Source organism: Pinus tabuliformis, chromosome 3_2 (genome assembly GCF_031772625.1).
Source record: "Pinus tabuliformis cultivar Carrire ecotype Pingquan chromosome 3_2, CPIR1, whole genome shotgun sequence".
NCBI classification, from domain to species: domain Eukaryota; kingdom Viridiplantae; phylum Streptophyta; class Pinopsida; order Pinales; family Pinaceae; genus Pinus; species Pinus tabuliformis.
Window position 1 is genome coordinate 928,463,442 of NC_142302.1, and position 144,179 is coordinate 928,607,620.

Consider the following 144,179-nt stretch of genomic DNA (forward strand, 5'->3'; position numbering starts at 1 on the left):
TCCCTTTCAAGGAGGTATTACAATCGTCGATCAACAAAACTTCCTCCCCAATGGTTCTCAAGTTACAGGAAGCATTCCGATGATCCATGGAAGTCCCCATTCGCTTCAAAATATCAGAGTAGGCCTACTAAAATATCCTATACTAATGGGAACTTTCGCCCTTCCACCTCCAATCAACCTGGCGGAAGTAGCGTCGGTAGGAACCTGAAATATGATATCTTCTACAAAGATCTCAGAAAATGATATCAACATGGATCATGCAATGGTTTTTCCCCCAAGCCCAATGGAAATATTGTAGCAATCAATATTCCTAGCATGGGAGGCAAACCCAAATCAACACTCATCAAGCGTTTGGATAGATAGGTCTAAAGAATATGGTACCCCTTCAGATCCTCGGTCGTGAGTGCATGTCACCGACGAAGGAATTGTCCAATCAATGGTAATTGAAGGGGCACCATGGAATGATTCCCACCATCGTTCCCTTCTTCCGGATTGTGGAGAAGATACTCAAGATGACCTTTATCATCCTTCAGTTTTTGATTTCCTATCAAATACTGTAAACACGGTGGATTCCGAGCGAAACTTGTCCAACATTGAAGAGACTATCGCCATAAATATCTCGACCAAAACAGATGTTGTAGAGAATATTTATGTTGGAAAATGTTGTTCTCCTTCAGAACTGGAAATATATAACGCTCTTTTTTGCAAATTCAGAGATGTCTTTGCTTGGTCATATAGTGAAATGCCAGGCATTGACTCGAGTATCATTGAACACGAAATTAAGATGTATCTAGATGTCAAACCGGTACGACAACGGCTAAGGCAGGTGCACCCCAAGAAAGCGACTGCCATTAAGGCAGAAGTTGAAAAACTTCTCCATGCTAGTTTCATCTACCCGGTTCCTCTAACCGATTGGGTATCGAACATTGTCCTTGATATGAAAAAACAAGGAACAATTAGAGTGTGCATCGATTATAGGGATGTAAATCAAGCTTGTCCAAAAGACAACTACCCTACACCCTTCATTGACCAGATAATTGATGAATGCGCCGGATGCGAAATCTTTTCATTCATGGATGGATTCTCCGGGTATAATCAAATAAATATCCGCCCATAGGACCAGTCAAAGACTGCATTTATTTGTCCGTGGGGCACATTCGCGTATCGAAAATTACCCTTTGGTTTAAAGAACGCGGGGGCGACGTTTCAGAGGGAAATGAATTATGCCTTCCATGACATCAAAAACATCGTTCAACCATACCTCGATGACCTTCCGGCTCATTCGCGAAAGCGGACTGATCACCCGCAGCATTTAAGAGCGATATTTCTACGTTGCCGACACTACAAGATACGACTCAATCCACACAAATGTGTATTTTGCGTCAGTTCTGGTCGTTTACTTGGCTTTGTAGTCTCGAAGGACGGGATTCGTCTCGACCCATGTAAGGTCCAGGCAATCATAAATTTGCCTCCACCTTTGAATTTGCTTCAGATTTAGAAACTCCAAGGGAAAGTGAACTTTCTGAGGAGGTTCATTCCAAATTACGCCGAACTTGCTAAAGGTTATACACGTCTTTTGAAAAAGTAAGTGCCCTTTGTCTGGGATCAGGTTCCACAAGCTTCCTTTGATGCTTTAAAAGAATCACTAATGAAAGCATCATTAATGTACGCTCTTGATTATCAAAAATATTTTAACCTGTATCTGGCTGCAGCAGCTACGACCATCGCAATGGTTTTAGTTCAAGAACTCTATGGAATTGAACATCCTATATATTATTTAAGTAAAAACTTAAACGATACAGAAAGCAAATATTCTTACGTTGAAAAGCTAGCACTTGCAGCTGTTCAAGCGATACAGAGATTTCGACACTATGTCCTCTTTTGGAAAACTACCATTTTGTCAGATTGCAACCCCATGACTTATATATTGTCACGACAGTTGCTGGGGGGAAAATATTCAAAATGGATAGCAATCCTACAAGAGTTTGATCTGGAATCTGTAAAATCCAAGTCGAAGAAAGCTAGTTTTCGCAGAATTATTGTGCGATCTCCCATTTGTTTCTGATATCTACAAGCAATGAGTGGTATGGAGATATAATCATTTATCTCCAAACCCAAAAATACAGGCCAAACACCTCCCACTCTGAACAAAAACGTATTCGATACCAAGCAAAAGACTACATGATCGTCGGTGATACACTTTACCCTCATGGTACTGATACAGTTATGAGAAGGTGCCTCACCCATGAGGAGGCCGAAAAAGTCCTGAATGATTGTCATTCAGGCGCGTGTGGGGGGCATCAGTCTGGATATGCTACAGCGCAAAAAATCTTACGAGCAAGATACTTCTGGCCAACAATGTCCAGAGATTGCATAACCGCAGTCAGAAGTTGCCATGCTTGTCAAATTTTCGATAGCAAAACCAGAAAACCACCTGCCCCTCTGCAGCTGATAGTTGCAGTTGGGCCATTCGCCAGATGGGGCATCGGTTTCATGACATGTAACCCCACCTCAACCGGGGGGCATGGGTATATCATAGTCGCAGTTGACTATTTTACCAAATGGGCAGTGGCGATGCCTACATTAGATAATACTGGTGAAACAACTGCCCTCTTCTTTTTCAATCATGTAGTCGCCAAATTTGGCGTACCACAGGCTATAGTCACAGATCATGGATCGCATTTTCGCAATCACATGATGGTCGAATTAGCTGCCAAACTAGGGTTGTCTCATGACAGCTCTACTCCATATTATCCGCAAGCCAACGGACAAGTTGAAGCAATCAACAAGGTCCTGAAACACATGCTGCAAAGAATGATTTGAGTTCACAAGAGAAGATGGCACCTAATCCTGTACTCAGCTTTGTGGGCTTACCAGACATCGGTAAGGAATGCAACCAGGTTTACGCCTTTCCAACTGGTATATGGCCTAGAAGCAGTCTTACCAATCCAGTGCGAAATCTCGTCTCTCAAACTCGCAATTGATCTCATCCCCAGAACTTCCGAAGAAGAAGCTCGTTCTTGGAATTAATCCAATTGGATGAAACCCGTCGTGATGCCGCTTTGGCTAACGAAGCCCATAAGGAATGAGTCAAGGCGCAGTTCGACAAAAATGTCAAACCCCGTGTCTTCTCAGAAGGTGACTTGGTCTTGCTTTACGACCAAGAATCTGATAAATTGGGAGCAGGTAAATTTAAGTCTTTATGGATGGGCCCCTATATTTTTAGACGAGTGTTAGCAAAAGGAGCCTACGAGTTAATGGATTATGACGGAATTCCACTAGCGCAACCTCGTAATGGGTTGTACCTCAAGCGTTACTATGCGTAATGGTAACCTGTATGCTTTTGTTATGTTTTTGTTTTCGCTAAAGTGTTTATTTTGGTCAAGTAATCCACTTTTTACATTTGTTGCAGTTGTCAAACCTATTGGAGGCATGTGTTGGATATGCCGACGGAGCGAGTCGTAGTTCGCGGAACCTATCTTCCGCAGCCTGGGCTATTTTTGATCCAAGCGGCGAGTTAGTAAGTTTCAGAGGGGTATGTATTGGTCGATCAACAAATACCATCGCTGAATATAGCGCGTTGATAGAACTTCTCTCTAATGCCATCACACATGGTATACTCCGACTAATTGTCAGGCTAGACTCACAACTCATAATACTACAACTCAATGGTATATATTCCGTCCGAAACCCAGCTATTTATCGCATGTTCCTAAGGGTTAAGATTTTGGAAAGACAATTTGATTTTATTCAATATCAACACATTTCCAGAAACGTAAACACATTAACTGACTCATTAGCAAATTATGTGTTAGATAGACATTTGCAACATTTATAAAAAGAATCATACCATCAATGTTTGCATGTGGATCATGCAACTTAACCAAAATAAAACTCCGAAAATCAAAAATATATATAACTATTTATGGTTTACACATAATGTTCTGTAACCAAGACAAAATCGATCAAATGACCCAAAAAATTCAAAATGCTAGGGGGCACCCTAGTCTAATGATGCTCGTGACATAAGAGACAAGTCCATCATCTTGGCACACCAGTAGTATGCCGCTGTAGCCTCAAAGGTAGCTCGTCAGTCCTCAAATTTGGAATACCAAGAGTGAGGCCCTCAACCTGATCCTGTAACGCTGGGAGAGTCTCGGCCACATCGAGGTCATGAAGGATAGCCCTTCCGACAGCCTCTCCTACCGGGGCGGCAGCTGGAACTCTCAGGCGAACTACTGGACAGACAGGACCAACATCTGCATGTACACATGAGTTTGATTAAAGTCTTGATAGAATAAAGCACAAGAACATTATAAATGAAAAACGATAAACAGGAATATGGTCAAAGATTTTACCAATGGCACCCCACTGTTCGCCATCCGACAATACTAAATCTGGATCACCCCGGAAGTCCATGCTAGCATATGGATACTCGGAATAAACCATCTCCTGATGATCAAACCACCTGAAGAAGGTATCAGAAAATGAAATCTGAGACTGAACAGCATGCCTAGACATATGGTCAACCCATCTCTGCATACGTGGTTCAGTAGGTGAAGGTAAATCGAGTGCAATATACTGCGGCTGCATCAGTGGTATCTTCTCCAACACAAAGGCAGTCAAAATAGAACCATACCCAAAGTTCTTCAACCTCTCGCTCTTTATCTTGGTCAACTGTTCTTTCATCACAAGAAGTACTTCGTCACACCAGTTGAACACCTTTGGTTTGAGGCATTCCAAGGCATACTGCATATAAGATTGGTTGGCTACATGAAGAGCCGCACCACCGGCCATCCTACCAAAATTAAACAGAATAGTCCTGAGGGACCTATCAGTGGTATCACGGATGATGATCTTGTTGTCTTTACTCGGCTGAGATCCCTCTCTGCAGTACCGGCAAACATAATATCTCACAGAGTCACCTCCTCGAGCCGAACTTGATAAAGAGATGGGGGCACCCCGCCTCGATAAGCCAGTCAAGAAATAGATGTCTACTACAGTCAAGGGGATAGATTTGTCCCTGATCTGGAAAACCTGGTTGATAGGATCCCAAGCATCGAGCAAATACTGCAGTAAGTTGATCTGTTGTCTCATGCTAGAAATGCAGAAGAACTTCAACAAGACACAGTTCCGCAGTGCGTTTACTGTAACCAGATCATGTAGGGAAATCATGTCCTCTTCTTCATGCTCACGTTCTCGCCATGTAATGGTCATCTTACTCCAAAGATCTCTGAAAAACAAACAAGAAAAGAGTTAGATCCTGATTTTGGTAAGAAACAGGCAAAATTTCCATAAAAAATTATGCACAAAATTCCTTCTATGCGCCCAACGCACCTACAGTAGTGTTTTGGGTGCGTTGCATGTCAGATAGCCTTTAGATAGGCCAACATTCAACGCACCTTTCGATACACAGAGGGTGCGCTGAAGGCATAACAAGTTTTTGAAACCCCAGAGGCTCAGAAAAACTAGGAATCAAGCTCAGAATGTAAAATGGAAACCATGAAATGAAAGAGCTTAGGTTTAGCTCCTACCTGGTCCAGACGGTGCTGAGAATCGTCCACAGAATCTCCCGAAAACAGCTGATGAAGATCAAAGGGGGAAAGCACCTCCAAAGCTCCAACAAACCAAAGTTCAAATGAAATGGTAAAATGAGAGGTAAAAACACTTTTTCATTACTTTTTACGTAGTTTAAAGTAAAATATTAGTGTTCTAACTCGTTTTCAAGAATATATTGTTCATTTCTAACTAGTTTGATGAAGCATTTGAAAATACAGTACAATCTTTGAAAGAACAAAGCTATTTATGGTAAAATAAAAAAAGGGACCATTTAATCGAGTAGTTTTAGCACATAGTTCAAGCTCATTAAAAAATAAACATAATCCATGAGCAAATGTTTCCTCCTGCGTTTAAGCTTGTTAAAAAATGAACTATTCCTCGGTAAATAACCATCGTGAATGTAGTACTTCAGCCATTAAAGCCTTGGTCGTGTTTGCACCATCACCTCGACTTTTTCATTGGCCGATCATTCACCTCCATTTGATTGTTTACCCATTTTGAGGAACAGCTGTGACGAGTGATTTTACTAGCCATCCTTGTGACACTGCCATGATTGGAAAACTCCAAACCTTACCTGGAATCAGCTGCTACCCATTTTATCACTCGTTCCTCAAAAGACGAGTCTCCTTTAAGCTCTTTTCAACTGACTCGTAAAATATGAAAATATTGCTGAGACATTGGCCTCTCCAGCTCGTTAAAGGGACAGGAAGTGCTATCCCTCCTCTAGATTTTAATCTTTTTGGACCTGAGGGATTATTACACAAAAAGATCGAGCGATTGTTTTGTTCAGCTTGTTAAAAGTATCGAAAATTCATCCCTTCTGTATTGTTTTATACTTTTTCAGACTTAAGGGATTAGATGACGAAAAAGGAATTTTGGAGTTACCTTTACGTTCCTTTTCAGACTCTCTAAAATTGAAAAGGACCGAGTTATCTTTGTCGTTAAACTCGTTAAAAAGATTAATAGCAACAAACTTGTCTATAGACGAGAATGAGTTTCACTATCGCTAGGCTCGTTAAAACATAGCGATGGGTTTTCCCGAAGGGCAAATTATAGAACAAGCATATGTTATCCTCCTCAAGCTTGACAAAAATAAAGAGGTACTAGTCAGAAATGATTGGGGAAAATTGGGAAGAAAACTTGAAGAAACTTTGTTGGTAGCAAGTCGCTCTTGAACATGACACTTCCACTCCGTGTCCAAGTCGGGTTGGGTTGTTTCATTCACCGGTCACATCACCATGGTCATGCCATACCATCCAAATTTGGGGTCAATGCTACCAATCCATCACATAAGTGTCGCTGATATGTTCAAGAGATGTCATTCACCTGTGTCTCACCCACTACCATACATTATACTCCATTCTTTCATGACCGCCACCGTGAACCTTATATCACCAGATCGTTTTCACCTCCATTAAAATCATTTGCTCCGTTCCGTGTCATTGATGTGGGATTCATTAAGGCCCTCTTGTGATGGATCACTTCTTTTCGACATCAGCTCATTATCCAAGAAGTTGATCTAGGAACACCCCATTTAGTACTTTGAAGCTTGCATGCCTCAATGTCAAGTTTCTCACTTCCAGCGACAGGTTTACATCAATGGCCTTGGACCGAAACGCCAAGTCCTTTATTGACACCACGTGAATTGTACTGCAGTACCTTGAGGGTCATTATCATTATCGGTGATTCCTCTCTCACTTGTTAACAGTTTACATCATTGACTGTGTTAGACTCCGTCTTGTCAAGTCAAATTTGTCTTGACAACAGGAACATTCATGAATGGAAAAATCTAGGTTGGTAGAGTATGTATGTCAGCTGGAAGAGCAGGTGAATCAGCATCTCAAGGGCTTACTGAAAATTTAGAAGGTCTTGGATTTGAAACTGATAGGTTAAAGATAGGAACACCTTCTCGTGTTGATTGTCGTACTGTTGACTTTTCAAGTTTGGAACGCCAACAAGGGGATGAACAGGTTAGCTGGTTTAGCTTTGATCCTAATTTTCATATAGAAAGAGAGCAAATGTGTTGTTACCTGACGCGCACAACTGCATCCACTCACTAGCTTATCAAAGAAAACTTACATGAGACACCTACATATGGAGGCTGGGTTGAATCAAAGGGACCCCGATATTTCCCATCTATTGAAGACAAGATAGTAAAATTTAAGGATAAGGAGTCTCATCAAATTTTCCTAGAGCCTGAAGGTCGCAATGTTCCAGAGCTTTATGTGCAGGGTTTTTCTACAGGCTTGCCAGAGAGACTTCAATTGGCATTGTTGAGGACATTACCTGGTCTTCAAAATTGTTTGATGTTGAGGCCTGCCTATGCTGTAGAGTATGATTACTTGCCTGCACATCAATGCTTTCGAACTCTTATGACAAAAAAGATAGAAGGCCTCTTTTTCTCAGGTCAGATAAATGGGACCACTGGTTATGAAGAAGCTGCAGCTCAGGGTTTGATAGCAGGGGTCAATGCTGTAAGGTTCTCTTCCAGTAAACCACTTATTGTCCTTGAGAGGGAAATCAACTATATTGGGACTTTGATTGATGATCTTGTGACAAAGGATCTTTGAGAACCATATCGTATGTTGATAAGTCGTTCAGAGCACATAAGGTATGATTCTGTTTTGGAGGAGGTTTTGCAAAACTCCATAAGAGGGAGGTGGAATGGCGATGACTATGTTCAATGTTGATGAGTCTGTTCGATCCTTTGCTCAGTCCTCAATGGTAATGGCACATTCAAAAAAGTGGCCTCTCTATTTAAGTACAAAAAATACCATTCTTAAAAAATATGATGGCAGGTTTAAGGACATCTTTCAAGAAGTATATGAACAGAACTGGAAGGACATGTTTGAAAAAGCCGATATTTGGTATGAGCATTGGCTAATTGATGACATGGTAGCTTATGCTCTTAAGAGTGAAGGCGGGTATGTATGGGCTTGCAAAAATTATGATGGTGATGTTCAAAGTGATTTTCTGGCACAAGGCTTTGGGTCGCTTGGACTGATGAAATCAGTGCTGTTATCCTCAGATGGTAAGACTATTGAAGCTGAGGCTGCACATGGAACTGTCACAAAACATTTTCGAGTTCATCAGAAATGGGGTGAAACTAGTACCAACAGTATTGCTTCAATATTTGCATGGACACGTGGACTTGAGCACAGGGAAAAACTCGATAATAATGAGAAGCTGTTGGATTTTGTGCACAAACTGGAGGATTCCTGCATTGAGACAGTTGAGTCTGGGAAAATGACAAAGGACCTTGCCATTCTAGTTCACGGGGCAAAGGTATCAAGGAACTTTTACTTAAATACAGAGGAATTTATTGACGTTGTTGCAGAAAATCTCAATTCAAAGATTCTTTCATCTAAAGTAGTTGTACAATGACATTCTGTTACAAGGATATAGTTCTGCAGTATTTGCAAGAAGTATAATCCTCTCTTATGAAATGTTAAGGGAGATGTATGAGAACCAACTATGCTGACAACTATTTTACGTCTTGCCTTGAGGAAACCTTCCAAGAGAAAAACATCTTGAAGGGGCGCATCACGTGCTTTGGTGGGGAACATCAAGTCACATTTTTTCATGAGTACAGGGCATGCGTTGATTGGGTGCTATGCTGCTTCACTTATTGAAGATAGGTTTGATAAAGAAGAATACAGAAATCCTTGACAGGCATATGAAATATGTTCCTCAGATATCCTTTACTCATACCATTGCTGTGTATGAGCGAAAGTTATGGAAAGCGGCTGGAAACGGTAATTTGATAAAAGCGCCCCAAAGTTACAGAGGAAAAAATTTGGTTGTTTTCAAATGGTAAAGGTAAAAGTAAAGACCCGAAACAAACACAAAATATCAAACATAAGCAGAAGAATAGGATTCAATTTCCTATTTATGACTTCAGAATTCCTTATTTGAATGGCCAACGCATTTCCAGATATTTGGGGCGCAGTTGTAATTTTCAGAATGTGCAAAGTGGCATACAAGATTCGATTGCCTATGTTTATCTTCAGTAAATGGGATTGACACCTGTAAATTCCACCTATTCATCAACAGATTCGAGTAGAAAATGGAGCGCTTTTCTATCTTCAAAAACGCTGATTGTCTCTTAGTTTTATTTATTAATAATGATAAAACAAATTCCTTATCCTGGGGTCAATTTGTTTTCCCCTAGCAGAGTTTACTTAAGGTATTGAAAAAACCATTTGTAAAGGTTAGAGGGAGAGAGAGTTCTGAGCGCTGGTGGAGGAGAGAGAACAGAGCTTCATTGTATAGATTTTGACAGAGATTTTAATTAAAAAATGTAGCTCTGACCCCTGAGATTCCTGTGGTAGGAGATTTAACATTTGTGTCCTCTTTTGTTTCATATGTAGCCTGTTATGTGTTCATGTCATTTCATGATCGTTTCCATTTGAACAAATGAAGTGTTAAGGTAGAATTCATAATTTGTATGCTCTGCCTTTAAGTTTGTTGATATTTAATGTTTTCTTCTGTTTGACAAGGATTCATCTTCTATGCCCTTGTCAGCTCCTCAGCAGTCTTGCCATTCCATTTAATCTCAATTTGATGTTAAAATTTCTTGCCTACCTTGCCTCAGGGGATAATCTGTGTTTTTGATTGCATTTCTCTGTTCAAGCTGTTCCTTTGCCCCATGCAGCCCAAAAAAACCCCACCAATTTATTAAAAACCTATTTTTATCAATTTACTAGCCTAAAATCAGTGTTCTTTATTGGTCATCTCAGCCCTTTGAAGACCTTTTGCCGAGATAGACCCAGAGAGAGCCCTCTCCTGTCCCCGTAGGGCTAGCTACGAGGCTAAGTGGTTTGATGTTGCCTTGGATTTTGCCTTCTTCAGCCTGAGGCAGTTTCACGCGCTAACATATTGGCGACCATACTGGGGAGAACAAACTTGTTTGTGGATTGTTGTGTTTGTTTCATAAGTCTTAGACGGAGCCTGAAGTTATGCCAGGTAGCCTTCGAAACGCTTTTGCTTTGCATAAGCGGAAGTAGATAAACGCTGCTTCAGTCAATCTCCGTGAGCTTGTGAATACAACACTTTGATTGCATTTTACCCCAGTTCATTTGCAAACTCTGAACTTTTGGATGATTAGTTGAGAGTTTTCACAGGTTAATTGGTTATTTGTTCCTTGATATCCAAACTGGCTTCAGATTCTAATCGTATATTCAAATCTCATTCATGTCCAGCTGTTTTTGAGTATCTTGAAGACATTTATTTTGATGAGAGTTTTGAGTTGTCCTTGTTCAAAACCAAATCTGAAAGTGCACTTGATTCTCTAGTTCCCAACCCTGATTTTGCCGCTGCCCTTGAAATCGAGAGACATAATAAATTGGTTGAAAATTTCATCCTAAGACACCTTCAGACAGATATCCAAGTCACTAATCTTGCTGATTTCCTCGAAACTATATCTGCCAATATTGGATCTACTATCACGTCTTCAGTTCCACATGAACAGACCAATCCTCCTTTTATTTCTATATCCCCTATAGTCACACATCCTGAATCAACAGTCAATTCTCCTTCCTCATCACATATCGCTTCTCCTCTGCCTACACCTCCCTATACCCCTCATACTACAGCTACACCTACTCCACCTGCTACTCCTAGACCCAATCTACCTAAAGCAATGGCTGCTCGGTTTGCCCCACTTGCTCTTCCTCAAAATCTGCATGATATGCCAGCTGATTATCAGAGTAAAATTCCCATGTTTGATGGCACTCCTCAGGGTGTTTCCGCTCAGCAGCATATAGACAAGATGACAACTTTCTTTGATCTATATGAGATAGATGAAGAGGATGTAACTATGTGTTTGTTTGTACAAACATTCGGAGGAGAAGTAAGAAAATGGTTCAGAGGTTTGACAGCTAGAAGCATACCCACATTGGAAGAACTTCAGAAGAAGTTTCTAGATCGATGGGAAATCAGAAAAGATCCACTTCAGATCAATGCTGAGTACAACAATCTCAAACGTAATCATGGTGAGTCTATCCAAGATTACATTATCGGATTTAACACAGTTTACAATGCTATTCCAGATGATTTAAGACCATCTAGAAAATCAGCACTTCTCAAATTCCCAGATGGCTTTGATCCGGAGATGGCTTATTCATTGCGAGATAGAGATCCGCCTACCTTGGAGGATATGCAGAAAATCGCTGTTAGTGTTGAAGAAAATTTGAATGATAAAAGAGCAAGGATGAAAGTCGAAAAGCGAGTGACAATCAAAGAGGAAGCTTCTACATCAGATCAGCTCCTTCGCAAGGTAGAAAGGGTAGAAAGGTTGCTTGAAAATACTCATCTCAGCAAGCCGGAACCACAGATCCGTAATCCTAATTTCCGAGGTCCGCAGGAGCCACAATACAGAATTAAGAAGCGTAAAACAAGGGCACAAGAAACAACAGTTCAGCAACAAATAAAACCTCTGCTTCAGCAGAATTTTGTTAGCCAAGAATCCGAGGATGAAGGTGATACTATAGGAGAGGAAAATCACTTTTTCACTCCTGATGATCTGCCTACCTATATTACAGAAGAAGAAGAATTTATGATAAATTCCATCATACATCAAGATGAGAATTATATCCTATCAAATGATGTAGCACTTGAGGAAGAATCGGAGGAGTACCAAAGAGGATATCTCAATGCTTTGTCCGCTCAACAGAGACAATTAAGAAATCGAGCTGTTCCCATAAATCCCATTCAGAAAAAGAAAGATACTTCAGAAAAAAATGATTCAACTTCCCCACAGACAAAAGGAAAAGATATAATTGATCCCCCAACAAGTCAATCATCTTCAGCAGATAAGGTAAATCAGCCACCAAGCATAATGAAGGATAAAGTTGAAAGAAGAGAAGTTACGGCCAAAGAAGGTGAAAAAGTTTCAGCATTTAGTTTGGAGAATGAAATTTCAAAGCTGAAAGTGTCTATTCCATTGACTGAAATCATGAAAAACACCACCTACCGAGGTCAAATTTCCAAAATTATGAATATTGATCCAATGCTTGACACGGTAAATGTAGAAGATGATCAGCCGGAATTAATTTTTGGGCCTGCTTTGAATGGTGAGTCTCCTGAAAATGATGTTCCTCCCTTCTATATTAGTTTGAGGTTGCACGAGTATATTTTACATAATTCTATGTTTGACTCGGGTGCTTCGCACAATTTGATGCCGAAAGCAATCATGGAAAGGCTGGGATTGGACATCACAAGAAAATATCATGATGTGTATTCATTTGATTCCAGCCGGGTAAAGTGTATCGGATTGATCAAGGACTTGGTGGTAAGCCTAGATCAAATTCCAACTAAGAATGTTTTGATGGATGTGGTTGTGGCGAATATTCCTCCGCATTTTGGTATGTTGCTTTCAAGATCTTGGGGAGCTAAGTTGAAAGGTACACTTCAGCTCGATTTTTCTTATGCTACAATTCCAGTCTTCGGTCAAATGAGAAAGTTATATCGGGAGCAAAAGATGAAATACATGATAACTAGAAAAGAAAAGCCAATAAATCATCCTATAAATTATGTACATACAGATTTGGAGTCGTTCGTTTTGTTTGCTGATAATTTTAATGAGATAGATAGTCAGTTAGTTCAGGCAGAAGATATACCAGAGATTACTGAAAATTTTAGAGAAGTTCTACAAAAGGAAAGAGAAGAAAAGTCAACTGCCATGAGGCAAACAGATGAAGCTAAGCGGCAACAAACAGAAAAAACAGAGGCAACACAGTTTCAACAGTTGGAAGAAGATGAAGATGGTCTTTGGACCATGGATTTTGATGGTGCTGTGGGTAGTGATGGTGCTGGTATTGGTGTGTGTATTCGAAGTCCCTTTTCTACCCGAGACAAAGTCCCAAGCAAGGTGAGAGTGTGCTCTTATAAACTAGCATTTGATTGTTCAAACAATGAGGCAGAATATGAAGCTCTTATTGTTGGCCTTAAAATTCTTCGCAAGCTGAAAGCAAAGAAGATTGCAGTCTATGGCGACTCCGAGTTGGTGATAAAGCAAGTTAAAGGTGAGTTTCAGGCCAAGCATCCTCGCATGAGAGCATATCGAAATGCTGTCCTAGATATTTTGAAATTATTTTCTGAACATACTTTGACGTGTGTGCCCCGCATACAAAATGGTGTTGCTGATGCATTGGCCAAGGCAGCAAGTAACTTAAAAATTCCAATGAATTCCAGCAACAAATTTGAGATTTATGTGAAACACCGCCCCACAGTTCCGGATAATCAACGATGTTGGCAAGTCTTCCAGGATGATGAAGAAATCAAATATTTTCTACAAATTGAAGGTGAGTTTAAGGACATCTCCATAGATACAGAACCAGATGAGGTAAATCAAATGGATGTGTTGCAACTTAAGGACAATTTTATTCCTAAAGGATTGATTCCTTTGGAAGAGCTGTTTGATCAAGATGATGTGGCCCGCAAACCGACATTGAGACCAACTGAAGAAGGTGTTGAAGAAGTAAACATTGGAGCAGCTGAGAATCCCAAAATGGTAAAGCTATCTAAGTCATGGTCACCAAAGGTAAAGAAGGAGTATGTCAGATTGTTGTCTTCGTTTTCTAATGTCTTTGCATGGGATTATTCAGATCTGAAAACATATGACACTAATATCATTCAACATACTATTCCTATAAAGCAAAATCAAAAACCTTTCCGTCAAAAGTTGAGGAGAATCAATCCTAAATTGCTGCCATTGATAGAAAAAGAAGTGAATAGGTTGTACAAGTCTGGAATCATAGTACCTATCAGATTTTCCGATTGGATATCAAATTTGGTACCGGTAAGAAAGAAGACCAGTGAGATCCGTTTATGCATTGAATTCAGAAATTTGAATAAGGTGTCTTTAAAGGACAATTATCCGCTGCCCAAAATGGATCATATATTGCAGCGAGTAGTTGGAGCATCAAGGATGTCGCTACTCGATGGCTATTCCGGGTATAATCATATTTTGGTGCACGAGGATGACCGTGACAAAACCGCATTCACTACTCCATGGGGAACATTTCATTATGCAAAAATGCCATTTGGTTTGAAAAATACAGGTGCCACTTTTCAGCGTGCGATGGACATGGCCTTTGCCAATGAGAAAGATGTCTTTTTAGTTGTTTACCTTGATGATTTGACTGTATTTTCAAAATCTGATGAAGAACATTTATATCACTTGAAAATTGTTTTTCAAAAGTGCAGAAAATATGGTATTTCGCTGAATCCAAAGAAGAGTCTTTTCGCCATGAGTGAAGGCAAGCTCTTGGGCCACATCATTTCCAAAGATGGCATCCGTATAGATCCTGCACGTGTTGAAGCTATTCAGCAACTTGAGCAGCCCCGGAACAAAAAAGAAATACAGTCCTTTAATGGTAAGCTGAATTTTCTGCGTCGCTTCATTCCGAATCTTGCTGAGCACCTTAGAGAAATCACAAACATGCTGAAAAAGGACAGCCAGCTCAAGTGGAACGAAGAGGCGGTAAAATATTTCAATTTGGTAAAGTTGGTTTTATCTTCAGCCCCTACTCTAATCAATCCGGATTATACACAAGATTTTATTTTGTTTTCATTTGCCTCTGAGCACACATTGGCAGCTGTATTAATGCAAAAAAGAGATGGAGTTGAGAAGCCCATTGCTTTTTTCAGCCGTATTATTAGAGATGGAGCATTAAAGTATAACATCATTGAAAAACAAGCACTTGCACTTGTGAAGGCCCTAAAGGATTTCCGTGTGTATGTATTGCATTCCCACATTATAGCTTATGTTCCTAACGCGACAGTAAAGGATGTGTTGATACAGACAGAACCGGAAGGAAGGCGGGGAAAGTGGATTGCTGCATTATTAGAGTATGATGTGGAAATTAAACCCACTAAGCTGATCAAAGGACAAGGTCTTGCCAAATTGATGGCTGAAACAAATCTACATGTCCTAGACATCAATTTGATAGCTGCCATGTCCGATGAAGATGAGGAGAATTCAACACAACAGGTATCTGACATCTTTATTTCTTCTCCTTGGTATGCTGATATTGTATATGTACTTCAAAATTTGTCTTCACCTCCCGGGATGCCTCGAAATAAAAGTAGGACATTGAAGTTGAAAGCAGCCAAGTTTTGCATCCTTAAATCTGCACTATATTGGAAAGACCCCGGTGGAATATTGTTGAATTGTTTGGTTGAGGAGGAAGCCAAAACAGTGGTGGAAGATTTTCATAAAGGTGACTGTGGGGGTCATTTGTTTTGGAAGACTACAGCAAATAAGATCCTAAGAGTAGGTTTTTATTGGCCTTCATTGTTTTCAGATGTATATAAAGCTGTTAAGAGTTGTCATGAGTGCCAAATTTTTCAAGGGAAACAAAAATTGCAGCCATTGCCTCTCAAACCAATTGAAGTCAGCGCACCATTTCAGCAGTGGGGCTTGGATTTTATCGGTGAGATTAATCCTGCATCGTCAGGACAACATATATGGATATTGACAGCTACAGATTACTTCACAAAATGGATTGAAGCCATTCCCACCCGGCAGGCCACAGATGCGGTAATTATTTCTTTCCTTGAAAATAATATACTGTCACATTTTGGCTGTCCAAGTAAGTTAAATACAGATAATGCAGCAGCATTTAAATCAAAGAGAATGGTTGATTTTTGCTACAAGTATAATATCAGCTTGGGGCATTCTACCTCCTACCATCCGCAAGGAAATGGGTTGGCAGAATCTTCAAATAAGTCCTTGGTAAATATCATTAAAAAATTGTTGGAAATCAATAAGAAGAGCTGGCATAAAAAGTTAGTGAATGCACTGTGGGCTGATAGGGTAAGTCATAAAAAGTCATTTGGCATGTCTCCTTTTGAGCTGGTGTACGGGGTAGATGCGGTATTTCCTACTTCGCTTGCTATTCTGGTGGTCAAATTGCTTCAAGAAGCTGATAGTGAGGAAGATCCCATGGAAAGGCGGATTAATCAAATGATTCATTTACAACAGAAATGGGAGGAGGTTCTTCACAATACTCTCAAGTTGCAAGAGCGCATAAAGAAGATTTATGACCGGAAAACAAAATCAGATGACTTCCAAATAGATGATGTGGTTTTGAAGTGGGATGCTCGGAATGAAGACAAAGGGAAGCACGACAAATTTGATAATCTATGGAAGGGTCCCTATAAGATCGCAGCATATCGTGGCCAAAATGCTTTTCTTCTCAAGGAAATGAACGGAAATGATTATCCCGGAGGGTCGATCAATGGTCGGTTGCTGAAGAGGTACCATGTCTGAGAATTTTTTGTTCTTGTCACCATCATTGTATATACCGTTTTACTTCTGTTTTATCGCATGTGTGTACTGATCTTTAATCCTCAGTCTTGGGCCCGCGGTGAAGGCTATAATTCTGAAGATGGAGATTGGTTGGTTTTAGGTTTGTCAAGGTGTTTTTATTAGTTCATTTTCTGTCCACAATTGAGTTAGTTTTGGTCAAAGTTGTGTCCAATTTTCAGTCAAATCTGCAGTCACTAAAGCTGTCAGAATTTGTGTCAAATGAGTAAATAATGACTCCATCGCCAAATGGTTGAAAGCACTGGTCTGCTCTCCCAGAGGTTTGCGGTTCTTGGCACCTCCAAGGAGCTACCATCCCCATTGGAGCCAATGTTAGAGTCGGTCTAGTAGCCCTCCACCAGAGATCAAAGCTCTTTGCATTTCATGATTAGGTGTCCCATCAGTGTGATCATGTTGCATTCCGTTAGGCATGCCATAATCCTGGTGGAGGGAGTTTGTGTCGTTATTTCCCTCTTGTTTGGCACTGCTGGTTCGAGGTTGTTCAAGTAAATAAAATCCTCAAAGGGCCATTCATATTGATTTAAGTTTTAAGGTCTTAGGTCTAGGGTTGAGTCCATTTTTGTCTTGAGAGGTCATAAAGGACCAGCAGGCCAGAGGGATGTCCTTCATTAAACATTATTTCAAAAATTCTCATCATTGTACAGCTAAATTTTCACCTTGTTCTCAAAAACTTTGTTTTTGAAAACAAAGGTCATTATCTCATTTTTGTAAAAATTCTCAAAATTTCAAATTCATCAAATGTCGAAGTGCAGCCTTGGTCTCCTTTTCCAAAGCATCCTAGAAGCTATCCCTACAAAAATTTTCAGAAGAAATCATCATTTCAACCAATTTTTCAAAGAAAAGAAATCTAAGGTCAGAGCCAATTAATTCAAAAAGTGTCAACACTCAAAACATTACAAAGTGGGTTTTGGGCAGGTAAAAATCAAAAGGAAACCTATAAAAGCATGTCACTCCTCATTTTAAAACTCATTTTCCTCTCACAAGCTAAGTGTAACCTTGAAAAGGCGATTTTAGGAGTTCTTGAGCAAGTCGAGCAGTTTCAGGGGCGCGCTACGCGTCAGGAGAGGCGCGCTACTCGTCAGGGGCGCGCTACGCGTCAGGCAGACTTTTCCAGTGTTAATTTACAAGTACGCTATGCATTAGAGGCGCGCTATGTGTTGGGCAGGGCGCGCTACGCGTTGGGGATTCAGCTAAAAAAAATTTCCTGCAATTCATCCAAACGATTTTTCTCTCAGGCAAAGTGTAGGTAGGCTTCTCCTCTATGCCTAAATTTGGTTTTGCACAATGCAAAGGAGAATTAATGTGTTCAAATGCTATCTAAATGATAAATCAAAACCCTCTCATGTTATGGAAAATTTAATGTTTCAATGGCACTAGGGTTTTGAATTTCTCTTGTTGTCCAAGGTTTCCCTTTGTAAATTCATTTTTCCCTCATTTTCATCACTTTTCTCCCTCAAATTTTCCCTTGAAATTTCATCATTCTTGTTGGAAATAACACTGAGAGGGGGGGTGAATCAGTATTATCTAATTCTTTTAATAAATCTTCCTTATTTGTTCTTTGAATTAGTTTTGCATGTCAGTATCATAAAATAATGAGCATGAACAAAGAAAATAGATAGTCACACCAAAGAACACAAGATGTAAGGTGGAAACCCAATGTGGGTGAAAACCACCTGCTGCAATATGTCTCTATTTTCTTTCAAATTAGAAACTCCTTTTACAATGGTTTTGTACTGGTGCAGTCCTTTACCAGTACATAGGCTGCAACCTACAGAGAGATACAACTCTCTCTCGTTTTCCAGTCTATCCTGGAAGGGAGCTACAACCCTCTACTTCTTTTCTTACAAGAACCACTTTTCATAAATTTTCAAACTGGATCCATAAGCATAAAATGATCATCAAGTATAAGAGAATCACCCAGTCAACTGTAGTAACCAGATCAACAATAATAGAACCAAACCCAGAGCACATCAATGATAAACATAGATTTTAAGAGAAGTAAGCAGCTTCACCCATGTACTGCCTGCTTACAGTAAGCACCCTGCTCAACTGCTCGCTTGCTTACGTACGCACCCTGCTCAACTGTTTGCCTGCTTACGTACGCATCCTGCTCAACTGCTCACCTGCTTACATACGCACTGTATCCATTGAACTACCTGTGGACCTCCGCAGCTGCAACCCTTCTGTGCCTGCATACCGGCGCACCTGAAACGCTCCGTTCCTGCGTATGTATGCACTTTTCTTTCACTGTACCTACGTACCTTCAGGCATAGATGATTTCAAGACTTCAGAAATAACCCAGACAGTCAGATCTACAGATCTGAACATGCGCCGAAGAGATCTCAATCCATCAGTGATTCGCCTTATTTAGATCTAGACATTACTCCCAAGAGATCATAATATTTCAGATCTAGCCCTCATAAGATATTCAACACAAAACATGCTCAAGCCAAATGATCTCCTTTGCTTTATATAGGAAAGCTCTTCCTTAAATCATGGATCAATACCACAGGCCGACACCATAATAACACAAAACCGTCGGCTAAATACCAAAGGTTAAACATAAGAAACCCCACGTGTGCTTTTCTCTGCCTTGAAATGTGTGCACTGGGGGTACGCACCTCCTGAATAGGATAACTGCGGGTATGCACACACTTTATGTAACACCGACCTGTGTACCCCTTATTTTCTTCAATATTTGATAGCTGATCATCAATCTCTGCTGCTGACTTGAAGTACTGTGATCTATCACCTGAATGGGTTGCCATCAAGGACAACACTTTAGCCATAATGCCAACAATCTCCCCCTTTGGACTTGATGGCAATCTCAAAACTTCAGCTTCATTCTCCCCCTTTGACATCAAGGGCAAAGGGTTATGCTCCCCCTAAGAACATGCTCCCCCTGAATATGAACCAGATCTGCAACGAAGAACCATAATCCACCATGAAAGAGATAGAGACATATTGCAGCTACTTCCAAGATCTCCTTTTGCACATCCTCCATAATGCCAACAATGCATTATATGCTCCCCCTGAACCTGTACCATCAATCAGAAGAGGTTCAGCAATAAGATGATGCATCAACAACCCCCATCTTTTGCCTGAGGTATTCAAAAGTGTCCCTGGGCAATGGTTTGGTGAGAATATCAGCAACTTGTTCCTTAGAAGGAACATACTCCAACTTGACCTTCTGTTCAAGCACTTGTTCCCGGAGAAAATGGTACTTGATTGGTATGTGATTGGTTTTTGAATGCATAACAGGATTCTTTGAGATGCTGATTGCACTTGTGTTATCACATAAGATGGGGATTGGTGGTGTACAAGTGATTTGAAAATCCTGCAAAGTCTGCATCATCCAAAGGAGTTGGGTGCAACAAGATGCAGCAGCAACATATTCCGCTTTAGCTGTAGACAAGGCAATTGAACTCTGTTTCTTGCTGAACCAAGATACCAGTCTGGAACCCATAAAGAACGCACCACCACTTGTGCTTTTCCTGTCATCCACGCTTCCGGCCCAATCTGCATCTGTATAAGCATGAAGTGTAAGATCTGTATCTCTAGGATACCATAAGCCATAATTTTGAGTCCCTTGAAGATATTTGAAAATTCTCTTCACTGCCTGAAGATGAGTCTCCTTCAGATTTGCCTGAAATCTTCCAACTATTCCAACTGCATGCATGATGTCTGGTCGGGTACCTGTCAAATAAAGTAAACTTCCAATCATAGATCTGTAGGTTGGTTGATGTACTGCTACAGATTCATCATTTGCACTGAGGCTACATCCTGTGACCATGGGTGTACATACTGGTTTTGCATCTTCCATACCATATTTCTTCAAAATCTGTTTGAGATACTTGGTTTGAGATAAAAAGATTCCTCCTTCTTTTTGTTGGATTTGCAAACCAAGGAAATATGTCAGTTCTCCTAGCAAGGACATTTCAAATTCTTTCTGCATGACCAAGGCAAAGCTTTGACTCATATCTTCTTCATTGCTCCCAAAAATAATGTCATCTACATACACAACAAGTATTAGCAATTTGTCATTTTCAACTTTTATATAAAGATTGCTATCTGCTGATCCTTTTGAAAAACCTTGTTGATGAAGATATTTGTCCAAACGGTAGTACCAAGCCCTTGGAGCTTGTTTGAGACCATAGAGAGCCTTTTTCAATCTGCATACAAGATTTGGATCATTTCCAAGAATGAACCCATCTGGCTGTTCAATGTATACTTCTTCTTCCAAGTCTCCATTCAGAAAGGCTGATTTCACGTCCATTTGAAATACTTTGAAGTTTTGAAAACTTGAGAGAGAAAGGAACATTCGGATGGCCTCAATTCTTGCAACAGGAGCAAAGATTTCTTCAAAGTCTATTCCTTCTTGCTGCGCATACCCTTTACAAACAAGTCTGGCTTTGTTTCTAATTACTTCTCCATTTTCATTCAATTTATTTTTGAAGACCCATTTTGTTCCGATAACATTCTTATCCTTTGGTCTAGGAACCAACTCCCAAGTGTTGTTCTTTTCGATCTGCTCAAGTTCTTCATCCATTTCTTTCACCCAACATTCATCTTTGCATGCCTCTTTCACATTTTTTGGTTCAGTAGAGGAGAGTAATGCCAAATAGCTTGAAGCTTCTGCAACTGTTCTTCTTGTTTGTACACCTGCTTCTTTCTGCCCCATAATCTGAGATTCTGGATGATTCTTCTGAACATATCTGGATGGAGTCTTTTCTTCTATTCTTGTTTGCTCCTCTGGTTCTTCTTGAGGTTCTTCTTGAGGTTCTTCTTCTTCATCATTCTGTCGTTGGGGGTAGCCTTCATCTTCTTCGATGTCTTCATGATGTACTTGCCTAGGAATGTATCCCTTCTCATCAACCACTACATCAATGTTGTCAACAATTCTGCCAAGTCTTTTATTGTAGCATTTGTATGCTTTGCTATGTGGAGAGTAACCAAGAAGAATGCCTTCATCTGCTCTAGGTTCAAGTTTGCCAAGCTGCTCATCAGTATTCTTGATATAGCATTTGCTCCCAAAGATTTTGAAGTGCTTTACCGAAGGAGTCCTACCACTCCAGAGCTCATGAGGAGTTTGAGTGTTGTTCACCCGGACATTTTTTTTGTTGAGAATAAAAACCGCAGCATGTGCAGCTTCACCCCAGAAAGTTGCGGGAGTTCCTGACTCATCAAGCATAGCATGAGCCATTTGTTGGACTGTTCTGTTCATTCTTTCCACAACTCCATTTTGCTGAGGGGTTCTTGCTGTAGAGAATTCTCTTCTTATCCCATGTTCTTCACAGAAATCGAAAAATTCATTTGAAGTAAATTCCCCACCTCTGTCGGATCTGAGGCACTTAATTTTGTGACCTGATTCATTTTCAACCAAGGCTTTGAAGGATTTGAATTTTTCGAATGCTTCATCTTTGTGCTTCATAAGTCCTAACCAGACAAACCTGGAGAAATCGTCAATGAATAATATCAATTATTCTTCTCCTCGAGGTGTTCTTTTCCAGAAAGGATCGCATGTATCTGTATGTACTAGCTCAAGAGGCATGCTAGCTGAACCTTCTTTCTCTGGAAAGTTAGTTCTGGTTTGTTTTCCAAACTGACATGATTTGCATATGGTGTTGTCAGGAATTTTGATATCTGGAAGATTGCGAACTGCCTGATATTTGCATGCTTTCCTTATTTGTGAAAAGCTTAGATGTCCCAACCTCCGATGCCATAACCAGTGCTCATCATCCTTGCTCAGATAGCATTGTTGTTGTCCTTCTTCAAATATGTACAGATTATTTGGAGTTCTTTTGCCTTTGATCACTGTTTTACCTGTATCAAGATCACGAACAAGACATCCATTTGATCTGAATATAACCTCGGTTCTTTGATCACACATCTAGCTGACACTTAGAAGATTATGCTTCAATCCATCAACATACAAAACATTTCCAGCCTTGACCTTTTCTTTTAACTGAGCAATGCCTTTTCCTTTTATAGTTGCAGGAGTATCATTTCCATAAGAGACTTTCTTTCCTTTTTCTAGAGCAGAATATGACTCAAGTTTTTCTTTATCACCTGTCATATGCTTCGAACATCCACTGTCAATGTACCATAGATTTTCCTGTCCCTCTGCATAAAATTCTATCCCACATCTTTCTGTTTGTGGTTCCTTTATTCTCCATGTTTTGGTGCTTGAGGCTTGTTCCTTTTTCTGCTGAAACCTGCTCCTGCATTCAGAGTCTTCATGACCAAAGTTATTGCAAATAGAACATTCAACTTCATTTTCAAGAACCGAAAAGTTGTTATAGGTCCTTTTTGTAATCCCGGTCATACTTCTTTGTTTTTGAGCTTCCCTAGTCATGATTGTTTTATATGCAACACATTGAGCTGCTTTGTGACCAAAGTTATGGCAAGAAAAGCATTGTCCATTGAAGAAACTTCTGCGGTTATCGAATCTACCAGCCAATTGATTGTAATTTCTATTGTCATCTATTCTTGAACCAAATTGAGAGGATTTTACCTGTGGCTGGTTGTAGCTTTTGTTCACCCTTAAGATGGATTGCCCCTGATAGTTTCTGTTTGTAATTCGTCCCTGCTTTACCTAATGATCTTCATTGTGCTTTTGCTCATTTCTTCTTGCTGCATCAAGATAACTTTTTGAGGTGGATGCTTGAGAAGTTTCTCCATTATAGCCCAGACCTGTCTTGTTTAGTGGAGACCGCTGCACATTGATAATCTCATCCAAAGTTTCAGATCCTTTGAAAAACTTGAGATTAATAGCTTTTGTTTTCTCAATCTCTTTTCTAAGACCAACAATTTCACCTTCTAATTTTTCAAGATGTTTTTCCTTTTCATCAATTTGAAATTGTAGAGTATCAATGATCATGTTCTTTTCTTCTATACATCTCTTGAGTCTAGTAATTTCATCATAAAGGTTATCCACATCTATAGCATCCATATAATCATCATCTTCAAATGCCATTAACAACTTATATTCATTACCTTGTTCATCTTCATCATTGTTTGATAGACCATCACTATCTTCATGAGTGTAGTAGCTTTTCTTATTTGCGTTCTGTTTCTTGTTCCATCTAGCAGGTTCCTTTCCTTTATCCTTATAAGGACATTTTGCAGCATAATGACCTACTCTTCCACAAGCAAAGCATTTAAAAGGTAACTTACCTCTGAACCTTCTAGAACCCCTTTGAAGATTTCTGACAAAATTTGATTCTTCTTCCTCTTCTTCTGGGACGTGGCTTGCTTCATAATAATCTCCTTTGCCTGATACCTTGAAAGCAGCTTCTTCTGTCTCATGGACCTTCCTTTCTCATTTCATAAGCAGTTAGAATTCCATGTAGCTGAGACATAGTAAGAATTCGTATATTTTCCTTTTCTTCTATTGTAGATACTTTAGATTCAAACTTGGGGGACAATGATCTTAGAACCTTTTCAACCACAATAGCCTCTTTTATTTCTTCACCCAAATTTTTCATACAATTAACAACCTCATCTACCCGAAGAAAATAGTTAGCCACACTTTCATCATTATACATTTTGAGAGTCTCATACTGAATTCTGAGAGTTTGAAGTTTAGCACGCTTTACCTGTTCATCTCCTTCATAGCTCGTGACAATTTTGTCCCATATCTCTTTTGTGGATTTATAGTGCGTTACCTTCATGAATTCTGATTGAGATATACATCCTAATAGAGTACTGACTGCTTTCACATTTGTTTCATACTTCTTTTTCTCGGCTGCATCTGTAGGAGTAGCTGAAGGAAAAGCGTAGCCTGTCTCTACGATGTCCCAAACTTCTGTACCAAGAGATTGAAGATAGGCAGTAACTCTTACCTTCCAATAATTGAAGTTTGTCCCATCAAAAACTGGTGGCCTGATTGATGCTTCTCTCTCGTAGTTGCTCATGATGAACGATCTACCTTCAAGCGATCAAGCTTCTCTGAAGGACCTGCTCTGATGCCAATTGTTGGAAATAATACTGAGAGGGGGGGTGAATCAGTATTATCTAATTCTTTTGATAAATCTTCCTTATTTGTTCTTTGAATTAGTTTTGCATGTCAGTATCATAAAATAATGAGCATGAACAAAGAAAACAGATAGTCACACCAAAGAACACAAGATGTAAGGTGGAAACCCAATGTGGGTGAAAACCACCTGCTGCAATATGTCTCTATCTTCTTTCAAATTAGAAACTCCTTTTACAATGGTTTTGTACTGGTGCAGTCCTTTACCAGTACGCAGGCTGCAACCTGCGGACCTCCGCACCTGCAACCCTTCTGTGCCTGCGTACCAGTGCACCTGAAACGCTTCGTTCCTGCGTATGTACGCACTTTTCTTTCACTGTACCTGCGTACCTTCGGGCATAGATGATTTCAAGACTTCAGAAATAACCGAGACAGTCAGATCTATAGATCTGAAAATGCACCGAAGAGATCTCAATCCATCATTAGATTCGCCTTATTTAGATCTAGACATTACTCACAAGAGATCATAATATTTCAGATCTAGCCCTCATAAGATATTCAACACAAAACATGCTCAAGCCAAATGATCTCCTTTGCTTTATATAGGAAAGCTCTTCCTTAAATCATGGATCAATACCACAGGCCGACACCATAATAACACAAAACCGTCAGCTAAATACCAAAGGTTAAACATAAGAAACCCCACGTGTGCTTTTCTCTGCCTTGAAATGTGTGCACTGGGGGTACGCACCTCCTGAATGGGATAACTGCGGGTATGTACGCACTTTATGTAACACCGACCTGCGTACCCCTTATTTTCTTCAATATTTGATAGCTGATCATCAATCTCTGCTGCTGACTTGAAGTACTGTGATCTATCACCTGAATGGGTTTCCATCAAGGACAACACTTTAGCCATAATGCCAACAATTCTCCCCTTTAAAATTCCTAAAAGCATATTTAATTCCTAAAACCCTACTTCTCTTTAAAATCCCATAATTTGGTAATTTCCCATGTTTGTTTTCCCTAAATTCCTTCTTTGTGTTTATTCTCCCTAATTCCCACATGTTCCCCTATCCCTAACAATTCCCTTGTATTTATGTCCCCTTGGTGACAACATTTGAAAAAGTCAAAAAGCAGTTAATTGGGTGCCAAGTCAGCAATATATTTCAGTCATCTTGCCTTCATAACCATGTCAGAAACCGAATCAGATTATGAGCAGAGCTATGATAGTGGTTCAACACCAGAGGTAGAAGTTCCAAGGAGGCATCATAAAGGTGGTAAGGGTGGTCGGCATGTTAGAGAGGAGCCCACTTCATTGGCTCATTTGCAAGCTTGTCCACTTGCAATGTCATGTTTTCGGTATCAATCATGCTTTGGGTATTGTGAGAGGATCTTACAAATTCAACACCATAGAGAGTTGGTCCACCTGTTTGTCCTACATTTGCACAATGGCCATGTGAACCTTGCAGGAGTAGATTTCACCTTATCACCGGAAATGATTGCTCAAGCCACCGGGATACCAAATGTTGGGGAAGAGTGGACCAAGCGCAAGCTGCTAGATAAATTTCATTATCAACCATACATCAAACCTGGATGCATGAGGCACCTTACTGTTGTTTTTCCTTTCAGATTCCTAAGGGATGAGTATGCACCCTTGATGAGGCTCATTATGCGCTATTTCACTTGTGAGGGCAGATTTTCACGTTTATATTCGTACCATATCCGTTTGTTGATGCATTTCACTCGGGTACGAATGATGAACATTCCATTTTTCATGTGCCGAAATATAGAGAAGATGGTGCCCGTAGTGCAAAGGAAGAATCCCGCACAACAGCTCAAAAGTATATATCATTATGCACTGATCGAGATTATAGTGATGCATCAGTTGGCACAGCAGGGTATTGCTTGGGAGGATTTCATTTCTCGTGATTTCTTCATGGTGCCACAGCCACCTCCTGAGGTTTTCCGTGATGAGGGAGGGCCTTCACAGTAGTTTGATATTCCTGAGGCAGAACATGTCAGCACTCGTCCAGCATATGTTACATATCAGAGAGGCCACAGGGTCTTATTTGCATATGCACGGTGAGTATTATCTCCACACCAGGTGGAAGGGGTCTCGCCTTCTTCATCAGCATAGCGAGTGTTATCTCCACACCAGGTGGAAGGGGCCTCGCTTTCGATAGTAGCACAGGTACAAGAGAGAGGCAAGCAACCCAAGATTGATGAGGGGCCATCAGGTGATCCAGGCATAGATGTTATTGACCTTGATATCATTTCTCCTAGCCTAGAGTCAAAGGAGATAATCCAACAACTAAGGGCTGAAAATGACTTGTTGTAGCAAAAGTTGGAGATGGAAAATTAGACAATTACCTATTTAGAGAAGCGCAACAAGCAATTAGAGAATGAACACTCTCTTGATGAGTTGCGGAGGATCCGAGAAGACCGGAACTTGGCTCGCAAGAGACCCAGTGATTTGACACCTAAGGAGCAAAGCTCTATGCTCATTCAGGTCAACACATATTTATAGAGGTTGATAGCAAAGGCAAACAGGGACAAAGACATGCTCTGCCACATGAAGAACCATTATTGGGCCCGCATGCATGTGTGCAAAGCAAAAATGAAGGTACTTAAAGCACGCTTGGCCAAGGCACTAAAACGGAGGAAGAGGTACGATCCGCTTCAAATTTTGGCTGAAACCACCTTGGCGGAGCATGGTGCTCAATGACACACTTCCAGCTCAAATTTCAGGAAATTTTGAGCAAATTTGGTCAATTTTGACTTTTTTGTGCCACATACAGGTTTTTGCCCTCAACGCGTAGCGCGCCGCGCGCTACCCTTAAGTTGGGGAGGTCCATTTCAGGAAAACTCAGCATTTTTGGATTTGTCATGGCAAAATACACTTGCTCAGCCACTTCCAAGAAGTTTCATGAAGATTTGAGCCCCCAAAAGGTCAAAAAACAAGCAAAAAATGACCTTCTGCCACTTTTTGGACACACAGGAAGCAGTCTTGGGAGATTGCAATTTTGGAGGGGCAAATGGCCACCAAATTGAGAAATTCCACTTGGGCTGGAAAGTAGACATCCAGACCTTTCCAGGAAGGCCACTTGTTCCTCATTTGGATGTCTGGAAGTGCCTCAAAAGTGGCCTGAAAGGTGCGCTATGCGTTGGGAAATGGCGCGCTACGCGTTGGGGAAATTGGCCAGTTTTGCATCTTCAGCACAGGAAAACGCAACAGTGACTAATTTTGACTTTTTGGTTGGGTTTTTCATCCTCCTTGATGTATTGATGTAATTTCATGATTGACAGGACACTTTTTACCTACTCTAGAAGATTCATTCATAAAATGGCAAATAATTAATGAATGAATTGGTTTCCTAGCTTATAGAGGCAAGTTGTTTTGATTGCCTAGATTGTAGTGCTCAGTTTAGAATTGGTTGAAACAACTCCTAGAATGATGAGCTCGACCCCTAGAGGCAAGGAAGTGTGTTAGCTTTCCTATATTATGTACTTTCTTAGTTATTTTCATGTTTGGACTCTTGAGGGATAAGCTTAGACTGTATTACTCTTTGTATCTCTACACTTTTGGCAAAGGAAAGACCAGGGTTTTGCAGCACTATTTGGTTATTTGGTTATCCTGTGGTTATTTGTGTTGATGGTGTGCTTCTCTCATGTACTTGTAAGTGTGTTATGTGTATCATTTTCCTACTTCTCTTTTCTGCACTTTAAGTAAATGAAGTGTTAAGGTAGAATTCATAATTTATATGCTCTGCCTTTAAGTTTGCTTAATATCTATGTTTTCCTTTGTCTAAAGAGAACTCTCGAAAATTTCTTGCTCTCTTTAGCTCCTCACCATTCATTTCTATCCATTCACTTAATTCAAAGACATCAAGACAATCTCATACCTTGCCCCAAAAAGACCTCTGCAAAAACTGTGTCTCATCCCCGCACCCAAAATTGTTGTGCTCAGTTTTCCACCAAAACTTTAAAAGTTTAAAATCAAACTTTCCCTATTAGTTTACTAGCCTAAAATCAGTGTTCTTTATTAGTCATCTCCTCCCTTTGAAGACCTTTTGCCGAGATAGACCCGGAGAGAGCCCTCTCCTACCCTGTAGGGCTAGCTACGAGGCTAAGTGGTTTGATGTTGTCTTGGATTTTTTCTTTTTCAGCCTGAGGCCAAATTCAAGCGCTAACAGACTGGTAATCAAGCGATGTCTTTCCATGTTCGACTTCAGAACATTTCTCACATGGATCGACTTCTACTTCGAGTGAAGATCGAACGAGATTGAAGACTCCAGATCTAGTTTCATCCATCCGGGTTGCGATATATATTCAGGGAAAATAAAGACATCAAATGTACATCATTGCTGCACAGATAATCATCCTATCAAAAGGATGATGGCTCTATCAGAATCATTAGTCTACACTCAGACGACTGTCTATCCTATGTACATGAAAATGAATTTATAAAGCTGAGCATGGGTATGCCCGCCTCAGCTAGATCATGAAAATAGTATGAAGATAATGTATTATATTGTATCTTATTAGAGGTCTCCTCCCAGCATTGAAAGAACTTCGGATCCTCATAATAAAGCATTTCACCCGACATCAAAAGATTAACGGCCTCATGCTTTAGGGGGCAACTGTTATAGACATTTTTGGGCCCTACAACCCCAAGCATGAAATGTACATAAACCAAGGGCTCCTAAGTCCCTAAAAGTGTTGTTCTAACCCCTAAAGGAACAAGGTCAACAAATTACAACTTCTCCCAGAAGTTCTCCATGCGAAACTGCTCAGAATTGGTCAAAACAGGATCATTGGAGCTGCTCCACTGGCTAGGTGCGTTGCATCTCACCCAAATACACTGTGAGGGTGCGTTTCATTCAAAAGTCCCTTCTGTGGGGTGCGATGGGCAAGAAATGACAAATGGCAGTGTCATTCCGCGAGGTGGAGAGGCAATGGAAGCTTCCAGAATCTTCTCATGTGACACTTGCCTCATTGAATTCGACCAAGGATGAGTAAGAGGCCATCAGTATCCAAGTGGAAGCAAGAACTATCAGAGAGAAGACACTAATCAAATCACAAGCTGACTCATCCCCCTTACAGATATCTATATATGGATCCCTCATCCCAGAGATCCAGAGGCTGGAATTTTGCATATTGTAAGGAATTGTTGTTGGTTTCTTGAGACAAACATCAGATTGTTGGGTGATCTAAGCTTTGTTTGAGGTGAAGAGGGGCTTCTTTGCTGGGAGGTTGATGCTGGGTCAGAACAACTGGTTGTAACTCCTCTCGACTCTTTTCTTGTTTATCAATAAAATCTATTTGAGTTTTCCTCCATGCTTTTGTGTCATTGATGCTTGTTACATTTGTATGGTTAATTTACAACTGATCCTAGATTGTTTATTATTATAGATCCATGTCTTTGTATAGTGCTATGCTTCTGTGATCTTACAGGTGCTTTGTGAAGCTGGGCGTGCAAGGGAGCAGGTAGTTGAGGACTATCAAAGAAGAGAGGGATCAAATCAGGAGATTAGCGCAAGACAAAGGTTGGTCTTTCTATTCCTCTCTATCTATAATTCATAAAGGAAAAACAAAAGTAGTTTTTCTCTGTTTGTTTCTAAAGCAGTTATCACACCTTAGTGGGATAGAGCAGTTCTATATAGACACTTTTCCCTCTAACATTTGGGCATAAGATTGTGCGATGCTCCTGAATCAAACATAGCGTTGAGAAAAACTTTGTCATGTATATGCAAACTAACATAAAAGGGTGGAATAGGTCCATATGTTGATTTTCCATTAACTTCTGGACCAAACAACAGTTTAGGGGTATCGTCTAAAACATTTACATCATCCTTGCTCTCTGGGATTTGAAGTGATCTCTGAATTTGTTGCCTATACACATCATGTTTGGCAAGTTCTGAGAGAGGGACAACTATCTTCAATTTACCTATTTCGGCCTCTAAATCAAATGATTTTTCATATTGGGTTTTAGCATTGTGAGAGGCAGGCTTTCCTTTTTCCAGTGGAGTATCAGAGATTTCCTCTTGTTTGTCAGTGCCAAGGGAAGTAATTTCTTGTGGTTTTTCAGTTTTAGGAGGGATTTTTGGAACACTGTTCGAATTCTCTTTCGAGGAAGATGGTGGCAGAGGCTGATCAATAGAAGGTTGTATTTATGTTATGTCTTCTACAGTCACTTGATGCGGGTTTGGGACAGTTGTATCAGTTGGTTCTGTTATAACAACCTTGCCTTTAATCTTGTTGGGTTGTTTGCCATCCTTTGGTTTGCTAGGTTCAGAAATATCAATGGTCCTAGTTCTCAATTTATATTGTTTGTGGACCTCATACACAACAGTATCATAACCTTGTTTAAAGTTGAAAGAATCACCTGACATAGTTTGAAATTGATTAAAGTTATGCTCATCTTGGTCTTCTTGGGTCAGGAAAGTTTGATGTTCACCCTTTAGATCCATTAAGTTCATGTGAGTGTCTTCTATGGGTTCACTAGAAGTGGATGCCTCAACATAGTTTTCTTGAAAAGGGGGTCTTATATCATGGTCTGGGCTAGACCTACCAGCATTTGTGTTCTGCGCTTTCCTTAAATTTGGGTTCCTTATGGTATTGGACTGTTGTCCTTCCCATGATGATTTTCTCTCAACACTTTCTACTCTGTCTCCTAGCCTTTGCATGCCACTGATAATAGCATCAAGCTTTTGATCTAAGGCTGAGGGTTCTTCCTTAAAGGTAGTTCTTCTTTCCATTCTAGCTCTGTTTCTTTTGGCAATTAGGTTGGCCTCCACTCTAACAACAACATTTTGCATGTTTGCAAGCGTTTGAGGAGCTCTTTCTTTTAACTGGTATGCCATATCCGGGTCGAATCCATCAGGGAATTTATACAAGGCAAGGTCAAGGGGAGGTCTTAAGTTATACGGTATTGCATTATAGACATTATTGAACCTTGCACAGTACTCCAAAACAGTCTCTTGAGGGCCTCTTTTAATTGTATCACATTCAACTAGTATGTGCAACGAGTCTTTCTTTTTCTTCCATCTGTTGGTAAAGGATTGGTAAAGCTTATCCGGAGTGGTTATGGAATTTGCAGCAAGTGATCTGAACCAAGTTCTTACATCACCTATTAAACTTTGAACAAAAATTTTCATTCTCACGCTATCATCATCTATTTCATAGTTCTCAAAATAGTCTTGCATCTTCTTGGTATGCTGAATGGTTGTGCAAGAAGCAGTACTATCAAAATATGTGATTTTAGTTTGGTAATCTTGAGGCAAAGCTCCAGGATTAGCAGGTAGTTGCACGGGTTCATATCTATTAGCCATATTCGCAGGGATAAGTGGAACAACAGGGATAAATGGAACAGCTGGGATAACAGGAACAACTGGGATGACAGGGATAATAGGAGTTGTTAGCCTCCTGCTGCAGCAGGTTAATCGTCTTTCATGATCGACAGTTTTACATGCCAAATATGTCGTGCTATGCATGCTGCAATGCTCCATATTTGCTACAGATGGCCAGATAGTATCCATGAGAGCAGGCTGGTCTAAAGGGCCACTGCTGTGTTCCCATTTTGATAAAGCAATCCATTTTTTCTTTGAGGCAGTTTTTTTTAGTTGGAGGTACTCAGGTTGGAGTTCACTAACATCTCTCTTATTATATAGCTCCCTATTTGTTTTTCCCTTCCCCTATTAAAATCATGTATATATATCCCCTATGTAAATACCCCTCCCTGGCAATATAGCCATATTTTCTACTAAGTCTGGGAAATCTCCATTCATCTGGGACTGTTTTTAGCCCATCCGAGTCATTGAGGAACTGGCTTGACATCTGGTCGGCCAACAACCTACCCCTTAGCCCCACAAACCCCCAAAAAACCACATTCCGCCCCTAACCCAAAGTCCCTGTACATAAACATTAGCCCGCGCCTTTATTTAACCCCATAAACCCATTTTTCCAAAGTTTATAACCCATCCGCCGCGCACATTAATTTTAGAATATTCCCGCGAATATTCCCGCCCATTAACACCCTGTCCCGTCGCATTCGCCGCCAGCGGTCCGATCCACAGCCCCGCAGATCTACGGCTGGCGGGCACCCTCTTCCCCGACGCGCCCGGCCTTTAACGTCCGGGAGTTCGGCGGTTTTGCCGCCGTACTCCCGCCACGCGTCATGCACCGGGCTATGGCGGAGCCCCTCCCACCGAAACCACCATCCCCCATAAGCGGTGCGCCATTTACCGCTTACCGCCCTGCCAGGTGACATCATCCCCCTGCACAGTCATGCCCACGTCACCCCCCCCTGTACAGTCACTTGCCTGCGTGACCTCCTGCCACGTCACTGCCACATGTCTTGCCACCGTACCTGCCACGTCATCGACCATACGTGATGATGTCATGCTGACGTCATCCCGCCACGTCGCCCTGCTGACGTCATGCTGACGTCACCCGTCATACAATGCTGACGTCATCAGCCCTTTTTTGACGCAGAGGCGCGAAAATCGCACTTTGGAGCCCCGGAATCGAATTCTGAGGCAGTTTTTGATGAGCGATTTCGCAGGATTTTTTGGGCCAGAATGGAGAATCTTCAGGGAATCTTTAAGGAATCTTCGCCCCGTGCAGCCCCAGGAAGCCCAAAAAGGCGTAGAAATGATCTGTTTTCTTCACAGAGCATACCAAAATGATCAGAAGACAATTCCAGATGATACAGAGGCCGAACAACGGCCATTTACTGGTGATTAGACACGCAGCACAGCAGATCAGCAGCCCAGATTTTGTCAGAGAGTATCAGTGGAAGAAAGGACGCTAGAAAGAATCAGTCATAATTTTGTAGGGGCTCGAGGCACCTGAGCATTGATGAAGCCCCCAGAAAATCAAATCGATAAGCATCAGCCCATCCTTGCCTTCAAATCACTGTTAAAACATTTAAAGCACCAGGACAGCAAGGAAGCAGAGACCCATACCCATTTATTGCAGAAAGCACTGCAGCAAGCCACCGAGGACAGCACCATTCATACAGTTTTGACACATCGGCCCTGAGCACGGCCCGAGACATTCTTTGCATTTATTTTTAGATAGAATTAGGTCAAGTAGTCATTCTTATGACCTAATTAGGTCAAAATGTAATAAAGGAAACTCTGCAGAGAGTTTTGCCCTATATATACCACCCTCTGTATAGTTTTAAGTGTGGGTTAATTGGTATTTTTCACGAGAGACTCGCTGTGTATACCTGAATCTTTCTGTAATCAAAGATTGCTTAAAGCTTGGAGAACGATTGTCTGTTGTTGATGAATGTGTTGAAGAGTTGGAGATGGAATTCCTGTGCTGCGGCTTGAAGCAATAAGTGCCTCTTATCTCTGTTTATGTGTTTGCCATTATCTAAATAGTAGGAAAAAAGAATAGCCTAGAATTAGTTAACTACTCTCTATGCTCAATTCCTGCTGTTTCTTGATGTTTTCTTCTAAATGAATTGGTTATGAACATTGAATTCCATTTGGCTCATGTTTACCCCAGTTCACTTGTGTTGGCCAATTATCTAGGAATTCTTAACTGCTCCAAGGTAGCGCCTTGTTACCCCCTTTGCTAATATGTTGGAGAGATTCTTAACTGCCTCTCTTTCTTTAACATTCTTGCCATCCCTTGAATCTGAAAGTTGCTTCTGCCTCAGTTACCTTGCTCCATTTTCCCCTCCTTGTTATTAAGGAAAAACAACAGCAGTTCCCCTCCTCAACTCCACGCCCAATGGTTTGAAACATTCAGACTATACTCAGCCTCTCTACCTGAAAGTATCAGTTTTCCCACCAAAACTCAATCAAACCCCTGTGCATCATATCTAGCCTAAAATCACCCCTTTCAACAAAGCTAAATCATAAAGAGAGAGCCCTCTATGACCGCAGGTAGGCTAGGGCCTGTGGTCCAAAGTTGGTTTGTGGTTACCTCGGCCGTATCCCTTTGGGGAGTCAAAAGGGACAACCTGAGTGATAACATAATGGCGACTCCACTGGGGACATCAATCATGTGTTTATTAGTGCAAATCCTCAATTTTGACCAGTTCGCCTCGTTTTCTGGAGAAAGTGTTCCTTTTCTTCAGGGTTTTTCATGTTCAGCTCTGATCTGTGACGGTGGACAGAGATCAGGCACTTTAAGGTTACATCATCCACCTGGCGACTCCACATCACCCTCATAATAAAGACTCCGTTGGAGAAATGAACCCGAAGGAATTAAAAAAGCAGATCAGGCTCTCGACTTGGACTATCGTCCAAGAGACCATGTTCTTTCTCTTGCACCAAATTTTGCTGTGTATATTGTACTTTAAAAGCGATTTTATGTCAAATTTTTGTGTTTTTCCTTTGGAAGAGATTGTTGAAAAGCCCCTTGCACATCAGAGCAGCAGCTTTCAAATGATGTTGAAGATCATCATACAGTCAAGGAGGAAACAAAAGTAGAGCTATTGAATATCAGATAAAGGAAGACCCAGAAGCAGAAGCATATGACCAGATGATCCAAATGGATCCCCTGCCTCTTTGTTTTCAGCCATCTGAATCATTCAAAGAAGAAGAAGACCAGAAACCTGCACAGATCAGTCCGGTCCTATTTGAGCTAGATTGTAATAAGTTGTAAGCACCTCTGCAAGTACTGAATGACCTATCCGCTGGCAGAGATCAGTGCACATCACCATCAATAGGCTGCAAGGCTCAGTATCGAGTTGACAATGATCTCCCGACTCCAAGGCATGGTAGTAATTCTGAACCTTTGTACAGTTCTTTAATTCAGACAAAAATTTGTATATATATGTTGCAAGACAGTTTTGTACAGTATTTAAACACCACAAAGGAGGTCAGTAGCTTCCTGATCTTCTCAAAGATTGATAAAGCCATAACAAATTGTAAAATCTCAGTTGGTGTCATTAGCAAGCATAAGCAACAAAGCCCACTCATGTTATTATTACTTAAGTGGATGCATTGGTTATTTCACTTCACCTAACAACAAATTAAGTGTTGGTTAGGGTAGGTAGGTAGGTATGATTAAAAAGGCAGCCAGCCGAGAGAAATTTGCAGAACACAGTAACAAATGAATACAAGGCAGTCTAACCTGTTGTTCTTGACTTTTCACAAGGAAAAGCCATCCCCAAGCGGAGCCACTGTTAGCCTCCTGCTGCAGCAGATTAATCATCTTTCATGATCGACAGTTTTACATGCCAAATATGTCGTACTATGCATGCTGCAATGCTCCATATTTGCTACAGATGGCCAAATAGTATCCATGAGAGCAGGCTGGTCTAAAGGGCCACTACTGTGTTCCCATTTTGATAAAGCAATCCATTTTTGCTTTGAGGCAGATTTTTTAGTTGGGGGTACTCAGGCTGGAGTTCACTAACATCTCTCTTATTATATAACTCCCTATTTGTTTTTCCCTTCCCCTATTAAAATCATGTATATAAATCCCCTATGTAAATACCCCTCCCTGGCAATATAGCCATATTTTCTACTAAGTCCAGGAAATCTCAGTCCATCTGGGACTGTTTTTAGCCCATCCGAGTCATTGAGGAACTGGTTTGACATCTGGTCGGCCAGCAACCTACCCCTTAGCCCCACAAACCCCCAAAAAACCACATTCCACCCCTAACCCAAAGTCCCTGTACATAAACATTAGCTCATGCCTTTATTTAACCCCATAAACCCATTTTTCTAAAGTTTATAACCCATCCGCCGCCCACATTAATTTCAGAATATTCCTGTGAATATTCCCGCCCGTTAACACCCTGTCCCGTCGCATTCGCCGTCAGCCGTCCGATCCACAGCCCCGCAGATCTACGGCTGGCGGGTATCCTCTTCCCCAATGCGCCCGGCCTTTAACGTCCGGGAGTTCGGCAGTTTTTCCGCCGTACTCCCGCCACGCGTCATGCACCGGGCTGTGGCGGAGCCCCTCCCACCGAAACCACCATCCCCCATAAGCGGTGCGCCATTTACCGCTTACCGCCCTGCTAGGTGACGTCATCCCCCTGCACAGTCATGCCCACGTCACCCCCCCTGTACAGTCACCTGCCTACGTGACCTCCTGCCACATCACTGCCACGTGTCTCGCCACCGTACCTGCCATGTCATCGACCGTACGTGATGACGTCATGCTGACATCATCCCGCCACGTCGCCCTGCTGACGTCACCCGCCGTACAATGCTGACGTCATGCTGACGTCATCAGCCCTTTTTTGACGCAGAGGCGCAAAAATCGCACTTTGGAGCCCCGGAATTGAATTTTGAGGCAGTTTTTGATGAGCGATTTGCGCCAAATCGCTCATCGCAGGATTTTTTGTGCTAGAATGGAGAATCTTCAGGGAATCTTTAAGGAATCTTCGCCTTGTGCAGCCCCAGGAAGCCCGAAAAGGAGCAGAAATGATCCGTTTTCTTCACAGAGCATACCAAAATGATCAGAAGACAATTCCAGATGATACAGAGGCCGAACAGCGGCCATTTACTGGTGATTAGACACGCAGCGCAGCAGATCAGCAGCCCAGATTTTGTCAGAGAGTATCAGTGGAAGAAAGGACGCCATAAAGAATCAATCATGATTTTGTAGGGGCTCGAGGCACCTGAGCATTGATGAAGCCCCCAGAAAATCAAATCGATAAGCATCAACCCATCCTTGCCTTCAAATCACTGTTAAAACATTTAAAGCACCAGGACAGCAAGGAAGCAGAGACCCATACCCATTTATTGCAGAAAGCACTGCAGCAAGCCACCGAGGACAGCACCATTCATACAGTTTTGACACATCGGCCCTGAGCACGGCCTGAGACATTCTTTGCATTTATTTTTAGATAGAGTTAGGTCAAGTAGTCATTCTTATGACCTAATTAGGTCAAAATGTAATAAAGGAAACTCTGCAAAGAGTTTTGCCCTATATATACCACCCTCTGTATAGTTTTAAGTGTGGGTTAATTGGTATTTTTCACGAGAGACTTGCTGTGTATACCTGAATCTTTCTGTAATCAAAGATTGCTTAAAGCTTGGAGAACGACTGTCTGTTGTTGATGAATGTGTTGAAGAGTTGGAGATGGAATTCCTGCGCTACGGCTCGAAGCAATAAGTGCCTCTTATCTCTGTTTATGTGTTTGCCATTATCTAAATAGTAGGAAAAAAGAATAGCCTAGAATTAGTTAACTACTCTCTATGCTCAATTCCTGCTGTTTCTTGATGTTTTCTTCTAAATGAATTGGTTATGAACATTGAATTCCTTTTGGCTCATGTTTACCCCAGTTTGCCTGTGTTGGCCAATTATCTAGGAATTCTTAACTGCTCCTAGGTAGCGCCTTGTTACCCCCTTTGCTAATCTGTTGGAGAGATTCTTAACTGCCTCTCTTTCTTTAGCATTCTTGCCATCCCTTGAATCTGAAAGTTGCTTCTGCCTCAGTTACCTTGCTCCATTTTCCCCTCCCTGTTATTAAGGAAAAACAACAGCAGTTCCCCTCCTCGACTCCACGCCCAATGGTTTGAAACATTCAGACTATACTCAGCCTCTCTGCCTGAAAGTATTAGTTTTCCCACCAAAACTCAATCAAACCCCTGTGCATCATATCTAGCCTAAAATCACCCCTTTAACCAAAGTTAAGTCATAAAGAGAGAGCCCTCTCTGACCGCAGGCAGGCTAGGGCCTGCGGTCCAAAGTTGGTTTGTGGTTAGCTCGGCCGTATCCCTTTGGGGAGTCAAAAGGGACAACCTGAGTGATAACATAATGGCGACTCCACTGTGGACATCAATCATGTGTTTATTAGTGCAAATCCTCAATTTTGACCAATTCACCTCGTTTTCTGGAGAAAGTGTTCCTTTTCTTTAGGGTTTTTCATGTTCAGCTCTGATCTGTGACGGTGGACAGAGATCAGGCACTTTAAGGTTACATCATCCACCTGGCGACTCCACATCACCCTCATAATAAAGACTCCGCTGGAGAAATGAACCCGAAGGAATTAAAAAAGCAGATCAGGCTCTCGACTTGGACTATCATCCAAGAGACCATGTTCTTTCTCTTGCACCAAATTTTACTGTGTATATTGTACTTTAAAAGCGATTTTATGTCAAATTTTTGTGTTTTTCCTTTGGAAGAGATTGTTGAAAATCCCCTTGCACATTAGAGCAGCAGCTTTCAAATGCTGTTGAAGATCATCATACAGTCAAGGAGGAAAGAAAAGTAGAGCTATTGAATATCAGATTGAGGAAGACCCAGAAGCAGAATCATATGACCAGATGATCCAAATGGATCCCCTGCCTCTTTGTTTTCAGCCATCTGAATCATTCAAAGAAGAAGAAGACCAGCAGCCTGCACAGATCAGTCCGGCCCTATTTGAGCCAGATTGTAATAAGTTGTAAGCACCTCTGCAAGTACTGAATGACCTATCCGCTGGCAGAGATCAGTGCACGTCACCATCAACAGGCTGCAAGGCTCAGTATCGAGTTGAAAATGATCTCCCGACTCCAAGGCATGGTAGTAATTCTGAACCTTTGTACAGTTCTTTAATTCAGCCAAAAAGTTGTATATATATGTTGCAAGACAGTTTTGTACAGTATTTAAACACCACAAAGGAGGTTAGTAGCTTCCTGATCTTCTCAAAGATTGATAAAGCCATAACAAATTGTAAAATCTCAGTTGGTGTCATTGGCAAGCATCAGCAGCAAAGACCACTCATGTTATTATTACTTAAGTGGCTGCATTGGTTATTTCACTTCACCTAACAGCAAATTAAGTGCTGGTTAGGGTAGGTAGGTAGGTATGATTAATAAGGCAGCCAGCCAAGAGAAATTTGCAGAACACAGTAACAAATGAATACAAGGCAGTCTGACCTGCTGTTCTTGACTTTTCACAAGGAAAAGCCATCCCCAAGTGGAGCCACTGTTAGCCTCCTGCTGCAGCAGGTTAATCATCTTTCATGATCGACAGTTTTACATGCCAAATATGTCGTGCTATGCATGCTGCAATGCTCCATATTTGCTACAGATGGCCAGATAGTATCCATGAGAGCAGGCTGGTCTAAAGGGCCACTGCTGTGTTCCCATTTTGATAAAGCAATCCATTTTTTCTTTGAGGCAGTTTTTTTAGTTGGAGGTACTCAGGCTGGAGTTCACTAACATCTCTCTTATTATATAGCTCCCTATTTGTTTTTCCCTTCCCCTATTAAAACCATGTATATAAATCCCCTATGTAAATACCCCTCCCTGGCAATATAGCCATATTTTCTACTAAGTCCGGGAAATCTCAGCCCATCTGGGACTGTTTTTAGCCCATCCGAGTCATTGAGGAATTGGTTTGACATCTGGTCGGCCAGCAACCTACCCCTTAGCCCCACAAACCCCCAAAAACCACATTCCGCCCCTAACCCAAAGTCCCTGTACATAAACATTAGCCCGCGCCTTTATTTAACCCCATAAACCCATTTTTCTAAAGTTTATAAACCATCCGCCACCCACATTAATTTCGGAATATTCCCACGAATATTCCCACCCGTTAACACCATGTCCCATCGCATTCACCGCCAGCCGTCCGATCCACAGCCCCGCAGATCTACGGCTGGCGGGCATCCTCTTCCCCGACGCGCCCGACCTTTAACGTCCGGGAGTTCGGCGGTTTTGCCGCCGTACTCCCGCCACGCGTCATGCACCGGGCTGTGGCGGAGCCCCTCCCACCGAAACCACCATCCCCCATAAGCGATGTGCCATTTACCGCTTACCACCCTGCCAGGTGACGTCATCCCCCTGCACAGTCATGCCCACGTCACCCCCCATGTATAGTCACCTGCCTGCGTGGCCTCCTGGCACGTCACTGCCACGTGTCCCGCCACTGTACCTGCCACGTCATCGACCGTACGTGATGACGTCATGCTGACGTCATCCCGCCAAGTCGCCCTGCTGATGTCATGCTGACATCACCCACCGTACAATGCTGACGTCATGCTGACATCATCAGCCCTTTTTTGATGCAGAGGCGCGAAAATCGCACTTCGGAGCCCCGGAATCGAATTCTGAGGCAGTTTTTGATGAGCGATTTGCACATATCGCTCATCGCAGGATTTTTTGGGCCATAATGGAGAATCTTCAGGGAATCTTTAAGGAATCTTCGCCCCGTGCAGCCCCAGGAAGCCCAAAAAGGCGCAGAAATGATCTGTTTTCTTCACAGAGCATACCAAAATGATCAGAAGACAATTCCAGATGATACAGAGGCCGAACATCGGCCATTTACTGGTGATTAGACACACAGCGCAGCAGATCAGTAGCCCAGATTTTGTCAGAGAGTATCAGTGGAAGAAAGGACGCCAAAAAGAATCAGTTATGATTTTGTAGGGGCTCGAGGCACCTGACCATTGATGAAGCCCCCAGAAAATCAAATCGATAAGCATCAGCCCATCCTTGCCTTCAAATCACTGTTAAAACATTTAAAGCACCAGGACAACAAGGAAGCAAAGACCCATACCCATTTATTGCAGAAAGCACTGCAGCAAGCCACCGAGGACAGCACCATTCATACAGTTTTGACACATCGGCCCTGAGCACGGCCCGAGACATTCTTTGCATTTATTTTTAGATAGAGTTAGGTCAAGTAGTCATTCTTATGACCTAATTAGGTCAAAATGTAATAAAGGAAACTCTGCAGAGAGTTTTGCCCTATATATACCACCCCCTGTATAGTTTTAAGTGTGGGTTAATTGGTATTTTTCACGAGAGACTCGCTGTGTATACCTGAATCTTTCTGTAATCAAAGATTGCTTAAATCTTGGAGAACGACTGTCTGTTGTTGATGAATGTGTTTAAGATTTGGAGATGGAATTCCTGCGCTGCCGCTCAAAGCAATAAGTGCCTCTTATCTCTGTTTATGCGTTTGCCATTATCTAAATAGCAGGAAAAAAGAATAGCCTAGAATTAGTTAACTACTCTCTATGCTCAATTCCTGCTGTTTCTTGATGTTTTCTTCTAAATGAATTGGTTATGAACATTGAATTCCATTTGGCTCATGTTTACCCCAGTTCGCCTGTGTTGGCCAATTATCTAGGAATTCTTAACTGCTCCTAGGTAGCGCCTTGTTACCCCCTTTGCTAATCTGTTGGAGAGATTCTTAACTGCCTCTCTTTCTTTAGCATTCTTGCCATCCCTTGAATCTAAAAGTTTCTTCTGCCTCAGTTACCTTGCTCCATTTTCCCCTCCCTGTTATTAAGGAAAAACAACAGTAGTTCCCCTCCTCGACTCCACGCCCAATGGTTTGAAACATTCAGACTATACTCAGCCTCTCTGCCTGAAAGTATCAATTTTCCCGCCAAAACTCAATCAAACCCCTGTGCATCATATCTAGCCTAAAATCACCCCTTTCAACAAAGCTAAATCATAAAGAGAGAGCCCTCTCTGACTGCAGGTAGGTTAGGGCCTGCGGTCCAAAGTTGGTTTGTGGTTACCTCGGCCGTATCCCTTTGGGGAGTCAAAAGGGACAACCTGAGTGATAATAGGAGTAACTAGAACAGTAGTAGTGGTAGTTGTAGTATGTGCAGTGAATGGGGGTGTGGAAGGAGTGCTTTGAGATGTGGATGATGAATAAGGGGAAGTAGGGGTTGAACGAAATAAAACTTTGACTTGGGTTGGAGTACAGCTTGGCTGAACTGTTTCAGGAGTATTATCAACAAAATCTTCTTTTTTCTCTTGCTTCTTAAGGATCTGTGGGATTAAGTTCGGATTTTGAAAAGCAGCTGGGGGATTTGGGTCTGGGTTTGACCTTGTGTATCGTGGATTCCTTTTGGGAGCCAGCTTCTGAATTTGTTTTTTGGTAATTTTCTGTGAACGTTTGTAGAATTAGCAAGGAACCAATCAGATTTTGAAATCGTTGTCTATAGCCTAAAACTAGCATGAAGATTGACTGAAGCAGCTTTTATTTACTTCTGTAAATGCAAACCAAAAACAGTTTCAAAGGCTACCTAGCTGACATTCAGGCTTCATCTGTAGTTTTAAGGAATATACAGCAATTAGAAAATTCATTGTTCCCCAGTGGAGTCGCCATTATATTATCACTCAGGTTGTCCTTTTGGTAAGCTCAAAAAGGATACGGCCGAGGTAACCGCAGACCAATCTTTGGACTGTAGGTTCTAGCCCACCTGCAATCAGAGAGGGCTCTCTCTTTCTGATTTAGCTTTGTTGAAAATGATTTAGGCTAGTTATTGTGTTCAAGGGGGTTTTGTTTTGATTCTGGTGGGATGATTGATGTTTTCAAGTAAAGAGGCTGGTATAGTATGAGAGTTTCAAACCATTGGGCATGGAGTCAAGGAGTAGAACTGCTGGTGCATTTTCTTGGTCACAAGAGGAAGATATGGAGCAAGCTAGCTGCACATGAAACAATGTTTTAGGTTAAAAGGATGGGATGAATGCTAAGGAATGAGAGGCAATCAAGAATCTCTCGTTCAGCTTAACAGGGGGAAGGTGAATGAGCTCTTTCTAGGAGTAGTAAAGAATCCATAGATAATTGTCAAACATGGGTGAATTAGGGTAAATATGAGCCACAGGGAATTCATATTCATTACTAATTCAGTTCAGATGAAAACATAAAGAAACAACAGAAATTGAGCAAAGAGTGCAGTTAAACAAGTTCTAAGCTGATCTTTCTTTCTGCTATTTAGATGGTGATACATGTATGATATGAGCATATATCAATGAAAACAGAGGTAAGAGGCACTGAGTGATTCATGTTGCAGCACAAGAATTCCACATTCAGTTCTTCAAAACATTAATTCACAGCACACAGTCTGTTCTCCAGGCTTTCAGCAGTCTTTGATTAAAGAAAACATGTCAGGTACACAGTGCGAGTCTCTAATGAAGATTATCAATCAACCAACCTTTAAACAATACAGAGGGTGGTATAAATAGGGGAAATATCCAAAATTAATCTATTACAGCCGACCTAAACAAGTCTGATGGAACATCATTACTTTAACCTAATCTTATCCAGAAATTAATGTGAGAAAATATCCTTTGAGCTGCGCTGAGGGCAGCTGTATCAAAACTGAGTTAATGTCTGTCCTGGTGGCTTGGTGCAGTGCTTCTGTAATAACTGTGATTTATCTTTTATCTCCACCACTAAGTCGGTTATGTTGTTGTTTGGCGGCATTAATGTGCACTAATCCCGACCATATAAGATTTTAAATGGCCTTAACTGTTTTGCTGACTTTGATGGAGGTCTTTAATTTTCACCTGCTTTGATGTTGTTGAACTGATACTCTTTGCTGCTTCATCTCTCCTCTGATACTCTTTCACCTCTTGAATCGGGCCATTTAATGTCTTCTACTGTGTATGAAATTTTCAAATCGACATTTAATGGCTGCTGTTCAGCCCTCTGTTTCCTTTAGAACTGTCTTTGCCCCTTTTCTGAAATTGTGTGAAGAAACTGGTCAATTTTGCGAATTTCGGGCTTTACAGGTCGTAGGGCCGTGAAGGGGCTTCCATTTTAGCCTTTTTCCCTTAGCGATGCGCGATTAGGCGCTAATCGTGCATAAAAAACTGACCCTGTTTTTGAATTCGGGCTTCCTAAGCAGCGATTTTCACCTTTCGCACCATTTTTAGTGATGACGTTAGCAGTGGGACCCAGTACAACGGTGACGTGGCAGGATGAAATCAGTAGGGTGACGTCAGCAATACGATAGGTGACGTGGCAGTACACGGTGGCAGTGACGTGGCAGTGATGACTTGGTAGTATGGTGGTAGGAGGCCGACGTAGGCTCATGACGTGGCGGTGACGTCACTCGACGTAGGTGGTATCTGGTTTCAGGCACACTGCCTTTGAGAAAAAGTGGTATTGGCAGAGGGGGCTCCGCCATAGTTAAGAGGGTGACGCGTGGCGGGAGTACGATGGGAAAATCGTCGATCTCCCGGACGCTAACCATCGACAGGTCAGGGCGCAAGAATTACCGCCCACCATAGATCTGGGGCACTGGGCATCGGACGGTTGGCGGAATGAACAAGGCAACAGAGGAATAAGGGACCAGGCCCGCGACAAATATTTGAACTTTTATACAGCGCTGTAGGGGGGTTTAAAACTTAGGAAATGTGGGTTTTATGGGTTTATGAGCGAGTGGGTTAAATATTTACATTTGAGACTTTGGAATAAGGGCGAAACATGGGTTTTGTAGGGCTAGGGTTAGGGGAAAAGGTTGTTAGTCTGACCAGATATCAGACCAACTCCTATTAGGACACGGATGGGCTAATTGCTGGGTGTGGAGCCTGATTATCTTCTATAGTACCGGCATTTTGGACCCCAGTTCAAAATGGGGCGGCAACGCCGACCGTAAAATGATCGCTGCCGTGGGGGGTCCAGGGGGGGCGGCAGCAAATTTATGGAGCCCCCCCCTGGCGGGGGGTTTCGGGGGCAGCGCCCCCGAAGCTAAAAACAGCTGTAAAATCGCCTTGTAAAAGTATAGTAATTTCTAGTCAATCTGGGCCGTTCATTAGGCGGATGATCTGACGGTAGAACTTATGTTTAGTTTAGGGTTTTTTGCCCTAGAAGGCAACCCCTCTCTTTATATGAGGGCATTGTATTTGAGGCTGATATAGATGTGTATTCGGTGAGCGAGAAACATAGAGGTGAGACTGTGAGAGAAAACAAAGGATATTACAACGGTTTTGCTGTAGGTTGTATCTCTTCATTTTGCTGGATAATAGAAAGGAAGGACTGGCTGTTCGGGGTGGACGTAGCCCAAACTGGGTGAACCACGTATATCTGTGTCTCTCATGTTTTGTTCGTTTTCTGTGTTTATATTTCTGCAATATTTTATGTGTTCCATTGCTGCGTAATATATAATTTTCTAACAACTGGTATCAGAGCCGAAGGTCTATTTGGCTGATAAACTCGCAGGAAAGAAGGGTTCCTGGTTCGAGTGGGAGCAATGGCGGAAGATGGTAAGTTTAGGGTCAAGAAATTTAACGGCCAAAACTTCTCGCTGTGGAAGATGCAGATGGAAGATTATCTATATCAGAAAGATCTATATCTACCATTGGGCGGAAAAGCAAAGATGCCGACGGGTATGAAAGACGAAGAATGGAACCTTCTCGACAGAAAGGCACTCGGAACAATACGGTTGTGTCTTGCTGCGTCAGTCGCCTTCAACATTTCGAAGGAAACCACGACAGAGGGTTTGATGCAGACGTTTTCGAAACTATATGAAAAACCCTCGGCCTCAAACAAGGTATTTCTTATGAAACGGTTATTTAATATGAATATGTCGGAAGGTGGATCTGTTGCAAACCATTTAAATGATTTTAATACAGTTACAAGCCAGTTAAGTTCTGTAGGGGTAAACTTTGATGATGAAGTTAGAGCTCTGTTATTCTTGTGCTCATTACCAGAAAGTTGGAATGGTTTGGTAATGGCCATTAGTAACTCCGTTTCTGGATCTAGTACTTTAAAGTTTGATGATGTTGTCGGTGCTATCCTTAGCGAGGAAATGCGACGGAAAAGCTCCGGTGAGACATCGGGAAATGCTTTGAGTGCAGAGTCTAGAGGAAGAAAAATGGAAAGAGGAAAGAGCTCAGGATATCGCAGTAAATCAAGGAAAGGCAGATCCAAGTCCAGATCGGGGATAGTGTGCTGGAAATGTGGAAAGAAAGGACACCTAAAGAAAGATTGTAGATCTCGGAAGGGAAAAGAAGGAGATGTACAACAAGAAAACAATCATGAAGCAAATGTGACAGGTGAGGTGTTACAAGATGCTTTGATTCTTTCTTTCGAAAATATTACTGATTCCTGGGTGGTAGATTCAGGGGCCTCATTCCATGCCACACCTAAAAAGAAATACTTTTATGACTATATTCAAGGAGATTTTGGACAAGTTCGTCTGGGTGATGACAAACCCTGTAAAATTGTTGGAATGGGTAAGGTTCTTGTAAAACAGCAGAATGGAAACCAATGGCTACTAAAGGAGGTAAGGCATGTTCCAGATCTAAAGAAAAATCTGATTTCAACAGGGCAGTTAGGCAGTGAAGGTTGTGTGACAACTTTCACAGATAAATCTTGGAAGGTCACAAAAGGAGCCCTGGTAATAGCAAAAGGTGAAAAGGTTGGTACATTGTATTTATGCAATGGTATTTCTAACTCTGTTAATGCTTTGACTTCCAAAGGAGTAGATGCAGCATTATGGCATCATAGGCTTGGACACATGAGTGAAAAAGGGATGAAGATTCTTCACTCAAGGAATTTGTTGCCAGGTTTGAAGAATGTTGATTTGGACTTCTGTGAGAACTGCATTTATGGAAAACAGAAGAGAGTCAGATTTCTCAGAGTTGGGAAAGAAAAGAAGAACGAAAAATTAGAGCTTGTGCATACAGACGTATGGGGACCTGCTCAGGTATCATCTCTTGGTGGCTCTCGTTATTATGTTACTTTTATTGATGATGCAACTAGAAAAACTTGGATTTATTGTATTAAGAATAAATCTGATGTATTTGATACTTTCAAGAAATGGAAAGCTTTGGTTGAGATTGAGACAGGAAAGAAATTGAAGTGTCTTAGATCAGACAATGGAGGTGAATATTGCAGCAAAGAGTTTGATAGGTACTGTTCAGAGCATGGAATTCGCAGAGAGAAGACAGTTCCAAGAACACCACAAGAAAATGGTGTGTCAGAAAGGATGAACAGAACAATCATGGAGCGTGCAAGGTGCATGAGATTGCATGCAGGATTGCCTTTACAGTTTTGGGCAGATGCTGTAGATACTGCTGTTTATCTAATAAACAGAGGGCCTTCAAGTTCCTTGGATGGTGGTGTTCCAGAGGAAGCATGGACAGGTAAAAAGGTAAACTACTCTATTTTAAAGCCTTTTGGTTGTGAGGCCTTTGTCCATATTGATAAAGAAAATAGAACAAAGCTTGAGGCAAAGTCAAAGAAATGTACCTTTATTGGATATGGTGTTAATGATTTTGGTTATCGCTTATATGATTACGAAAATCACAAAATCATTAGGAGCAGAGATGTAATACTCAATGAAAAGGTCTTGTATAAGAATCAGTTGCAGGAAAAGAAACAGGAAAAGGAAAACAAGGAATACGCAGTCCTTGATGAAATCACTGAAAAAGTAAAGGTGCCTGAAAATAATAATAATCAACAACCACAACAACAGCAACCACCACAACAGCAACAGGCACCCCAAACACCTGAAAGTGGTGTTAGAAGATCTACCAGGATAGGTAGACCTCCTGAACGATACTCTCCTTCATTATATTATTTATTGTTGACTGATTCCGGTGAACCTGAATGTTATGAAGAAGCAATGCAGGTTGAAAACAAGAAGAAGTGGGAGGTAGCCATGGAAGAAGAGATGGACTCCTTAATGCATAACCAAACTTGGGATTTAGTCAGGTTGCCTGCAGGAAAAACTACATTGAAGAATAAATGGGTTTACAGGCTGAAGGAAGAAGATGGAGGAAAGCAAAGGTACAAAGCTAGACTTGTGGTGAAGGGGTTTGCACAGAAGAAAGGTATTGATTTTGATGAAATATTTTCTCCTGTTGTTAAAATGACTTCAATCAGAATTATTTTAAGTCTTGTAGCAGCTGAAGATTTGCATCTTGAGCAGTTAGATGTAAAGACAGCCTTTCTCCATGGGGATTTGGAGGAAGAGATATATATGCAGCATCCACAAGGATATGAGGTGAAAGGGAAGGAGAAACTTGTGTGCAGGTTGAAGAAGAGCTTGTATGGTTTAAAACAGGCTCCAAGGCAGTGGTATCTAAAATTTGACAAGTTTATGTCTGAACAAGGTTATACTAGATGTCACTCTGATCATTGTGTTTATCTGAAAAAGCAAAATGATGGTAGCTATATTATATTGTTATTGTATGTAGATGACATGCTTGTTGCAGGATCTAACATGCAGGAAATAAATGTGCTCAAAAGAAACTTGGCAAATTCATTTGCAATGAAGGATTTGGGTGCTGCAAAACAAATCCTTGGTATGAGAATAACTAGAGACAGGAAAAATAGAAAATTAACATTGTCTCAGAATGAGTACATACAAAAGGTGTTGAAAAGATTTAACATGCAAAATGCAAAACCAGTTAGTACACCTTTTGCTAGCCATTTCAAACTTAGCAAAGAAATGTGCCCAAAGACCCAAGAAGACATGGATTATATGTCTAAAGTTCCGTATGCATCAGCAGTTGGAAGTTTAATGTATGCAATGGTCTGCACAAGGCATGATATTGCACATGCAGTGGGAGTTGTAAGCAGGTACATGAACAATCCAGGAAAGGAACATTGGATGGCAGTGAAATGGATTCTTAGATATTTGAGAGGTACCACAAATCAGGCATTATGCTTTGGTGGTTCAAACATATCCCTACAAGGATATGTTGATGCAGATATGGCAGGTGACAGAGATAATAGGAGGAGCACTACAGGATATGTATTTACTGTCGGAGGAACAGCTGTCAGTTGGGTTTCAAAAATCCAAAGTGTTGTTGCACTCTCAACAACAGAAGCAGAGTATGTTGCTGCTACAGAGGCTAGTAAAGAAATGATTTGGTTACAAAGGTTTATGGGTGAATTGGGTAAGGAGCATGATATGGGCACGTTATACAGTGATAGTCAAAGTGCCATTCATCTTGCAAAGAACTCAGCATTTCATTCCAGGACAAAACACATACAGCTCAAGTACCATTTCATACGATCAGTGTTGGAAGATGGAGAGTTGAAGCTGGAAAAGATACACACTAGCCAGAACCCTGCAGATATGCTAACAAAAGTTGTAACCAGGGAGAAACTGAGAATATGCTCAGTTTCAGTTGGTCTTCAAGGATGACGATGAAGATGAGGAACAGCCAGGTCCAAAGAGGAGTCATTGTCCAGCAAATGGAGCAGCGGTGGAGTTGCTACAATCAGTCTCCAAGTGGGAGATTGTTGGGTGTGGAGCCTGATTATCTTCTATAGTACCGGCATTTTGGACCCCAGTTCAAAATGGGGCGGCAACGCCGCCCGTAAAATGATCGCTGCCGTGGGGGTCCAGGGAGGGGCGACAGCGACTTTATGGAGCCCCCCCTGGCGGGGGGTTTCGGGGGCAGCGCCCCCGAAGCTAAAAACAGCTGTAAAATTGCCTTGTAAAAGTATAGTAATTTCTAGTCAATCTGGGCCGTTCATTAGGCGGATGATCTGACGGTAGAACTTATGTTTAGTTTAGGGTTTTTTGCCCTAGAAGGCAACCCCTCTCTTTATATGAGGGCATTGTATTTGAGGCTGATATAGATGTGTATTCGGTGAGCGAGAAACATAGAGGTGAGACTGTGAGAGAAAACAAAGGATATTACAACGGTTTTGCTGTAGGTTGTATCTCTTCATTTTGCTGGATAATAGAAAGGAAGGACTGGCTGTTCGGGGTGGACATAGCCCAAACTGGGTGAACCACGTATATCTGTGTCTCTCTTGTTTTGTGCGTTTTCTGTGTTTATATTTCTGCAATATTTTATGTGTTCCATTGCTCCGTAATATATAATTTTCTAACACTAATAATAGCCCCAGATGGACTGTTATTTCCCGGACTTAGGAAAATATGGCTATAGTGCTGGGGAGGGGTATTATTATATTTTTGGGATTTTTATATAGCTTTTGCATAATAGGGAATATGGGAATAATCTAGGGAGTTAGATAATAGAGTTATGGGTAAATATGAAAATGACCAGAAAGCGCTAAGGTAAGGGACCTTAGGCTACTTGAAGGGGAAAAGGACTCACAAAGTGAAACAACAGTACTCCTAAGCAAAGAGGACCTTTACTTAGGCAAATATAATGGAAAATAATGAATTCAAGAGTTGTCAAGCAGATCTTGACCTCTTCAGGGAAGTTAGTAAGTGATTTGGGGAAAGAGGAAGAAGGGGAGGTTAGAGATGTCCAGTTTGAGCTCCTCCAAATGGAAAATTGCCTCCAACTTGTGATCTAAATAAATATGACACTTGACAACATGAAATGGATCACAAGCCATGATTCTGCAACCACACAGCTACCTACCCAGCCTACCTTCCTAACATTTTTTCTTCTTTTTTGGGTGGGTGCACTTAGACTTGCAGACCCTGATTATCCTTTTTTCTTTTTGACTGCCCTCCTATCTAAATCTACACTTATTTCTGCCAAGGGCCTAGATTAAGTAGTTGGACTCCTTTGATTCTCTACCTATCTACAAATCTGCCAAGATTAAGCTGTTTGGACATATATTCATTCTCTACATTCTAAAACAAGAAATTGAAACCTAGGGAAGCCAAGATTAGGCTGCTTGGCCTTCCCTTAACTAAAAAACTCATCAAAATGAAATAACTCATCAAAATTGGAATACAACAGTGGCATTTGGACTAGCACATTTTCATGACATCTTTTTTGGCCTATTTTGGAAATATGGAACCTTGCAGCATGAAAGATGACATATTTGGCATGTAAAAATGTCAATCATGAAATATGAACACCTATTGCAACAGGAGGCTAACACAAGGTATGAATTTGATTTTGGTGTTTTAAAAAGTGGAAATGAAAATCCTTGGACACTCTAATTGAATTCCAAGAAGTTATGCAGAGATGTTGTTGAACTTGATTTGGTAACTTGACATTTGATTCAAGAATTGATGTTCCTTGTAACATACATCTAAATATTTGTGTTGTAAAGAACAACTTAATTTAGTTCATAATTTATTTAATCCTAAACCTTTCTCAAATACCTTTAATGAGTTAATATTTTTCATAGTTAAAAAAACAATTACCTTAAATTTAATAATATTGGTTATTATATATATGTGGAAATGTTTATTGTATTGGATTTTTCTTATATCATCGCTACATACATCATCTCACAATCCTAATAACAAAACATTGAAATTGAAAAAAAATGAATTTCTTAACCAAATCAATTTAGGATCTTTTGTTTTCTTCACTATTTCATCATCATATTTTATAATATTTTCAGATCCAAGATATTAAAGGATTCACTCCATTATGTTCTGATAGTATGTAGTGATTTTGGTAGATTCATCAAAGAAATAAACCCATATCATTCAAAATATATTTTTAAATAAAATAATATTTATGCCACTAAGACTCTATTATGCAATTTTCTTTCTAACTTTGAATATTTTACAGCTCAATAGATTTTTTAATTTATGCACCATCCAATCTTATTTTATAAAAAAAATTAAGTCCAAGATGAAGGATTCATTCCTAAAGTTATAATAGTACGTAATGATTTCAACATATTTAGACAAAGAACACAACCAAACCATACAAATCATTTGGTGTCACGGTTTTAAATAAAAAAATGCTTACAATATTAAGCCTTATTAGGCAAATTTCTAAATGGTAGAAATTATGCTTGGCCACGTGTAATTATCCCCATGATCTTTCTAAATATGTGATCCATGTATTTTTATTAGCTCTTTAATAATGTTACAAATTTATTAATAAATGGCATGTTTTGAATCGGTTGACTACCAAATTTAAAAAAAATATTGTTAGAATGATCAAATATGTTTAAACATTATATTAAAAAATTCAAAATGAAAAGGAAAATATTTTTTCCAATTTCCAACACTACTTTTCACTTTGGGTTTCACATCCCTCTCATTAGTTTGAATGGATTGTTTAATCATCACCCTAATCATGCATTGAATTCAATAACCAATGGTAAATATATACAAACATATAATAATCAAGGGATATGTGAATTTTGTACACAATAAATTTGTGAAAGGAAAATTGTGTTAAATGAGAACATTTTTTATATATTTATAATTTACTTATATCTTAATGTTTTTATATTTAATAATAATAATAAGGGAAAGAGCTGCAATGTAGTTAGTCATTGTTTTTATACTAGGTTTGTTTTTAAGTCATTGTTTTCATACTAGGTTTTTGTTTTCTTTGTTTTTTTTTGTTTTTTTTTTTTTTTTTTTTTCAATATGATGAAATAAACCTATATTACATTTTTTTTAATGTAATTATAAGGTTTAAAATTTTTATTTAAGAATAAAATGATGCAAAAATTATATTATATATGCAAATATGACATACAAAATGAACTAGTTAGAAACTTTTTATGGATTGTATGCCTCTAAAACCTTGCAAAAGAAGCATAACATATGTACAAAAATGATTGTGTACTAAAAATAATTTATAAGGTGTAAAAATACATCAAACAATGTTATATATTTTACCGCGAAATCTTAGTAATCATAATAGGTGGAATGCAAGAATTTAATAGTGCTAAGTAGGAAAGCGTGTAAGAAAGCAATTACCTAGAGTAGTACGTGGGTTGAACACGGGTTGTGGGGAATGGAGGTGTACAAAATGAACTAGTTATAAACCTTTTTAGAGACTTTACACACCTAAATACATGCAAAAGGAAACATAACATATGGATGAAAATCATGGTGTATTAAACATGCTTTATAAGGTGTAAAAAGCCATCAAATAATGATAAATATTACACTAGGAGATATTTGTAATCACAACATGTGGAATACAAGTAGTTAATAGCATCAAGTAGGAAAGCATCCAAGAATGGAAAAATGTAGGAAATAAATTGTGTGAAGTAGTACACGTGTAGAAGAAATGCTCAGTGAAATGAAGGTTAATGCATGAAGTGTGTGGACTGAGAATGGATGTCGGCACATGGAATTATGGATGCGGGGAAGGGGAACTATTGTGTGGAAAAAGTATGTGTAGAGTTAAAAACTATGTAGAAACAAGGCATCTTTGGAGCTAAAGACTATGTGGAAGCAAACTATGTGCGAAGGTAAAAGGGTAAGCACCATTTGACTCATACCACAATATTGCAGAAGCGTGAAGAAGTTATAATATATTTTTTTTGTTTTACTTGATTTTCTCTTACACCTAATATATTTGAAAATGTTAACACATATTATGAATTTTAGGCTTGCAAAACAAACATGAAGCCAAAATTATTAAAATCACATTAATTATTGAATTGGAATCATTTTTAAAATTTGTTTTATTTCACCCAAAAATATTTCTAATGATATTTATATAAAAACTATGCATAAAGTCAACAATGAGAGTCTCCCTGATTTGTTAATGTCTATAAGAATATGTTATAAGTCTCACTTCTTGAACAATCTTACTAACTCTAAACTTGGTGAAAGTAAGGGATGTGTGGATTAAGGAATATGCAAAGTTAAATACTAGGTATCTTGGTTCCACTTTTCCTCTCTTTACCTCATTTGCATATGTTTACACAATTTTTTTTCTTCAAAAGAGACACATTAAAACACACAATAATTCACTATTTTATTTCTTATTTTTATTAATTAGCAAGTTAAAATATTGAAATTCTAGATTTTGTCAAAGATTTTAGGAATAAATGCATTTTCGTAATTATTTATTGGTAGAACTAGTCATATACATTTTCAAGAAAAACCCAAGATGCATTGCAATACCCATATTCATGGAATAGTTTTGTTCCCCCCAGACACCAAAAAAGGGAAATAAAAAACCTTTTATCAACACTCCCATTAACATGGGTGCCAACAAACTAAATAATGCACGAATAGGGATATGACTTGAAATTTTATACATTACATGGGATCAAACTCAATATCACACACTTCAAGTATCAGATTTCCTATTTTTAGAAGCTATATCATTATGTTGTTTCTCTAGGAGAGGGATCATAACTCCTTTCTTTATATTTTAGTTTGTACAAATAACAATACAAAATAGAAGAAATTGACCATTGTATACAAGAAAATTTTAATTAAGCCCCGTACAATTTTATTTTCCTTAATATATCATTATGTTTAATCTGTTTTAAATTATAGTAGTTTTGTTTGCATATGCCAAGTTTGGAGAGACCCCGTGAATTCAACATATGCATTGTTATCTTTATGTGAGTTCTTACATATAGATTTCTCTATTTCCATTGTATATATTTTTACTTTATAAACATTTTAAATTCCTTTTAGCTCCTTATTATATGTTAGTTATTTATGTCTTAATTGAAATCTTATATCTTTCGATTAGTCATATATTCGTTTTATCTCAAGCTTGAATCTTCCTTCTACTAACAATTTGAAGTGGCCACTTGAGTACTATTACTAATGTTATCCAATCAGAGTGTTGTGATAATGTGTTGTGCCATGCCTTTCTTCTTCTAGAACCATAGTGGATGCTAGCTAGAAGATTCAATTTTGATTGCACATTTTCCATTTTTCTTAGTTAAATAGTCTATGAATGTTCATTAAATCTCCTTTTAGTCATTAACTATAGATTAAACACAGTACTTTTGCATCAACCATTTACCCATAAAAGTAATGAAATATTGTAATCTCTGCCAATGAAGTTATATAGACTCATTTTTTATTATTAAGCCTTATTTATTTTAAATTTTTACATTTCTAAATTAGAATTTATGTTTGTAGAAAATTGATAGTTACATTGCAGTAGTTTGATTTTTAGGAATATATTTTGCATTTATTTTCATTATAGTATTTGATTTAAAATTCATTTTCAACTCTAGAATATTTGAATATTGGTAACAATATTTAAGTGACACCTTAGGCAAAAATCTAAACTAAATATTCACATATGGTGATTGTACTTCACCATCTTACTAACCTGGTTGATAAATTAGTATCTCAACTTATGCAAATAGGATTGCTAACACCACATCAACATCATTAACCTCAAACCACCACATCATGATTCATATCATCTACCATGTCATACTTTGGGTTTATTTCAACCTTTCTACGATTTTTCCTACCCTACTAGCATATAGATCTACATTTTTCATAGAAACATATTTTAATTCAAGTATGGAATTCTCTAAATTTTACAAAAATGATCTCCATATATCTCGATTATGTCAAAAAATATAAATAATCCAAGTAAGTAGTGGAAATTAATTACTTCCAAGAGTTTAGATACTCAGGTTATTTAGATTCAATCATATGTTGTAGAAATATGTGTTAACTCACAAAAAAACGTTATTTGTTGTATTTTGATTGTAACCCTCATCCTCCCACATTTACTAACACTAACTACTTTGCACAAGTAAACAGAGCTGAGGGACACTATTGTTATCACCTAGATTGAACCTCAGGCTGAAGGAAGGCAATGCTAGGGTAACCAAAAACCACTCTTAGCCAAGTAGCTAGCCCTACTAGGCCGGGAGAGGGCTCTCTCCATAAAGATCTCAGCCAAGATGACTGGATTAGGAAACATATTTTAGGCTTGGTATAGTAGCATGAAGTTTTAATTGGATTTTGAAAGAGGTTTTGCTGGATCAAGAGGAGCTGGACAGTTTAGGTTTAGGGAATTAGGTCAAAATTGCAGGGTGTTCAATGGGGCAAGGTAGGAATAAGGTTTATCACTCTAGGGCTTGATGGGGTGAGATGTTTAAGACTGGTGAGAAGCTAAGAATAGCATGTGAAAACCATGGATCCTTCCTAGACTGTAGAAAACATGAAATGGTGAATTTTTTCCCAAAGCAAAGCACTGATGTAATGAATTCTGCCTATCAACTTGAAAGAATTCACATAGAAGCAATGAAATGATTAATGAAAGTATAAAAAACGCATTAACATATGATCAAAAAAGAAGAAATTGTAGTAAAACTCCATACCACATGGATGCCATAAAAATAGCTGCAATTCTTATTAATCTCCTACTAAACTGCTACAAAATGGTGTACAATCAAGGTCTGAGCATCCATTTGAGTCCAACCCTATACACTGAGAAAGAAGAAGAAGATATAGGCATTGTTTCAAACTCCTCCCATCTTGAGGGGTCGAATCCCTAAGATGAGGAGCTAATCTAACCAACACTAAACAAGAAACAAGAATATAGACATCTCAAGAACTTGCCTCTAAAAGTGAAAAACTGATTCATTTGAGCTCAAATTGACTTCTAATATAATGAATCTACCCTCTATTACTATTTATCTATCATATCTAAATGCCAAGTCATCATTTACAATGGTAAAACATCCTCCATGAGGTAAAATCCATGAACACGTTCAAAAAAATGGAAAAATAGCCATCCTGTGCAAAACTTGCCCTACACGTAGCGCCATTGGCCCAACGCGCAATGCCACTTTAAGGTCCATTTTGGAGGCCTTCCTGGCATCCACATTGAGCCCATGATAGCGCATTGGAAAGGTATTCAGTTCTACTTTCCCAAAAACCTAGAATTGTAAAATTTGAAGCTCATTTGATCCCTAAAAATGTGATTATCCCAAGACTAATCCTGTGTGTCAAAAAAGTGGCAGAAAGGTCATTTTTAGGGTGTTTTTTTACCTTTTGGTGGATCTTTTCTACCCCAAAAACTTAGAAAATCCATAGGGTGCATGTCCTCATCGCTATGAATCCAAAAATGCAAACCATTTCTCTATTGGGTGCTCTTAGGAAAAGCGCAGTGCCAATGGCACTGCACGTTTAGGCAGTTTTTCTGTGTGTAGAATTTCAAAATTTGCAAATGAAAAACATTCCTCTAAACTTGCCTAAAATTTGTGAGCATCACCACCATCAAGCATCTTTATGATCCAAGGAAGCTTCAACAAGCAACCTAAGCCTATCATCCTCCTTTTAGCCTTTCAGAGCCCGCCTTAGCTTAGATTTCTTTTTAATCCTCATGTTGCAAATCTTGTTTCCGGTCCTGTAATGGTAGGCCATGTGGCTGATCATCTGATTGTATCTATTGGCCTTCTACAAAAGCTACTCAAGGTGCAAATTGGCTCTCTCAAGCCAAGTCTCTCTATCATCTTCAATCTCCTTCTCAATAGGAGTCAAAGTGACTTGTGCCTCTTTGTCACTTTGTCGTTTTGCCTTGAGAATTTCTAGCTCCATGAGGACTTTTTTGTCACTCAATTGATTGTTTTCTTGTTCCAAATATGTGATGACATACTTGGCTCTCTCCAAATTTTATCTCAATGGAAAATGGCATCAACCCATGGTACTCATCCACCCATATTATTCATCGACCCATGGAATTTACCCATGGTATTGTAAATGGAATCCGCCGTGGTATTGTAAAATCCACCCATGGTATTCATTCACCCATGGAATTGACCTGTGGTATTGTAACTGAAAAATACTATAAGTAACAACTCACATTTTGTAAAAGGACAGATTGTCTACCACAATGTAGCCTTTACAGTTCAGAGGCATGTAACCGCCACATCTCTTCTTAGAGATAAGCTACCATCGCCCCAGCTGATTTATTTCCATTACTATTTTAAATAAAAGTTTCTTTGTGGTTTTTGTTTATTGGGCATTCTCCTCTCCTATTTTTCTTATGGCAATTCTAGTTTTCAGATCTTGGGGGTCTCTCCCCCCAAGATCCATTTCAATTTTTTAGATCTTGAGAGGAGGCCCCCAAGATCTAAAAATTGAAATGGATCTTGGGGGAGAGACCCCCAAGATCTGAAAACTAGAACTGCCATAAGAAAAATAGGAGAGGAGAATTCCCAATAAACAAAAACCACAAAGAAACTTTTATTTAAAATATTAAAGGAAATAAATTAGTTGGGGCGATGGTAGCTTATCTCTGAGAAGAGATGTGGCGGCTACATACCTCTGAACTGTAAAGGCTACATTGTGGCGGACAATCTGTCCTTTTACACAATGTGAGTTGTTACTTATAGTATTTTTCAGTTACAATACCATGGGTCAATTCCATGGGTGAATGAATACCATGGGTGGATTTTAGAATACCACGGGCAGATGCCATTTACAATACCATGGGTAAATTCCATGGGTCGATGAATAATATGGGTGGATGAGTACCATGGGTTGATGCCATTTTCCATTCGGATCAAAATTGTCCATCAAAGCTTGGACTTGAGCCTCCTTTTCCTGTATGATGATGTCCTTTATTGTTTCTTCATTTTGAGCCTCTAAGTCAATTGTTTCCATGCCATGATTAGTATAATGCTACTCTAGCTCATCATGCTCTGCCAAATCAAATTCTCTTTCTTCCTCTGCATCATCAAAACTTTCCTCTGGAATAGTTTCTTTTCCTTTGTGTAGCTGCTGGACCTGTACCTGTTGTGTTGATGAAGAAAGGAAAACCCCTTCCACATCCTGTGGAGCAAGCATTTTCCTATGGGTTGATGAACAAGGCAAGGTCCCTTCCACATCCTGTGGAGAAAACACTTGCCTATCAGCTGCAAATAATCTCCTTGTGTGCCTCTGATATGTCATGAAGATCCCGGTAGCCTTAGTATCTCTAGTCTCTTTGGCTTCCTCGTCCATTTTCACTTGAGCATTGCTAGAAGGCCCCCCTGCTTCGTGAGACATTGGTTGAGGAATTTGAGGACCCCTGAAGATGTCATGAGCAATAAATGTCTCCCAAGAGATGTTGAGGAGACTAATATGATGAAGCACAATCATCTTGATCAGGGAGTAATATAGAGACTACTCATCTACAGAGGGTATGGCTTCTTCTCACAAAATGAGCCATCTTTTCAATATTCCTGAACAAGAAATAAGGGAGGTTTAACATCTCCACCCTGGTAAAATTCATGAGGAGCCTGATGTGATAGGTGTACAACCTGGAAAATTTTCCCTCACAAGTGAAATATTTCATGATGATTTTCATCATAGGGACTTACTTGTTTTCAAGAAATCTGAAAGGAAAAAGTCTTTTCACCTCCTTTTTGTACTAGTGTTTGATATAAGGCTCATATTAGTGTTCATCCAGGTCTTGTGCCATGTACCACTTCTCTGCTACATTTAGCATCCTAGTGGAATTTGCAATAATGGAGGGTGAGACGGTGAATTTTACCCCAGAAAGAGTCACCTTTTTATCTTAACATGAGCTAGAAAAAGTCTGGTGAGTTTAGTATCGTCTTGAACTCTCTCTACCTACTCATAAAACTCATAACAAACAAGATATCTTAAACAAGTGACGACCAACTAAGAGGCCTGCAATTCTCTAAGGTTTGATGGCTCCTCTCTAATCATTCTGCCTCCCTTGTGTGGTTTTCTCTGATGCCTAGCTCTTTCTGCTGAAGTGTCACTACCTGTGTTTTCCTCCTCCTCATTGTCTCAGTCCTCTTTGTCCATGTTTGCAAGGTTTGAGGTTGTATAAAGGGAATGAGTGAAAGGGTTTTCTCTAATGAGCTTATGGGGTAGAAAATGAATGAGGTAGTAGGAATCATAAAAATGAGAGGGAGGGCTTGGCTTGTTTGTGATATTGTCCTTGGGGAAGAGGCACCAAGGGATAAAGGGATAGGGAAAAAGTTTAGAGTTGTAGTGATAGGTGATAGGAGGAACGATTGGGGTTTAGGGTTTTAGGCATAACTAGGGGCAAATTTAGGGTTTCATATTCACCATGGGGGATGATGTTTAAAATTTTGAAATGCAAACCAAAATTGTATTGAGGGAGGTCAATGTACTTGCAAGGAAGGTAAGAGAGAGAAATTTTGACTTTTCTTGAAGTTTTGAGGGCTTTCTGGCTCTTCTGCTCAACGCACATCACTGATGCCCAGAAACACAACACCACCCTTCAACGCACAAAACAATGTATTTTTACACTATGGAAAACTCTAGACGCACAACGCCAAGCTTGAACGCACAGAGCCAAGTTCTCAACGTGAAGCACCAACCTTGCCTGCTTGAAATGCACAGCGCCACTCAACCATTGCTTCAGACGCGCAACGCCACCCTCCAGAAAAGCAACACCAAATCTTCTTCACCAAAAACTCATTCAACCTTTCCTCTTCTCCTCACTTTTTGACTTCTTACTTGCCAAATGAGAATGATGAAATTGAAAATGAAATGTGAGGCCTTATGTAGGAGTAAATTTTGATTTTTCACTTGAAAAACCCACTTTCTAATTTTTGTTGACCTTTTTCAAAACTCTGTTTTTAATGCCTTTTCTTCTTGGTTTCTTTCGGGTGGATAATACTCAATTTGAACTAATTTTTGTAGTGTTTCTTTGTCTTGCAGCAAGGAGAGATTCTTTGGTGCAACTGGGATCATTTATTACATAAAGTGACTTAAAACTACATAAGAAATACAAATTAACACAAAATACAAATAAGTGAAAATTACATTAGGTTAAAAGATAATGATATAGTGACTATGACCCACAAGCCATCATGCTTGACTTATTTATCATCCTCATACCCTTTCTAACCTTTATTTACAATTTTAAATCATGCTCTTGACCTTGGAAATGAAATCCTAAGACCTAATGAAAACCCTAATGAAAGCATGCCCTATGTCCTAATGAAAGCATGATTGCAAATTGACCATGAAACCATAATTGAAGACAACCTGAGGAAGGGTCAGCAAGTAAACTCTATGAGGAAAAAATTAGATTTTCTGAAGAGAAGACAACCATCATTGGATCAGTTTGACATGACCTAATGAAATGATGTAAAAATTTCAGCATGGAACCCCTAAAATGAAAATGCAAAGAGCACGTTTGACCCCTGATGGAAGTATGCAGATACTGACACTAACATTGGCCTTGTTGGGGATGGAAGCTCCTTGGAGGTGTCAAGAACACTGCAAACCAAGTGCCTCATCCATTGGGCAATATGGTTAAACAAACAAAAAGTGAAAAATGACTTAATACAATCTAAAAACTGACTCACAAACGACTCTAAACTTGACTATAAACCAAATCAGTCAAACTTGACACTAATCATTCAAACTTTATAGCCTCCACTTTGGTAGACAATGTTTTTTATAACTTTACAAGCTTGGGCTTGTCAGCTATTCCAAGATTTACATCTTCGAATCCTTTGTCCATAGGAACTAAAGTCGGTTTTCTTGCCACATCTTCCTAATCAAAAATCTCCTCTAAAGGTATAAGATCTCTAGGAATAATATTATCCTTCAGCTGTAAAACCTCCATCTAATTTACCTCAATCTCTTGCCCATCGAAATCACAAACATCATCAATGGAAGCATTCTTAAACTTTCCTTCATTCTGCAAAAATGCATTAATTTCATTATCATCCCAAAAAACTTGCCAATACCTCAAATTATCAGTAACAACAGGCCTATGTTTGACAAGAATTTCAAATTTGTTGCTAGAATTTATTGGAATCTTCAAATTGCTAGCCGCAATGGAGAGTGAATCTGCAATGTTGTTTTGGGTCTGGGGTATTGCTGTCAAGGTATATTCTTGAAACATCCTCAACATATCCAGAACTGAATTTTTGTAGGTTCTCATCTGTGGATGCTTTGCTTCATATTCTCCTTTTACTTGTTTAATCACCAGCTCTGAATCACCATAAACATAAATCCTTTTCGCATCCAGTTTCTTCAAAATTTTAAGACCTGTAATCAAAGCCTCATACTCCGCTTCATTATTAGAGCAATCAAAAGCTAACTTGTAGGAACATACTCTAACATTACTTGGGACTTTGGCAGGTTGGAAAGCAGGGCTTTGAATCCAAATTCCAATACCAGCACCGTCCTTACCCACGGTGCCATCGGAGTCCATGCTGGAAAGGTCAGCTTCATCTTCTAGATACAGAAATTCTATTTCCTTCTCTACCTTACCTTTGTTGATTACTTCATTTTTCTGCTCTTCACTCACCCTTTGCTACTGTGTAGGCCACTGTGTAAGTGGCTCAGAAGAACTTGCTATTTTTTCTTTTTCTTGATTAAGAACTACTCTAAAATTCTCAGAAATTTCTGGTACATCATCTACTTCTACAAGCTAAATACCTACATCATTCAATCCACTATCAAAGTAAAAAACAAAGGACTCTAAATCAGTATGTACATCATTTATTGAATGATTCACAAGCTTCTCTTTACTAGTGATCATGTATTTCATTTTCTTTTCCAGGTACAAGTTCCTCAATTGACTGAAAACAAGAATGGTAGCATAAGAGAAGTCAAGTTGTAAACTTCCTTTGAGTTTAGCACCCCACGATCTAGATAAGAGCACACCAAATCGAGGCAGTGTATCAGCAACTACCACATCCATCAAGACATTTTTGGCTGGGATTTGACCTAAAGAAACCACCAAATCTTTGGTGAGACCAATGCAACGAACTCTACCGGAGTCAAAGGAGTACAAATCATGATATTTCTAGGTGATATCGAGGCCTAACTTTTCCATAATGGCTTTAGGCATCAAATTGTGGGAAGCTCCGGTATCTAACATAGCATTATGGAGAATATACTCATACAGTCTAAGACTCAGATAAAAGGGAGGGACTTCACTATCTTCAGGCTGAACTTCTATGGCTGGACCAAAAATGAGTTCAATATGATCATCCTTGACATTCACCATGTTTGATAAAGTATCTATTTGCAATATTCTAGATACATGGTGTTTATAATTGATATTCTTAACAAGCTCAGTCAAAGGAATGGACACTTTTAGTTTAGCAATTTCACTATCTAAATTAAAGGATGAAACCTTTTCTACCTCTTTGACACCAATGTCCTTCTTATTTGCTTGCTCTTTTGCTGCACTATCTTTTTGCTGATTGTGCTTCTCGTTTGCAATGATACTTGTTGATGGTACCTTGTTGGTATTCGAATTAGCTAGCTCTTTCTCTTTCTTCTGAATGTTTGAGGAATTATTCTTGAATTGCACATATTTTATTTTCTGAATGGGATTGGCGGTACATCTTTTCTCCTTAAAGAATACTGCCTCTACTATGTAGTCAAAGCATTCATATAACCACATTGATAATCATCAGATTTAGCCTCCAAAACCACATCATTTGCTAAGATGTAATCCTCATCTCTTTGAATGTCTGGAACTTCTACGTATTCTTCGTCTTTGTTCGGAAATATGGGCATGCCATCAGCAGTGAAAAAGTGATTTGCTTCAATTACCGAATCATCCTCATCTTCTTCTTCCATTCCCTGAACATAATTATGTTGCAAGGGAGTTATGATTTGTTGTTGTTGTGCTGGTTCCTCTGGTGCTTTTTGTTCTCTCTGCTTGATTCAGAATTGAGGCTACTGTTGTCCTCTAAAATTTTGATTCTGGATTGGTGGTTCAGGTCTTTTTATGATGGTTAACTGGTCAACCATCCTCTCCACTGTTCGAATCAATGTATCCATATTTACATCTGAGGTAGATGATTCTTCTTTTATGCTCACTCTTTTCTCGTATCTCATTCTTACTCTTTTGGCCAACAAGTTTGCTTCTACACTCACAACATTCTTTTGCATGTCTTCTAGTGTGGTAGGATCACGTTCCCACAAGTGATATGCCATGTCAGCATCGAAATTGTCTAGAAACTTGAGCAAAGCCTATCCCTCCAACGGTTTAATGTTTGCAGGAATAACACTGTATACTGCATTAAACCTCATACAATAGTCTTGAACACTCTCACCAACATTCCTTTTGATGTTCTCATACTCAGACAAAATCTGAAGTAGATCCTTCTTCACCTCCCATCGATCCAGGAGCTACCTATGGAGGATTGGTAAACTGGTGATAAAAGCTGTTGGTAAAGATTTGAACCATTTTCGAACTTCACCTCCAAAGATTTGTACAAACAATCTCAACGTCACATCTTCAATCTCTACTTCATGGAGGACAAAGAAATCATTCATTTTATCAACATGTTGTTGAGCCATAATGGTTTAAGTGGCATCAAAGAAAGGTATTTTTCTTTGATAATCAGTGGGCATGGCACCAAGATTCTGAGGTAAAACAAGGGGTGCATACCGAGCAACCATAACTCGAGGTGGATTTAAAGCAAGGATCGAGCTACTAGGAGTTTATGTAGTAGTTGGTGGAGAACTAGAGTAATAGGTGATTTATGGGGAATGATAGGTTAACAGTGTATAAATGGAGGTGGGGAATGAACTTTAGAGGTTGAAGGGAATAATGATGAACTAAGGTAGTGGACACCGGTTCAAAAATCTCGGGGATCTTAGCAGTATTAAGGGATGATTGAGGGGAAATTAGAATATACTCATCAATTGAATGGTTCGCCTTTTGGACTTTGAGAGCTGCAATAAAATCTAGATCTAGAACTATGTCGTCAAGTGCACTTTCAGACCTAGTTCTAAATAAGGAAAGATCAAATGATAGATCAAATGGGAGGTCTTCTAAAAATAACCACTCATCAGGGCAAGAATCTACCTTATTTAAGGTGTTGGACTTACTGAACTTTTTTGTCTTTTGAGTTTTCTTGAAATCAGGTTAGGATTATGCACTACTGGGGCAGGGTTTGGATCTGGATTGGCCCTAGTGTACTTTCTTAAAGCCAGTGTGCTTAAATTTCGAAGTTTTATATATTGCTTTACAACTTTCCACTTCAGCCTAGTAAGTTCTAAAACTCATCATCCATAAGCTTAAGAATTTAAATGAAAGATATTATCGGGGTTATTAGTCTTTTGTTCCCTAGTATGGTCGCCACTATGTTATCACCTGGATTGAAACTTAGGCTGAAGGAAGGCAATGCCAGGGCAACCACAAACCATTCTTAGCCAAGTAGCTAGCCCTACTATGCTGGGAGAGGGCTCTCTCCATAAAGATCTCAGCCAAGATGACTGCATTAGGAAAAGGATTTTAGGCTAGGTATAGTAGCACGAAGTTTTGATTGGATTTTGAAAGAAGTTTCGTCGGATCCAGAGGAGTTGGACAAACAATGTAAACTTTGAAATGGGAACTGAAACTGTTACCCATTTCGTAGAGATAGCAAAAAAGTGACCTGATTTTGAAAGGGGTGATGCAGAACACATGTGTTTTTTTAGAGCATAGTTTCTGGCACTTTAATTTTTTTATGTACATTGCATTTTAGAATGGTAGTGATTTTCATGCTGATTTAAAAAAGTGGTAATTTTACATCAGACCCTTTTTTTAAAAGACCTATTTTTTGACTTTAAATTTTCTAATGTATGAAATGTAAAAAATTATTTTGTAAATTTAATAATTTTTGACGTAGTTGTTTTCTTCATATTTTCTTGTTTTTATTTTAATTTTAATTTTTTTATAGCGAGGTTTTTATTGTTTTGTATTTTTAAATTAGAAGGTCGATATTTTGAATTTTCGATATTCTACATATTTATACATCCTTAATTAATTTTTCAATCCACATGAAATAATTGTTTCTAAAAAACAATATTTTTAACAACGGACATAAAACTAACCATTTTTAACATAAATATAACTAAAAAACTACACCTTTTGATAATTTTTTGCTAGAATTGACATGTCAAAATCACAATTTTTATACGAAAATTCTAACTAAAAATGGTTAAATAATAGTTTTTTTTATGAATTTCATGTCAAAAAAATAATAATAATCATTTTTTTTTCAAAAAATAATGATTAACTTAAAAATTAATGCAAAAATCACATATTACAAATATTGAACACATAATAGTATCAGTTCCCATAATCAAAATAGAATAACCACCGCTCAACTACCCATGGAGGTGGCTATTGGATTCTCGGAATTCGATAGCCACCCCCACGGGTGGCCGAGCGGTGGCCATCTGATTCTAAGAATCAGATAGCCACCACTCGGACACCCCGATGGGTCGATGGGTGGTGGCTATCCGGAATGGAATCAGATAGCCACCACACAACCACCCAGGGGGGTGGCCCGGCAGTGACTATCGGATTCTCAGAATCAGATAGCCATCACCCGACCACCCCCACGGGTGACTCGGCGGTGGATATTTGATTCTGAGAATCAGATAGCGACCCCCATGGGCAACCGAACGATGGGTATTCAATTCCGAGAATTGGATAACCACCCCCATGGGCATCCGGGTGATGGCTATTCGATTCCGAGAATTGGATAGCCACCCCCTCAGGCAGTCGAGTGATGGCTATTCGATTTTGAGAATCAGATAACCACCCCCATCGGCGGTCAGGTGGTGGCTACCCAATTCTCGGAATCGGATAACAACCCCTTGACCGCCCTTGAGGTGGATATTTGATTCTCAGGGGCGGTCGAGCGGTGGCTATCTGATTCTGAGAATCAGATAACCACCCCCCGACCACTCCCACGGGCGGCTGAGTGGTGGCTATCTGATTCTGAGAATCAGATAGCCACCTACCAACTACCTGTGGGCGTGGCTGGGAAGTGGCTATTCGATTATCAGAATCGAATAGCCACTGCCCGGCCGCCCGTGGGGGCAGTGGCCAATAAAATTGTTTTTTTTTTAAATAAAAAATAAATTTTGTTATATATATATATATATATATATATATTAAATGTTTTTGTATGTGTGTGTGTATATATATATATATATATTAAATGCTATTTTAAAAAATATCAAAAATATATTTAGCTTTTTTTAATTTTATTGTTTTTTTGAAAATGATGTTTAATTTGAAAATATGTTTTTTTTTTTTTAATTTTAATTGTTTTTTGGGTTTTTATTTTATTTTTAATTTCAGCATGTTTTTTTTTTTAGGGTTTTTTGAAAATGTTTCTAATCTCAATTTTTGTAGTTTTTTATTTTTTTTTCCTTTTTCTTGTTATTTTTCTATTTTTTCTAATCTAGTTTGTTTTTAATTTAATTTAATTTTTTTAGTTTTTCTTAATGTTTTTTTTAAATTTCCTATTTTTACTTAATTTTATAGTTTATTTTATTTTATTTAATGTTTTTTCCAAATTTTTTTATGGTTTACCACATTAAAAAAAATGTTATTTTTTTGAAAATACGTTTTTCTTATTATTTATTTATTTAAATTTTTTTAATTTTTTAATTCTTATATTTTATAGGTTAATTTTGTTTTTTGTTTTTTTTGTTTTTAATATATATTTTTATTTACGTTTCGGATTTTTTTTAAAACTTTTTTTGTGGTTTTTTTCATTGTTTTTACTTTTAATTTTATGTTTTCATTATTTTTTTGAAATTTTAATGTTTTTCAGAGTCATAACAAAATCTTTTACACCATTATTTCAAAATGTTGAAAATTTACAGAAAAAAAAAAGTGTTATTCGAACATCAACACTTTTCATTTTGAGGGTGTTTTTGCACAATTTTTGCACATAAAAATTCGGTTTTACTAGCATTTTTTTAAAATGTTGAAAATTAACCCTAAAAAAAATCCATCATTCCATTATTAGCACTTTTCATTTTCAGGTTGGTTTTTACACAATTTTTGCACAAAAAGTTCGTTCTCACTACCATTTTTAAAACATGTTCAAAATCGACCCTAAAACAAAAACCATCGTTCTAGTATACACACTTTTCATTTTTAGCACTGTTTTTCATGTTTTTTCGGGGTTTTTTGGGCAGAGTTCTCGTTTTGGGGTTATAGTTCTTGTTTCAAAGTTTACATTATTGACAGTTTAGGTCTAGGGAATTAGGTCAAAATTACAGAGTGTTCAATGGGGCAAGGTAGGCATAAGGTTTAGCACTCTAGGGATTGATGGGATGAGATTTTTAAGACTGGTGAGAAGCTAAGAAAAGCATGTGAAAACCATGGATCCTTCCTAAACTGCAGAAAACATGAAATGGTGAATGCTTTCCCAAAGTAGAGCATTGATGTAATGAATTCTGCCTATCAACTTGAAAAAATTCACTTAGAAGCAATGAAATGATTAATGAAAGTATACAAAACACATTAAAATATGATCTAAAAAGAAGAAACTGTACTAAAACTCCATACCACATGGATCCCATAAAAATAGTTGCAATTCTTATTAATCTCCTGCTAAACTAATACAAAATGGTGTATAATAAAGGTCTGAGCATTCAGATGAGTCCAACTCTCGACAATGAAAAAGAAGAAGAAGATATAGACATTGTTTCAACCTGCTCCTCCTTTTTACCTTTCAGAGCCCGCCTTAGCCTAGCTTTCATCGTTTTGACCCTCATGTTGAAAATCTTGTTTTGGGTCTCGTAATGGTAGGCCATGTACCTAATCATATGATTGTCTCTATTGGCCTTCTACAACATCTTCTCAAGGTGAAAATTAACTCTCTCAATCCAAGTCTCTCTATCATCTTCAATCTCCTTCTTAATAGGAGTCAAAGTGACTTGTGCCTCTTTGTCACTTTGTCATTTTGCCTTGAGAAGTTCTACCTCCATGAGGAATTGTTTGTCACTCAATTGTTTTTTTTCTTGTTCCAATTATGTGATGACATACTTGGATCTCTCGAAATTGTCAATCAATTCTTGTACTTGAGCCTGCTTTTCCCGTATGATGATGTCATTTATTGTTTCTTCATCCTGAGCCTCTAAGTCAATTATTTCGATGCCATGATCAGTATAATGCTGCGCTAGCTCATCATGCTTTATCAAATCAAAGTCTCTTTCTTCCTCCTCATCATCAAAACTTTCCTCCGACATATTTTCTTTTCCTTTGTGCAGTTACTTCACCAGTACCTGCAGTGTTGATTAAGAAAGCAAAGCCCCTTCCACATCATGTGGAGCAAGCATTTTCCTATGGGTTGATGAATAAGACAATGTCCCTTCCACATCCTGTGGAGCAAACACTTGCCTATAAACTGCAAATAATCTCCTTGTGCCCCTTTGATATGTCATGAAGGTCCGAGGCACCTTAGTAGCTCTTGTCTCTTTGGCTTCTGTTTTCACTTAACCACTGCTAGAAGGTCCCCTTGCTTCTTGAGACACTGGTGGAGGAATTTGAGGACCCCTCAAAATGTCATGAGCAGTAAACACTACAAGAAAAAAGGTCATTGGTGAGGATCATACTTATGACATACCTTTAAGGTTCGTCACTAATGTCGCATATGGTGACGGTCTTTAAAAAAGCATTATTGTAAGTGTATATAGTGGTGGTCCTTTAAGGTTTGTCACTAAAGCTATTTTCAATGACACTTTTGGTGAGGGTCGTTAAAGGCCCGTCACTAATTCTCTCTTTGGTGACACTTTTGGTGAGGGTCGTTAAAGGCCCATCACTAATTCTCTCTTTGGTGACACTTCTAGTGACAATATTTAATTGACCCTCATCAATGCTCTTTTTGGTTACTTTTGGTGACGGTCAAAAAATGTTCATCATCATTGATCATTCCAATGATTTTTTGATGATGCTTCATGCCTATGACGGACCTTTAAGGTCCAACACCAATGTCGCATATGGTGACGGTCTTTAAAAAGAATTGTTGTGAGTGTATATAGTGATGGTCCTTTAAGGTTTATCACCAAATCCATTTTCAGTGACACTTTTGGTGAGGGTTGTTAAAGGACCATCACTAATTCTCTCTTTGGTGATACTTTTGGTGAACGTCGTTAAATGCCCATCACTAATTCTCTCTTTGGTGAAACATCAAGTAACGATATTTTATTGACCTTCACCAATGCTCTTGTTCTTTACTTTTGGTGACGATAAAAAATATTCATCATCATTGATCATTCCAATGAGTTTTTGATGACGCTATGTACCTGTTATTATATTTTTTGTCAAAAGATAATGGTTTAAGACTATTGTTGTGGAGTCTTTTTCATTATCTGTGCAAGGTCATAGTGGTTATAGTCAGTCAATTTGTAAGAAGTAATTAGTGTGTATAATTTCCCTCAAGTCATAAGAATATATTTTTCATATTAGTCAACACACAATTTATCTCTATTAGGTTTATTACCTATCAAATTTCCTTTAAGTAAAGTTCCACTAGTGTGTAAAGGAACTATATTATTTAACACATAATCAACCTCTATCAATTCTATTAATGAGAGAGACCTAGCACTCCTCAACACTCATGACATAGCTTAACATACTTTGGAATAGTACACTAACATCCCTTAGCACCTCTCATGTCTTCGAACATCTTTGTACCTAGAACATCTTTATACCTAGAACATCTTGATATGAGTAGGATGCCGAAGCACATGTTGGCATGCCCTAGCATAGCATAGAACTCCCATATCATGTCTTGGCATGCCTTGTAGTCCCTAACATGCCTTGGAACACCTTGGCATAATATTGCATTGACAAACATTAGCACTTGGCACACATTGGAACTTGGCATGTACTAGAAAATATTATTAGTGTGCCTAGCATGCCCCTTTTGAAAAAGATAAAGTCATGACTTATTAACCCTCTTATGTGTTAAGTTACTTATGTTTTAGCTTGGTTATTCCTTTTATTTCTTTTAAATTGGCATACTATGGTACCCTGCACATCGTAGCATGTCTTAGCACTTGGCATGCCTTGGCACTATTTGGCACATGTTAGCACACCTCAGAACTACCTAGCACAATCTAGCACTTCTTGACATGTCTTGATACCCCCTGGCATGCCTTACCCATGCTTAGCATACCTTGTTACTCCCTCCTTGGCATGACAACAAGCACTCATTGACACCCCCCGACACACCCTCATATTCATTCACTTCCATGCATTTTGACCTAGTTCTCACTTGTGTTTTCCTAGTACTCCCTAACACTCCTTAGCATGCATTGGCACTCTCTAGCTCACCTTAGCACTCTTTGATATTCTCTTCCACTTCATAGCATGCATCACACTCCCTGACGCACATTGGCACTTGGCACGTGTTTGCGCTTGGCAAGTCTTTATAGCATGTTTGGCATGTGATGAGATGGATTGGTATGCTTTGGCATGGTTTAATATTAAAGTTATATTAGAGAAATTATTGGAAACTAAATGAGAAGAAACAGAGGACGATTTGGTACTTAGAATGCATTGACACTTGGCAATTGGAACTTATTAGCACCCAGCTAGTGTTGGTGTGCCTAGAATGTCCCTCATGGAAAAGGTATATTGATGACTCATTAACCCTATTATGTGCTCATTTCATTGTAGTTTAACTTTTTCCTCCCTTTTGTTGCCTTGATAGACCCTGGCATGCATTGTCACACCCTTGTACATCTTGGCATGCCTAAGTGCTTGGCACATCTTAGCTTGTTTGACATGTCTTCGTACTATTTGGAATGTGTTAGCATGCCCTAGAATTCCCTAATGCACCTTAGCAATCATGGCCTCACAACTACCATTACATTTTTCCATAAATTGGGAACCTTACATTCACTAGAACACCTTAACACTCCCTAGTTGTCATGCCCTTAGTTATCCTCCACAATGTCCCAGGTTGATGAGGAGATCGATAAAGGTAATCACATACCAAGATTTTAGTTTGGTATCTAGCCCTACCAAACCAGAGAGGGATCTCTCTATGAAATAATAGCTAAGAGATCACTGGAATGTAAATGATTTTAGGCTAGACATCTAGGATCGAGTGGGTTTTGGAAAATTTAGGGTTTTTTTGCTCGATAAGGGAGAAAAACCAGGTAACTAGGTCAAAGGATCAAAGGATTACATCAGCAAAGATATAAAGGAACAATGTAGCATTACTTATGTGATGCATCTTAGGGTTTGTAGATTTAGTGTAGTGTTTAAAAGAAGAAAAAAGTCTTAATGAGCATGAAACACGAATTCATTAAGCAAGAAAGGAAGTAACACATAATGATTTTTCCATCAAAACAAAGCTTTATGCAAAGAATTCTTCTTATAAACTGTAAGGAAAACCATTAAAAAATTGATGAATGGAAAGATAAGATGAATATATTTCATATAAATTTATAACAGAGAAAACAAAACATCACAAACTTATTGCACATGAATTCCTAGATAATAGTTGCAAATTGTGTCCTTTGATTTCTAGAAAATGTCCAATTACAAGCTACAATAGTTCTCCTCTAAAATCCAACCCATTCTATCACTAAGAAACTGATACATAAATACTAAAAAAACATCTCCCCACTCTTAGGGGTTGAATCCATGACTCTAGGAACTGTTCCATGAGGTGTTCTAACCAAACCCTAATGTCTAGAGAAGTTAAAAACAACTACAATTAACTTTGACTCCAACCTCTCTCATTAATGAGGTCAAATTTACATCAAAACGGATTACAAGGACTAACCGCCCATTATTTACATTTACCTTTACCCCTCACATTCGTATACTTCACCCTTTTTACTTTTACAAAAGTCAAACTAGGAATTACAAAAAATTACACAATGGAAATTTTAAAAAAACCTCAACAATTTCCAAGTGTGCAGCGAGCTATTGCAGGCCATTTTTGAGTGCCTTTCTGAATTCCAAATCCAGATCTGAAGCCTATTCTAGAAATATGGGAGACTTTAGATGTATATATTGTATTTTTTCACTCAACAGGACCCATTTTTGGCTGATATATGGCCATTCTCCCAAGGTGTCTCCAGGTGCGCAGCAAAATGGAAAAAGAGGGGCAAAAAGGTGTTTCTGACCTCTTTTTTGCAAATTTCTCAAAACCTAAGCCCCAAACCAAGAAAGTGGGAAAATGGGTTTTGATAGGGGCTCATAATCTTTCCAAAAATGTTGATTTTCCATCATTTAGATCCCCAAGGAAGAAGCACAACTTGAGCTTGCTATGCTCCTAGACAGAAAATTACTAAAAATTGCAAGTCTGAACCAAAACACAAAATTTTCTCCAAATACTCCAAAATTTTTTCCAAATATGCCTAATGAGGTATGTTATGCAATCATGGATGCATCAGAATGAAAATATAACTTACCTTTCTCCTCTTGGCTGATTAGGGTTTCCTTGAGTTTTTCCTTCAACTACTTGTTTTGACCTTGGCAACCTGATTCCTTCTGTAATAATGGATGGTCATTTTATTTTGCAACTTGTTATCCTTGTTGGCATTTTCAAGGAGCTTCTCAAGGTGGCAATTGACTTTATCAAGCCAAAATCCCTGTCCTCATTTATTTCCATGGAAATCCTATCTTCAAAGTTCATTTCTTCCATTGGTGGCTTTTGTTCTCTTTCCTTTTGAAGAGCATTCCTAAGACCCATTGTCCTTGGTCTCTTCCATGCCACATGTCTTTCATGCTTCTCAGTGTCCCCATGGTCCACCACTTCTTTTCCTTTCATCTCTTGTTTCTTGGCTTTGAATTTATCTTTCTCCATGACTAGTTGTTTTTCATTAAGTTGACTGTTTTCTTCCTCAAGGAATGAAATGATGAATTTGGCCCTTTCCAAATTTTCCTTGAGCTCCATGATCTAAGAATCCTTCTCTTTGATTACTTTTTGTAGGGTTTTATGCTCATCATGTGCCTCCAAAACAACTAGGTCAAAGTCATGCTCAATGGGCTCCTCATCAAGCAAAGAAGTCTCATGATGTGACGGTGATCCTTGTTCTATTGATGTAGTAAGTTTGGCCCCTTCCTCAATTTGAGGAGAAAACACAAGCCTTCTGCATCTCTAATATGTCTTGGTCACCTCATGCCTAGGTTACTTGGAAACCTCATCATGTTTTCTTGATGACCCCACCTCCATGGGATGTACTAACATGGTTTGGTGTTGGCTTGGTGAAGTGGTTATATGCATTTTCAAGGCTTCCTCAATTAAGGTGTCCCATGTCATGTTCTTCTCTGTCAATTGATGGAGTACTATAACCTTTATTAGGCTATGGTGAAAGAGGTTGGGGTAATGCAATTTTCCTTTCAATTTCACCCTTTCAGACAATTTGGTTAGGCTCTTATACAAGTAGCTAGACAAATTTAGAAACTTGGCAACTGTAATGTGCATGAGCAGTCTTATGTGGTATTAATATAGCCTAGAAAATATGCCCTCACGTGTGAAGAAATTCATGACAACCTTCATCAATGGTGCATATCTCTCCAACAAGTATCTGAATGGGAAAACATGTGAGTGAGCTCCTTTGTATTGTGATTTCAAGTAGGGTTTGTACTCTTCTAGGTCTAGGTTCATGCCTTTAAACCAGTTTTCACCATGGTTTGGTATGCCTATAGCTTGAGAGATGACATCCACTGAAAACATGAAGGCATTACTTGTAATGGTGATCTTGTCTTCCTTCAAGGTGAGGGAAAATATACTTATGAGATTCTCATGGTAACCTACTTCCTACACTCTTTGACAAAACCATAAAAAATTGACATCTTCAAAGAATTTCATGACAAATGGGGAGGAGGTGACTTCATTTCTATTAGAGGGCTCAAACCTCAGTATCTTTCCCCCCTTGTTGTACGTCCTCTTCTTTGATGGTGATGAGTCAGGCTCCATACTTCAAACCCTAGGTGAAAGGCAAGCAACAACAATGAAATTTGTTTCTATGAGGGAATGAGGTGGTATGATGGACTTGGGAGTTGCCTAAATTTGTAACGAAATTTAGGAGGGTAGGGGGTGATGTCAGTGAGTAGGGGAAAAACAAATTTTGGGAAATGAGTGAGGGGAGGGGGTGGAAAAGGCCAAAACACAAGCCTATCCTAGAAAGAGATATGGTAGATTAGGGTTTAGAGGAAAATGATGGAAAATGAGGGGATACAGATTTGTGATTGATGGAAATGGTGTATTAGCTGCAAACAGAGGTGTAGGGAAAAGGAATTTAGGTTTTATGGTGCCAACTCGTCATTTGAGGACCAAAACCATGAAAATCATGTAAACACTAGAAGAAGAAGTATTTGATCATTTTCTTGACATATGAGGCAAAGGAGGGCATGAAAATGATTAAAATTACTTGTTATAGAGCCTGGAGGATGAAATGACTGACGAGGAGATTTGAAAACTGAAGTTTGGTGGTCGAGCAACAATTTTGGACAACTCTGCCCCATGCGCAGTGAAGGATTCATGTATGTAGTGTGTTGTCCAAGTGCACAGTGAAGGCTCTCTATGCGCAATGAGAGTCAATTTTTGCCAGTGAGGGCTACGGAATCACAATTTTTATCAAAGGAAGGAGTAGATCAATGCTAGGATGGTATACGAGTGAAAATAAGTGTGAATGAGCTCCTCCATGTGCTTTTATAATTTGATTTTGTTGTCTAAGTTATTAACGATGTAGGATGACCCACCTCACCAATTCACTTTTTTTTTTAGTTTTGTAGCCTTAGGACCTCTTCTTGTAACTTTAGAACCTTCAGAACATTATTACATATAAAAACATAAATTTCATTTGAAATCAAGTGTTATTGAACAAATTTACCTATTGCTACTCCTCATTTGCTAGATTTATACATGAAATCACTGATTTTGTGACCTTAATCCTAATGACCTAATGGTGACACTGAGTTGAATGGAGACCATGATGACGTGACTGAAGTGATATTAATTATGTTTTCATGATGGTCGACTCAACTTAGTGATAAAAGTGACCGGCATATGAAATTCTTGAGGGAGTGGAAATACCCTTAACGCACTAGCCAATGACCAAATTTTTATTTGAAGACTCACTAAAATGACAAAAAATTGACTTGATATCCTAACAACACCTTGTAAGAGCATATTTGATCACTGGTGATAGGCTAAACTAACTAAAACTAACACCCTCATAGATAGCCTTATTTTTTTGTGACTTGGGAACTCAAACAATTCATTAGCAAATTATTTGGTTTCAACGCAGTTTCCGCCACACTTGTCCACAAAAGAGAAGAGCAAGATTGTGAGTAAAAGTTCCCCATTCACTTGGATTGGGAGCAATATTTTTAAATTTGGCCTAGATTAGATTTTGAGGCAATGTGTCAGGGAGGAGGAAGTTTTTGACGTCCTCCTAACCTATCATGATGGGCCCTGTGGGGGCCACTTTGCAACAAAGAGAACTACCTTCAAAATTCTGCAAGCAGGGTACTATTGGCCCACTCTTCATCAAGATGTCAGGAGATAAATTAGCCAATGTGATCGATGTCAAAGGATGGGGAAACCTACTCCAAAGGATGAGATGCCTTTGTAGCCTCAAGTGACTTTCGAGCCATTTGAGAAGTGGGGCATGGACTTTGTGGGTCCTATCAACTCTCCTTCAAAACAGAAGTCTTACATCATTGTGTGCACAGATTACCTGAAAAAGTGGGCAGAAACAAAGGAAATCAAAGCAGCAACAGAAGAAAAAGTGGCTGAGTTTTTGAGGGAAAATATCTTCTACAAGTTTGGTTACCCAAGAGAATTAGTCACAGATCAAGGAAGTTTGTTTACCTCCAATCTGATTGAAGACCTGCTCACATCACAAGATTAAGCATAGAACTTCCACCCCTTATCATCTGCAAGCAAATGGACAGGTGGAAATCACTAACAGAGCTTTGGAAGGGATTTTGACTAAGGTAGTGAGCAGCAGAAGAAAGGATTGGGTAGATTGATTGGTTGAGGCCACGTGGGCCTATAACACTACTTGTAAAAGCACCACAGGTTTCACACCCTATGAGTTGGTCTATGGGAAGAAGGCTTTGTTGTCCATAGAATTTGAATATAACACATTAAGGATGGCAGCTTAGCTAGACCTAGATCTCAGCCATGCACAGCAGGAAAGATTGCTTCAGCTAAATGGATTAGATGAACAGAGATTGTAGGCCCTTCTCCACTCATAGGTAGTCCAACTTCAAAGGAAAATATGGCATGACCGACACCTCAAAGAAAAATAGTTTCAACCAAGAGATTGGGAGCTATTGTATGATTCAAGATACAAAGATTTCAAGGGCAAGCTGAGGACAAGATGGTTGGGACCATATATAGTAGAAAAATGCAATGACAATGGTTCAGTCCTTATCCAAACCATTGGTGAAGAAGCTATCCCAATGCTCGTCAATGGGCATAGACTGAAGATCTATAGGAAGCCCCTTTCCAAGTAGGAGTTCATTGAGACTCTGGGTAAATCAGTGTTGGTGGTGGAGAAAGTCCCTGTCTCCACTCCACCTACACCCTGAGCAAGAAAAAAAAAAACAGAAAAAAGAAAAAACATAGAGAAAAGAAAAATGGAATAAAAGATCCCTGGGTGAAAACCTCTTGGAGGCACCCAGGGTAGGTAGTTGGGGTGAAAACCTCCTAGAGGCGCCCCAACTATCTCAAACTAAAAAGAAAAAAAGAGGAAAAAAGAAAAACCTAACTTCTTTTGAATAAATTGTAGGTCACAGGAAGATCATTGCAGGTTGTAGGAGGGTCATACAAAGAGGAAAAGGACATGGCCATGTTGCATGCACCCTTCATAGTCCATCCCCCCATCACTATTATCCTTTCCCAAGTTTTGGTCTAAATTTTCGCATCCTACAGGAAAATTTGTATATTCTAGAGGAGGATCTTGTAGAAACTATAGAAAGGCCAAAATCAATCTTAGAGGAGGACCCGAGGGTTGGAAATTTTTCTATGAGGCGTACGAACCTCCCTGCCACCATCCATATCCCTATTTCACCATTCCATTCCTGTACACCTACATTTCACTCTTTTATTTTTTTGTGTCCCTGCACAGCCACACATAGAAATTTTGTTTCCTTCATTCTGCAAACCAAAAAAAGTGATGACAAATAAAAGCAGCAGCATTTTTACTCATTCCTACCTAATACCTTCCAACCATGATTTCTTTTCATTCGATACCTTCTTCAGCAATTGTAGCCCTACTCAAATATTAGCTTGAATTTCAGAAGGAGAAGCAGCTACAGGAAATCCTATAGGATTCCTGTAGCAGCTAATCCCTTTGAAAAACATACTCCAAAGACAACGTCAACGCAGTAGGACATATGAAACATACAAGGATCAATGTTTGAATGTGATATCATAAGAAAAAGCTCTAGGCCGAGCATGCAGAGTGCGAGCAACAACAACAATGAAGAAATGGAGTACCAAAGTCCGAAATATGCATAACACAGCAGTGACTGAGCAAGTAAGTGCCTAAACCTATTCCTTGATTGCATGAATAATATTTCAAAACTGCATGAACTATGGGAATGGTCACGATTGAATGGAATCAGTGGCCAGATAACTGGCCACCCTCGTTCAGTTACACACGCTCGTGGAATTCAAATGAGCCCCGCCAAATTCAAACTACCGATCAGATACGCAGCCAGCATGTGTGATATGTCAATTCGGGAAAAAAAAACATTCAGGAATGGTAGTGGTGCCGGCGTATAACGGGAGTAAAGAAGGTGATGGCGATCAGGTGACATGTAGAACCATTATGACTGTGATGTAGGACCAACGGTATGGATGGGGATAACGTACCCATCTGGCCACCTCATCTCCTCACCACAGATTATGCCAACAGTTAAAAGACAACGCGGTCGAAGCCTTCGCCACCCTTTGTTTCATTTTTCATTCACGACGTTCTCGACTGTAGTACTCACCTACCACTTCCAGAGCAGCCAACCAGTCATCCTCTGCTAGTTTTCTACCAGTTTTTAAAACCATCCCGCCTATCGGGCTCTACAGGAGCACTACTGCATTCTACAGGAGCAGGAAGATTTCTACAGGAAAGGCAGAGAACAGCTATGCAGAAGGAAAGCCTAGGATTTTTGTCAAAATTCAAGCTTGAATGAGGTGGGCTTGGGAAACATCTCTGCATATGACTTGTTTGAATAAGGTGGTGGATTAAAAACATGGCATTGGATTGAAAAAAAAGAGTGAAGCTTAAAATTTTTCCTGCATATTTTCCCTTAGTTCTACATAATTCTTTGTTTTCTTCTCTGCATTCGAAATTTGTCTCCTTCTTTCTCAAATTCTATTGTAAGGAAAATACATGCAACTATAGAAAATAGCCTGTGTGGAAAAAAAAATGAATTTTCATATCTGTCTACTCTCTGAAAAGAACTTGTGTGTTTATCCTCTGTTCTGTCAAAAAAAAATTCTTTTCAAAAGCAAAGAGTCAAATTCAGGATAAAATCAGTTTAAAATAGGGCAAATATTGCAATTTGATGTTATAAGGAGAAGCACACGGGAAATTCCTTATTTGGTTTTAGGAAAAGACAAAATTCAGCTATCCTTTGTTTCAGTTTTGCCTGCTTTCTCACCTGAGCATTTTTTTTAAAAGAAGCACTCAACACCATGGCAAGAGGATTCATGAGAAAAGAACTTTTAAACTCTAGCGAATTGCATGAGCACCCTAAGGTGGTGGCCCTCTTCACCAGGGCAAACTAGATACCCTTCTTTGAAAAAATTCATGGATATGATGAGGAGGTGACTGAAGAATTTTTTATGTCCCTAAGACCCCATACGAAAACACATGCTATAGTTAGTTTTAGGGGTCTGACCCTAGAGCTTACACTTGATTTCATTAGTAGAATCATAAGTCTTCCACTTGAGCTCCCTTGGAGCAAGGAGGAGAAATCATTGGGATAGGTTGCTAAGAAGACATTCTTTCAACCTGAGGAGCATCCTGTAGAGGATAAAAATGGGGTTAGAATGACAAGCTTGCCTCTTCTATGGAGTGAAGTCAGCTACCAAATAATGAAGTATATCACATGTGAGGGGAGGTTCAGGATAATTTATGGTTATCACTTCATGTTGTTACATGAATTGAGATATGGGATGGACGTACCTCTAGCTAGAAAACTGAGTCTCCCATATTTCCTCCTCCAGTCTTTGATAAAATGTGGCACTAAGCTAAATGCAGGGGTCCCAGACTAGCTGGCCGACCATGGGCTCATCAAACTATTGGTAGAAGATGCCTTACACATGTATACTATCCCCATAGCCTGGGAAATTTTCAAAAATATGTCCAGGGATTATGCCATCAAAACTTTGACTGAGGACATTAGCCCATCCAGCAATGATGAGGAGGAGAAAAGTGAAGAACTTGAGAAGAACAGTAATGAGGAAGCACAAGACATTCAAATAGAAGGAAAAACAGAGGAGAAATAGGAAGAAGAGGAGAAATTTGACAAAACTAGTACTGAGCCTAAGCTAGAAAAGGAGACAACCTCAAAAATAGAGAAGAGAAAAAGGACAAAGGTTGAGAAGAAAAAGGCCAAGAAAGCCCAAAAGAAGACTACTTCAGGCAAGGCAGGGACTTGGCAAGAAAAGGAGAAGACACCACCAGAGATGGTAGAGACACAAGCAGAAACAATAGACATAGAAAAGGCTACAGGAGATGAAGGAAAATAGCAGCAGAAAGAAACATCCCCTGAAACGTTGGCAAGGGAAGTAGTAGATGTGCTTGCTACATTAAGCACACCAGAAAAACAAAAAGGAAAAAGAAAAAGGCAAACCTCTATGTTTTTTAAATCCAAAACAAGCACAAGGATCAAAGTGGGCAAACCCCAACCACCATCCAAGGACCCAATTGTCATTGAGGATACACCCATTGAAAAGAAGATAGAATCTCCCTCCAAGATATCTATCACCTATGAGAGAGGAAGTCCTAAAACCTCCACCTAGAACGAAAGAATCAAGTCGATGGACTCAAAAGCAGTTCTATAAGAAGCTGAAACATCTCTACAGGAAACACTAGCTAAGCTAAAAGAAACTAAAAAATTAGAGGAGAAGGTAATAGAACAGTCACAAGGGGAAGGCAAGGCCAAAGAAATACCTAAACCAAGCTCTCAGCCTAATTTAGGCTCCTATTAAAATCTGCTAGAGGGTGGGAAGATCATCCCACAAAAATTCATTGTGCCTCTATTCTTTGAATTAGAAAAATAAAGGGTCAGAACCCACACATGGATGAAAATTGCTAAATCTAAAGGAGTTGAAGACATAGGGCACATGGAGGACAAGCCATGGTAAGGCACATCGAAAGCAGTAAAAGAGCCTAGCTACAGGAAGAAAATGAATTGCTGAAAAAGTAGTTACAACAACAGGAAGTTCATAAGGTAGATAGGTTGTCCATCTTGGGAGGGCAGCAATAGCAAGAAGGTACCCTAACAAAAAATGAAGCAACATAGAAATAGCAGCAATAGGGAGAGCCACAGCCTGATGTTGAAATGCTAATGAAACTACTGCAAGAAAAAGAGTCTCAGGCAACAAATGAAGTGCATATTTTAAAACAACAGTTGCAGGAAAAAGAAGCCCAAATGGCCTACATGGCCAGTTGGGCAATGGAAACCTTGCAATGTAGACAACCAGTTAGATCCTATGCATTGTATCTTAAATACCAATGGCTTCAATTCCAAATTAAAACATTGGCCCAAAGGGGCACAATCCCATTCCAGAATTATAATCAGTTTATGCATTTGTGTGATAGTAGCTCAACTGAAGATAAGGCCAAGTTAGAAGAATTCTATTTACACAACTTGGCACTTTCTAACATGAATATATGGGATCCAAACACTGCATTAGGAGACCTAAAACTCATGGCTATGGCTTCTTGGTTGATCCATGAGGAAAAGAGGGCAATAGAAATTCAGAAGATTATGACCAGGGAGCTAAGTGAGCCCCTCATTATAAGGGTAGAACCAGAAGATCCCTCAACTCTCATATATGCCCACTAGCACCCTGTAGACAACCCTCAGATTGCACCTGACTATGTTGAAAGGCAAGCACAGGCTATTTCTCACTTTGAAGATATGGAGAGACTGTTTGGTGATAACTATCTTCATGCTTGCACAAGAATATGGAATACATTATCCCATAGCCTAAAGATAAGGAAGTATCACTCCCCAACTAGAATGAGGGAAGCTATGAGGAGAGTACCCCTATACAAACAATCAACGCAAAACTTGAAAGACAACTAGATTGGTCTTAAGTTCAGTCCTCCACTACTGTTAGGACTGTTGGAAGGGCTTAAGGAAGAGGAGGAACATAAATAATGGGAGGAAGTGGACAGAGAGGCAGGTTTTCATGACAGAGAAGAGGACATCACCTTAGAGGCTTGGGATGTTAGGGAAGCTGTTAAAGCTATCAAAGATGAAGAACTGGATTAGTTTCTCAGATGATGAGCAACACATTCAGCAGGGGGGTGATGATGAGCCCCAGAAATGGGTAACTATATGGGCTCATTTTGCCTATTATTTTCATTTAATCCACCATTCTCCATATTTTTGTGCATGATTTTGAATATATTTATGTTAATTGAGTGAATGGGGATAGTCACTTTACCACAAAGTCTAATGAGTGTTTATTGCAGATTTTTGGACATTTTTGGACCAAGACTAGGCATTTATGAGCAGATTGGCAGCCAAATTTGAAGAAACAAGGCTAAGGACTTATAAGAGGGGTGTCTCCTACATTAAATGACCCCTTCCTCGAGTTCTCCATCAACAACTCGGAGTTCAAACAATCCACAAAAGATGATTTCAAGGGGCAGCCAAGTAGGTCTAGTGAAGTGGTTGTTATCTGTAGTTTTAGGCAGTCGAGTTCCTAAAGTTTAGGAGGACTATTGGGATTTCTCACTTGTATAAATAAGAAGGCTTCAAGCCTTAGTAGTTTAGCCATTTGATAGTATATCTTCACACTTTAGTGCATCCTTGTACTCAGCTCATTTTCGAGCTCTTTCTGCAAATTGTTTTGTGATGCAACTATTATTTTTTTGATCAATGAAGATGAATCCAGCTTTGAACCAGCACTAATCTTTCCTAGGGGGTTGTAGCTCTTGGGTTTGGGCTCAACCCAAGTGCCCAACACCTCCTTTATGTATTTATATTTGTTTTTCTTGCATTCATGAAATAATTTATGTTATTTAGGTTAAATCTTACTTTGTTACTTAGGTTGTTTTTGATGATTAGAATAGTTGGTCTTGCTTCAGGTTGATTAGATAGTTTGATAATAGAAAAAGATCCACAAAAAGGCTACCAAGCAGGCCTTGATCTCCTTTCTCCCTCCTTGGGACCATGAATTGAGACCAAGGCACTCTTGCTGCCACAAAAACATTGTTTTTACTTTCCAATGCAATTGCTAATGTGAGATTTCGAGTTGGAGAAGTTGATATCAGTTGTGTTTACATGCTTAGATCTATTCTTGTTCAGTTTCCATAGCTTTCTTGCATAACTTCATGTCCATAAATTTTTGTTCAGCACTTTTCTGGTTTTTAGGTCAGAATTAGGTCAAAAATAGGTAAAACTCTATTTTCTTAGTTCTTTCTTGGGTCAGCTTTGAAAAGAAGTGTGCAGCTCACCTTTAAGACACTCCAACTTACCATTCTTCCATCACACAACCTGCTCCAGTCGATCTCTCAAGATTTCCTTCAGTCATTCGCCATACTTTCCCAAACTGCCCTAATTTCTACGTTCTTGTGAAAAATTGCTTCCTTGACCTTTGAACAAGTCCAACCATCTCCGTCACTCCTAATCTTCATTTACAAGGTCCTAGACCCCTTAACATCTCTATTCATTGTTCATTTCCATTTTCCCACCATTTTTCCACCTTCAAACCTCCAAAAACCACTTCGCCCTCTTCCTGTAGAACCTTCGTAGAACTTCCTGTAGATCCCCTATAGCCTCCTATAGAAGTCCATGCGAGCGATTTTTCAAAGTCTGGTCATAGTGGAAATATCTAGAAGGGTAATAGGGACTCCTTAGCTCCTCTCCACACCTTCCCAACCTCCTGCAAATTCCCACTCCATTTCCTTTCGCCACTAAACCTCTGCACAATCACAAATAGTTAAAGCAGAAGCATAATAATTCTGCATAAGATTGCTCAAAAGTAAAAAAAATATGATTTTTCCATATTTTCCTTCAGAAGTAGCTTGAACACATGAATTTTACCTTTTTAGTAGTCAATGGCATCCATTTCAGTAGTTTCCATCTCTTTTCTTGCAAAAGTAGGGTTAGTGGGTAAAACTAGGGTTTTCTAGGGTTTGCGTTTCGTTTCAGCTTCAATCTTCTTTTTGCAAGTATACTAGCCTCTTTTGAGTTAGCTTTCTTCCACCATAGTTAAAAGCCTCTTCTAAGAACTCATAGAAGTTGGGTTGATCTCCTAGCAAACTTGCGCCAGCTGATCAAGTGACAACCTGCAGTAAGAGCTAGTACTTGTGCATATAGCGTCATCGCTTCCAAGTTTGTTATGAACTACCAGGTTGATAAAAGTAAAGTAGGGAGTCCCAGGAGTTGCAACATCATTTCTACAATACTGGAGCTCACCAGAGAGGACTCCATTTCCTCAAGATAAAAACATCGGGTCTTACAAACCCATTCACACAACAATTTGAATATATTTAACTTAAATAAGGGTACATACCCTGCTCCCTCCAAATTTTTTATATAACTTTTAAGAAACTTTTATGCTCCTATAATAACAGGTGTCATATTTCATGATTGACTGGTAGAAATCTTCAATATGTTCATCCTTTCTCTGTTGTAAAGGTTTCCATATTATGAAAAGAAATGAAAAAATTAAAAAATGAAAAGATGGTATGCCCTAAAAGAAAAATCAAAGGGCAAAAGAATGAAATGGTCAAGAGAAAAAACAAAAGAAATGAACCCCAAAGAAAAAGACCAAGAAAGTGTGCTAGTCCAAAATGCCACTACTATTCTATTTTTGCAAAGAAGCTCATTGTGTGCAGTTAGTTTTTCTCTTGCCACAGTTGATGGATGGCCAAACAACTTAATCATGGCCATTTCATGTTTAAATTTCTTGTTTTAGATATAGAGAATAAAATCTGTCCAAACAGTTCAATCTTGGCAGATAAGTAATTAGGTAGAGAAGCAATGGAGCTCAACAGTTAAATCTGAGCCCTTGGAAGAAATAAGGGCAGACTTAGATAGGATTTCCTTCAAAAGCAAAGAAGAGAGTAAGGGTTTGCTAATCCAAGTGCACCCATAAAAGGAAGGAAAAATGTTAGGTACTATAGACTGGGTAGGCAGTTTTGATGTTGCAAAAGCATGCTTATGATTAACTTTTGTTTCTCAAGAGGTTCATCTCATTTGATATCATAAGTACAATGGTAATGATTTGGCTGCAAAACAGATGATGCATGTCTAACTTCCCTTCACACTTCTCCCAAAATCATTTACTAACCTCCCCCAAGGAAATTGAGATCTGCTCAATACTCTTAAAAACACTCCATTTCATGAAAAACCTAAGAAGTATAACATTCTTGCTTTGAAAAAAGAGGCCACATTTCTTGTGTAAAAATCCTTGTTTTCTCCTAAGCCTAAGTTGTTGAAACATTATAACTTAGCACTTATTCTTCTACATATATCAATTTTCATATTAACTGCTAACCTTATTATATAATCCCTATATAGCTTGTTCCCCTACCCGTATTATGTAAACCTATGAAAAACCCCAAAGTGTTTAATAATTCCACCCCTCGTCAATTACGACATATTTTGTTTACAAAGGGAATTAATGGTTCCTCTGGAACCATATAATAACCCTCCCACACAAAAATTGAAAATTAATTAACGCCTGGTTAATTAATAGTTTAATCCCCCTGACAGCCAATAGCACACCTGCCAATATGTTTAAAATCATTGTTTATTGATTGGGACCTGCGCCATAGTCCTCTGCTAGCTCCGTTAAGTGCTGACTGTTTGATCTGGGCCTCCCCATCCAACGAAACATAACCATATCGCGGCACCCCTCCACACTGATCTTTATCGCCCGGGGAGCTGGCAGCATTTCCGCCGTACTAGGGACACATGGCACCCTCCCACACTACTCGCTGCCCTCCCAACCAAAACTGCTTAAGCCGATAAGCGATGCGGGCCTAAACCATTTACCGTCCCATGATGTCATCACCATGTCATCGCCACATCAGCCCGCTACATGACAAAATACTTCGTCATGCTGACATCACCCAACCAAAAGCGCCAAAAAGCCTACAAAGCTGATTTTTTGTCAAAAAACCTGTAAAAACGTCATTTTCATTCCTTTTCATTCATTTGTTTCCCAAGACTGTTACATGCAAATTAACATCCAAGCAATTGCGCAATCTCTAGTCCGCCACGTCAACCAGCAAAGTCCAGCATCCCGCTGCTCAACTCGTCAGTCAACCTGCCAATTACACTGGTTTGTCTTCATAATACAGGTATTGACCCCGTTCCACCTCCCGGACCTGTATTTTCAATTTCCTCTGTAAATTACACCTGTAAGAGCCAAATTTAAGCTGAAGGTGTCCATAATTGCCATATTAGACACCCAGAACTGATCTTTTGCCCATTTTTCTTGCAAAGGCGAAACCTCCTGCTTGAAAAAAACACAAGAACCAAGCATGGAGGCTCTTGTAGCCCTCAATGTTGTGCCCCTCAATGCGCCACATAGAGATTTAGAGTGGTTACCCCTGGCTAACAAATATTTCCAAATTAAGGACTTAATTGGTCACAAGCGTCACCTCCAAGCATTTTGTGAAATTAGGAATAGTTACTAAAGCAAGTCTGATGTCTATGGAATATAGGAGTCCAACATGCCCATGTACTACCTCCCCTTAGTAAATGTATTCCCTGATATTATCCACCAATGTTGTGCAAATTATGAACCTACTCAAAGAGAAGTTATGACTCCATATGGAACTGTCCTCTTTTACGTTACTCCTGAGTCCATAAATGAGATGCTACACTTCAAGCCCACTCAGCCTTTGGCTCCTCTTTCCATGGGGTTCTTGCTTGACCAAGGTGCTAAATTACCCAATTCAGAGATAACCAGAATAGCTCAATTATTCATGAAACCAGATTGCCAGCCCTAACAACCTCCTCCTTATCTGAATTCTTGGTTCATTGAAGAAGGAAGATTCCTTGTTGACATGATATCCTACATCTTAAGATTTAAAACCAGTGAATTTGTTGATGAGACCACCTTGGTTCTCTTGTCAATATTTACTCTACGACAGCCCCCTACTATCAAATATGATGATGCCACTTTCATATCTGATAAGATACATAAACAATTCATGAGCCTGGATAGAGAAGGAGTTTTCAAGTACGCATCATACATATATCATCTATTTTTGTACTATCAAGCAGACAACCTTCAGTTTCCCATCAGAAAATTGAATTCTAAAGGAGAGCGAAGATCTGTGATCTTTTGGACCTCAGTCTTCCACTATGTTTATGACTCCCCTTATACTTACTATGAATTCATTGAGTTGTTTATTTATCCAGCCTCCTCTCTGCTGATGAGAACTCCTCCTGCCAGACTCTCTGGTGATATCCAGAAGATGTTACAGCTCTCCAAAAACTACAAAACAGGTGATTGGTACTTCTACAAAAATCACATAAAACTCAGATTTTATGGATGTGAGCTATGCCCTTTCAAATTGCCCAAGTATGTACCTATGAGGTTATTTTCTTTAGAGTATTTCAGGCAGATTACCAGTGCAGATTTGACACACTTCTGCAATGCAAAGAAAAAGGCTTAGCTGAAAATTAAAAACCAACTAGGCCCCTTTATTGTCCATAAGAGGGATGCATGGGAGGAGGCTGAGGAGATTTTGTTGGAAATAATACTGAGAGGGGGGGTGAATCAATATTATCTAATTCTTTTTCAATATATTTATACTTTGAATTATTGTATGTCAGTACCATAAAAAAATGAGCATGAACAAGAAAAACAGATAGTCACACCAAAGAACACCAGATATAAGGTGGAAACCCAATGTGGGTGAAAACCACCTACTGCAATATGTCTCTATCTTCTTTCAATTAGAAACTCCTTTTACAATGATTTTGTACTGGTGCAGTCCTTTACCAGTACACAGGCTGCAACCTGCAGAGAGCTACAACTCTCTCTCCTGGAAGGAAGTTACAACCCCCTACTTCTTTTCTTTCAAGGACCACTTTTCATAAATTTTCAAACTGGATCCATGAACATCAATCAATCATCAAGTATATCTGCATCAAACAATCTCCTTTTCCCAATTAGCAGTGAATCAAGTAAACACTTCTCTGACAGCTGTACCCAGAACACAGTAACAGTAACCACAAACCAAATTCTGAACCAGAATACTGCAACAATAGACAGAGGCAGCTAGATCATAATTTAAAGATATATGCTACTTCAACAACCTGAAACCTACGTGCAGATCTATAAAGGATAATTCCTTCTTTCAAATATTCAGACACTAATTTACCCAGATTTTCAGATTTATAGATCAAACATGCGCCTTATATAACAGATCAAAATCATACAAAGATACTATTATTCAAGCATAAAGATTATGACCCATCAATAGAACTTATCCTTCTTTATGCGCTAAGGTTCCTCCTTCATTCAGATCCAGATCTGCACCATAACCCAATCACAAATATTTCAGATCTAACACTTATTAGATATTCAATTCATTTGATAATACTTTGCCAAATGATCTCCTTCCTCTTTTATAGTCTTAGGCCTTCCACAATACCACGGTCCAAAACCATAGGATCAAAAAACTGTTGGACTAATACCATGAACCAACCATGAAAGTGCATGAGATCAACACTTTTGGATGTAATACCAAGGACCAAAACCATAATAAACCAATACCACGAACCCAATACTTGGGATCAACACTTCTGATGAGGTACCATGGTCCAAAACCATAGGTTCAAATACCAAGGACTAACTACCATGGACCAAGGGTAAGTTCTCCAACATATACGCGCTTTTCCTTGCATGAAAGTGCGTGAACTTTTTCTCTACATGCATTACCACGGACCAAAACCATAATAAACCAATACCACGAACCCAATACTTGGGATCAACACTTCTGACGAGGTACCATGGTCCAAAACCATAGGTTCAAATACCAAGGACTAACTACCATGGACCAAAGGTAAGTTCCCCAACATATACGCGCTTTTCCTTGCATGAAAGTGCATGAACTTTTTCTCTACATGAAATAAACTTTTCTCTGCATAAAAGTGCGTGAACTTTTCTCTACATGAAATAAACTTTTCTCTGCATAAAAGTGCGTGAACTTTTCTCTACATGAAATAAACTTTTCTCTGCATATAAGTGCATGAACTTTTCTCTACATTATAATTTACTATCTGAGATGAGTGGGTTGCCATCAAGTACAACATATGTATCATAATGCCAACAATCTCCCCCTTTGGACTTGATGGCAACAACAACCAATCACTCTCCCCCTTTGACATCAAGGGAAAAGGGTTATGCTCCCCCTAAGAACATGCTCCCCCTGACTATAAACCAGATTTGCATAGAAGAACCATAATCCATGACCATGAAAGAGATAGAGACATATTGCAGCAATATTCAGACCAGCATCCATGATCTCCTTCTGTACTTCCTCCATAATGCCAACAATGCATGATATGCTCCCCCTAAACCTGTGCCATTCGATCTTTGACCAATCCGCAACCCAGCACATGTACGCATATACTTCAGATGAACCTTGCGTACAATCAACAATCAGAAGAGATTCAACAACAAGATGATGCATCAACAACCCCTAGCTTTTGCCTGAGGTATTCAAAGGTCTCCCTAGGCAATGGTTTGGTGAGTATATCAGCAACCCGTTCCTTAGAAGGAACATACTCCAACTTGACCTTTTGTTCAAGCACTTGTTCCCGGAGAAAGTGATACTTGATTGGTATGTGCTTGGTTTTTGAATGCATGACTGGGTTCTTTGAAATGCTGATTGCACTTGTATTATCACATAAGATGGAGATGGGTGGTGTACAAGTGATTTGAAAATCCTGTAAGGTCTGCATCATCCAAAGGAGTTGAGTGCAGCAAGATGCAGCAACAACATATTCTGCTTCAGCTGTAGACAAGGCAATCGAACTTTGTTTCTTGCTGAACCAAGATACTAATCTGGAACCCATAAAGAATGCACCACCACTTGTGCTCTTCCTGTCATCCACACTTCCGGCCCAATCTGCATCTGTATAAGCATGAAGTGTGAGATCTGTATCTCTAGGATACCATAAGCCATAGTTTTGAGTCCCTTGAAGATATTTGAAGATTCTCTTCACTGCCTGAAGATGAGTTTCCTTTGGATTTGCCTGAAATCTTCCAACTATTCCCACTTCATGCATGATGTCTGGTCGGGTACCTGTCAAATAAAGTAGACTTCCAATCATAGATCTGTAATTTGGTTGATGCACTGCTGCTGATTCATCATTTGCACTGAGGTTACATCCTGTGACCATGGGTGTACATACTGGTTTTGCTTCTTCCATACCATATTTCTTCAAAATCTGCTTGAGATACTTGGTTTGAGACAAGAAGATCCCTCCTTCATTTTGTTGGATTTGCAAACCAAGAAAATATGTCAATTCTCCAAGAAAGGACATTTCGAATTATTTCTGCATCACCAAGGGAAAGCTTTGACTCATAGATTCTTCATTGCTGCCAAAGATAATGTCATCTACATACACAACAAGTATTAGCAATTTGTCATTTTCAATTTTTATATAAAGATTGCTATCTGCTGATCCTTTTGAAAAACCTTGTTGATGAAGATATTTGTCCAAACGATAGTACCAAGCCCTTGGAGCTTGTTTAAGACCATAGAGAGCCTTTTTCAATCTGCATACAAGATTTGGATCATTTCCAAGAATGAAACCATCTGGCTACTCAATGTATACTTCTTCTTCTAAGTCTCCATTCAGAAAGGCTGATTTCACATCCATTTGAAATACTTTGAACTTTTGAAAGCTTGAGAGAGAAAGGAACATTCAGATGGCCTCAAGTCTTGCAACAGGAGCAAAAGTTTCTTCAAAATCTATTCCTTCTTGCTGCACATACCGTTTACAAACAAGTCTGGCCTTGTTTCTAATTACTTCCCCATTTTCATTCAACTTATTTTTGAAGACCCATTTTGTCCCTATAACATTCTTATCCTTTGGTCTAGGAACCAACTCCCAAGTGTTGTTCTTTTCGATCTGCTCAAGTTCTTCATCCATTGCTTTGACCCAACATTCATCTTTGCATGCCTCTTTTACATTTATGGTTCAGTGGATGAGAGTAATGCCAAATAGCTTGAAGCTTCTGCAATTGTTATTCTTGTTTGTACACCTGCTTCTTTTTGCCCCAAAATCTGAGATTCTGGATGATTCTTCTGAACGTACCTGGATGGAGTCTTCTCTTCTACCCTTATCTGTTCCTCTGGTGCTTCTTGAGGTTCTTCTTCTTCATCATTCTGTCTTTGAGGGTAGTCTTCATCTTCTTCGATATTTTCATGATTTACTTGCCTAGGAATGTATCCTTTTTCATCAACCACTACATCAATGCTGTCAACAATTCTTCCAAGTCTTTTATTGTAGCACTTATATGCTTTGCTGTGTGGAGAATAACCAAGAAGAATGCCTTCATCTGCTCTAGGTTCAGGTTTGCCAAGTTTCTCATCATTATTCTTAATATAGCATTTGCTCCCAAAGATTTTGAATTGTTTTACCGAAGGAGTCTCACCATACCAGAGTTCATGAGGAGTTCCAGTGCTGTTCACTCGGACATTTGTTTTATTGAGAATAACAACCGCAGCATATGTAGCTTCACCCCAGAAAGTTGCAGGAGTTCCAGACTCATCAAGCATCACGGGCCCTTTGTTGGATTGTTCTGTTCATCCTTTCCACCACTCCATTTTGCTGAGGAGTTCTAGCTGTAGAGAATTCTCTTCTTATCCCATGTTCTTCACAGAAATCGAAAAATTCATTTGAGGTAAACTCCCCACCTCTGTCGGACCCGAGGCACTTAATTTTGTAACCTGATTCATTTTCAACCAAGGCTTTGAAGGATTTGAATTTTTCGAATGCTTCGTCTTTGTGCTTCAAAAGTCCTAACCAAAAAAACATGGAGAAATCGTCAATGAATAATATCAAGTATTCTTCTCCTCGAGGTGACCTCGTCCTGAAAGGACCACATACATCTGTATGGACTAGTTCAAGAGGCCTGCTAGCTGATCCTTCCTTCTCCAGGAAGTTGGTTCTGGTTTGCTTACCAAATTGACATGATTTGCATATAGTGTTGTCTGGAATTTTGATATCTGGAAGACCACGAACTACCTGATATTTGCATGCCTTCCTTATTTGTGAAAAGCTTAGATGCCCCAACCTCCGGTGCCATAACCAATGTTCATCATCCTTGCTCAAATAGCATTGTTGTTGTCCTTCTTCAAATATGTATAGATTATTTGGAGTTCTTCTACCTTTGATCACTGTTTTCCCTGTATCAAGATCACGAACGCTACATCCATTTGATCGAAATATTACCTCGGTTCCTTGATCGCACATCTGACTGACACTCAGAAGGTTATGCTTCAAGCCATCAACATACAAAAAATTTCCAACTTTGACCTTTTCTTTTAACTGAGCTGTGCCTTTTCCTTTTATAGCTGTTGGAGTATCATTTCCAAAAGAAACTTCCTTTCCCTTTTCTAAAGTAGAATATGATTCAAGTTTTTCTTTATCACCTGTCATATGCTTCGAACATCCACTGTCGATGTACCATAGATTTTCCTGTCCCTCTGCATAAAAGGCTATCCCACATCTTTCTGATTGTGGTTCCTTTATTCTCCATGTTCTGGTGCTTGAGGCTTGTTCCTTTGTCTGCTGAAATCTTCTCCTGCATTCAGAATCTTCATGACCGAAGTTATTACAAATAGAACATTGAATTTCATTTTCAAGAGCCGAAAAGTTGTTATAGGTCCTTTTTGTAATCCCAGTCATACTTCTTTGTTTTTGAGCTTCTCTAGTCATGATTGTTTTATATGCAACACATTGAACTGCTTTGTGACCAAAGTTATGGCAAGAGAAACATTGGCCATTGAAGAACTTCTGTGGTTATCAAATCTACCACCCAAATGATTGTAATTCTTATTATCATCCATTCTTGAAGAAAATTGAGAAGATTTTACCTGTGGCTGGTTGTAGCTTTTGTTCACCCTTAAGACAAATTTCCCCTGGTTTACCTGGTAGTCTTTGTTAGTTCTTGATGTAATTCGTCCCTGCTTTACCTGGTGATCTCCATTGTGCTTTTGCTCATTCCTTCTTGCTGCATCAAGATAACTCTTTGAGGTGGATGCTTGAGATGTTTCTCCATTATACCCCAGACCTGTCTTGTTTAGCGGAGAACGCTGTACATTGATGATCTCATCCAGAGTTTCAAATCCTTTGACAAACTTAAGATTAATAGCCTTTGTTTTCTCAATTTCTTTTCTAAGGCCAACAATTTCACCTTCTAACTTTTCAAGATATTTTTCTTTTTCATCAATTTGAAATTGTAGAGTATCAATGATCATATTCTTTTCTTCTATACATGTCTTAAGTCTAGAAATCTCTTCATAAAAACTATCCACATCTTTAGCATCCATGTAATCATCATCTTCAAATGCCATTAAAATTTTATAGTCATTACCTCGTTCATCTTCATCACTATTTGATAGACCATCACTGTCTTCATGAGTGTAGTAGCTTTTCTTATTTGCATTCTGTTTCTTGTTCCATCTGGCAGGTTCCTTTCCTTTGTCAATCTTATCCTTATGAGGACATTTGGCAGCATAATGACCTACTCTTCCACAAGAAAAACATTTAAAAGGTAGCTTACCTTTGAACCTTCCAGTACCCTGTTGAAGATTTCTGACAGAATTTGATTCTTCTTCTTCTTCTGGCACGTGACTTGATTCATAGTAGTCTCCTTTGCCTGAAGCCTTAAAAGCAACTTCTCTCCTGTCTGATGGGCCTCCTTTTCTCATTTCATAAGCAGTTAGAATTCCGTGTAGCTGAGACATAGTAAGAGTTCGTAGATTTTCTTTTTCTTCTATTGCAGACACTTTAGATTCAAACTTGGGGGACAATGATCTTAGGACTTTTTCAACCACAACAGCCTCTTTTATTTCTTCACCCAAGTTTTTCATACAATTAACAATATCATCTACCCGAAGGAAATAGTTAGCCACACTTTCATCATTATACATTCTAAGATTCTCATACTGAATCCTGAGGGTTTGAAGTTTTTCACGTTTTACCTGTTCATCTCCTTCGTAGCTCAAAACAATCTCGTCCCATATTTCTTTTGCGGATTTATATTGCATAACATTCACAAATTCAGATTGAGATAGACATCCTAGAAGAGTATTAACCGCCTTTGCATTTGTTTCATATTTCTTCTTCTCAGCTGAATCTGTAGGAGTAGCTGATGGAAAAGTATACCCTGTTTCTATAATGTCCCATACTTCTGTACCCAAAGATTGAAGATAGGCAGTAACTCTTACCTTCCAATATACGAAGTTTGTTCCATCAAAAATCGGTGGCCTGATTGATGCTTCCCTCTCGTAGTTGCTCATGATGTTAGATCTTCCTTCAAGCGATCAAGCTTCTTCAGAAGGACCTGCTCTGATACCAATTGTTGGAAATAATACTGAGAGGGGGGGTGAATCAGTATTATCTAATTCTTTTTCAATATATTTATACTTTGAATTATTGTATGTCAGTACCATAAAATAATAAGCATGAACAAGAAAAACAGATAGTCACACCAAAGAACACCAGATATAAGGTGGAAACCCAATGTGGGTTAAAACCACCTGCTGCAATATGTCTCTATCTTCTTTCAATTAGAAACTCCTTTTACAATGATTTTGTACTAGTGCAGTCCTTTACCAGTACGCAGGCTGCAACCTGCAGAGAGCTACAACTCTCTCTCCTGGAAGGGAGTTACAACCCCCTACTTCTTTTCTTTCAAGGACCACTTTTCATAAATTTTCAAACTGGATCCATGAACATCAATCAATCATCAAGTATATCTACATCAAACAATCTCCTTTTCCCAATTAGCACTGAATCAAGTAAACACTTCTCTGACAGTTGTACCCAGAACACAGTAACAGTAACCACACACCAAATTCTGAACCCAGAATACTGTAGCAATAGACAGAGGCAGCTAGATCATAATTTAAAGATATACGCTACTTCAACAACCTGAAACCTGTGTGCAGATCTATAAAGGATAATTCCTTCTTTCAAATATTCAGACACTAATTTACCCAGATTGTCAGATTTATAGATCAAGCATGTGCCTTATATAACAGATCAAAATCATACAAAGATACTATTATTCAAGCATAAAGATTATGACCCATCAATAGAACTTATCCTTCTTTATGCGCTAAGGTTCCTCCTTCATTCAGATCCAGATCTGCACCATAACCCAATCACAAATATTTCAGATCTAGCACTTATTAGATATTCAATTCATTCGATAATACTTTGCCAAATGATCTCCTTCCTCTTTTATAGTCTTAGGCCTTCCACAATACCATGGTCCAAAACCATAGGATCAAAAAACTGTTGGACTAATACCATGAACCAACCATGAAAGTGCGTGAGATCAACACTTTTGGATGTAATACCATGGACCAAAACCATAATAAACCAATACCACGAACCCAATACTTGGGATCAACACTTATGACGAGGTACCATGGTCCAAAACCATAGGTTCAAATACCAAGGACTAACTACCATGGACCAAAGGTAAGTTCTCCAACATATACGTGTTTTTCCTTGCATGAAAGTGCGTGAACTTTTTCTCTACATGCAATACCACGGACCAAAACCATAATAAACCAATACCACGAACCCAATACTTGGGATCAACACTTCTGACGAGGTACCATGGTCCAAAACCATAGGTTCAAATACCAAGGACTAACTACCATGGACCAAAGGTAAGTTCTCCAACATATACGCGCTTTTCCTTGCATGAAAGTGCGTGAACTTTTTCTCTACATGAAATAAACTTTTCTTTGCATAAAAGTGCATGAATTTTTCTCTACATGAAATAAACTTTTCTCTGCGTAAAAGTGCGTGAAATTTTCTCTACATGAAATAAACTTTTCTCTGCATAAAAGTGCGTGAACTTTTCTCTACATGAAATAAACTTTTCTCTGCATATAAGTGCATGAACTTTTCTCTACATTATAATTTATTATCTGAGATGAGTGGGTTGCCATCAAGTACAACATATGTATCATAATGCCAATAGATTTTAGGGCACCAACTTAACTTAAAACAAAGTTTCTATTGGGCACCATATGACCCCAATCATTACATAAGTGAAAGAATGGATAGAAGGCACATTATTTGAAGAAATTACTGAGGAAGAGAAAATTGGAAAAGCCATGAAATATCTTGAAAAAACGCTTGACCTGGACTCTTTTGGACATGTATCTTTCATGCTGCCTCAACGCACAGGAGGTGACACATCTTTTGCAGGGATTTCTCAGCAGCCCACACAAAAAGCCAACACAAGGTCAACAAAGGGCAAGGAGGTAATAGACACAGAGCGGGACATAATGACAGACTAGCCAGCAACATCAAAGGAACAAGGCCAAGGGAAAGTTCCTCCAGCACAAACAAAGGCGCCAGAGATCTTTGCACTACAAAATCCTCTAAATGAGGAAAAGGGCAAGAAAAGGGACAGACAAGAAAACATACCGATCATCGGTTTTGCAGAGTAACCAAGGGCAAAAAGGCAAAGATTAAACCCACTATCAGAAGAGGAGTTTATTGAGAAGACCACAGATAGTTTAAGGGGAGAAAGAATAGTCAGCCAGGATACTCCCCTGGTCATAGAATCATTGACCAGTTCAGACAGGTAGGAGATTGAAAGGCAGCATAGTGTGGACGTTTCATCCACCAGGCCATAAAGCAAGCAAGGTTCTAACATTAAGAGAACATTTACTGAAATAAAGGCAAAGAATGACCCACTAATAATTCAACTTTATAATCACTTGCTGAAGATGGCCCCCACAAATCAAGAAAGGTTAATGTCAGCGTATGAAATTCAAGAAGGAAAAATGATCCTAAGTCACTTTAAGCCCAAATTGCAGCAGCCACAGTCATCTGCTGATTATATCAGGACCAATCTGGAAGTTTTAGCTAAAGACATTCATCCAATGGACCAGATTGAGTTGCATAAGAAAACTGGAGAGATGGTCTACTCCACACTAGCAGATAAAGCATTGTTGGTGCACAAATTGCAAAATTCATTGAATAACACCTCTGCCCAATTGGATTTGGAAAAGGCTTCCTCTTTAGCCAAGGATAACAGGATCAAATCCTTAGAATAGATTATCATTGAGCTGGGACATGATCCCAAAGATGCCAAATTAATAAAGGCATTAATAAAAAATAAGGAAGAGGATATTGTAGCCCTCAGGAAGCAATTAAAACTACCTGTTACTATGCATCCCAAAACCACAAAGGAGGTGTAGGAAAAAGTAGAGGAGGACATGATAGACCTGCTTATGAAAATGAATTAAAGATTAAATGAGACAGAGTAGGCTTTGGAGAAAACAATGAAAGAAAAGTAGGGACAGTCAACCTCCCAGCCACCTAAAGTAGCTCCAACGGGCATAACTGCCCCTCCTACAGTTATAATAGCAGTGCCTCCCACTGTCCCAGCATCAACAACAGAAATCACCACAGGTACCTCAACAACAGCAATAGCACTAGGCAGTAGTACAACTATGACTACAAAAGAATTAACAAAAGCCATGGAGGATTTAAAACTCCAAGTATCAGAGTCGAAGGAAGTTAAAGAAAAATTGGAAAAATTAGAAATAAATTATGATAAGTCCAAGATGACTGTGGCAGAAAAGACAAGAGAGGTGAAAGCATTAGAGAACAAGGTGAGAACATTGGAAAAGGACCTCTCTTTAGATAACTCTCTAGGAGAAATCAAAGGCATTTTGTGGGCTAACATCAATCAATCCATTAGTAATGTGTAGAGATCTATTCAAACTATTTATGAGCAGATTGACTTGATAGCAGTAGCCCAAGTAGAAAGTCAAAAGGCCAGAGCTTTATTGGGACATATGCCCAGACAGGCCAACAGGTTAATCCATTTTCTGAACACCAAGACCAGTGAAGAACTAGCAGCACTAGACATCAAAGATAGGACAGGCACCATTCTAATAATCGAAAGAGTTCTGACCATGAGAACTTTGATGCAAAATTTAGAAAGAAGGTGCCAGGACATGCAAGTGGAGATAAATTCCTTTATAGAAAGTTTTGCAGTTTTGCATCAAATGGGCTTGCCAAGTCTATTGGGGAGTAATGAACACCTATTGGGACATGTAGAATACACCCACAAGTTGGACAAATATGCTGTTGATCAAGCTAATGCATCATCTAGTACTTCAGCAGAAAGGGCACTCCCATTTGGTCAAAGCCTTTATGACTGCTTGGAAAATTTATTTTACATTGAGCATGAAGTGAAACATCTGTTCACAATCCAACCTAATTTCTTTAGGTACACAGATTCTGATGAGACTCTAAGAAAGCTGCAAAGTCATTAGTTACCAAAAGAGCAATGGTGGTAAAATATGTTGGAAATCTTGTAGACATGTTTTTGTGTCTTTGGTAAAATTGACAATTTGGCATCCCTTATGATAAGCTGGTAGGCACAATTGAAGAACAGGTGTATGAACCAAAGCGTGTCACGTCAGAATTGAAGAAATCCGAGAAATCTAGGGCAACAACGTAGAATATCAGTGGGAAACAACTGGGGACCGACTTGCATCACTTACCTCCATTACATCTCATAAAGCAAGGAGCAGCTAGCACAACAACATTTACTTCTTCATTTATTTCTCCCTGTTTTCAAGATCATTTACTTCTCCTGTAAAAGTAGGTAGAATGTGTTATTACTAGATATTATCTCTTTGAGATATTTTGTAAACGCTTTTGTATAAATACCTCCTCAAGCGAAGTATTTGGTGTTGGTGATACATTTCTTAGACTGCGTTGTAACTCTGAAAACCTTCTGAATACAAAATTTGCTTGAATCCATTGTTGCTGGACTCTCTGGATGTGGAATTGATAGCAGAGGAATTGTTATAGAATTCTTGAATCATCTTATGGATCAATAAGTCCCTCTTACTTATGTTTTCGTTTTCTGTGTTTACTATATCATATATGTTTCATGATCTTAATAATAGAGAAAAAGAATAACTCAAAATTTGTTTGTTTGCACTCTGTGTTGAATCTCTGTTATTATTAATGTTTTCTTCATAATTAGCATAAACAAGAATTCTTAATTTCTCCTGATTCCCTTGGTTCTTACATATTGAATATTAGCTAAGGAATTCTTAACTGCTCCTGATTCCCTTGGTTCTTACATCTTGAATATTAGCTAAGGAATTCTTAACTACTCCCTAGCAATAATCATCCACTTTCCCTCTGTCTACATGATGAAGGATTCTTAATTGCCCTTCACCAACTGACTCCATCCCATCTGATTCCAGCTTATAAATTATTCCATGATTGATTACTTTGCTTTGTAGTACCATCCTCTGTCAAAGAAACCATATCCAGCAGTTCATCCTCATAGACTCCATTAGCCCAATGGACTGAACTTCTCAGATTTACACCTCGGTTATATGGAATATCACCATCCAAAAATCAAACAAACCCTTGTACTTCATAACTATACTAACATACATCAAAATAAAGCTAAATTATAAAGAGAAAGCCCTCTCTGGATGCAGATTGGCTAGAATCTGCATCTAAAAGATTGGTCTGTGGTTACCTCAGCCGTATTCCCTCTCTTGAAACTTTAGGGAACAACCTGAGTGATAACATCATTGGCGACTCCACTGGGGATTTTGAATAATTGTTTGTTACTGCTGTTTATTTTTGAAGCTCCAGATGGAGTCTGAAGTTGGCTAGGTATCCTTTGAAACTGCTTTTTCTATGCAATTACAGGAGAAAATAAAATCTGCTTCAGTCTATCTCCAGTCTAGTTTTAGACTTTGAACAGTTGTCTCAGATACTTGATCAGTCCCTTGCTTCAATAGATCTTTAGGAAAATTCAAAACTCCCATATTTAAAACTTCCGAGAAAGATACTGTCAAAAGTTGTATTCTTTAAATATTTCAAGAAAAACCAAAAATATATTTAGAAGTTGGCTCCAAAGAAAAATATCCATTACACTAGGTCAAATCCAGATCCGAATCCTCCACCTGTGTTTTAGAATCCTAATCTAATTCCCAAGAACTTAGAAGTTAGCAGAGCCAAGAACATTCAGCTAGTTCACACCTTGACATACACCAACAGAGCTTTATCCAACCTGAGCTTACTCCTGCAAAAGCACCAGTCCTTTCTGCCATTTCTGTTGCCTCTCCTAGTTCACCATCAGTACCTCAAACCATCTTTTTCACTCCCCCATCCACCGCGCATATTTCTACTGTTATCCCTGCTCTTCCAACTGTTACACTTATCTCTGTAAACATGGTAAACCGATATGCTCCCCCGCAATTACCTGCAAATCCAGGGGCTATGCCTCCAGATTATCAAAGTAAAATCACTTATTTTTATGGTACTAGCACCCACATAGCTCAACAACATACAAAGAAATTGAAAGATTATATTGAAAACTATGAGGTTTATGATGATGATTTCAGGATGAAAGTTTTTGTTCAAAGTTTAACAGGAGATGTTAGAACATGGTTTAGAGCACTTCCCGCAAACAATATTGCTAACCTAGAAGCCCTTTATCACACCTTCTTGAACAGATGGGAAAAGAAAAATGATCCCTTACACATTTTATTAGAATATGAAAACTTAAAGAGAGGTCCACAAGAAACTGTTCAAGATTACTGCTCCAGATTTAACAATGTATACAATGCTATTCCTCAGAATCTTAGACCTCGACCAGACTTGGCCTTGATCAAATTCCCTGATGGATTTGACTCTGACATGGCATATCAGCTAAGGGAGAGGGCTCCTTGAATCTTAGAAGAGATGCAAAGCATAGCTGTTAGTGTTGAGGCTAACCTGATTTCTAAGAGAAATAGGGCCAGAATTGAAAGGAGAACAACTTTCAAAGAAGAACCTTCTGCCTTTGAGAAAAAATTAGATGCTATCATTAAAGGAATGGACAAATTTGGGGATAGAGTAGAAACCATTGAGAGGAAATCATCTTGGGATGGTCAACCAAGCAATATTAGGAGAAATCCGAACTTTAGGAAAAATCAAAATCCTAACACTGGAAAGACTGGTCCTGACCAAAGTATTAGACCTCCATTCCAAGAAAACTATGCTGAAGCTTCAACTTCTAGTGAGGCCACAAAAGACACTCAAATTAACTTAATGGGTCTCAATAGTGAACATCAAATTTTCTTAACCCAAGAAGACCAAAAAGCCCACACTCTTGAAAAATTCCAAATGCAGTCAAGTGAGTCATTTGATTTTAGGGAAGGATATGACACAACAATCTATGAAGTCCATAAACAATACAATCTAAGAAGCAGGATAATAGATGTACCTGAAACCAGTAAGCCAAAGGCTTCTAGGCAACTTATCAAAAGTAAAATTAATGAACCTCTTGTACAAGTTCCTCCTGAAAAATATCCCAACTCCAATAACCCAATAATTGAAGACATATCCACTGATCAAACACTTAATAAACAACCTTCAACTCCCATTCTTTTCAAAGAAAATGTAGAAGAACCTCCACAGGTTGAATTTCAAGCCACTTCTGCTCATAACACAGCTGATGGGAAAGAGAAAAGTATGGAAAGTATAACGAAAAAAGAGAATCCCATAGTCCCTTCAACCTTGAGACAGAAATAAGAAAATTAAAGATAACAATTCCATTGTCGGAACTGGCTAAGCATGATGTCTATAGAGGTCAAATTAGCAGATCACTTCAAATTTTTGTAAGCCAAGATTCAGTGAATGTTTTTGATGATCAGCCTGAATTAATTTTTGGACCTGAGGTAAATGGAAAATCAGTAGATGGAGGTGTTCCTCCCTTCTATGTAAGTTTAAGCATACATGACAAGATACTCCATAATGCCATGTTTGATTCTGGTGCTTCTCACAACCTAATGCCTAAATCTGTTATGGAGAAGTTGGAACTTGACATTACCAGACCATACAAAGATTTATTCTCTTTTGACTCAAGCCAGGTCAGATGCCTAGGGTTAATCAAAGATTTATGTGTGTCATTAGTCCAATATCCTACCAAAACAATTTTAATGGATGTAGTGGTGGCTGATATTCCACCAAAATATGGCATGCTATTGTCTAGGTCCTGGGGTGCTAAGCTTCAAGGATCATTACAGTTGGATATGTCCTATGCCACTATTTCTGTTTTTGGTCAACCAAAAAAGCTATACCGTGAAACTTTAATGAAATATGTGGTAAGCAATCAAGAGAAATCCCAGAATTTCCCCATCTATTTAGTACATTCTGACATGGACTCCTTCATTCTATACAAATTCTAAAATTGATCCTCTAGCTAATGTCAAAACTCTAACACTTGAACAAAAAAAAACTTCAATCAAAACCTCTAATGTTCACATTCAAGAACTTTCTGAAAGCAATGATATATCAGAAAATCAACAGAAAGCAACTGAAAACAAAGAAATGTATATGCCCATAAAACAAATTATTCAAACCCCTAATATCGACTATGAACATGAAACACTTTGGTATTTAGAATTTGATGGTTTGGTAAACAAGTTAGGAGCAGGGGCAGGAATTTGGGTGCACAATCTACAAAATGACCATGCTGAAGGTCATGCCTATAGGTTGAACTTTAAATGCACCAATAACATGGCTGAATATGAAGCCCTGCTACTAGGACTCAAATTGCTCAAAAGTTTGGGGGCAAACAAGATATCAGTACTAGGAGACTCAGATTTAGTAATTCAACAGATAAAAGGAAACTTCCTCACAATTGATCCTAGACTGAGAGTTTATAGAGGAACAACAATTGATATCCTCAACACATTCCTTCAAACATAGCTTGCTAAGATCCCAAGAAAGCATAATTTGCATGCTCACAGCTTGGCAACTTTTGCTAGCACTTGTAAATTGCTGTTTGAACCTAATCATCAGTTCACAGCCCAGATCAGACATAGGACAACAATACCTGACAATATAAAAAATTGGCAAGTGTTTGACAGTGATATCCAGATCAAAAAAATTTTAACTCTAGAGCAAGAGTTTTCCAATACCAATATAGACCTTGACATTATCCATGAGTTTGATCAAACAGAAAAATTGCAAACAAAAAATTCAGCTGAAACAACAACTCGAATATTACATCCAACAAAATTTACCAACGAAGAGTCGCAAGAGCTAAAATAAATAGACTTTGATGAAGCCATAGGAGGAGAATCATAAGTTATTGATTTAAAGGACAATTTTTTACCCATAGGATTGACTCCTCTGGAAGACATTTTTTATTCCAATGATATCCCAAGGAAACCCAAAATGCAGCCATTAAATGTAGAAATTGAAGACTGTAATATAGGGACTGAACATAATGCTAAAATGATAAAATTGTCCAAAACTTTGCCTCCTGACCAAAAGCTTAAATATATTGAACTGTTCAAAGAATTTCAGGACGTTTTTGCATGGAGCTATAAAGATCTCAAATCCTATGACACTGTTGTCATTCAACATACAATACCCCTCAAAGAAAATCAAAAACCTTTCAAGCAAAAACTCAGAAGGGTCAACCCCGTACTCCTCCCTCTAAGTGAAAAAGAATTCAAAAGAATGTATGAAGCTGGGATAATTGTGCCAATTAGATTTTCAGAATGGGTGTCTAATCTAGTGCCCACTAGGAAGAAAACAGGAGAAATCAGACTTTGCATTGATTTGAGAAATATAAATAAAGTCTCTTTAAAAGTCCACTACCCCTTACCCAAGATGGATCACATTTTACAAAGAGTAGTAGGCGCCTCTAGAATTTCACTGCTGGATGGGTTTTCAGGCTTCAACTAGATTTTAGTTCACATTGATGACCAAGACAAGACTACTTTCACAACACCGTGGGGAACTTTCAAATATGTAAAAATGCCTTTTGGACTTATGAATGCAGGAGCAACCTTTCAACGGGCCATGGACATATATTTTTCTAAAGAGATTCATGATTTCCTGGTTATATACCTAGATGATCTCACTGCATTTTCCAAATCAGATCAGCAACACCTAGATCACTTAAGGCAGGTATTTTTAGTTTGCAGGAAATATGGTTTATCACTAAATCCAAAGAAGTCATTATTTGACCTAGAAGAGAGTAAACTGTTAGGTCACATCATTTCCAAGGAGGACATTAGAATCGATCCAGATAGAATATAATCCATCTTACAAATACCACATCCCAGAAATGTCAAAGAACTCCAAGCTTTCCTAGGAAAAATCGATTTTTTAAGAAGATTCATACCCAACTTGGCTAAGCTAATTAGATTGTTGAATAATATGCTGAAAAAGGACTCTAAAGTTAAATGGACAATAGAAGCTAAAAAAGAATTTGAGGAAATCAAAATGGCTTTGACCAATACACCAGTCCTTACAAGCCCAAGATTTGACTGAGATTTCATAATCTTTTCATTCACTTCAGAACACACCATTGCTGTTGTTTTATTACAAAAAGATGATCAAGGATGTGAGAAAACCATAACATTCTTTAGTAAAGCCCTTAGATATGCATCATTGAAATACCAAATCATGGAAAAACATGCTTATGCACTTGTGAAATCTACCAAAGACATCAGAGTCTACATATTATACTCTCATATAATAGCCTATGTACCAAACGTTGTTGTCAAAGATATCATGAGCCAAGAAGGGATTGAAGGCAAAAGAGGGAAATGGATAGCTAAAATTTTTTAATATGACATTGAAATAAAACCTACAAAGCTGATAAAGGGACAAGGATTAGCTAAACTTATGACTGAAACCAATTTTCAAGCCCTTGACATCAATGAACTGGATAGCGAACAGGAGATGGCGACTCCACAGATTAGCCAGACCTTCCTAGAATCACCTTCGTATGTTGATATAATTCATGTATTATTAATCCTACAAGCTCCTCCAGGGTTATCCAGAACTAAGAAAAGATTTCTAAAAATGAAAGCTTCAAAATTCTGTATTTTAAATAATGCTTTATTTTAGAAAAATCATGAGGGTATTTTACTAAATTGCTTAACGAGAGATGAGGCTGACAGAGTATTGAAAGAATTTCATGTAGGGGATTGTGGTGGACATTTGTACTGGAAATCAACTATTGATAAAATCATAAGGGCTAGATTTTATTGGCCCACCCTATTTGCTGATGTCAAAACGTTTGTCACTGCTTGCCATAAATGTCAAATCTTTGAAGGCAAGAGGAAACTTTTGCCTCTACCCCTTAAACCAATTTCCACTGAAAGACCATTTCAACAATGGGGTTTAGACTTCATTGGGGAAATCCATCCTCCATATTCTGGCCAACATAAATGGATCGTTACTGCCACTGATTACTTCACCAAGTGGATAGAGGCCATCCCTTGTAGACAAGCCAATGATTCAGTGATCATGCAATTCTTAGATACCAACATCTTGTCTAGATTCGGTTGTCCTGTAAAGATTATAACCGACAATGTTGCTGCCTTCAAATCCAAGAGAATGGTCAACTTATGTCACAAGTACCACATCACTTTAGGCCACTCCATAGCCTATTACCCTCAAGGTAATGGTCTAGCTGAGTCATATAATAAAAGCCTAATCAATATCATCAAGAAAGTATTGGAAGAAGAAAAGAAAAACTGGCATAAAAAGCTTAACAATGCACTATGGGTAGACAGATTGACTACAAAGAGATCCATTGGGACAAGCCCCTATGAATTGGTTTATGGCATGGAGGTTGTATTCCCTTCATCTTTGGGAGTCCCTCTGATGAAGCTGCTACAAGAAGTGTAGGCAGAACTGAATGACATTCGCAGAAGAATAAATCAGACTATTTATTTATAGCAGACTAGGGAGGAGTATATCAAATATCCCAAGTACTACAAGAAAAAATCAAGAAGATTTTTGATAAGAGGGCAAAAGAAAAAGATTTATACATTGGAGATAATTGATAAAGTTCTAAAATGGGATTCTAGGAGAGACGATAAAGGAAAACATGGGAAGTTTGACTTCCTATGGAGGGGACCTTTTATCATCCAAGCTGTACAAGGAAACAACACTTAATTTTTAAAGAGCCTGGATGACATTGAAGCAGAGGGAGGACCAGTTAATGGCTGGATGCTCAAGAACTATTTTGATCCAGCTATTTGAGGTAATTTTGTCTTTACTTGTACATACTTTATATTCAATAATGTCTAGGCTCGGATTGGACAGCAAGTTTGATGAAGTTAAAGCCCGAGGTGAAGGCCCTAAGCTTCACAACTGCAACTATCATAAGTATAATAAAGCAACTAGCAGAAGTAGATATAAGAACAAAGCAAGAGTATGATTGTTTGGATCAACTCATGAGAGATGTATAGGCTTTACATATTCCTCTGGGAAGCTTGTTCATTTGTAGCAAAGGAAAATTTTCAGAATACAACAAGAGTGGTACATAAGGCCATTTGACCTGTTGTTCTTGACTTTTCACCAGGAAAAGCCATCCCCAAGTGGAGCTAGTGTTATGCTCCTATAATAATAGGTGTCATATTTCATGATTGACTGGTTGAAATCCTCAATATGTTCATCCTTTCTTTGCTGTAAAGGTTTCCATATTATGAAAAGAAATGAAAAAATTAAAAAATGAAAAGAGGGTATGCCCTAAAAGAAAAATCAAAGGGCAAAAGAATGAAATGGTCAAGAGAAAAAACAAAAGAAATGAACCCCAAAGAAAAAGACCAGGAAAGGGTGCTAGTCCAAAATGCCACTACTATTCTATTTTGTCAAAGAATCTCATTGTGTGCAGTTAGTTTTACTCTGGCCACAATTGATGGATGGCCAAACAGCTTAATCTTGGCCATTTCATGTTTAAATTTCTTGTCTTAGAGATAGAGAATAAGATCTGTCCAAACAGTTCAATCTTGGCAGATAAGTAGTTAGGTAGAGAAGCAAAGGAGATCAACAGTTAAATCTGAGCCCTTGGAAGAAATAAGGGTAGACTTAGATAGGATTGCATTCAAATGAAAAGAAGAGAGTAAGGGTTTGCTAATCCAAGTGCACCCATAAAAGGAAGAAAAAATGTTAGGTACTATAGACTGGGTAGGCAGTTTTGATGTTGCAGAAGCATGCTTATGATTAACTTTTGTTTCTCAAGAGGTTCATCTCATTTGATATCATAAGTACAATGGTAATGATTTGGCTGCAAAACAGATGATGCATGTCTAACTTTCCTTCACACTTCTCCCAAAATCATTTACTAACCTCCCCCAAGGATATTGAGATCTGCTCAATACTCTTAAAAACACTCCATTTCATGAAAAACCTAAGAAGTATAACATTCTTGCTTTGAGAAAAGAGGCCACATTTCTTGTATAAAAATCCTTGTTTTCTCCTAAGCCTAAGTTGTTAAAACATTATAACTTAGCGCTTATTCTTCTACATATATCAGTTTTCATATTAACTGGTAACCATATTATATAATCCCTATATAGTTTGTTCCCCTACCCATATTATGTAAACCTATGAAAAACCCCAAAGTGTTTAATAATCTCACCCCGGTCGATTATGGCCATATTTTGTTTACAAAGGGAATTATTAGTTCCTCCGGAACCATATAATAACCCCCCACCCACATAAAAATTGAAAATTAATTAACGTCTGGTTAATTAATAGTTTAATCCCCCCCGATAGCCAATAGCACACCCCCCCCGATATGTTTAAAATCATTGTCTATTGATTGGGACCCATGCCATAGTCCTCTGCCAGATCTGTTGAGTGTTGACCATTGGATCTGGGCCTCCCTATCCAACAGCCCATAACCATAGCACGGCACCCCTCCACAGCGACCTTTACCACCCGGGGAGTCGGTGGTATTTCCGCCGTACCAGGGACACATGGCACCCTCCTGCACTGCTCGCTGCCCTCCCCACCAAAACTGCTTAAGCCAATAAGCGATGCGAGCCCAAACCATATACCGCCCGATGATGTCATCACGACGTCATGGCCACATCACCCCTCTACACGACAAAATACTTCGTCATGCTGACGTCACGCAACCAAAAGTGCCAGAAAGCCTGCGAAGCCGATTTTTTGTCAAAAAACCTGTAAAATGTCATTTTCATTCCTTTTCATTCATCTGTTTCCCAAGACTGTTACATGCAAATTAACATCGAAGCAATTGTGCAAGCTCCAATTTGCCACCCTAACCAACAAAGTCCAGCATCCCGCTACTCAACTCGTCAGTCAACCTGCCAATTACACTGGTTCGCCTTCATAATACAGGTATTTACCCCGTCCCACCTCCCAGATTTGTATTTTCAGTTTCCTCTGTAAATTACCCCTGTAAGAGCCAAATGTAAGCTGAAGGTGTCCATAATTGCCATATCAAACATGCAGAACTGCTCTTTTTCCCATTTTTCTCGCAAAGGCCAAACCTCCTGCTTGAAAAAAACACAAGAACCAAGCAAGGAGGCTCCTGTAGCCCTTAATGCACCATATAAAGATTTAGAGTGGTTACCCCTGGCTGACAGACATTTTGAAATTAAGGACTTAATTGGTCACAAACCTCACCTCCAAGCATTTTGTGAAATTAGGAATAGTTATCGAAGCAATTCTGATGTCTATGGAATATGAGAATCCAACATTCCCATGTACTACCACCCCTCAGTAAATGTATTCCCTGATATTATCCACCAATGTTGTGAGAATTATGAACCTACTCAAAGAGCAGTTATGACTCCATCTGGAACTGTCCTCTTTTACATTACTCCTGATTCCATAAATTAGATGCTGCACTTCAAACCCACTCAGCCTCTAGCTCCTCTTTCCATGGGATTCTTACTTGAACAAGGTGCTAAATTGCCCAATTCAGAGATAACCAGAATAGCTCAATTATTCATGAACCCAGATTTCCAGCCCCAACAACCTCCTCCTTATCTGAATTCTTGGTTCACTAAAGCAGGAAGATTCCTTGTTGACATGATATCCTACATCTTAGGATTTAAAACCATTGAATTTGTTGATGAGACCACCTTGGCTCTCTTGTAAATATTTACTCCAGGACAACCCCCTATTGTCAAATATGATTATACCACTTTCATAGCTGATAAGATACATGAGCAATTCATGAGCCTGGACAAAGAAGGAGTTTTCAAGTACACATCATACATTGATCATATGTTTTTGTACTATCAAGCAGACAACTTTCAGTTTCCCATCAGAAAACTGAATTCGAAAGGAGAGCGAAGATCTGTGATCTTTTGGACCTCAGTCTTCCACTATGTTTATGACTCCCCTTATACCTACTATGAATTCATTGACTTGTTTATAGATGCAACCTCCTCTCTGCTGATGAGAACTCCTCCTGCCAGACTCTCTGGTGATATGCAGAATATTTTACAGCTCTCCAAAAACTACAAAATAGGTGATTGGTACTTCTACCAAAATCACAGAGAACTCAGACTTTATGGATGTGAGCTATGCCCTTTCAAATTGCCCAAGTATGTACCTATGAGGTTATTTGATTTAGAGTATTTCAGGCAGATGATTAGTGCAGATTTGACACACTTCTGCAATGCAAAGAAAAAGGCTCAGCTGAAAATTAAAAACCAACTAGGCCCCTTTATTGTCCATAAGAGGGAAGCATGGGAGGAGGCTGAGCAGATTTTAGGGCACCAACTTAAGTTGAAACAAAGTTTCTATTGGGCACCATATGACCCCAATCATTTCATAAGTGAAAGAAAAGTGAAAAATAGGCTCTCAGCATACGTTCATCATAAGATCCCTCAAATTCAATAGTATGCTAATCAACAAGAATGGATAGAAGGCACATTATTTGAAGAAATTACCGAGGAAGAGAAAATGGAAAAAGCCATGAAAGATCTTGAAAGAACACTTGACTTGGACTCTTTGGATAGGTATCCTTCAAGCTGCCTCAGCACACAGGAGGTGACACATCTTTTGCCGAGACTTCTCAGTAGCCCACACAAAAAGCCAGCACAGGGTCAGCAAAGGGTAAGGAGGTAATAGACAGAGAGCAGGAAATAATGATAGACCAGCCAACCACATCAAAGGAACAAGGCCAAGGGCATGTTCCTCCAGCACAAACAAAGGCGCTAGAAATCCCTGCACTACAAACTTCTCTAAATGAGGGAAAGGGAAAGAAAAGGGACAGACAAGAAAACACACCGATCAATGGTTTTGCAGAGCAACCAAGGGCGAAAAGGAAAAGATTAAACCCCCTATCAGAAGAGGAGTTTATTGAGGAGACCACAGATAGTTTAAGTGGAGAAAGAATAGTTAGCCAGGATACACCCTCAGTCATAGAAACATCGACCAGTTCACACAGGCAGGAGATTGAAAGGCAGCATAGTGTGGAAGTTTCATGCACCAGGCCACAAAGTAAGCAAGGTTCTGACATGAAGAGAACATTTACTGAAATAAAGGCAAAGAATGACCCACTAATAATTCAACTTTATAATCACTTGCTGAAGATGGCCCCAACAAATCAACAAAGGTTAATGTCAGCATATGAAATTCAAGAAGGAAAAATGATCCCAAGTCACTTTAAGCCCAAATTGCAGCAGCCACAATTAGCAGCTAATTATATCAGGACCAATCTGGAAGTTTTAGCTAAAGACATTCATCCAATCGACTAGATTGAGTTGCATAAGAAAACCGGAGAGATGGTCTACTCCTTACTAGCAGATAAAGCATTGTTGGCACACAACTTGCAAATTCATTGGATAACACCTATGTCCAATTGGATTTGGAAAAGGATTCCTTTTTAGCCAAGGATAACATGATCAAATCCTTGGAAGAGATTATCATTGAGCTGGGACATGATCCAAAAGATGCCAAAGGAATAAAGACATTAATAAAAAAGAAGGAAAAGGACATTGCAGCCCTCAGGAAGCAATTAAAACTGCCTGTTACTATGCATCCCCAAACCAATGAGGAGGTGCAGCAAAAAGAATAGGAGGACATGATAGACCTACTTATGAAAAGAATCAAATATTAAGTGAGACAGAGCAGGCTTTGGAGAAAAAAATGAAAGAAAAGCAGGGAGAGTCGACCTCTCAGCCACCTGAAGTAGCTCCAACAGGCACAACCACCCCTCCTACAGTTATAACAGGAGTGCCTCCCACAGTCTCGAAATCAATAGCAGAAATCGACACAGGTACCTCAACAACAACAATAGCACTAGGTAGAAGTACAACTATGACTACAGAAGAATTAACAAAAGCCATGGAGAATTTAAAACTCCAAGTATCAGAGCTGAAGGAAGTCAAAGAAAAATTGGAAAAATTAGAAATAAATTATGATAAGTCCAAGATGACTGTGGCAGAAAAGACAAGAGAGGTGAAAGAATTAGAGAACAAGGTGAGAGCATTGGAAAATGACCTCTCTTTAGATAAGCCTCTGGGAGAAATCAAAGGCATTTTGTGGGCTAACATCAATCAATCCATTAGTAATGTGTGGAGATCTATTCAGACTATATATGAGTAGATTGACTTGATAGCAGTAGCCCAAGTAGAAATTCAAAAGGCCAGAGCTCTATTAGGACATATGCTCGAATAGGCCAACAGGCTAATCCATTTTCTGAACAACAAGACCAGTGAAGAACTAGTAGCACTAGACATTAGATACAGGACAAGCACCATTCTAACAATCAAAAGAGTTTTGACCATGAAAAACGCTGATGAAAAATTTAGAAAGAAGGTGCCAGGACATGCAAGTGGAGATAGATTCCTTTATAGAAAGATTTGCAGTTTTGCATCAAAGGGGCTCGCCAATTCTATTTGGGAGTAATGAACGCCTGTTGAGACATGCAAAATACACCGACAAGTTGGAAAAATATGTTGTTGATCAAGCTAATGCATCATATAGTACTTCAGCAGAAAGGGCACTCCCATCTGGTCAAAGCATTTATGACAGTCTGGAAAATTTATTTTACATTGAGCATGAAGTGAAACATCTGTTCACAATCTAGCTTAATTTCTTCAGGTACACAGATGCTGATGAAACTCTGAGAAAGATGTGAAGAGATCACTTACTAGAATAGAAATGGTGGCAAAATATGTTGGAAATCTTATAGACATGTTTTTGTGTCTTTGGTAAAATTGACAATTTGGCATCCCTTACGATAAGCTGGTAGGCACAATTGAAGAATAGGCATATGAACCAAAGTGTGTCATGTCAGAATTGAAGAAATCTGAGAAAGCTAGGGAAACAACACAAAATATTAGCGGGAAACAACTAGGAACTTACTTGTATCATCTACCTCCAGTACATCTCATAAAGCAAGGAGTAGCCAGCACAACATCATTTACTTCTTCATTTATTTCTCCTTGTTTTCAAGATCATTTACTTCTCATGTAAAAGTAGGTAGAATGAGTTATTACTAGATATTATCTCTTTGAGATATTTTGTAAACACTTTTGTATAAATACCTCCTCAAGCGAAGTATTTGGGGTTGGTGATACATTTCTTAGACTGCGCTGTAACTCTAAAAACCTTCTGAATACAAAAGATGCTTGAATCCATTATTGATGGACTCTCTGAATGTGGAATTGATAGCAGAGGACTTGTTACAGAATTCTTGAATCATCTTATGGATCAATAAGTCACTTTTACTTGTGCTTTCATTTTTTTTGTTTATTATATCATATATGTTTCATGATCTTAATAATAGAGAAAAAGAATAACTCAGAATTTGTTTGTTTGCACTATGTGTTCAATCTCTGTTATTATTAATGTTTTCTTCAGAATTAGCATAAACAAGAATTCTTAACTGTGCCTGTTTCCCCTGGTTCTTACATCTTGAATATTAGCTAAGGAATTCTTAACTGCTCCCTAGCAATAATCATCCACTTTCCCTCTTTCTACAAGATGAAGGATTCTTAATTTCCCTTCACCAACTGACTCCATCCCATCTGATTCCAGCTTATAAATTGTTCCATGATTGATTACCTTGCTCTGTAGTACCACCGTCTGTCAAAGAAACCATATCCAGCTATTCATCCTCATAGACTCCATTAGCCCAATGGACTGAACTTCTTAGATTTACACCTTGGTTCTATTGAATATCACCACCCAAAAATCAAACAAACCCTTGTACTTGATAACTAGCCTAATATACATCAAAACAAAGCTAAATTATAAAGAGAGAGCCCTCTCTGGATGCAGATTGGCTAGAATCTGCATCTAAAGATTGGTCTGCGTTTGCCTCGGCCGTATTCCCTCTCTTAAAACTTTAGGGAACAACCTGAGTGATAACAAAAACTAACACACGTTTTTAATTATTAAATCTTTACTATAGACTCTCTTTTGTTTACACCCACCTAATATGCAAGAACATTTAAATATTTTCAATACAAACAAATTAGGAGCACATGTTTCTTTCTTACACTTAAATATTTTCAATACAAAAAACTTGTTTCCTTCTAATAATATTCAAATTCCAAAAATATAATATATGTACCTCCATAAATTTTAATAACAAAATAACATTCAAATTTTCCAAAAATACAATACATCTGTCTCCATAAACTTTAACAACAAAATGGTTACATAAAAACGACAATCTTAAAATTAAATTATTGTTAGGATGATCTTTCAAACCCAACCAAAAACACGCATGAGGGTGATAGTTTAGCAAATGAAACTAAAATACTTAGTATGAAAGTGAAAATGGAATCTAGTTTATCAAGTGAAAATGGACTCTAGTTTATCAAATGAAACTAAAAACCTCCGCTTCATTATGCTCTTACCTAAGTTTGAGCTATGGAGGAAAATTTTGGCATATTTAAAAAAAATTAAGCGTTAATTTTTCTTTATGAAACCCCTCCCAACCCCAATCTTCATTTAATTTTCTAGAGCAGGTAGTGTTTGTTCACTTTTCAATAGGCAGGAGTGAAAACTAGATTGAAGAGATCACATGCTGGAGCGAAAACTAGATTGAAGAGATTTACAAATCAGGGTTTTACCAGTAGAAAATCTAGTATCTAACCCCATCCGATCTTCATTTCGTTGATGGTGCCAATGTATGTTTCATATTTAACTTCACTGCATTTCCCTCATTTTCGTTTCCCCCATTTTCAGTCTTCGATGCAGAGAGGAGTACACACATATTAGGTCTCTGGTTCATCATCCACTATTTTTTGGCATCCACACTTGTATGTTTAGGATTTAATCTTTGTGCTGCATTTTTTTCACTATTTGCAGGCATGGCATTGGCATTTGATGAGTTTGAGAGGCCATTTATCATATTGAAGGAGCAAGTGCAGAAAATCCAAATGAGAGACTCAGATGCTCAGAAGGCTAACATTGCAGCAGTGAGGGCCATCGCGAGAATCCTCTACACCTCACTCAGCCCCATGCTCTAGAGCCCCTCTCTTCACTTCTAGCTCAACTAGTCCTGTTGGTTGGTACAAGGTCACCTCCGGTTGATTGACAGCTTCATCACAAGAAGCATCCATAAATACTAGGATTCAAAGTTTAGGAACAACTGCAAGTGCTTTAGAAGAGCATATAGCACTACCTATCCAAGTATACACACCTTCTTATCGATGGAAAATTTGTTAATGCGGCTTCTATAAAAACATTTCCAAGATTGGATCCAAAAACATGGGATTTGATTGTCAATGTGGCTGAAGGTGATGTAGAATATGTGGACAGGGTTGTAAGGGCTGCACGAAAAGCCTTTGGTGAGGGCCCATGGCCGAAAATGACTGCTTATGAGAGATTTTGTATTATGCTCTAGTTCCCTGACTTGCTTGAAAAGCATAATGATGAGATTGCAGCCTTGGAAACATGGGACAATGGGAAGCCTTATGAGCAAGCAGCCTTGGTTGAAGTGCCAATGGTAGTGCAACTATTTCGTTACTATGCAGGGTGGGTAGATAAAATACATGGTCTTACAGTTCCAGTTGATGGACCTTAATAGTCAAGCATTACATGAATCTATTTGAGTTGCAGGTCAGATCATCCCTTGGAATTTTCCACTACTTATTTTTTCTTGGAATTTTCCATTAACAACTCTTTACGCAACAAAACTTTTCCACGAAGCTGGACTACCTCTAGGAGCTCTGACTATCATTTCGGGATATGGTCCAACTGTGGGAGGTGCAGTTGCAAGGCACATGGATATTGATAAGGTTTCTTTTATAGGTTCAACTGCTACTGGTCAAGTAGTGCTAGAGTTAGCTTCCAAGAGCAACCTTAAGCCAGTGACATTGGAACTTGGAGGAAAGTCCCCTTTTATTGTATGCGAAGATGCTGATGTCGATCAAGCTGTGGAGCTTGCTCACTTTGCATTATTTTTCAATCAGGTAAGGAGTTGAATCTCTCAAGTATTTAATCTGTAAGGCACTCAATATTGTAACATGTTAATCAAGTCGCTGCTCTTTCTACAGGGTCAATGCTACTATTCCAGGTCATGAACCTTTGTACATGAGAGTATCCATGATGAGTTTGTAGAAAAAGAAAAAGCTCGGTGTTTAAGTCAAGTTGTCGGTGATCCTTTTAGAAAAGGTGTTGAGAAAGGTCCTCAGGTATGCTGTTTTTTGGTCATTACTTAAGCATTTAATACCTATATTAATGCAAAAATAGAGAAAATAGAGAAAAGTTTCTTGTCTGCTTGTAACTAATAGGCAACTAAAAGTGTGATAATCAAATGCATGATGCATAAATCGGTCCTTTTGAATAATAAAGTTAGCTTCTTATTTGTGCTTTGAGGGGTGTCATGGTTCACTGCAAAAAGAGAAATATAGGCCACTACACTTGAGAAGGGAGCTTGTTGTCTGAAAGTGTTCTAGGAAATGCTATCTTGTGAAGAAAATGATGAGCACTTTGATGTATAATTATTGGTGGTCCCTGCCACACAAGTTTCTTGGTCTATTTATAAGTTGATTGTTGCAGGACCAGCAGATTAACTCTTAAATTGAGACCTTGATTGGTCCTTTGTCCTTGAATTTGCATTGCACTTGCACCATGTTAATGCCCATCAGAACCATTTTGTCATTCTTTACTAGATTCTCTAGTTGGTAATTGACAAAGCTTGATTTTTGAAGTCCTCCTTCCATAAATGACAAAAGCATGACTACTTTACTACTAGCATGTTGGGAAGTATTGAGCTATTCAAAGGATGTTTTGCTTGTAGAAAGTATTCTTTTTTAAATCTGAAGTGTGATCATGTTCTCGGTGGCCTTATTTTGATATTTTTGATAATTTCTTTTGAAATGCCGTAGATTGACCAGGATCAGTTTAACAAGGTTATGAGTTATATCAAGGCTGGGAGGGAGAGTGCCAAGTGGTGCAAAACTTGTAATGGGGGGCGACCAAATTGGTACCAAGGGTTTCTATATTATGCCTACCATTTTCTTAGAAGTTAAGGTATGGGAATAACATTTTGGGGATAATTGCAATTCCGCAAATATTTCCCCAATTAGTTATGAAAATGCTTACTTTTTACTAGTTTGGTTCTTCTTTTCCACTCTAAACTAGATTTTAACTCTCAAAGATGACTAAAATCCACACATATTAGAGATGACATTATTATGGATTTGTTTGCTAGTACCTTTAACTGGTGGAACTAGACACAAGTAATAGGAGTGAGGGTATTGTCAGTTCGAGCACAAATTTTCCTTTACTTCTTAACATGAATGGGTTTGCAGTACTTATCTTACCTCTGTTTATGTGACAAAAACAGGATGAAATGGCCATAGCTACTCACGAAATATTTGGTCCAGTATAATCAATTATAAAATTCAAGTATAGATGATGGCTGAATTGATTCCAAAGATATTGATTTCACAATGTCTATTTGAATTTTGATTTAAGAACACTAGACAAAGTAAGAAAGTGGTCGAATGCTACTCGTTATGGGTTGGAAATAGGAGTGTTTACAAAGAATATAGATATCGCAAACACTCTTACTCGGGCATTACGTGTCGGAACAGTTTGGGTTAATTGCTCTGATATTTTGATGTTGGTATACCTTTTGGGAGCATAATATGAGTGGCACTGGAAGAGAGAAGGGTATCTACAATCTCAATAACTACTTACATATTAAAGTCGTTGTCTCTCCTTTAAAGAATCCACCATTTTTGTAGGCTTTTAGTTCCTACAAATGGTTATATTGTGTGTGGGAACATATTCAGTTCCTGATGGTCTTGTCAAGTTAGTCTAATTTGAATTTAGCTTTCTCTGTCAATAATAATGTATATGACCTTCAGATAGGTGTGATGCTCTTGTTTTCCTGTGAACTTGCACAGTCGTGTCTCTGTAAGATTCTATAGTTTCAAAATTTGGAAATCAATTATCATGGCCATATCAAATGCGAAATGAAGGGTGTCATAGTTTCTACCATGTTTTATGGTTCTTGTTTTTCTGTGAAGGTGCATAGTCATGTCTACGAAAGACTCTAGATTCAGAATTTGGAACTCAATTATCATGCTCATATCAAAAGAAAAAAATTGATGTTAGTTTGGAGAAACAAAACAAAAATAAAACTTTTCTGGCAACAAAAGAACATCACAGGAAATGGAGCAATAGCATCATTACTCGTTCATATTCTATACTCATTCATAGATAGCAAAAGGGATAAATTGACAGCAGAAAAGAAAAAAAATAACTAGAGAACAGAAATCACTTCATATTACACAATAGGCCTAGGCCTTGGCTTGCCTTGCTCAAGATTAGAAAATAAAAATTTATAGAGGGTGATGTTCAGGCTGAGAAGATACAAATTTATAGAGGCTAAAGAAGGATCCAGAATCATGCATGTGATTCAGATGAAGATCTAGAAACAAATGGTAGTGTGGTAGGTTTGGCGCGAGTGTGGTGGTGATGGTTGGGACGACAGAGTGTCGGTTTCGACATTAGCACAATGTGAGTCAGTTTGGCTTCACATTTAATAGTAGTGTTTGTTCACTTTTCAATAAGTGGGAGGGAAAACTAGATTGAAGGGATGACAAGTGGGAGCGAAAACTAGAATGGAGAGATTTATAAATGATTGTTTTACCAGTAGCAAACCCAGTATTGAACCCCATCCGATATTTAGTCTTTTGATGGTGCCAAGGTATGTTTCATATTTAACTTCACTGCATTTCCCTCATTTTCAGCCTTTGATGCAGAGAGGAGTACACACATCTTAGGTCTCAGGTTCAACATCCACTGTTTTTTTTCATCCACACTTGTATGTTTAGGCTTTAATCACTTATATGTTTAGGCTTTAATCGCTGTGCTTTATTTTATCACTATTTGCAGGCATGGCATTGGCATTTGATGAGTTTGAGAGGCCATTTATCATATTGAAGGAGTAAGTGCAGAAAATCTGAACGCGAGACTTAGATGCTCAAAAGGCCAACATTGCAGCTATCTGGGTCATCGCAAGAATCCTTTGCACCTCACTCAACCCCATGCTCTAGAGCCCCAATGGTGATGTCACCCTTAGTAAGCTCCTGTTACATTTAATTGTTGTCTATTTTTGGATTGGTGAAACCCATTAAGTTATGAAAATAAGTAGACTGTACTTAAAAAACTTATTAATTATAAGTAGAAATTACATAAAAAAATTCTTTAGATATTTTGCAAAGAGTCGAATAACCAAATACTCTATGATCATTTATATGATAAATTAAATCTTTCACATTGAGACAATATATCTAAACTCGGTGATACAAAATTACATGGCTTTCTGACAGGGCAAAGCGCAGAGCACCTCCATGCCTAGAACATGATTCTTAGCAGTATGAATTCAACTGCAATTGAGAACTCACATGGTAGGAAAACATATTTGACCACTCTCATCATAGTATCCTATGCATGTACACCCAAATTTCATTTACATTTAAAAATAGTCCTCCATAACCACAATAGGAAATGATATAAAATGAAAAAAATCAGGACCTTTCATTTACATTTCAAAATAGTCCTCCATAACCACACAGGCAATGATATAAAATGAAAAAACCAGGACCTTTTTCTAGAGCATCTGGCTTTACAATAAATTCAACATACTGAACATATAGTAACAAATCATAAATACTTGGGAAATATTATGCCAGCCTTTGATTAAATAATGCACTGTAAAGTTCTGCAGATGCCAAAGATAGATAAAGCCCTTAAAGAATAAATCATGTTCTTTGCTTGTTTCTGCATTTCTTTTGCTTTGGTGGTTGAAGAACCACTTTTATTACGACATCAAAAACAACCTTAACATTCTGTTGTGTTTTATAATTGCATTCAATGTATGCTGCAGCCCCTATTTTCCTCTTAAAATCTTCACCTTGCATTGTTAAGATTGGGGCTGCTCCAGGATGATAAAAAAAAAATTGTTTGTCTTTTCGTAAATCTAATTTTGTCCCCGCTAAAATGATAGACACAAAATGTGCATGGTGTCTCAATTCTGGAAACCACTTTTTGGAAATGTTTTGATAATTGCCCTTGTTTATTAAGGAGAAATCCAAGAGGAAGACATTTGCACCTCTATAACTAAGGGACCTGATCCTGTTGTAATCCTCTTGTCCCTTCGTGTCCCAGAGGCCAAGATTCGTTGTACTTCCATCCACCACTACATTTGCACTGAAGTTATCAAACATTATTGGTACATAGTCCGTTCGAAATGTGTTTCTTGTGTAGGAAATAAGCATGCAAGTTTTTCCCACAACACCATCCCCCACAGTCACACACTTAATAAATCTAGTAGTACTCATGGTTGCTCTGACTCTTTAGAAAAACTAACTATATTTGCTGGAACATTTCCTATCCAGTAGCTGAATTCACAAAGGCTACTTAGCTCAGAGAATAGCACATAACAGACAGCCAAAGGCTTTAAAGCACCCAGAGCAATTACAAACTAGAAAGAAAATTGTTTCTCAATTCAATATTTAAAAGGCTATCCCAGAGATATTGACAACCATTAGAAAATGGAGGACATTTTGAAAAGAAACAAACAAACATCTCAATCTATAACATCACAGTTGGGGTATGTACTCACAAAAACAAAATATTGATCTGCTCACTCTTCTCACACACTGCGAGGCCCACCAACTTCCTACAAAAAAAAAACAATTTTGATAGTTAAAGGACATTATAAGATATTGTCATATTCCATGATGTTATTTCCAAGTTCTTCTATGGGAGGTTTTCTAGTGGATGAGGAACAAAATGTTATCATTACAAAAAGTCTTGTGTTAAGTACCTCTGAGCAACCTTCTAGAGGAGAAGCCCAATGTCCCGAGGGGGAATGGGGACTACTTCTCTTGCGGGGCCTAGATCTATGAAAGTGAAGACATAAACTATGCATGCTCCGGTTGCTTCGGTAGGATGACTACTCCTGCGCTTAGGTTTAATTGAGGTTAGGAGTATAAAGTGTTAGAGGAAGAGTGAACATGAATGAGCACAAGATGTTTCTAAAAGGAGGGAAGGGAAGCTGAAACTTGAGGCTCACAAAATTATGAAATAGAGCCAATCTTATCTCAGAATCTACAACTGGATCTAGAAAATGGAATCCAACACTGTTAGAACCTGTAGGGAGATACTTGAAGGGTGGCTCCTTCTTGACGGCTCAAAAAAAATTGTGGGAAAAATCCATACATGTCTAGTGGTCTTCGAAAAGTATAGTCTTAGCAACCTAATGGAAATTCACTTTCATGTATAACTTGCTCCCATGAAATCCCAAAATTATCTCAAAACTTGTAGCTTTTCTTCTTTTTTTTCTGTAATTCCTCAGTGACTTTTCCTTTCATGAAATAAGACCAATGTTCTCAAACCATAAATATATGTATCAAGTCTTCCTCTATAAGGCATATTTTACGGTCACCAGCTCCATCCTCCCTAAATGGTGATGCGAGCATTTCTCACTTCCATTAATGGAGTGCTAAAATACGATATTCCACAATATATTTAACTGTAAATAGGGAAACCATTACAGGACGCATTTGTACAATTCGATGTGATCTATCAATAGGTTGGTCTTCAGTTGTTGGATTCCATCAAATATCAAGTAGAAGAACATAACATGTAGCAACCATGTTGAGACCAAGACTCGCAACTTTCAATGACATTTCCATAACAGTTACCTTAGGGAGTGTCATGAAATCATTCATAGCTTTATCCATTCTATTACAGACATAGTTCCAACTTCCATCCAACCTTCTATGTTGTATGCATGATTTTTTTATAGGAACCTGAAGAAAATATGCCATACTTACCCACTGGGAGAAAACTATGGCTTTCTCCAATGTCTCTATGATCTGCTGCTTATAGTCCATGCTAAAAATTGGGTCATAAAACAACCAGTAAATAAAGTGACCCAAACATAGGAGGAGGATGGTTTGCCTTAGAGATGCAAAGTTCCATTTTGATTGGCTTGAAGTGACTTGAAATAATTTTTAGATTCCTTAGGAAGCCCAATGACTTGCCTTCCTTGCTTAACATATCTCTTGAGATGTTCCAGGACTTGTCTTTTAAGGTTGATTTTTCCAATTTGGGCAGATGGGTTTGCTTGGATAGAAAATGGTCAATGACTTTTAACATATCACTTGCCTCATTTAACTAAGGATTGACCTCAATATGCCTTCTTCAATCCCACCCGTGTCACGAAAGGAGTACAACCACCTTTGATTGGGCATATCTCCTTGGTGCGTTGACATTTTAATAAAATTTCCATGTGGCATGGCAAGTAAAAATTATGTTGAGAAATTTGAGTCCTTGTTGACTCTTAATCCTTGGGATCCTATGTGTTTGGATCTGTAAACTACCTTGGGAAAGGTGAAATGTTGTAAAATGTGAGTCTGCCATGTTGAGAATTGTAACATGAATGATATATCACAGCCAAAGATTGCATACAGACTCTATGACACATGACCATGTGGATAGGACATAGGTGCACTAAAGGCATGGGCTATACTACAAATAGTGATCATTGCTGCAAGACCAAAGGTTCCTCTAAAGCATGTGTCCAAGTATGTCCTTCCTAATCCCTCCAATCCTATGCGGGATGAAAGAACCTAAAAGTGGAGTGTAAGTTGATTGAGTATGATAGACAATAATAGGCATAGGACACCACAATATATAACATCACATGGCCTACAAGTCTATGATTTGGATTTTCTAGGACTACAATGATGCTTCCCAAAAAGAAAAATTAGCTATAGGTACCCTTGCTGAAATGAGGGGTAACAGTTCCATTGGAGGATGTGGAGGGCGATGACTTTTGTCCAATTAGTTTGACTATCTAGATTATGTTCTCAAGTATTTTTTCCTAGACTGATGGAGCTTTCCAGATAATCTCTTTTTTTGTTCTTTGAAGTTTTAAACTTTATCATTGACATGTTGAGATATTATGATATTTGCATTTCAATTTGATATTATTATGTGGGCCTTGGTTGATAGATATAGAATTTATAAATTCCTTGAGATGAAAATCTGAAATTTGATTTTAAATTAAAAAAATTTAAATTCGATTTACGTAAGAAATCTAAAAATTCAATTTGATATTAACTAGTTTAGTGTTTCTAATTTATTGTTTATCTTATTTACCAATATGTGTACGGAAGCTAAACAATTGATATACTTTAGTTCATATTTTATTTTTGTCCTTTTTCTCTTCAAGATATATATATATATATATATATATATATATATATATATATATATATATATATATATATATATATATATATATATATATATATGTTGAAAACATAATTTTAGGGAATATGTTTCTGAAGTTATGAAAAAAAAACTTATTAGAAATACTGGCAAAAATATTGAAAATATCAGCAAAATAAACATAGACCTCAAGAGTTCTGAAAATATTGGACAAATTTGGCAACCTGAAAAACTTGGGAGATCTCAAATATATTTGCAAGACATACTTGTAAATAAAAAAGGTTCGGGTGAGGGTTTTGATTCCCTGATTCGTAAGTTTGGGATGAGTGCCACAACCACATTGAAATCTTCTGTTCGTTTTGGTCACACCCATGGTTTGTGTAACTTTGATGATAAGTCTAAGTAACTATTGGAATTTGTAGTCCTTTTTATGGAATATTTTATTTTCCTATACATATATTGTGTGAAAGGAAAGATTCATAAAATCTCAATCTTCTTCTAATCAAATGGCATATAGTAATTAATAATGGAAGAATTACATGTCTGATCCCAATGTTGTTTATCATGTGATTTTCATTCATTAGGTAAAGTGGTTCAAAATTGAGTTATGTCAGGCTTTGGAGGAGAAGGAAGCTGCTATTCTGAGATCGAAAATATTAAACAAGGGTCTATATATAATTCTTTACAAGGGCTAATATATTGGAAACGGAACTTGTGCTTATATTTTTCCAGACAAACTAATTATGAGAGAGTGATGGGGGAAGAGAGAGGGAGGTAGGAGAGAAAGGGAGAGAGAGGATGTATGAGAGAGTGGACTTGAGAGAGAGGGGGAGAGAGGGAGGGAAGAATAAATACATAGAGAGTGAAAAGTGGAAAGAGAGAGGGAGTGACAAGGGAGAGATGGAGAAATAGTGTGTATGTTTGGAGGTGAGAGAAAGAGACAAAGAATAAGAGGTGGAGTGAATGGGGGAGAGAAGGAGAGGGGAGAGAGGGAAGGATATAATAACAGAGCTGAAGGGTGAAGAGAGAGAAAGAGATAGAGAGAGAGAGGATGTGAGGGAGTGGAGAGAGGGAGGGAGGGAGAGAGGGATTTGGAGGGGGGGGGAGGGAGGTAAGAATAAAGAAATACAAAGAGAAAGGTGGAGAGAGAGAGGGAGAGGGAGTGATAAGAAAAATGCATAGAAAGGGAGAGAGGACAACAAGAGGGAACAGAGGTGGAAGCGAGGAAGAGGGAGAGAAGGAGAAGAGAGAGAGAGAGAGATAGAGGGAGGGAGAGGAGGAGGGAGGGAAAGGAGGAGGGAGGGATAGATAGATAGATTGGAGAAAGAGCATGTATGTTTTGGAGGTGATATAGAGAGACAAAGGGATATAGAGATATATATGGAAAGTGAAGAGAGCGAAGCAAAGAGAGATGGAGAGAGATAGGGAGGGACAAAGTGATTGATAGATATCGAGTGAGAGACCACATGTGTTGGGAGGGTTGAGATAGAGAGACAAAGAAGGAGAGATGGAGGAAGATATATATATATATATATATATATATATATATATATATATGGAGGGGGAAGAGAGGGAAGAATATTTATTGCACTACATGCATTGATTTTAGTTTATATGGTGATTTCTAACCTTATTTCATTGCTTTCACTATAAGCATTTATTTTAGTCTAGATGTTGATTTATAATCCTATTTCGTTACTTGCACTAGATGCATTTATTTCAATGAAGATGTTGGTTTATAAACCTACTTTCTGACTTGCACAAGATGCATTGATTTGAGTGTAAATGTTGATTTGTAATCATAGGTGATCGCTTGTATTACATGCATTGAGTTCAGTGTAAATGTTGTTTTCTAATCTTATTTATTTTCTTGCATTAGATGCATTGATTTCAGTGTATATGTTGATTTCTAATTTGATGTAATTGGATGTATGATGGTATATTAAATTTAAACTGATTTGATTAATATTGTGTATTGATTTCAGTGTAAGCATAAAATATTATTGACAATGTACATTGATTTTTGTGTTATAGTACTATAACCTATTAATATTCGAGAGAAAGAGAGACATGGTATGATGTTTACTATAATATCTTGAGCTAAAGATTTAAATGGTTTATGATTCAACCTATCCTTTTCATATAATCGATATGAAAAGACGAAAAAAGTAACAAGGGCAACAATAAAAGTAGTAGAAGAAAATAGTTTGAGATTAATCACCTATTTGTAATTTACTATATTCTTATTATTCACATTTTCTATTATTCAACACTATTACATTGTCACTTTACATTCAAAATTTTAATTTGATCATTTTTCATCATCAAAGTTATTCACAATATTTATGATATCAACAAACTAAAGTAACTAAGAAAATTTAAAATTAAAATGACGAAATTAATCTGAGACACATTTAGCATATTTAAAATATTATATTAATATTAGATGATTTTACATATTATTGATAAAATCAATCATCTGTTCGTTATATTTTCTTTGGCCTCACACAACTGAAACCAACTTAGATCCATGTTAACGCTAGATCTATCAAGCACCAAGAGGGATAAAATCTCTAGAGGTGAAAACCCTTTCTCAAGTTTTGCACTCAAAAAAAGGTTTTGCACTGTAAGAGATTTGATTCCTCTTGTTGCTTGCTATATAACAAGCCTATGGGCCAAATACCATGGACCAAATTATTATTAATACCATGCAAAAGAGCATTATTAACCCTAATATTAATATTATTAAATTTAATAACTTTGCATTAAAACAATATTAAATTTGTTATATTATAATATATATTATATATATATACACATATATATATATATATATATATATATATATATATATATATATATATATATATATATATATATATATATATATATATATATATATATATATATATATATTAACTCCAGATATATATGGGAGATAAGAACAAAGACATATTGTGATAGAGGTGGAGAAATAGGGGGACTCATAAGGGAGAGATGGAGATAAATTGATGGAGAGGGGAGAAAAGGAATGAAGAGAGGGGGAGAGGAGTGAGAGAGGTAGAGAAGGGTAAGAGAGGGAGAGGGAGACTTAAAGATGGAGGTGGGAGAGAGAGAAGGAGGGAGGGAGAAGGAGAGAGGAGGGAGATAGTGAGAGGATTATAGGGAAGAGAGATATGGCGGAAGAGAGAGGGAGGTAGTAGAGAAAGGAAGAGAGATGAAGGATGGGAGAGAGGACTTCAAAGAGAGGAGGAGAGAGGGAGGGATAGAGAGATGGATTTGGAGGGGGAGAGAGGGAGGGTAGAAGTAATACATAAAGAGTGATAAGTGGAGAGAGAAAGAGTGACAAGGGAGAGATGGAGGGAGAGTGTCTATGTTTAGGGTTGAGATAAAGAGAAATATAAGGAGAGATGGATACAAGTGGGGAGAGAAGGAGAGAGAAAGAGAAAGGAAGGGATATAATAATATATTTGGATAGAGAGAAAGAGAGAGCAGGGGGGCGATTGATGGAGGTAAGAGAGAAAGGGAGAGAGAGGAAAGATGAGATAGAGGACTTGAGAGAGAGGGAGAGAGTAATGGGGCAAGAGGGAGGATTGTAGGGGAAAGAGAGAGAGAGAGAGAGAGAGAGAGAGAGAGAGAGAGATAGAGAGAGAGAGATGGGGGAAGAGAGAGGGGGGCAGGAGAGAAAGAGAGAGAGAGGAAGGACAAGAGAGAGGACTTGGGAGAGACAAGGAAAGAGGGAGGGATAGAGAGATGGAGTTGGAGGGGGAGAGAGGGATGGTAGAACAAATACATAGTGAGTGAGAGGTGGAGAGTGAGATGGAGTGAAAATGGAGATATGGAGCGAGCATTTTTGGGGGTGAGATAAAGAGGAAAAGAAGGATAGATGGAGAGAATGGGGTAAAGAGAGAGAGATAGGCATATAGTAACAGAGTTGGAAGGTGGAGAGGGGTAGAGAGAGAGAGAGAGAGAGAGAGAGAGAGAGAGAGAGAGAGAGTGGGAGAGAAAGGGAGAGAGGAAGGAAGAGAGAGAGGATGTGAGAGAGTGAAGAGAGGTAGGTAAAGAGAGATGGAGATGGAGGGGAAGAGAGATGGTGATCCAGGATTTCTTCATATATCAGAATTATCAAAGATCTTTTATTTCTATGATGTTCTTAGAATTGAATTTAAAAGAGAATAAAATAATTACATGTGCATGCTTAAACAAGATGAAACATGACAATGATAACCAAATCAAGAACATGATACATTTGATAACAGAGTTCACCTAGCGTGGGCTACGTCTCTAGGTGCAGTGTCAAGATAGTGGAGACATCTTCATATAATGTTGGAAAAGGTGATGATGTACATGGAAGATTCTTTTTTCATAACAATGTCATATGCCTTCAACAATAGTGGCTTATCTCTCCACGAGATGTTCTCCCTACAAGAACTCTCACTCAAAATGGGATTCCTTCAACATGACAAACTATAAAGATGTCATATGATGTTGCAATGAGTTTCCCCTCAACATAGTTAAAGAGGGATATCAACAAAAATACATAGCATGACAAGCTAATGACATCTCACATAATGTGGCAATAATGATCCCTTGACATAGTATCAAACAGGGATCTCAAGAATAATACATCATCTCAACAATAATGAAAGGAAATATAACATGACTCCTTCATGTACCTTCACTTCTGAAGTTGGCCAAAAAATGAAAAACTCAGTTACAAACACTGACTGCAACACTACATTTGTGGCATCGAGTAGTGTAAAATCGACTATCCATTCGTCAAATTTTGACACTATAAAATCTGGGCCTTTAGGAATCTTTTAAATTCCCCATGATTCTCTAAATATTTTTCTCCATGCACTGACTGGAGATATTCCCTTGAAACGTAAAATATGATCTGACCATTGCAATCCTTGTGGAATTCTGAGACTTTTGAGTATAAGGTTGGCTACATTCTTACTCTGGCGAATTTCAGCCTCCAAGGGAATCTAAAGATTCCTCAAGATTCTTCATGGATTCCCTAGTAAGGGGAACCTGCAATTGTGATGCTTAGATAGAAAATATGAATTCACCATCACACTCCATGTGAAAATTTGATAAAAATGACTGTAAACCTGATAACATTCTAACAATGTGAAAGTTTACCTCCTAAGGAATCTTTTTAGCATCTCAAGGTTCTCTACAAAAAATACGTCTCGAAAAGTGTGCCAACATAGTTCCACCTGACCCCTGAAAATCATGGTTCCATTCTCTATCCCACTCATGGTTCCAACAGATCAGAATTCCTCCACCGTTGGCTTGGCCTCTGTCTGTTCTCTCTCTCCCCCATCAAATGGCAAAACCAAAGCTTATAAAGGGGTTGGGTGGCAAACTTTACAAAGCATCTACCCTTGGTGGATTGGTTAGGCATTTTTTTTGATGCAGGGAGGTCAGGGGTTCAAATCCTGCCTACCACCAACCTTAGTATACAGTTTGGGTTTGATATTTTTTTTGTTTCATATTAATATACAATCGTTTAATGTTTTCTTTGGAAAATGGTCGGTTAAATACAATATGTCATTGTTGGTTACATTTACTGTATCTTGTTCTGGTGGTGGCTGGGTTTGACCACCCGCCACCATATATATGGTATGAGGACCATTGGGGTGGTAATGTTTGTGGCCCGCCACCCTACAATTTTTTTTGTTTTTTATATAATATATCATTTTGTTTGTTTTTGGGTGAAAATAAGTTTTATTAGACAAATTAAGGGTTCAAAAAATTCTACCATTCCAATGGCTACATTTCGTGTGTAGATTCTCCATGAATTCATAGGATCATTAAACTTGCCACTTGTCCAACTTTGACCAGATTTATCTTCTTCATACGAACTCAGATTTTAGTTTCACTCACACTGTTGGAATTAAGGTGATGAGAGCTACAACCTTATCCTAGTTCGAGAGAAATCTGACCACTTTTAGTTTGAGTTATTATAAGCCCTTTTTGAGCTCTGAGTGTGTCTAGAGACACCAATATCATTCCTCCCCACTGACGATCTTTTGGTCCTCTAAAATCATGAACATAATCACCAAGTTTTGTGTACATTTTCTACATCGCAAGTGTTCTGATAGGTTGCCCTTCTTTCTCCTTCACCTTTGACTTTTAGATCCATAAGAAACGAGGTGACACATGCATCCTCTACAAACTTGTAGTACAATATTTTTCAAATTACATGCTTAACTACATGAACAATTATTACCCAAGCATCCCATACTTGTCATGCGTTTATAACACATACTTTGTAGTCAAGTTTAAATCAAAATGGAAACAATGGCCCAACTATAAATACAAGGCCAAAACATCACTATTTCTTCAACAAGTGATGGAAAACACATCATCGTTTTTACAGTTTAAAATGCAACACATGATTTACAAAGTGAGGCCATGATAAGCTACCCAATCTAGAAAAACCATTTCTTACTCAACAAAGTGAACGACAATGAATGTGGTAGATTTGCTTGATGAACATTTTCACTGTCTGGTTTCTGCACAGGCATTTTGTCTTTTTGAGGTTTCTCTGGATGGAGCCTCCAACATGTGGCTCTTTGGTGACCACCTATGTTGCAATGGCTGCATAAAGTCTTCTTCCTCTAGATTTGCTTCCTTTCCTACTGTGGATATGGCCTTTCATGCCTCATACTATTTCCTGCTGCCATTCTCTTCCAACAGCCAACAAACACATGGTCATGTAAACTATAAAAGCTGAAGTTTTTTATATTCCATGATTTATGTTCATTATTAACAATCTTGTAATGAAAATTAACTTTAGAATACTAAGAATTGTTATAGCTTCATGGCTATCTCTGGTGTAACTATGGTGATGATAGCTTGCCTCAGCTCTTTCTCTACAATGTACACTGTCATGGGATGATGTTGATGTGTTCCCATCATTCTCTTTCCTTGATAGTTTCATCAATGTCTTGGAAGCTTCTGACACCCTTGAGCTTTCTCCTTTGGTGTATCCCAAACTATAATATCAAGATCTTTTCATGACCTCCAATGGTTGAGTCATTCCTTGGACATTAACACTAAGTCCTCCTCTTTTTTACATCATCTTGGTAAGGAGTCTCATGCTAGTTCTTATAATCAACACCTCCACATTTCCAACAAAATAAAATCATGTGCAGATGAAACTAAAGAACAATTAACATTGTTTACCTCAGTTGTCGATTTTGAAATAGGTGATGGGGGATTCTTTAAGCATTCGTTTCTCTTCAACTTCTCCAAGACCTCTGTCATGGCTTGTATCTAAAATTGCAGGCTCTGCTTCTCCCCTTTCTCTTATTGCAAAAGTCTCCTTAATTCAGTATGATATGCTTGAAGACTCTAGTCGTTGCACTTCAATCCTTCCAAGGCCTCTTCAATGGATCGCATATGAAGCTACAATAATTTCTTTTCCTCTTTCTCTTCTCATGGAATCATCTCCAATTTAGTGTTATCTGCTTGAAGTCTCTTGTTGATCTCCTCATTCGCATGATGAGAATATGATGAAGGCAATGATTGTTCATTGGAAGGTGTGGATGGATCATCATTCTCTACTCTCCCTTTCTCCCATTCCTTATAAGCTTCATGCATTATGTCCACCATTTTCGACATCCAGAGCAAGGCCTCATACATTTCTTTATCATCCTCCATTGTTGCATTTTCAATTGTTCAAACTCGCAATACATTATTGATATTACTACCCTGATACAAAAATTCATCAAGGACTTCTTCAGCTACTAGAATTATCCAAGATCTTTGACTTATGTGACGTTGTTAGAATTGCATTTAAAATACCACAAGAAAACCACATGTTCATGCTTAAACAAGAGGAAAAATGAAAACAATTAGCAAATCAAGGACACGATAGATTTGATAATAGAGTTCACCTAGTGTGGGCTACGTCTCTGGGGCCGGTGTCAAGATAGTGTAGGCCGCTTCATATAATGCTAGAAAATATGATGATGTAAATGGAAGACTCTTTGTTATAACAACATCATGTATCCTCAACAAGAGTGGCTTTTCACTCCACGAGACGTTCTCCCTATGAGAATCCTCACTCAAAATGGGCTTCCTTCAACATGAAAAACTAACAAGGTCTCACATAATGTGGCAATGAGTATCCCCTCGACATAGTTACATAGGGATCTCAACAACAATACATAGCATGAAAAGCTAATGAAATCTCACATAATGTTGAAATTATGATCCCTCCACATAGTATGAAATAGGGATCTCAAAACTAATACATTGTCTAAGAAATAATGAAAGGAAACATAACATGACTCCTTCATATACCTTCACTTCTGAAATTAGTTGAAAAATGAAAGGCTCAACTACAAAAACTGACCACACCAAATTTTTGGCGTCACGTAATGTAAAATTGACCAAAATTATGACACCATCAAAATCTAGACCTTCGGGAATATTTTAGATGCCCCATGATTCTCCAAAGATTCTGCTCCATGTGCTAGCTAGAGATATTCTCTTCAAATGGAAAATTTGATCTCACCATTGTGATCCTTGTGGAATTTTGAGAATTTTGAGTATATATTTGGTTGCATTTTGACTCTGGAAAATTTCAGCCTCCAAGGGAATCTAAAGATTCCTCAAGATTCTTGAGAGATTCTCTGTTGCAGAGCATTTGCAATTTTGTTTCTCAAATAGAAAAATTGAATTCATGATCATGCTCCCTGCAAAAATCTAAGAAAAACGACTCTAAAATTGATAACATTATGACAATGTGAAATTTTACCTTCAAGGGAATCTTTTCAACATCTCAAGATTCTCAGCAAAAATTATGTCTCGAAAAGCATGCCATCATAGTTCCACCTCGGCACTGCAAATCATGGTTCCATTCTCTTTCCCACTCATGGTTTACCCAAATCACATTTATGCCACTATTGGATTGGCCTCCATCGTCTATTGTTGGCTTATTGGGGCTTGATGTAGGTTCGGAAGTGTTTTAGCCAAACAAATCCTGCACTACCGGCCCTTTTGGAAACAATCCGCCGAGCGCAGACTGAAGTCTCACCTAAGGTAGTATGGGAGGGTGCTGGAACAAGGTTTCTGCACCCTAGGGATTTCTTGATGAGGTCTGGAGGGGTCACGAACAGATCTGAGCACTCGCGCTTCGCTGCACAGCTGGCTGGCCCTCGCGTAGTTCTGTGATGGGGCACTTCCTAGATTCCTTATTATTGTTGTGGTTATTATAGATCTGATCTAATTCTTAGAGCCTTAATCAAGCATCCAATAGTTATAATGAGCACACGCAACCATAAATCTTAAAGATATGCATAAAACCATAGCATAAGAATAAGCATACAGATTTACGACCAGATGCACAATAATTCAAGAACGCTTATCTTTATTAATCTTCTATTTGAGTACAATCCAATTCTGCCCTGCACACTTAGCTACAGGGGTCTATGCACACAGCTACGGACTCTACCAGGCCTCTGTGCACACAACTACAGAGCCTACAGTAACTACTACTGACCATGACACAAACTTACAGACTTAGAGCAATCTTTCCTTTCCAAACCCATACACATTTTATTTTCATCCTGAGTACTTCTACCCTTAGAGCCTCACTTTATTTATACATTCCCATGGTCCATAGACCATGGGTAGGCTGACATATTCTATATTAACTTTACATTATTTTTGGGTGGACAACCCTTTGACCTGACTCATTACAATTTTTGCTCTGTGCACATTGCAGAACTTTTACAATATCAATACCCAAAATTGTGGGCTTTAAGCCCCAAAACCATTATGTGGGGGATCCACTACCCAACAGGCCCCCAACACAATCATCGTGATTCATCCCGAGTCACTCGTTGGTGTGACAAGATGCACTTCCAAGGTGTCGCGGTCCACCATCCCTGCAAGTGACGCACTACGTTGTGTTGCTCCATCCTTGCCTCCTGCAAAACTTCTTCAAGCTCGTGCTCAGTTGCCTCTACTAATTTTCTCAACCGATGATGCTCATTCTACTTTGCTCGGTTAACACAAAGCAACCCCTCATAGGATTTTAGCTCTAGTTGAGATGTCAAAGGTGGGAATTCTTTGTGCCAGAGCAGCAAGTTTCCAATCTCTAGTCCAGTATATGCACTGTCTGCTGAAGCTTGTGTTGCATTTTTGCAAGAGAGATGTTGCTTTCCACGAGATCCCAATCTTCAAGGTGCATAAGAGACAAACTGTTAATCAAAATTCTGTCGTTTGTCTCAAGATTCACCATCTTTCACTTATCTTTCATGGATCGCCTACTAGGCCATGGTTTAGGTAGCGACATCTAGACCAGTCCTGCTACTTGTCTGAGAATTTCCAGTACATCCCCTACCATCCATGTTGAGATTGGCATGGCGTCTGCGGCCATCAACATTACACTATCCAGAAGGTCCTATATCTCTTTTCGCAATATTTAAAACCCTGGGCTTACTCCCCTATCGTCAAAGTTCAATGGTTCCATACCTATTGGAAGGCACAATAGCTTAATTCTCTAGATACCATAGTTTGTTTGGTGGATGCCCCATTGTGATTTATAGGCCTGTTGAAATTCAAATTCAACCATTCCCTCCTTTTTTGGCTCATTAATGCTAGATCTATGATAGATCGTTCCAAATCTAGCTCGTACTTCGTATCTTAATTGCCCTCTGCCCACTCCTTTTCACCAAAAATTAGACATCTTGTCATGAACAGTGACAGCAATGGCCATTTCCGTGTTTATCCACGCAGCAGTGCAGCCCCTTCTGCACAAACGTGGCCCTTGTGATCGACTAATCCTACGCGCACCCTTGTTGTCACACAGCTCCCTAATAGGCTGTTTTACCGTCCGACGCTCTCTTCCAACTGTCTAGAGTGGTGAGACTGTGCTTCGGTCAGTTAGTCAGGTAGCGACCCCCCCCCATGTAGGGCTTTAGGTGACTGCCATTTACTTTACCTAGGAAGGGCTCCCCATTTAGTTTGACAAGTTGGATCGCGCCTCCGTTTGTGACCTATTTTACCACATAAGTTCCTAACCAATGCATTCTAAATTGTCTAGGAAATTTTTCGAACTTACTATCATATAGCAGTACTAAATCATTTATTTTGAACTTGCGCAACCTGATATGGCGATCGTGCCAAGCTTTCTCACGCTGTTTCTATACGTGTTGGTGGAATCCTGCCAAAAACCATTCTTCTTCAAGTTCTTCTAGTTGTGCGAGCCTATCTTCCAGAGCTTCACAATCCACCATGCCTGTCATTGTTGCGATCCACAGAATTGGTACAATGTATTCCATTGGAATAAATAATTCCATGCCATAGACTAATCAGAATAGTCTCTGGCTCATCAATTTCTTGCACGTGCTTCGGTAGGCCCATAATACGGCAGGTATACGCAAGTCCTAGTCGTTTCTCTGTGCATTACACACTTTAGTTAGCGCATGCTCCAGAATTTTGTTAAAGGCTTCTATTGTCCTATTGGCTTATGGATGATATGGTGTGCTCTGCTGATGATACGCCTGGAATTCTTCGGTGAGTGTGCTAATAGTTTCATTTAGGAAGTGTATTCCACGGTCACTCATGAGAATTTTTGGACATCCAAACCGTGTCAGCACATTGTCGAACAAAAATTTCGTAGTCTTGGCAATCGTGCAGTCCTTAATCGGTTATGCTTCCACCCATTGAGTCAGGTACTCAGTTGCGGTGATGATGTAGCGCGCACCTGTTTTCCCCTAAGGCTTGATCTGTGTCACAAAGTCTATTGACCATTTTTCAAATGGTCGCAACGTCATTTATGGATGAAGTGGCATCTCATCCCTTCGCGATGGTTTCCTAGTCCGTTGACATACATCGCAGGTGCGATAGTATGTTTTCGAATCTTGATGTAGGGTTGGCCACCATAGGCCAGCACGAAGAATCTTTTGCGTGGTTGCTTATCCCACATAGTGTTCTCCTACAACCCCCCCATGTGCTTCTGCAAGGATCTATTCCTGTTCAAATTAAGTTACATATCTTCGTAATATCTCATCATTTCCCATTTTATAGAGGTGCCCTACGATGACGGAAAAATCCGCTGATCGTATCACCAATTCTTTCTTCTACTGGACTAAATATCCCCGTGGTGTGGTCCCCGTGGTTAAGAAATGGATGATATCCTCGAAGTGGCCATCCATGACCCGCACTGCATAGAGCTATGCATCAGGTAGTCATTCCTCCAAATTTGTTGGCTCATCGCCGGTCTCAATTCATGATAGGTGATCTGGTCCTGCATTTAAGCATCCCAGTTTTACGATGACCTCGAAGTCATAATCTTAAAACAAGAGCAACCATCGGCATATGCGGCCCCCCAACATAGGCTTATTCACTAAGTATTTCAATGTGGAATGATCAATATACATCTTAAAGTGCCGACCCAATAGATAGTGGCGTATTTCTGAAGTGTGTATGCCATCACCAATCCTTCGCACTTAGAAGTAGAATAGTTCTTTTCAGCTTTGGATAGCCACCGACTTGTGAACGCAATCAGGTGATCGACGCCTTCCGCACCTTCCTATGTAAGTACAACACCCAACCCCATACACAATTCATCAACATGTACATGAAATACAATGTCCCATTTTGGAAAGACTAGAATGGAAGCAGATGCCATTTTCTCCTTGAGAACCTCCAGACTTTTCTTACATTCCTCGTTCCAACAATATGTAGCATCCTTTTTCACCAACTGTTCCATTGGTGTTGTAATTTGTGCATAGCTCTTAATGAACTTTCGATAATAACCAGTGTGTCCCAACGTGGTGTGCAGTTGTTTGACACTTCGTGGCATTTCCAGATTGAGTATGACAACAATCTTCACGGGATCCACCATCAGGCCTTGTCTGCAGAGCACATGGTCGATAAAATTTCCAAAGGGGACGAGTAAGGTGCACTTCTTAAGATTCAATGAAATTTGGTGCCGTCGGCAAGTATCCAACATCAACTGTAATCTCCCTATATGTTTCTTAACTAGCCCAAATATAGTCCAATCATCAAAATAAACCTCCAAAAACTTATGGATGAATTCCTTGAATGTGGCCACCACTACGCGTGAAAATATCGCTAGTGCGTTCTTCAACCCAAAGGGCATAATAGTGTATTGAAAAAATCCCCATTTGGTCGAGAAGGTTGTCTTTCTTCTATCTTCTAGTGCGATCTTGATCTAATGGTACCCTGAGAACCCATCCGTGAACGAGTACGTTTCCTGTCCGCCAACATTCCCCAGGACTTCATCTGTAAATGGAGTCGGGAATGGATCATGAACACAGGCATCATTCAACTTTCGAAGGTCCATGTAGATTCGAATTTTACCCTTCTGTTTTTTCTCCTACACTGTCATAGGACTCGCCTAGTCAGACTCTTCCACTGGTTCAATAATTCCTGCTGTCAGCATTTTGTCCAATTCTTCACAAACCTTTTCCTTATATTTCAGATTCAAACGGTAAGGATGCTGTTTAAATGGCTTCATGTCTGGTTTTAGACTTATCTTCATTATTCCTAAGGTTACTGAGGATCCCTTTTAACTCTGTGATTTTGGTTGGGAATAAGTCTTGATATTCGCAAAGTAACTCGATGACCTTATCCATCATGGCATCATCCCAATAGTCCCCAAGCATTGTTTCGTTTGGCTCCTCATATGTACCAATGTTTGCCTGCTTCATTTTCAATTGTGCAGTGATGTTGGGGTCCTTGATTGGCGATCCTTGAATTTCGTGACTCCCTTCAGTCTCTGGAATATACATATTTTGGGGGTCATCATCCTCATCCTCCACTTGTACATTTTAAAATTCTAGGGCCTGGGTTAACTAATGAGACCATACTGGTTGAACTATTTCTCATGGTTCTTGCGGTATTTTGAAAATCATGGCTTTCAAAACTTGCAGCGCATCATCAACAGTATCCGCCAACTGATCTTCAAATAAGAACATTAATGAAAATCCCTCATGCAAGATATCCCATTCACCCATACCATGTCAGAGTTCTGTCTCGGTATACCAATTTCTTGGGATGACATCCAGGGTATGATAAAATAAGTGTACCCATTCAGGCTGGGGCTCTTCGCCATAGGCTTTGGTCCATTTTGTGAGGTGCATGCGCAGGTCATCACGTTCATCATACTTCTTGGGTATTCATAGTTCTAGCTTCCCAAACCTTAGCTGCATCATCCTTCTACAATCGCACCAGTTTTCAAAATTTCCTTCATGTATTCCCCACCAACGCGTAGGTGTTGCGCAGTACCCACTTTAATGCATCGAACCTTTGATGCTCTGGTACTGCACTCTCAAAATTATTCAAGAATTCATCCATCGCTGTCAATCCATCATATGTTGGTAGATCTCGAGCCTAGGCGGTTACACAACATAGTGATTTGGTTGTCATTTTGCAATTTAGCGTTGTCACTTCACTCAATTGATTGTGCCATCGTTCGTCGTCTTCATCTGAATTTGAAAGGAAGGATTCCACGCATTCCCATGAGACCATTCCATCTACTGTCAGATTTATCCAATCTTGGTTTCACACAGTTATTTTGTAGATACAATCCATCTCCTCATCTCCTCCATCATCGTTCACAGGTTCGATGTAGTGTGCCCTTCGGCTGGATCAAGTGGAACTACTATGCCTAGGGAATTTTTCTCGAAAATCATTTTCTGCTTCTTTAGGTTGATGAATCCATTCATTTCCATGGCCCAGTCTATCCCTAACAATGCAGGGTAAGGGTTATTATCATCCATAATCTCTATGACCTCAAATTCCGTCTACATGCTTTCACCTTCGATATCCACTGTTACCCCTTGCAATCTTCCCGTGGGAAAAACCTTTTGCTGATTGGCCATGCGTAATTTAATAAGAGACCATTGTAATGTGGGCCTACCCATGCATTCCCAAGTCTTCTTTGGTAACACGTTCGCATTCGATCCTAGATCTAGGATTACCTGGTCCATCTCATATTTTCCAATTTGTGATGTCAACTGCATTTCCATCCCAGTGCACAAATCATGTTTCCCCATCATTTGAACTACGCACAGCTCACTAGGTCCTGCGCACCTAGTGAACAACTCTTCCAGTCCTTTAAATTCCTTATTGTTGCATAGTATCTTCATGCATGTCTCTAAAAAGGTAGTAAGCATATAAGGATCCATTCCTGGCTCTAGTTGATCCTTACTACCTAAAGTAGAGGCCTTCGTGAAGCTGTTCTTAGCTTCCATAAACATTTCCTTTGCGCGCTCCAAGTCAAACTCAGGTTCCTTCATGGGAGCCTTGTGAACCCATGTATCATCCTCAGATTGCTTTCCCCTATCTTCCCCTATGGCTGCGCCACTTATGAGCATCATGTTCACATTGGGGTCTTCCTCACACAGTTCGGACCTCATCGTTTGGATATTCTGAGTCAGCGTAGGTTACGCTACCCTTTTCTCACGTATTTGAGCTATCAACGTGGGAAAATCTATCATTTCGTGATCAAACTGCTCATAGTACGAACACGATATCCTAGTTTGGTTAGTACAGTTGCAAGCGTAGTGCCCTGGTCCTCCGCATATATAATAGATTAGCTATCTGTGGCCCCTTCCTAGCCCTATTCCCCCTCGTCCTTGAAATATAGCATGCACCATCCCCACGGCTAGATCAAGGCCTTGCATCTTCGTCTGCATCCTGTAGGTAGGAGTTCGGTCCATTAACAATTCATAACTTCAACATTTTTTCTCATCGTGGCATATTGATCTACAAAAATTGAAAAAATGCTGTTGGGGGGTCTGTGTAAACTTCTACAATAGATGACAATTGTCCGTCGTGTGCTTTCCTCCCACCTGAAAAATTGCGCACCAGAGCACAGGTGCCGTACCTAGCCCTGCCTGTGCCTCTAGTCTCAACGGCATTGGTCCCCCCCTTGCCAAATAGTTTGTGAATACCTGGTAATGATCCTTATCGTGGCCCTAGCCTTTAGATTTTATGCACCACACTTCTTCACGTGCTTTTGGCCGGGGCGCCCTATCCTGTTTCAAACTTTGCATCTCCAAGCATAGGTTTTGTAGTTGTGCGTGGATCTATTGAACTCCCAACCCAGGATCCTATATCAGAGTTTCGTGCAACCTCATCACTATTTCCAATGCTTTTTCCTGGGTTGAAAGCTTCTACTACGATAGCGCTGTCCTCAGATGTGGTGTCAAAGACGCCACAAACCACGCACGGTGCTGTACATCTGTTAATGTCATATTAGCCTCACAGATGGTACTCTTCAGTCTCTGATCTAGATCCTAGGGGGTTTCGCTTGGAAGCATCACGATCTCCTTGAATCCGATGATCGACTGTGTCTCTAATTTCAGCCAGCTAAATTCTTTGTTTAATGCAATTTGGATTTCCGCTATTCTGACATTTAGATGATCATTCGAGTGCTTGATATACCAAGTCAGTGTGCGATCCTGCAGTGCACTTATCAAAGTGGCCTTCTTAATGTTATCATCCGTAACTCTATGCTCTTCCCACACTACTCTTACTACGAACCAAAACTGATCAAGATCTTCACTCCCTACCCCTCTTAATACAGGAAACTTAATTGCGGTCGCCATGCTAAACCACTAGTTTGGTGGAGGTGGTTTGGGCAAAGATGGGGGTGAAGGAGGTGATGCGAGTGGTGGTGTTAGCGTAGTTGATAGCTGTGGAATACGTTGCCTTATCAAATTGACCGCACTCCTTGGAGATGCCCAATTGTGCTCTTCCTCACCCACTCGCTGACGTGAAACTAAAGGACTATTTCCTAACCCTTCAATACCTTTGTAGGCCCTTCCGCTCCACATCGTTCCACTCATTAATGGATTTTCATCACCTGTCTTTCACATAATAGCATCTTAATCCAAGTATTCAACGATTTGATGTACTTACCTTGCGGTCCCTTGAGAAAACATCTTTCTACTTCGCGATAGCTGGCAATCATGTCTATCGCGGATTCAGTGATTAACCCTCCTATTATCTGATCCAACCAATGATCCATGGCCCATGCGATCTTATCTTCAAATGCCTCTAGGCTACGTACCAACTCTGGAGTCCACACTATGGGTTGCTCAAGCTTGCACCTTCCCTGGCTGTCTGTTAGCCTTGCAATCCAAGCATACAACTCTGAAGAGAAAGACGCATAGAAGATCTCGTGAATTTCCATATATACGTAGCGATCCAACCACCTCTTCTCAGATATCTGTGGGGTTTTGTTTTCCTGTACAATGAACTCGTGAAGCTTTTGATCCAACCAATCTTCAATCTCTTTCTTCGTAGGATTTTAGTGTTCCGACAATAGACATCCGTTAGGTAGATCCCGGTCTTGGAAATGAAACCATTTGTTGGCTTATTGGGGCCTAACCTAGGTTCGGAAGTGTTTTAACCAAACAAATCCCACACTACCGGCCCTTTCGATAAAAATCCGTGGAGCGCGGACTAGAGTCTCACCCAAGGTAGTATGGGAGGGTGCTGGAACCAGGTTTGCGCACCCTAGGGATGTCTTGATGAGGTCTAGAGGGGTCTGAAACTGATTTGCACACTCGCGCTACATTGCACAACTAGCTAGCCCTCGCGTAGTTCTGTGAGAAGGCACTCCGTATATTCCTTATTATTATTGCAGTTATTATAGATTTGATCTAATTCTTAGAGTCTTAATCAAGCATTCAATAATTATAACCAGTGCGTACAACCATAAACCTTAAAGATATGCATAAAACCATAACATAAGGATAAACATATATATTTGCTACCAGATGCATAATAATTCAGGAACGCTTATCATTATTAATCTTTTGTTTCAGTACAAACCAATTCTGCCTTGCACACTCAGCTGCAGGGGTCTGCGCACACAGTTGCAGACTCTAATAGGCCTCTGTGCACATAGCTACAGAGCCTACACTAACTACTACGGACCACGACACGGACTTACAGACTCAGAGAAATCTTGCCTTTCCAAACCCATACACTTTTGATTTTCATCCCTGCTACTTCTACCCTTAGAGCCTCGCTCTATTTATACATTCCCATGGTTCGTGGACCATGGGTAGGCCGGCATATTCTATATTAAATTTACATTATTTTCGGGCAGACAACCCTTTGACCTGACTCATTACAATTCGTGCTCTGTGCACTTCATGGAACTTTTACAATATCAATACCAAAAATTGTGGGCTTTAAGCCCCCAAATTGTTATGCGAGGGATTCACTACCCAACATTTATTCTCTCTCTCCCTTGTTGAATGGAAAAACCAAATCTTATAAGGAGGATGGGTGGCACTCTTTATGACGCTACCACCCTTGGAAGATTGGTTAGGCATTATGCTTAAGATGGGGAGGTCGGGGGTTCAAATCCTGCCGACCTCCAACCTTATTATATAACAAGTTTGATATTTTTTTTGTAACGGTTTCATACTAATACACGATCGTTTAATTATTTATTTGGAAAATGGCTTGTTAAGAAAAGCATATCGTTGTTGGTTAGGTTTTACCATATCTAGTTCCAATGATGGTGGGGTTTGACCACCCACCACCATATATATGGTATGCATACCATTGGGACAGTGTGTTGGTGGCCCGCTACCCCATAAATTTTTATTTTTATTTTTAATATATAATATATCATTTCGTTTGTTTTTGGCCGACAGTAGGAGTTATTAGAAAAATTAATTGTTCGAAAAATTCGACCATTTGGATGGCCAGATTTTGTGCATCGGGTCTCCGTGAATTTGTAGGATCATTAAACCTACCACCTATCCAAATTTGAACAAAGATTTAACAAACTCTATATTCTTCATATGAATTCCATTTTGAGTTTCGTTCACACCAATGAAATCAAGGCAGCGGGCACTACGACTTGGTCTTAGTTTGATATCAATCTGACCACTTTGAATTTTGAGCTATTATAAGCCCTGTTTTACCTATGAGTGTGCCTAGATCCACCTAGATTAGAGGGAGGTAAGAGGAAAGAAATATAGAGATAAATGTGGAGAGAGAGCGGGAGTGATAAGGAAGATGGAGATTGAGGGAGAGAGGACAACAAGAGGCAAGAGAGATAAAATTGGGGGAGAGGGAGAGAATGGGAAGAGACAAAGAGGGAGTGATAGATAGATATATTGGAGAAGGAGAGCATATGTTTTGGGGGTGATATAGACAAACAAAGTGATAGAGATATATAGATGGATGGTGAAGAGAAAGAAGGGAAAGATGGAGACATGGTGGGAGGGACATAGATATTCATAGATATGGAATGAGAGAGGATGTGTGTTTCGGGGGGTGAGATAGAGAGACATATAAGGAGAAATGGAGGCAGATATAGAAATATATGGAGGGGAGAGAGAGGGAAGAACATTTATTGCACTATATACATTTATTTTAGTGTAGATGGAGATTTCTAATCCTTTTTTATTTGTTGCACTAGATGCATTGATTTTAGTGTAGATGATGATTTGTAATGATATTTGATTAATTACACTAGATGTATTGATTTCAATGTAGATGATTTCTAATCCTATTTGATTTCTTGAACTAAATTCATTGATTTCAATGTAGATGGTGATTTCTAATCCTATTTGATTTCTTTCACTAAGTGCATTAATATCAATGTAGACATTGATTTCTAATTATATTTGATTGCTTGCATTAGATGCATTGATTTTAGTGTAGATGGTAATTTCTAATCCTATTGGATTGCTTGCACTAGATGCATTGATTTTAGTGTTGGTTTCTAATCCTATTTGCTTACTTGCACTAGATGCATTGATTTGAGTTAAAATGTTTATTTCTAATCGTATTTGATTATTTTCATTAGATGCATTGATTTTAGTGTAGATGTTGTAATCTAATCCTATTTGATTGCTTTCACTTGATGCATTAATTTCAATGTAGGTGTTGATCTCTAATTATATTGTATTGAATGCACTAGATGCATTGATTTCAATGTATATGATTTCTAGTGTTATTTGATTGCTTGCACTAAATGCATTCATTTTATTGTAGATGGTGATATCTAATCTTATTTAATTGCTTCCACTAGATGCATTGATTTTAGTATAAATGTTGGTTTCTAATATTATTTCCTTACTTGCACTAGATGTATTGATTTGAGTGTAGATGTTCATTATTAATCATATTTGATTACCACATTAGATGCATTGATTTTAGTTTAGATGTTTTTTCTAATTCAACCTATTAATATTGGAGAGCAATAGAGACAAGATATGATGTTTAATACAACAACTCAAGCTAGATATTTAAATGGTTTATGATTTCAATTGCCTTCTTTATATATTTGATATGGAAATATGACAAAACTAACAAGGGTGACAATAAGAATAGTAGAAGAAAATAGTTTGAGATTGGTCACAATGAATACTATCTATAATTGACCACATTCTTGTTATTCACATTTTCTATCATCTAGCACTATTACGTTATGACTTTGCATTCAAAAATTTTATTTCATCACTTTTCATAATTAAAGTTATTAACAATATTTATCATCTCAATTAATTAACGTAACTAAGCAAATTTATAATTAAAACGACGAGATAAATCTTCGACATATTTTGGCGTATTTAAAATGATTATATTAATATTAGATGTATTTATATATTATTGATAAAATTAATCATATGTTTGATAGATTTTCCTTAGCCGCACACAACTGAAACTAGCCTAGATGCATCTTAACTTCAGATCTATCAAGCACCGAGAGGGATCAAATATCTCAAGGTGCAAACCTTTCCTCAAGTTTTTCAATCAAAAAAGAGGTTTTCACCTCAAGATATTTGATCCCTTTCATTACTTGGGAGATCCAGAGTTAAGATGGATGTAGGCTGTTTTTTTTATAAAAATGTCTTAAAAAATCAAGACTTTGGTTTTAACCTTTTCTTCCTTTTAATTAAAATGTGTCTTAAGAATTATATTTATATTTACAATAATGTATATGAAATTATCGTTACATTGGCCTAAGAAATGTGAGTTCGAACTAGTGAAATCTTAAGTCACTTTTCTTGCTCATGTAACACTAAATAGTTGCATGGATCCTTCATCAATGTAAGCATTTGTTGTTTGTAGTACATGATTGTGATTGTTGACTGATTATAAACATAATGGTTGAGATGGTCCTTTTAAATAATCATTTTTTAAATCACTTTTATTATTTATAATATCGTTTTATTATAATACTAAAAAATATTTTGAAGATAATAATTTATTATTTATTATTGATTAGATTAAATTAAATAGTATTTTCAAATATTATTTATATTTTATAGTTAAATTGTTTATTATAATGTGGTTCAAATGTTTTGATTTAGCCATT

General features: G+C 38.8%; 3 pseudogenes; 2 read left to right on the forward strand and 1 right to left on the reverse strand.

Annotated features, from left to right (window-relative positions):
- The first annotated feature begins 8,215 nt into the window (after positions 1-8,215).
- On the forward strand, positions 8,216-8,958 carry LOC149183681 (isocitrate dehydrogenase [NADP] pseudogene; annotated as a pseudogene).
- A 214-nt stretch (positions 8,959-9,172) lies between these two features.
- Positions 9,173-117,321, forward strand: LOC149183682 (benzaldehyde dehydrogenase, mitochondrial-like; annotated as a pseudogene).
- Positions 117,322-119,334: 2,013 nt separating this feature from the next.
- LOC149183683 (rac-like GTP-binding protein RAC2 pseudogene) lies at positions 119,335-119,925 on the reverse strand (annotated as a pseudogene).
- Positions 119,926-144,179: the final 24,254 nt, after the last annotated feature.